The following is a 144,179-nucleotide window of genomic DNA, read 5'->3' as shown; positions in this document are numbered from 1 at the left end:
AAGTTAGGGTTAGTGTGAGGGTTAGGGTTAGGTTAGGGTTAGGGTTAGGGTTAGGGTTAGGGTTAGTGTTAGGGTTAGAGTTAGGGTTAGGTTAAGGTTAGGAGTACGTTAGTATGAAGGTTAGGGTTAGGGTTAAGTTTCAGGACTAGTGTTAGTACTAGGTTTAGGGTTAGGTTTAGGTTAGGGTTATTTTTAGGGTTAGGTTAGGGTTAGGGTTGGTGGTAAGTGTTAGGATTACAGTTAGGGTTATGGTTAGGGGTTAGGTTTAGGAGTATGGATAGGTTTAGGTTAGCGTTAGGATTAAGGTTAGGGTTAGTTTAGGGTTTAGGGCTAAGTTTAGGGTGAAGGTTTGGGTTAGGGTTAGGTTTAGGGTTAGGGGTTAGGGTTAGGTTTTGGGGTTAAGGTTAGGGTTAGGGTTAGGTTTAGGTTAGGGTTAAGATTAGGGGTTAGGGTTAGGTTACGGTTAGGGTTACAGTTACAGGTTAGGGTTAGCATTAGGGTTCAGTTAGGGTTAAGGTTAAGGTTAGGTTAGGGTTAGGGTAAGGCTAGGGTTAGGTTTAGTGTTAGGGTTAGTTAAGGGTTAGTGTTATGGTTAGGCTTAGAGTAAGGTTAGGATTAGGGTTATGGTGAGGTTAGGGTTAGAGTTAAGTTAGGGTTTGGTTTTGGGTTAATGTTAGTGTTAGTGTTAGGGTTAGGTTTAGGATTAGGGGTTATTGTTAGGGTTAGGTTAGGGTTAGGGTGAGTTATTGGTTAGGGTTAGGGTTAGGATTTAAGTTTAGGGTTAGGGTTAGGTTTAGAGTTGGTGTTAGTGTTAGGATTAGGGTTAGGGTTAAGTGTTAGTGTTAGGGTTAGGGTTAGGTTAGGTTTGGGGTTTGTGTTAAGGTTATCGTAGGGTAGGGTTAGGGTTAGCGTTAGTATTAGGTTAGTTTTAAGGGTTAGGGCTAAGATTAGGGTTAGTTTAGTATTAGGGTTAGGATTATGATTAGAGGTTAGGGTTAGTGTTAGGATTAGGGGTTAAGTTTAGGGTTAGTCTTAGGTTCAATTTTAGGTTACTGATAGGGTTAGGTTAGGATTAAGGTTACAGTTAGGTTTAGGATTGGGGATTTGGGTTAGGTTAGTGTTAATGTTAGGTTTAGGGTTAGGTTAAGATTAGTGTTATGATTAGGGTTTGAGTTAGTTTTATGGTTTGGTTTAGGGTTAGAGTTAGGCTTTGGTTAGGGTTTGGGATAGGTTTAAGTTAGGGTTAGGGTTAAGGTTAATGTTAGGTTTATGTCAGGGTTAGGATTGGTTTATGTTTAGAGGTTAGGGTTAGGTTTCGAGTTCGGTTAGTGTTAAGGTTAGGGTTAGGGTTATGGTTATGGTTAGATTTAGGGCAAGGTTCAGGTTATGTTTAAGTTTAGGGTTAGTTTAGGGTTATGGCAAGGTTAGAGTTAGGGTTAGGGTTAGGTTTAGGGTTAGTGTTAGGGTTAGGTTTAGGTTAGGGTTAGGGTTGGTGCTTCGGGTTAGGGTTAGGTTTATGGTTAGGAGTTAGGTTTAGGGGCATGGTTAGGGCTAGGTTAGGGTTAGCCTTATGGTAGGGTTAGGGGATAGGTTTAGGTTTAGGGTAAAGTTTTGGGTTAGGGTTAGTTTTAGGTTAGGGTTCGGGTTAGGATTATGGTAAGGTTAGGGTTCGGTTTAGGGTTAGAGTTAGGTTACGGTTAGGGTTAGGTTAGAGTTATGGTTATGGTTAGGATATATTGTTAGGGTAAGTGTTAGGGTTAGGGTAAGGTTAGGCATAGAGTTTGGGTTAGAGTTAGGCTTAGGTTTAGTTTAGGGTTATTTTTAGGGTTAGATTAGGGATAGGGTTGGTGCTTATGGTTAGGGTTAGGTTTTGGGTAAGATTAGTGTTAGGTTTAGAGTTAGAGTTAGATTAGGGTTAGTGTTAGTGTTATTGTTAGGGTTACAGTTAGAGTTTAGAGTTAGTGTTAGGGTTAGGGTTAGGTTAGGTTAGGGTTATTGTAAGGTTAGGATTAGGGCTAATGTTAGGGTTAGGTTAGCGTTAGGGCTAGGTTTAGGGTTAGGTCAGGGTTAGGGTTATGGTTAGTGTTAGGGTTAGGTTTAGGGTTTAGGGTTAGTGGTAAGGTTAGGGTTAGTTTTAGGTTATGGTTATTTTTAGGGTTAGGTTAGCATTAGGGTTGGTTGGTAGGGTTAGTGTTATGGTTAGGGGTTAGGTTTAGGGGTATGGTTAGGGTTAGGTTAGGGCTATGGTTACAGTTAGGGTATATTGTTAGGGTAAGCGTTAGGATTAGGGTAAGGTTAGGTATAGAGTTTGGGTTAGAGTTAGGCTTAGGTTTAGTTTAGGGTTATTTTTAGGGTTAGATTAGGGATAGGGTTGGTGTTTAGGGTTAGGGTTAGGTTTTGGGTAAGGTTAGTGTTAGGTTTAGAGTTAGGGTTAGATTAGGGTTAGCATTAGTGTTATTGTTAGGGTTACGGTTAGAGTTTAGGGTTAGTGTTAGGTTTAGAGTTAGGTTAGGGTACGGTTAGGGTTATTGTTAGGTTAGGATTAGGGCTAGTGTTAGGGTTAGGTTAGGGTTAGAGCTAGGTTTAGGGTTAGGTTAGGGTTATAGTTAGGGTTAGGTTTAGGGTTTAGGGTTAGGTTAGGGTTAGTTTTAGGTTAGGGTTATTTTTAGGGTTAGGTTAATGTTAGGGGTGGTTGGTAGGGTTAGTGTTATGGTTAGGGATTAGTTTTAGGGGTACTATTTTGGTTACATTAGGATTAGGGTTAGGTTGGGGTTAAGGGTTAAGGTTAGAGTTAGGGTTAGGTTAGGGTTATTGTTAGGATTACGTTTAGAGGTTAGGGTTATGTTTAGAGTTTGATTACGGTAAGGGTTAGGTTAGGGTTATGGTTGTAGAGTAAGGTTAGAGTTAGGTTTAGGGTCAGGGTTAGTTTAGGGTTACTGTTAGGGTAGTGTTAGGGTTAAAGCTAAGGGTTAGGGTTAGTGTTAAGATTATGGTTAGGTTAGGGTTAGATTTGGGTTTAAGGTTATTGTTAGGGTTTGAGTTGTGGTAGGGTTAGGTTTAGGGTTAGTGTTATGGTTGTTCTAGGGTTAGGGTTAAGGTTAAGCTAGTGTTCGGGTTAGTTTTACTGTTTGGGTTGGGTTAGGGTTATGTTTAGAGTTAGGGTTAGGGTTAGAGTTAGGGCTGTACTAGGGTTAGGTTTAAGTTTAGGGTTAACTTTAAGATTAGGGTTTTGTTAGTGTTAGGGTTGGATTCGGGTTTAGGCTTATCGTTGTGATAGGGTTAGGGATTAGGGTTAGGGATAGGGTTGTGCTAGTGTTAGGGTTAGGGTAAGGGTTGTGTTAATATTAGAGTTAGACAGGGTTAGTGTTAGGGTTAATGTTAGGGTTGTGCTAGATTAAGGGTTAAGCTTATTTTCGGGTTAGGGTTGTGTTAGGCTAGGGTTTGTGTTAGTGTTAGGGTTCTTCTAGGGTTAGGGTTTGGGTGAGAGTGAGGGTGAGGGAGAGTGTCAGGGTTGTGGTAGGGTTAGGGTTAGGTTCAGAGTTAGGGTTAGAGTTAGGGTTGTGCTAGCTTTATGTTATGGTTAGGGTTAAGGTTAGGGTTGTCCTAGGAGTAGAGTTGGGGTTAAGTTTAGGTTCAGGGTTACATTAAGGATTAGGCTTAGTTTGGTGTTAGGGTCAGAGTTGTGTTAGGTTAGGGTTGTGCTAGCTGTAGTGTTAGGGTTAGGATTAGGGTTAGAGTTGTGCTAGGGTTATTGTTAGGGTTAGGGTTTAAGTTAGGGGTTAGGTTTAGGGTTAGAGTTTTCTAGGTTTAGGGTTAGGATTGAGGTTTGGGTTAGGATTTGGGTTATGGTTGTGCTAATATTAGGGTTAGGGTTGTGCTGGGGTTAGGGTAGAGTTAATATTAGGGTTAGGGTTAGGGTTTTGCTAGGGTTATGATTAGGGTTAGAGTTGTGCTAAGGTTATTGTTATGGCTAGGGTTTAGGGTTAGGGGTAGGGTTGTGCTAAGTTTATGGTTAGGGTCAAGGTTTTGGTTAAGGTTATGGTTGTGCCAGGGTTAAGGTTACAGTCAGTGTATGCTAGGGTTAGTTTTAGGGTTGTGCTAAGGTTAGAGTTAGAGTTAGGGTCAGGTTTAGGGTTAGGGTTGTGGTAGGGTTAGGGTGAGGGTAAGGGTAAGGGATAGGGTTAGGGTAGTGCTAGGGTTAGGGTTAGGTTTAGGGTTGTACTACTATTAGTATTAGGGTCAGGTTTAGGTTATGGTCTAGTGTTATGGTAAGGATTAGGGTTATGGTTATGTTTGTGCTAGGTTTAGGGTTAGGGTTAAGTTTATGGTTATGGTTAGGGTTGTGCTAGGGGAGGGTTAGGGTTCTAATTAGGGTTGTGCTAGGGTAAGTATTAGTGTTAGGGTACTGCTGTGGATAGGGTTACTGTTAGGTTTAGGGTAAGTGTTAGGTTACTTTAGGGTTAGGTTTTTGGTTTGTTAGGTTAAGTTTTTGCTAGAGTTAGCACTGTGCTAGGGTTAGTGTTAGGATGAGAGTGAAGGTGAGGGTAAGGGTTAGGATTGTGCTAGGCTTAGGGTTAGGGTTAGGGTTAGGGATTAGGGTTATAGTTAGGTTTAGGGTTTGGGTTAGGATTAGGGTTATGGTTGTGCTAATGTTAGGTTTAGAATTAGGTTGAGGTTTAAGATTAGGGTTAGTGTTAACATTGTGCTAGGGTTTGTATTAGGGTTTGGTTTAGGGTTAGGCTTGTGCTAAAGTTAGAGTTAGGCTTAGGGTCATATTAGGGTCATGCATTGCTTATGGTTAGGGTTAGGGTTAGGGTTAGGGTTGTGCTGGTTTTAGGGTTAATGTTAGGCTTAAGTTTGTTAAGGTTAGGTTTAAGTTTAGGGTTGTGCTAGGGTTAAGGTTAGGGTTAGGGTTAGTGTTAGTGTTGTGTTAGGGTTAGGGATAAAATTAGGTTTAGGGTTGTGCTAGAGTTAGAATTAGGGTTAAGGTTGTGCTAGTGTTAGGGTTAGAGTTATGGTTAGGGTTAGGTTTGTGGTAGGGTTTGGGATAGGGTTAGGGTTATGCTAGGGATAGGGTTAGGGTTTTACTAGGGTTATGGTTAGGTTTATGGTTGTGCTAGGGTAAGGGTTAGGGTTGGGCTCAGGTTAGGGTTAGGATTGTGAGAGTATTAGGGCTAGGGTTAGGGTTGTGCTATGTTTAGGGTTAGGGTTAAGGTTAGGGTTAGTGTTAGGGTTGTGCTAGATTTAGTGTTAGGGTGAGAGTGAGGGTAAGGGTCAGTGTTAGGATTGTACTAGGTTTAGGATGAGGGCTAACGTAATGTTTTGGGCTAGGTTAGGGGTAGGTTAGGGTTTGGGGTGTGCTAGAGTTATGGTTAGGGTTAGGTTTAGTGTTAGGGTTGTTCTAGGTTTAGGGTTAGGGTTAAGGTTAAGATTGTGCTAGGGTTAGGGTTAAGGTTAGGATGAGGGTTGCACTAGGGTTTAGGTTAGAGTTATTGTAAGGGTTATGGTTAGTGTTATGGTTGTGCTAGAGTTAGGGTTAGGTTTTAGATTATACTAGGGTTAGGGTTAGAGTTAGGGTTGTGCTAGGGTCATGGTTAGGGTTAGGATTAGGGTTTTCTAGGGTTCAGATTAGGGCTATAGTTGTTCTAGGGTTATGGTAAGGGTTATGGTTGTGTGGTAGTGTTTGATTTAGGGTTAGGTTTGTGCAAGGGTTAGGTTTAGGTTTGGATTATGGTTAAGGTTAGTGTTGGTGTTAGGGTTGTGCTAGGGTTAAGGTTAAGGTTACAGTTAGGGTTAGGGTTGTGGTAGGGTTAAGGTTAGGGTTAGGGTTAGGTAGGATTAGTGTTAGGATTAGGGTTAGGGTTGTACTAAGGCTAGAGTTAGGATTAGTGTTAGAGTTTTGCTAGGGTTAGGTTTAAGGTTGCGCTAGGGTTAGATTTTTGGTTAGGTTTGTGCTAGGGTTAGGTTTAGGTTTAGTTAGAGTTAGGTATTAGTATTGTAATAATATTAGGGTTATTTTAGGATTAGGGTTGTGCTGGGTAAAGATTAGTGTTAGCGATATGGTTGAGCTAGGGTTATGGTTTTGGTTATGGTTGTGGTAGCGTTAGGATTAGACTTAGGGTTGTGGTTTTGCTATTGATAGCATTAGAGTTACTGTTAGGGTAGTGCTAGGGTTAGGGTTAGTGTTAGTTTTAGGGTAAGTGTTAGGTTTAGTTTAGGGTTAAGGTTAGGGTTGTTTTAGGTTAGGCTATATGTTAGTGTTATGGTTGTGCTAGGGTTAGGATTAGGGTTAGATTTAGGTTATGGTTAGAGTTAGCTAGGGTTATACTTAGTTCACAACGCTGTGTTTTGCATTTCTGTTCTTACCTTGGAAACATGTTTCTGAGCTCTTCTGCATTATGCTAAATACCACTTTTCTCCTTTCTTCTCAACTTAGTACAGAAAGACTGTTACTTGTTTTCCTATACTTAGTTCACAACGCTGTGCTTTGTGTTTCTGTTTTCACCTATAAACATGTTTATGAGCTCCTCTCTACTATGATAAATACCACTTTCCTGTTTTCTTCTCAACTTAGTTCAAAAACACTGTTAAGTTTTTTCCTATTTTTAGGTCACAACTCTGTGATTTGCTTTTCTGTTCTTGGAAACATGTTTCTGTGCTCTTCTCTACTGTGTTAAATACCACTTTTCTATTTTCTTCTCAACTTAGTTCAGAAACATTGCTATGTGTTTTTCTGTACTTAGTTCACAATTCTTGGTTATGTATTTCTGTTCTTACATTGGAACCACATTTATGCATTCTTGTATACTTTGCTAGACATCCCTTTTCTGTTTTCTTCTCAACTTAGTTAAGGAACACGACTATGTGATTTTTTGTACTTCACAACGCTGTGCTTTGTGTTTCTGTTCTTACCTTGGAAACACGTTCATGTGTTCCTCTCTACTGCACTAGATATCAACTTTTTGTTTTCGTCTCACCATAGTTTAGAAAAACAATGTGTTTTTCTGTACTGAGTTCACAATGCTTCCTTTTTGTATTTCTGCTCTTACATTGGAACCATGTTTATTCATTCCTGTGTACTTTGCTAGACATCCCTTTTCTGTTTTCTTGTTAACTTAGCTATGAAACATGATTATGTGCTTTTTTTGTACTTAGTTCACATCGCTGTGCTTTGTGTTTCTGTTCTTACCTTAGAAAAACATGTGCTCCTCTCTACTGCACTCGATATTACTTTTCTGTTTTCTTCTCAACTTAGTTCAGAAACACTGCAATGTGTTTTTCAGTGCTTAGTTCACAATGCTGTGTTTTGTATTTTTGTTCTGACCTTGGATCCACGTTCATGTACTCTTGTGTACTTTGCTCAACATCCCTTTTCTGTTTTCTTCCCAACTTAATTAAGAAACACTATTACATGTTTTCCTGTACTTAGTTCACAAAGCTGGGTTTGCCTTTCTGTTCTTACCTTGAAAACATATTTCTTCACTCTTCTCTACTGTTAAATACTACTTTTTTTTTCTTCTCAACTTATTACAGGAACACGGTTACATGTTTTCCCATACTTAGTTCACAATGCTGAATTTGCCTTTCTATTCTTACTTTGGAAATATGTTTATGTGCTTTTCTCTACTATGCTAAATACCACTTTTCTGTTTCTGTCTCAACTTAAGTTCAGAAACAAGACGATGTGTTTTTCTGCACTTAGTTACCAATGCTGAGTTTGCCTTTCTGTTCTTACCTTGGATTCACGTTTATATGCTCTTCTCTACTGTGCTAGATATCACTTTTCTGTTTTCATCTCAACTTTGTTCAGAAACACTGTTCCGTGTTTTGCTGTACTTATTTCACAATGCTTAATTTGCCTTTCTGTTCTTACTTTAGAAACATGTTTATGTGCTCTTCTCTACTATGCTAAATATAACTTTTCTGTTTTCTTCTCAACTTAGTTCAGAAACATTGCTATGTGTTTTTCTGTACTTAGTTCACAACGTTGTGCTTTGCCTGTCTGTTCTTACCTTGGAGACACATTTTCTTCTTGACTAAGTTAGTGATCACTTTTCTGTTTTCTTCTCACCTGAGTTCAGAAAGACATCAATGTGTTTTTCAGTACTTAGTTCACAATGCTGTTTTGTATTTCTGTTCTTACCTTGGAAATACATTTATGAACGCTTGTGTACTTTGCTAGATATCACTTTCTATTTTCTTCTCAACTTAGTTCAGAGACATTGCTATGTATTTTTCTGTATTTAGTTCACAAGGCTGTTCTTTGCCTTTCTGTTCTTCCCTTGGAAACACGTTTATGTGCTCTTCTCTACTATGCTAGATATCACTTTTCTGTTTTCATCTCAACTTAGTTCAGAAACACTGTACCATGTTTTCCTATATTTGGTTCACAAAGCTGTGCTTTGTCTTTCTGATCTTACTTTGGAATCACGTTTATGTGCTCTCTTCTCCACTAAGCTAAATACCACTTATCTGTTTTCCTCTCAACTTAGTTCAGAAACACCATGATGTGTTTGTCTATACTTAGTTCACTATGCTGTGTTTTGCATTTCTGTTCTTACTTTGTAAACACATTTATGTGCTCTTGTGTACTTTGCTAATCATCTCTTTTCCAGTTTTTTTTCTCAACTTAGTTCATAAACACTGTTACATGTTTTCCTGTATTTAGTTCACAATGCTGTGCTTTGTATTTCTGTTCTTCCCTTGGAAACACATTTATGCTCTCTAGTGTGTAATTGCTAGATTTCACTTTTATCTTCTCACTTTTATGTTTTCTTCTCAACTTAGTTCAGAAACATGTCTTTGTGTTTTACTATACTTAGGTCACAATCCTGTGTTTTGGATATCTTTTCTTACCTTGGAAAAACGTTTATACACTGTTTTGTTCTTTGCTAGACATCTCTTTTCTGTTTTCATCTCAACTCAGTTAAGAAACACGACAATGTTTTTTTTTAACTATGTTAACAAGGCTGTTCTTTCCCTTTCTGTACTTACCTTAGAAACATGTTTGTGTGCTCTTCTCTACTATGCTACATATCACTTTTCTGTTTCTTCTAAACTTGGTTCAGAAACATTGCTAGGTGTTTTTCTGTACTTCATTCACAAAGCTGTGCTTTGCGTTTCTGTTCTTACCATGGAAACACATTTATGTGCTTTGCTCTAGTACACTAGATATCACTTTTCTGTTTTCTTCTCAACTTAGTTCACAAACACGGCAATGTGTTTTAGTATACAACTCACCTGCCTAACTAGCTTGAGAGGAAAACAGAAAAGTGATATCTCATGCGATAGAGAAGAGCACATAAACCCGTTTCCAATGAAAGTACAGAAACGCAAAGCACAGCCTTGTAAATTAAAACACATATGTCTCACCTGCTTAACGAGCTTGAGAGGAAAACAGAAAAATGATATCCCATGCAGTAGAGTACATAAACCCATTTCCATAGAAAGAACAAAAACGCAAAGCACAGCGTTGTGAACTAAAACCCTAAACTTATCCCCTAACCATAACCATAACCCTAACCCTAACCTGACTCTAAACATAACACTGACCCTAACATAACCCTAACCCTTACACTAACATAACCCTAAACCTAACCCTAATCTTATCCCTAACACTAAAACTAACCCCTAACCATAACCCTTACCCCAACCCTAACTCTAACCCTAACAAAAACCTAACCATAACCATAACCCTAAACCTAACCTTAATGTTAACACTAACCCAAATATAACCCTAACCCTAATCGAAACCCTAACCCTAACCCGAACCCTAACCCTAACCCTAACCCTAACCGAACCCTAACCCTAACATTAAACCTAAACCTAACCTTAACCTTACCCTAATTGTAATGATAAACCTAAGCTCTAACCCTAACCTTAACCCTAACCCTATCCCTAACCTAACCCTAACTCTAAACCTGCCCTAACCTTAACCAAAACTTCACCCTAAAACTAACCCCTAACCCTAACCCCAACACTAAGCCTAACTCTAATATAACCCTAACCCTAACCATAACCATAACCATAACCATAACCATAACCCTAACCCTAACCTAACCTAACCCTAACTCAAACCACAAACCCTAACCTTTAACCTAACCCTAACCTAACCCTAACCCCTAACCATAACCCTAACCCTAACTTAACCCTAAACCTTACCCTAAACCAAACCCTAATCCTAACCCTAATACTAACCCTAACCTAACTTGGACTCTACCCCTACCCCTAAGCCTAACACTACCCCCTAACCCTAACCCTAACTGTTACCTTCTCCCTCACCCTCATCCTAACCCATAACCCTAACCCTAAACCTAACCCTAACCTAACCTAACCTTAACCCTAAACCTCATACTCACCCTTACACTAATCTAAGCCTAATCCTAACCTAACCCTAACCTAACGCTAACCCCGAACCATAACTCTCACCCTCACCCTCACCCTAATCCCTAACCCTAACCATATTCTATCCCTAACCCTAACCTAACCCTAAACCTGACCCTAACCTAATGCTAACCCTAACACTAAACCCTAACCCTAACACTAATCCAAAACTAACCCTAAACCTAACCCTAAACTAAACCTTACCCTAAACACCAAACCTAACTCTAACCCTAACCTAAACATAACCATAACCCTATACCTAAAGGTTACCCCTAACCCTAACCCTATCCCTAACCCAAACCTCACCCTTACCGTAACCTTAACCTAAACCTAAACCTAACCCTAATCCTAACACCTAAACTGAAACCTGTCCTAACCCTAAACTTAAAACTAACCCTAACCCTAAACTGACCCTAACAGGAAATCTAACCCTAATCCTAACCCTAACCCAAACCTAAAACTAATCCTAACCCAAACCACTAACCTTAATCCTAACTCTAACAAAAAACCGTAAACCTAACCTAATGCTAACCCTAACCCCTACCCTAACCCTAACCCTAACCTTTATGTGACCATAACTCTAACCTAAACCTTACCCTAACCTAACCCTAACCTAAACCTAACTTTAAACCTAACCCCTAACCTGAACCCTAAGCCTCACCATTACTCTAACCCTAACCACTAGTCCTAAAACTAAAACTATCCCTAATCCTAACTTTAATTCTAACCTAATCCTAACCCTAACCCTAACACTGACCCTAACCTAACCCTAACCCTAACCCTCACCCTCACCCTCACCATAACCCTAACCCTAACTGTAACTGTAACCCAAAACTAACCCTAACCACAACCCTAACCCCTAACACAACCCCTAACCCTAACCTTAACCCTAACCTAAACTTAACCTACCCCTAACCTGAACCATAACCTCTAACCATAACCTTAACCATCAAAGACACCCTAATCCCTAACCCTAACCCTAACCCTAACCTAAACCTAAGTCTAAGCCTAAGCCTAACCCTAACCCTAACACTAACCTAACCATAACACTCAAACTCTACCTCACCCTAACACCTAACCCTAACCCTAACCCTAACCTAACCCTAGCCCTAACCCTAACCCTAACCCTAACCCAAACCTAACCCTAACCTTAACCTAACCATAACCCTAAAGGTTACCCCTAACCCTAAACCTATCCCTAAACCAAACCTCACCCTTACCTAACCCTAACCTAAACCTAACCCTAACCCTAACACCTAAACCAAAACCTATCCTAACCTTAAACTTAACCCTAACCTTAAACTGACCGGGATACAAACTCTAACCCTAATCCTAACCCTAACCCAAACCTAAACCTAATCCTAACCCAAAACACTGACCTTAACCTTAACTCTAACAAAAAACCCTAAACCTAACCTAATACTAACCCTAACCCCTAACTCTAACAATAACCCTAACACTAACACTAACCTTTACGTGACCATAACTCTAACCTAACCTTACCCTAATCTAACCCTAACAAAAACCTAACTCTAAACCTAACTCCTAACCTGAACCCTAAGCCCCACCCTCAGCCTCAACCTAACCCCTAGGACTAAAACTAAAACTAACCCTAACCTAAACCTAAGCCTAACCCTAACCTAACCATAATACTCAACCTCTACCTCACCCTAACACCTAACACTAATCCTAACCTTAACCCTAACCTAACCCTAGCCCTAACCCTAACCCAAACGTAACCCTAACACTAACCTAAACCTAACCCTAACCCAAACCTAACCCTAACACTAAACCTAACTTTAACCTCTAACACAGACCCTAACCCTAACTCTAACCCTAACGTAACCCTAACCATAACCCTAACACTAACCCTAATCCTCACCTTAACCCCTAACCCTAACCCTCACCCTCACCCTAACCCGTAACCCTAACCCTAACCCTCACCCTAACCCTAAAACTAACAATTAACTAACCATAACCCTAACCTAACCCGAAACTTAAACCTAACCTAAAACTAATCAGCCCCTAACCCGAACCCTAAACTCTACCTATAACGCTAACCCTCACACACACCCTAACCCCTAACCCTAACACAAACTACAACCCTAACCTAACCCAAACACTGACCATATAACCTAACCCTAAGCCTAAAACTCATCCTCAAGCTCACCCTAACCCCTAACCCTAATCCTAACCCTAACCTAACCCTAGCTCTCACACTACCCCTAAACTAACCCTAACCCTTACCCAAACCTAACCCTAACCCTAACCCAAACCTAACCTTAACCCTAAATAAACCTAACCATAGCACAAACCTAACCCTAACACTAAACCTAACCCTAAACCCTAACCCTAACCCTAACCTAACCCAAACCATAACTCTAAAACAAACCTAACCGTAAACCTAATCCTAAACTATCCTAAACGTAAACCTATCCCTAAACTAAAGCTCACCATAACCACCAAACCTAACGCTAACCCTAACCTAACCATAACCATAACCCTAAATGTAATCCCTAAACCTAACCCTAAACCTATACCTAACCCAACCCTAACCCTTACACTAACCCTAACCTACTAACCTAAGCCTAAACCTAACCCTAACCTTAAACCTAACCCTAACCTAAATATAACCCTCAACCTTAACCTTACCTTAACCCCTACCCCTAATCCTAACCCTAACCCTAACCCTAACTTAACTCTACCCTAACACTAACCCTAATCTAACCCAAACCCTAACCCAAACCTAACACTAACCCTAATCCTAACCCAAACGCAAAAGTAACCCTAACCCTAACACAAACCCATCCCTAACACTAACCCTAACCTTAAACCCTAACACTAACACTAACCATAACCATAACCTAACTATAACCATAACCCTAAAAATAACCCTAACCTAACCCTAAACCTAATCCTAAGCCCTAACGTAAAACTAACACTAACCCTAACCAAAACCTAAGCTCTAATCCTAACCCTAACCCTATTCCTAACCCTAACCCTATCCCTAAACCTAAACTAAAATCCTAACCCTAACTGTATCCCTAACCCAACTCTAACCCTAACATTAACCCAACCATAACTCTAACCCTAACACTAATACTAACCCTAACCCCAAACCCTAACCCTAACGCTAACCTAACCCTACCTCTCACCCTATCCGCTAATCACAAACCTAAACTAACCCTAACCCTAAACACAACGCTAACCTAAACTAAACCTAATCCTAACCTTAACCCTTAACCCTTAACCCTAACCCTAACCCTTACCTAACCATAACTCTAACCTAACCCAAACCCTAACCCTAACATAAACCGAACATACCCCTATCCTGAACCCTTAACTCTACCCATAACCCTAAACTTCACCCACATCCTAACCCCTAACCCTAACCCTCAACCTCACCATAAGCCCTAACCCTAATACTAACCCTAACCTAACCCTAGCTCTAACACTAACACTAACTCTAACCTAACCCTAACCCAAACCTAACCCTAACACTAACCTAACCCCAAACCAAACCTAACCCTAACACTAATCCTAACCCTAACAATTAACTGTAACCCTAACCCTAAACCTAACCTAAATCTAACACTAACTTTAACCCTAAACTTAACAACTAATCCTAACCCTAACGATAACCTAACCCTAACACTAACCTTAACCCAAACATAACCCTAATCAGAAACCTAACCCCCAACACTAACCCTAATCCTAACCCTAACACTAACCTAACCCTAACCCTAACCTAACCCTAGCATGAACCATAACCCTAAACCATAACCATAAACATAACCTTCACCCTAATCCCTAACCCTACCCTAACCATAACCCTAACCTAACTCTAACACTAACCACCAAACCTAACTCTAAACTAAACATAACCATACCATAACCCTAAACATAACCCCTAACCCTATCCATATCCCTAACCAAACCCTAACCCTTAACCTAACCCTAACCTAAACTTAAACCGAACCCTAAACTTAACACCTAACCCTAACCCGAAACCTATCCTAACACTAAACCTAAACCTAACCTTAAAGCTAGCCCTAATGCTAACGCTAACCTGAACCTACCCCTAACCCTAACTATAACAAAAAAATCCTCAAACTAACCTAACGCTAATCCTAACCCCTAACCCTAACCTAACCCTAAACCTAACTCTAACACTAACCCCTAACCCTAAGCCTAAGCCTCACCCTCACCCTCACCCTAACCTGTAACCCTAATACTAAAACTAACCCTAACCCTAAATCTAACCTAATCATAAACCTAACCCTAACACTGTCCCTAAGCTAACCCTAACCCTAACACTCACCCTCGCCCTAACCATAACCCCTAACCGGCTTCCAATGAAAGGACTACACAGCACATAAAAACCCGCTTCCAATGAAATGACTACATAGCACATAAAAACCTGCTTCCAATGAAATACTCAGGAGCACATAAAAACCCGCTTACAATGAAGTACTCAGGAGCACATAAAAACCCGATTAGAACAAAATGTCTCTGCAGCACATAAAAATCTGCTTCCAACGAAATGAATCAGGAGCACAAAAAAACCCGCTTCCCACGAAATGACTCAGGAGCACATAAAAACCCGCTTCCAACGAAATACTCAGGAGGACATAAAAACCCACTTCCAACGAAATGACTCAGGAGCACATAAACACCGGCTTCCAAAGAAATGTCTACACAGCACATAAAAACCCGCTTCCAAGGAAATACTCAGGAGAACATAAAAACCTGCTTCAAAAGAAATGACTCATGAGCACATAAAAACCCGCTTCCCACAAAATGACTACACAGCACATAAAAAGTGGCTTACAATGATATGACTTAGGAGCACATAAAACCCGCTTCCAACGAAATGACTCAGGAGCACATAAAAACCCTCTTCCAACGAAATGACTCCAGAGCACATAAAAACTCGCTTCCAACGAAATGCTCAGGAGCACATAAAACCTGCTTCCAACGAAATGACTCCACAGCACATAAAAACCCGATTCCAACGAAATGAGTCCAGAGTACATAAAAACCCACTTCCAACGACGTGACTCAGGAGGACATAAAAACCCCCTTCCAACGAAATGATTCAGGAGCACATTAAAAACCCGCTTTCAACAAGATGTTTACACAGTACATAAAAAGCCGCTTCCAACGAAATGTCTCTGCAACACATAAAAACCCGCTTCCAAGGAAATACTCAGGAACACATAAAAACCGGCTTCCAATGAAGTGACTCTGGAGAACATAAAAACAGGAGCCCAAGGAAATGACTGAGGAGCACATAAAAACTCGCTTCCAACGAAATAACTCCAGACTACATAAAAACCTGCTTCCAACAAAATGACTCAGGAGAACATAAAAAAACCAATTCCTAAGAAAAAACTCAGGAGCACATAAAAACCCGCTTCCAACGAAATGACTCAGGAGCACATAAAAACCCGCTTCCAACGAAATGTCTACACAGCACATAAAAACCGGCTTCCAATGATATGACTCAGGAGCACATAAAAATCCGCTTTCAAGGAAATGAGTCTGGAGTACATAAAAACCTGCTTCCAACGAAATGTCTACACCGCACATAAAAAGCAGCTTACATCGAAATGACTCCTGTGCACATAAAAACCCTCTTACAACGAAATGTCTACACAGCACATAAAAATCCACTTCCAAAGAAATGACTCAGGAGCACATAAAAACTCGCTTCCAACGAAATGACTCTGCAACACATAAAAACCCGCCTCCAAAGAAATGAGTCCAGAGCACATAAAAACCCGCTTCCAACGAAATGTCTACACAGCACATAAAAACCCGCTTCCAATGAAATACTCAGGAGCACATAAAAACCCGCTTCCAACGAAATGATTCAGGAGCACATAAAAAACCGCTTCCAACGATGTGACTCAGGAGGACATAAAAACCCGCTTCCAACGAAATGTCTACAAAGCACATAAAAAACCGCTTCCATTGAAATGACTCAGGAGCACATAAAAACCCCCTTACAACGAAATGACTTAGGAGCACATAAAAACCTGCTTCCAACGAAATGACTACACAGCACATAAAAATCTGCTTCCAACGAAATGAATCAGGAGCACATAAAATCCCGCTTCCAATGAAATGACTCAGGAGCATATAAAAACCCGCTTCCAACGAAATGACTACACAGCACATAAAAACCTGCTTCCAACGAAATGACTACACAGCACATAAAAATCTGCTTCCAACGAAATGAATCAGGAGCACATAAAATCCCGCTTCCAATGAAATGACTCCTGAGCACATAAAAAGCTGCTTAAAACGAAATGTCTACACAGCACATAAAAATCTGCTTCCAACGAAATGACTAAGGAGAACATAAAAACACCATTCCAAAGCACTGACTCAGGAGCACATAAAAACCCGCTTACAACGAAATGTCTACACAGCACATAAAAACCCGCTTCCAACGAAATACTGAGGAGCACATAAAAACTCGCTTCCAACGAAATGACTCAGGAGCGCATAAAAACCCATTTCCAACAAAATGACTCATGAACACATAAAAATCTGCTTCCAACAAAATGTCTACAGAGCACATAAAAACCCGCCTACAACAAAATACTTAGGAGCACATAAAAACCCGCCTCCAACGAAATGACTACACAGCACATAAAAACCAATTTCCAACGAAATGACTCAGGAGCACATAAAACTCGTTTCTACAAAATGTATAAACAGCACAAAATAACCTACTTCCAAAGAAATACTCTGGAGCACATAAAAACCCGCTTCCAACAAAATGACTCAGTTGCACATAAAAACCCGGTTCTAACAAAATTACTCAGGAGCACAAAAAACCCGCTTCCAACGAAATATTCAGGAGCACATAAAAACCCGCGTCCAACAAAATGACTCAGTTGCACATAAAAACCCGGTTCTAACAAAATTACTCAGGAGCACAAAAAACCCGCTTCCAACGAAATATTCAGGAGCACAAAAAACCCGCTTCCAACGAAATACTCAGGAGCACATAAAAACCCACTTCCAAAGAAATGACTACACGGCACAAAAAAAAAAAACCCACTTTCAACGAAATGTCTACCCAGCACATAAAAACCCGCTTCCAACGAAATGTCTACACAGCACTTAAAACCTGCTTCCAACGAAATGTCTTAGGAGCACATAAAAACCCGCTTCCAACAAAATGACTCAGGAGCACATAAAAGCACACTTCCAAAGACATGAGTCCAGAGCACATAAAAACCGGCTTCCAACAAAATACTCAGGAGCACATAAAAACCCGCTTCCAAAGAAATGACTCAGGAGCACATAAAAACCCGCTTACAACGAAATACTCAGGAGCACATAAAACCCGCTTCCAACGAAATGTCTACACAGCAAATAAAAACCCGCTTCCAAGGAAATGACTCAGGAGCACATGAAACTCGCTTCTACAGATAAAGGGTTGGTGAAGATTCTTTCCCAATCTGTAGATGGTCACTTTGTTTTGATGACTGTGTCCTTTGCAGAAGCTCTTCAGTTTCATGAGGTCCCATTTATTGATTGTTGCTCTTAGAGCCTATGCTGTTGGTATTCTGTTCAGGAAGTTTTCTCCTGTACCAATGAGTTCTAGGGTATTTCCCACTTTTTTTCCAAGCCGATTTAATGTGTCTGGTTTTATGTTGAGGTCTTTGATCCACTTGGACTTCAGTTTTGTGCAGGGTGATAAGTATGGATCTATTTTCATTTTTCTACATGTAGACATCCAGTTGGACCAGCACCATTTGTTGAAGATGCTATCTTTTTTCCATTGAATGGTTTTGGCGTCTTTGTCACAGATCAGGTGTCTGTAAGTGTGTGGGTTTATTTCTGGGTCCTCTGTTCGGTTCCATTGATCCACCATTCTGTTTCTATGCCAGTACCATGCAGTTTTTAAAACTGTTGCTCTATAGTACAGCTTAAGATCAGGGATGGAGCTACCTCCAGAAGATCTTTTATTGTAGAGGATTGTTTTAGCAATTCTGGGTTTCTTGTTATTCCATATGAATATGGAGTTGAGAATTTTTCTTTCCAGGTCTGTAAAGAATTGTGTTGGTAATTTGATGGGCATTGCATTGAATCTGTAGATTGCTTTTGGTAAGATGGCCATTTTTACTATGTTAATCTTTCCAAGCCATGAGCATGGGAGATCTTTCCATCTTCTCATATCTTCTTCTAATTCTTTCTTCAGAGATTTGCCAGTATATATAAAGAACTAAAGAAGCTGAAAAGCAGCAAACCAAGTAATCCACTTAAAAAACGGGGAACAGAGCTAAACAGAGAATTCTCTGTAGAGGAATATTGAATGGCAGAGAAACACTTAAAGAAATGCTCAACCTCACTAGCCATTAGGGAAATGCAAATCAAAACAACCCTGAGTTTTCACCTTACACCCATGAGAATGGCAAAGATCAAAAACTCAAGTGACAACACATGCTGGAGAGGTTGTGGAGAAAGAGAAACCCTTCTCCACTGCTGGTGGGAATGTAAACTTGTACAACTACTCTGGAAATCAATCTGGCATTTTCTCAGACAACTAGGAATAGTGCTTCCCCAAGATCCAGCCATACCACTCTAGGCATATATCCAAAAGAGGCTCAAGCACACAAAAAGGAAATTTGCTCAACCATGTTTGTAGCAGCTTTATTTGTAATAGCCAGAAGCTGGAAACAACCCAGATGCCCCTCAACTGAAGAATGGATGCAGAAATTGTGGTACATCTACACAATGGAATATTACTCAGCAATGAAAAATAAGGAAATCATGAAATTTGCAGGTAAATGGTGGGATCTGGAAAGGATCATCCTGAGTGAGTTGTCCCAGAAGCAAAAAGACACACATGGTATATACTCACTCATATAGACATACAACATAGGACAAACCCACTAAAACCTGTGCATCTAAAGAAACTAAGCAAGAGAGAGGACCCTAACTAAAATGTCCAATCCCCATCCGGAAAGGCAAAGAGGATGGACATCAGAAGAAGAAGAAAACAGGAAACAACCTAGGAACCTACCACAGAGGGCCTCTGAAAGCCTCTGCCCTAGAGACTATCAAAGCAGATGCTGAGCCTGATGGGCAACTGTTGGGCAGAGTGAAGGGAATTTTATGTAAGAACTGGGAAATAGTAAGAGCTGGAGAGGACAGGGTCTCCACAAGGAGAGCAACAGAACAAGAAAATTTGAACACAGGGAACTTCCCAGAGACTCATACTCCAACTAAGGACTATTCATAGAGATAACCCAGAACCCCTGCACAGATGTAGCCCAGGGCAGTTCAGAGTCCAATTGGGTTACATGTAATGTGAAGAGGGACTGCCTCTGACATAATCTAACTGGCCTGCTCTTTAGTCACCTCCTCCTGAGGGGGAGCAGCCTTACCAGGCCATAGTAGAGGACAATGCAGCCACTTTTGATGTGAACTGATGGACTAAGATCAGAAAGGAGAGGAGAACCTCCCCTATCAGTGGACTTGGGGAGTGGCATGCATGCAGAGGGAGGAGGGAGGGTGGGATTGGGAGGGGAGGAGGGAGGGGCTTATGGGGGGATGCAGCATGAATAAAGTGTAATTGATGAAAAATTTAAAAAAAATAAAATAAAATAAAAATCTCGCTTCTACAAAATGTATACACAGCACAAAATAACCTGCTTCCAATGAAATACTCAGAAGCACATAAAAACCCAATTTAAACGAAATGACTCAAGAGCAAATAAAAACCCGCTTCCAATGAAATGACTCAGGAGCATATAAAAACCTGCTTCCTACGAAATGTCTACACAGCACAAAATAACCCACTTTATATCAGGAGAACATAAAAACCCAGTTCCAATGAAATGACTCAGGAGCAAATAAAAACCTTCTTCCAACGAAAAGACTCCACAGCACATAAAAATCCACTTCAGAAGAAATGACTGAGGAGCACATAAAAACCTGCTTCCTACAAAATGACTCAGGAAAACATAAAAAAAAAAAACACGCTTCCAACGAAATGACTCAGGAGCCCATAAAAACCCGCTTACAATGAAATAACTCAGAAACACATAAAAACCCACTTCCTACAAAATGTCTACACAGCACAAAACAACCCATTTCCAAGGAAATACTCAGGAACACATAAAAACCCGCTTCCAATGAAATGACTCCACAGCACATAAAAACCCGCTTCCTACGATATGTCTACATAGCACATAAAAACACACTTCCAATGAAATACTCAGGAGCACATAAAAACCTCCTTCCAAAGAAATGTCTATACAGCACATGAAAACCCTCTTCCAGCAAAATGACTCAGGAGCACATAAAAACCCGCTTCCAACGAAATGACACCAAAGCACATAAAAACCCACTTCAAAAGAAATGACTCAGGAGCACAGAAAAACCTGCTTCCAACAAAATGACTCATGAGCACATAAAAACCCGCTTCCAACAAAATGTCTACACAGCACATAAAAACCCGCTTCCATCTAATGACTCCTGAGCACATAAAAACCCGCTTCCAACGAAATGTCTACACATCACATAGAAACCATCTTCCAAAGAAATGGCACTAGAGTACATAAAAACCCGCATCCAATGAAATGTCTCTGCAACACATAAAAACCTGCTTCCAACGAAATGCCTACACAGCACCTAAAAACCCGCTTCCAACGAAATGACTCTGGAGCACATAAATACCCGCTTCCAACGAAATGACTCAGGAGCACAGAAAAACCCTCTCCCAACAAAATGACTCAGGAGCACATAAAACCCCGCTTCCAACGAAATGTCTACACAGCACATAAAAACCCGCTTCCATCTAATGACTCCTGAGCACATAAAAACCGCTTCCAACGAAATGTCTACACATCACATAGAAACTATCTTCCAAAGAAATGACACTAGGGCACATAAAAACCCGCATCCAATGAAATGTCTGCAACACATAAAAACCTGCTTACAACGAAATGTCTACACAGCACCTAAAAACCCGCTTCCAACGAAATTACTCAGGAGCACATAAAAACCTGCTTCCAACGAAATGACTCCAGGGTACATAAAAAGCCCCTTCCAACATAATGACTCAGGAGCTCATAAAAACCTGCTTCAAACGAAATGAGTCCAGAGTAAATAAAAACCTTCTTCTACCATAATGACTCATGAGCACATAAAAACCCGCTTACAACAAAATACTCAGGAGCACATAAAAACCTGTTTCCAACAAAAAGTCTCTGCAGCACATAAAAATGTGCTTCCAACGAAATGTCTCCACAGCACAGAAAACCCGCTTCCATTGAAATGACTCCTGAGCACAAAAAAAACCCGCTTCCAACAAAATGTCTACACATCACATAAAAACCATCTTCCAAAGAAATGACTCTAGAGTACATAAAAACCCGCATCCAATGAAATGTCTCTGCAGCACATAAAAACCTGCTTACAACGAAATGTCTACACAGCACCTAAAACCCGCTTCCAACGAAATGACTCCGGAGCACATAAAAACCCGCTTCCAACGAAATTACTCAGGAGCACATAAAAACCCGCTTCCAACAAAATGTCTCTGCAGCACATAAAAACCGGCTTCCAAAGAAATATCTACACAGCACATAAAAACCCGCTTCAAAAGAAGTGACTCACGAGCACATAAAAACCCGCTTCCCACAAAATGATGCCAGAGCACATGAAAACCCAACGCTTCCAACGAAATGACTCAGGAGCACATAAAAAGTCGCTTCCAATGCAATAACTCAGGAGCACATAAAAAGTCACTTCCAATGCAATAACTCAGGAGCACATAAAAACCCGCTTCCAAGGAAATGTCTACACAGCACAAAAAAAAAAAAAACCGCTTCCAAGGAAATACTCAGGAGCACATAAAAACCCGCTTCCAATGAAATGACTCAGGAGCACATAAAAACCCGCTTCCAAAGAAATGACTCCAGAGTAAATAAAAACCCGCTTCTAACATAATGACTCATGAGCACATAAAAACCCGCTTACAATGAAATACTCAGGAGCACATAAAAACACGTTTCCAACAAAAAGTCTCTGCAGCACATAAAAATCTGCTTCCAACAAAATGAATAAGGAGCACATAAAAACCCACTTCCAAAGAAATGACTCAGGAGCACATAAAAACCCGCCCAAAGAAATGTCTACATAGCACATAAAAAACCCGCTTCCAAGGAAATACTCAGGAGCACATAAAAACCCGCTTCAAAAGAAATGACTCATGGGCACATGAAAACCCACTTCCAACGAATGACTCCAGAGCACATAAAAAGTCGCTTCCAACGAAATACTCAGGAGCACATAAAAACTCGCTTCAAACGAAATTACTTAGGAAAACATAAAAACCAGCTTCCAACGAAATGACTCAGGAGCACATAAAAACCCACTTCCTATGAAATGTCTACACAGCACAAAATAACCAGCGTCCAACAAAGTACTCAAGAGCACATAAAAACCCGCTTCCAACGAAATACTCTGGAGCACATAAAAACCCGCTTCCAATAAAATCACTTAGGAGCACTTAAAAACCTGCTTCCAAGGAAATACTCAGGAGCACATAAAAACCTGCTTCCCAAGAAATGTCTCTGCAGCACATAAAAACCAGTTTCCAAAGAAATGTCTACACAGCACATAAAAACCGGCTTCCAAGGAAATACTCAGGAGCACATAAAAACACGCTTCCAAAGAAATGACTCATGAGCATATAAAAACCCGCTTCCCACGAAATGACTCCAGAGCATGTGAAACCCCGCTTCCAATGAATGGCTCCAGAGCACATAAAAAGTCACTTCCAACGAAATACTCAGGAGCACAGAAAAACACGCTCCCAACAAAATGACTCCTGAGCACATAAAAACCCCGCTTCCAATGAAATGATTACACAGCACATAAAAACAGGCTTCTAATGATATGGCTCAGGGGCACATAAAACCTGCTTCCAACAAAATGACTCAGGAGCACATCAAAACCTGCTTCCAACAAACTGTCTCTGCAGCACATAAAAACCTGCTTCCAACGAAATGACTCTGGAGTACATAAAAACAGGCTCCCAAGGAAATGACTCCAGAGCACATAAAAACCCTTCATCCTCGGCTACCTGTTGCTCTTCCTGAAGGGGGAGAGAGGCATGACCCAGTAGTTAAGATCTGAGCTCTGAAGTCATCCTGAAGTAGGTTACGTCCTTGTTTGTTCTTTTGTTTTGTCCTGTTTTTTAATTGTTAAGTTCAAGAACATTTTTTAAGAGCCTAAGAGAAAAACAACAGCTCAGGCAAGCTGTAAGTTCTGGCAGCTGCCAGGAGGAGAGAGATGGAGCAGAGAAAGATTCTTTTTAGTTAGCTGTGGAAATCAGCAATAGCAGAAGCTGGCCTTGGGGAGGGTGCTTCAGAGGAAGACTGAGAAAGCTCACGATACCGGGAAAAACATACCCAAGCTTTGGCAAGAATTTGAAAGAAAGAAAGGAATAAAAAAGATGGAAAAAGGAAAAGTTTCACTTTGGGCAGGGTACACAGCAGAAGTTCCACAGGAACTGCTGTTCTTCAGTTTTCTGAACTAGGACCTGGCTATGTAGCCCAGATGGTCTTTAAACTCAGCATCCTGATGACCTAGCCTCCTGAGTGCTGGGATTACAGATATGGACAGTATATCATCTTGGCCAGCTTTGTTTCTTTCCTGCTAGTCATATGACCTCAAGCAAGTCCCTTAATTCTTCCCCAGCCTCATCTACAGACTGAACTCACTTTTTATTTTTGTGTGCATTTATAAGATTCAAAGTCAAGGTCTATAGTTTTGTTTTTGAGGCAATGTCTCAGTACTGAGACTGGGCTGGCCTCCAACTTGGAACAGACCCTTCCCTGTCTCTCCAGTCCTGGAATTACAGGCTTGGGCCACCATGACCTCAAAATGGACAAACAAATACAGAGAAGAACCACTCCTACTAGAGGGATGAGAGTGAGGCCAGGCATGCCATCTGAGAGCTGGCCATTTAGGACCCTGTAAATCACAGTAAGAGGCAAGGATTTTATCCTCAAAAGATGCCAAAGTCTGGGTATGGCGGGGAATGTCTTTAATCCCAGTACTTGGAGGCTGAAATAAGACCTATGTGAGTTTGAGGCCAACCATGGCTACACAGAGAAACCCTGTGTGTACATATGTATGATATATACATATATATATATGTATACACACACATACTGCAAAGACATTGGCATGTTTGTTTTTTTTAACCTTTATTTACCTGTGTATATGTAAGTATACCACAACTTGTATGTGGAGGTGAGAGAATGTACAGAAATCATTTATTTCCTTCAATCTTAGGGATTGAACTGGGGTCATCACGCTTGGAGTCAAGCACTTTACCTGAGCCATCTTGTTGGCCCTAGAGTGTTTCGTTTTTTAAACTGCTAATAAGGCGTAGGACAGATGAGTATACACTGTGGAAATAGTGTCTAGGGACATCACATTGTTTGTGGGCTCCCTCTGGTGGCACTGGTGGCTCAATTTGCATGGTTTCATGTCCGTAAAAGCAAAAATACAATGAGCAATTAATCTAGCCTTTCATTCATTGGATACTTACTAGGTGATGCATTGTGTTCTATTGTCAAAATACCCCCCACACACACAAGACATCCGAGTCAGATGTTGGATATGATGGTGCACACCTGTTATCCTAGCACCTTGAGAGAGGAGGCAGAGGAATCGGGAGTTCAAGCCAATTGTCAACCACAAATCTAGTTGGAAAGTTAGCCTGGGTCACAGGAGACCTTATGTCAAAAAAACAAAACAAAACAAAACCCCTCCAAAGCAAAAATCCAAAACCTCATGGAGGTTATATCCTAGCGGGGAGGAAGATGGCAAGCCAAACCCATAAGCAACTTGTTGGATAAATGTCATGAGAAAAATAATTGGTAGGTAAGAAAGCAGAGGAAGATAATGGTGCTCCCATTTAAAGCAGAGTGGGAGTTGGTGTCATTGAGAAGGCACACTGGAAGGTCAATGGGAAGGAGATGACAAAGTGAATGACACAGCTGTATCAGGGAGAAGCACTCCAGGCAGAGGGAGCAGAAAGCAGGCAGCACCTGAGCCAACAAGTGGAGGGATGACAAGATGAAGTCCAAGTCCAAGCTTATAGTTCTCCTCGCTGCGTTAAGTCCTATGGTCATGTAGGCAATGTAGGGACTGTAGGTGATGCAGAGATTTTGGCTTTCACGCCGAGATAGAAGGTCTCTTGGAAGAAGCACGTGATCTGATAAAGGCTTTAAAAGGAGACTTGAGCTTCTGTGGCGAGGGATGGGTAGAAGGAAAATAAACAGGGTTCTTAGGATAACAGATTGACTGTGGTTTATACCAACACCGGCGGTAAATGAGCAGATTCTGCAAAGACTTTGAAGAAAGCATCTGTGTTAATTAACGGTGTTAATTAGATGTATGTGACAAAAGAGTGGCGAAGAGCCTTACCAAAATTAGTTGCTTAGAAAATCGTTGAAATAGAAGCAATTAATAAAAGTCTTTGTATTTGTACTGAAAAGCTAGTTTTTGTTTTTGTTTTTTCTAACTTTGTGGTTAATCTAGTGTATTTGTAATTTTCAGTTCTTTTTCTTGAGGGTCTTTCTCCCTTAGACGAGCCTGGCCTGGAATTCACAGAGATCTGCTTGCCTCTGCCTACCGGAGTGCTGGCATTACAGGTGTGTACCACTATGCCCGGCTTTGAGTTGTGTTTTAAAATTAATGAAGCATTAAAAAAAAAATGTTCCTGAGCTGTGCAGTAATGCATACCGTTAATCTCGGCACTCAGGAGGCGGAGCAGGCAGATATCTGAATTCGAGGCCAGCCTGGTCTACAGCGGGCGTTTCTGGACAGCCAGGGCTACACAGAAAAACCCTGTCAAGGAAAAAACACTAACCAAACAACAACTACCACAAAGCCCCCCCGCCCCCAAAGTTCACACAATGTGCAAAACATGAAGGCAGCTCCAAGGGTGGTATAATACTAGGTATAAACTAAATTTTCGGATAAAAATGTTCACTTTGAGTTAGCCTTTCAAGTGCCTTCAAAACGTCCCATCCGTTTTTCCTTTCCTAGCTTTTCTAGAACTCGGCCAATAGTCACTATTTCAACCTCTCCGTCCCTTTACGGTAGGAATCCCACGCATTTTGAAGAGCGTACTTTAAGAGAAGGGTCTTGAGTTCGAGAGCAGCCTGAGCTACGCAATGAAACTTTGCTGTTTTGGCGGGGGTGGGGGAAGGGGGAAAGGAAAGGCGGGTGTGAGTCCTCTTCACGCAGGCCGCCGCCGAGCAGCATCAGGGTCCACGAAGCTCTCAAACACAAAGCATCGCGCACGCGGGCCCCAGGGAGTCACCGCCAGCCCTCGGCGGGCGGAGGGGCGGGGCCGCGCCTTTCTGCGTCCCGGGAAGCGGGCCGGGACTCGGAGTTGGGGGGGACCGGGGTGGGGGTTGTTCGGCGACCCCGTAGCCCACTTCCGGCTCCTCGGGATGCGCATCCGGGTCGCGTTCCCGCCGCGGCGTCCGCCCCTCTGTTGGCTGCAGAGCGGGTCTGCGGCGGTCCCGGGCCGCGCCGCGGGGCGTCCGCAGCCTCTGGTGAGTCCCCGCCGCCGGCGGCGCGAGCGCGGCCACCCGGGTGCAGCGTCCGGGCCGCGGCTGCCCGCAGCGTTCCCCGGGCCGTTCCGGGGTCCAGGCCCGCGGCTGCCCGCAGCGTTCCCCGGGCCCTTCCGGGGGTCCAGGCCCGCGGCTGCCCGCAGCGTTCCCCGGGCCGTTCCGGGGGCCCTCGCCGCCGGGCTCTCCCCGCCGGCCTCGCCCCGTCTCACCGCAGCGCCCCAGCCCCGGCGCCGCCTCGTCGCCTCCTCCGCCTCGGGGGCCGAGGGGAGCGGGGGGGTGCAGCCCCGTCCCCAGCTCTCCTCGCCCGCGTCCCTCACCCCTTGCAGGGACTCGCGGATGACAGGAGTTGTTTGCTGGCCTTTCCGGAGCGAGACTAGGGCTTCTTCGAACCCGCGATCGGGGCGCGCTCCGCCTGGGGGCGCGAGGGGAGGCTGGGCCCGGCCCCCCGCCGGAAGACGACGAAGACGCCCCGGCTCCTCGCTTGCCGCGGTTTTTGGGGCGCTGAACGGCAGCGAGCAGGTGCCGGCTCGCCGTGGGGCCGGTGTGAGCTCGGTAATTGACAGGTCTCCAGTACGTCCCGTCCGTTTTGTGTCCTCTTGGCAGAATGGATGTGCCCAGCCGGGGCAAAAATTCGGCCGTTCTGTACTCCGCACGGATTGAAAGTTAGTGGACAGAGGGGAGGGCGTCGGGAGAGCAGCTCCAGGTTTATACTGTGCTGTTAGTTTTCTCCTGAAATTTGCCACCGTAACTCAAAGTAACTTTCCTTCCAAGCCAGATAAGAGTTGTGAGAGTATTCTTTTAACTTGTTTTTCCTTAGCGTTGTTAACATAGTTTAGAAACCATCATTTTCTCATTTTGACATTTAAGACACCTTACATTCTCTGGAGGTTTTAAATCATTCTATAATGTGAAAAGGGTCAGACCTAACAATGGTTAATGTCCCGTTTCTTAAATTTTGTGACCTAAGGTATACTAGAGGTTCAGGTTTGGATAATCACTCCCCCCCTTTAGTTTTTTTAGTGTTTGACTCATTTGCCTTTTCAGTCTAAAATTCAGTATTAGTAATTAAATACGAACAGAACAAATGCAACATTTATTATATTATATTATTGGCTTTTCCTTTTTTTTTTTTTTTTTTTGTTTTGTTTTGTTTTGTTTTGGTCTGGTCTCCCTTATACACACATATGAGAGTATAGCATTGTGTGGCATATTCCAAAATTGGGCTGCTCTCTTCTCCTATTTTTAGCAAGAACTTTGCAGGTTGTCCATGTTAGTCCTAGATGCCACAGGGAAAGACCCTTCTGGTGGGCTTTCAGGATTTAACTGGTGAGGCAAGCCCCTGTGAAAGTTTATCTGTCCTCCCCTGCACTGACACTGACTCCTCTCTTCAGCTTGATCTCCTCATTTCCCATCTTTGAAAATAACCCCAGTAACTGTAGCTGGCTTCAGTGGCTTCTTTACCTCTAGGTTTGAAGTAGTTGCTGCACAACTTTCAACTTTTTTGTTTCTGAACTTTATATTTCTTTCCTTCCCTCCATTACCTTCTTTCCTTCCTCTTTTTTTTTTTTTTTTTTTTTTTTTTTTGAGACAGGATTTCTCTGTGTAGCCTTGGCTGTCCTAGATCCACTTTGTTAACTTCAAATTCGCAGTGCTCTGCCTTCCTGAGTGCTGGGATTATATGTATGTGTCACTGCACCTGGCTCCCTCCTCTGTTTTTGTGGTATGTTTTGACCCCAGGCTGGCCTAGAACTTTTGGAATTTGCTATGTAGTTGAAAATGGCCTTGAACTCCTGATCCTCCTGTCTTCTAAACTTGGATTACAGGTCATTCCATCATGTTTGTTTCTTAAGCATATTTTCAGTCTAAACCTAGTGAAGTTTTTATAGTCTCTAGCCAAAGGGAATTTAAAGTTCAGATGTACTCCTCCATTGATAACCAGCTTTAAGAATTAACGATGATTTTTTTTTCCCAAGGTCTGCTTTTTTTCTTTTTAATGTGTATGTGTGCCTGGTGTCCTCAGAGGCCAGATTCCCTGGAACTGGAGTTACAGATGGCTGTGAGGTTCTATGTGGGTGCAGGGACTCAAGCCTGGTTCCTCTGGAAGAGCAGCCAGTGCCGTTAACCACTGAACCATCTCTCCAGCGCACCAAGATCAGTTTTTAGACTATTGAGCATGATATTGTCTTTGGTGGGCCACATTGATGGGTTTAGGTGATAGGAATGAAATTAGGATTAAAAGTATGGGTCATGCCAGTTGTGGTGGCACATGTCTTCAATGTCAGCACTTGGGAGGCAGAAGCAGGTAGATATCTGAGTTCCAGGCCAGCCAGACTTGCATAGATTGTGTCTCCAAAACAACATCTGTAACCTGGATTTGCCTTTAAAAAGGGACCAGAGAAACAAACAACTAGTGTGGAAGTAGAACTTAGATTTTTAAAGTGATACTATCCTGTTGTTGCAAAGAAGCCCCTAAATGAAATAATGAAATAATAATAATAATAATAATAATAATAATGCTGTCATTGGAGCAGAGCACCAACAGTCTCTCTAGGCACTGAAGAACCTGCCTTTCTTACTCAGCTGCTGTTTTGGTCACTGTTCAATTGCTGTGAGGAGGTCCCATGGCCAAGGCAACTTTGAAGAGGGGGAAAAAAAGCATTAAACTGGGGGCTTTTTTTTTTTTTTTTTTACATTTTTAGAGGGTTAACCCATGACTACCATGCAGGAAGCAGACGGGAGAGAACTTGCAAGAGCTGAGAAAGCCTGGTCCTTGCCTCTTGAAGCCTTAAGCCCACCCCCAATGACACACCTCCAACCAGGCTCTCCTCCAACAAGGCTATACCTACTCCAGCAAGACAGCATCTCCCACTCCTTCCAGACCAGTTTCATGAAGGGCCGAGCATTTAAACCTCTGAGCCTACAGGGTCCATTTTCATTCAGACTGCTACCTCTGCCAGCTCTCACATCATTAAAGACTGCTTTTAAAGCTCTGAAGAGAAATCGCGGTTGGTTTTCTGTAGCACTTTCTACTTTAGGAATTTTTTTGTTTTTTTCTTTTTTTGTTTTTGAGACAGGGTTTCTCTGTATAGCCCTGGCTGTCCTGCACTTGCCCTGTCGCCTTGGTCTTGAACTCACAGAGATCCGCCTGCCTCTGCCTCACCAAGCACTGGGATTAAAGGTGTGCGCTACCATCGCCTGGGCCTAGGACTTGTTTTAGTTTTTAATCTGAGAATTCAATTCAAGAAGCAATTCTGGGGGACGGAAAGATAGCTCAGTGGCTGTTCAGTTCCTGGCACCCACATGGCAGCTCACAACTGTCTGTAACTCCAGTTCCAAGGGATCTGACACCCTCACACAGACATACATGCAGGCAGGACATCAGTCTACACAAAATAAAAATAATTAAAAAATTAATATAAACCATTTCTGCAGCAAAACAACAACAACAAAACAGCATTTCTACGTGTTTTACACCTACCACATTTTCTGGTTTTGGCTTGATCATTTTTGTTTGTTATTTGTCAGCTTACTTGCTACTCTACTTTATCACAGTGTTTTAATTTTTCTCTTGAGTACTATGATATTGAAGAATGATGCAATTTTAAATATTTAAGAAGCAAATTATACCTTTAACATGTCCTCACCATTGTACCTTGGTTTTGTGATGTGCCTATGCAACTTTATGATCTCATCCTCTATTTTCACAAATAAAAGGCTCTCATAAAGCTTTTTAGTAGTTATTTGTCAAAAAGATTTGTGTTTATTGCATGTGAGTACATGTTATGTAGTTTATCATTTTAAGTGGAACAAGCCTAGTTCAAATAGAAATGTAGTGTTAGGTGGGATATTGTTTCATATATTCACCTAAGTGGTTTATATCAAAAGGCTGATTCTATTTTGTTTTGTGTTTTCTCTTTCTTTCTCTCTCTCTATCTGTCTCTATCTATCTCTGCCTGCCTACCTACCTAATTTTGGTTTTTCAAGACAGGACTTCCTTGTGTGGCCCTGGCTGTCCTGGAACTTGCTCTGTAGACCAGGCTGGCCTCAAACTCAGAGATCTGTCTGCCTCTGCTTCCTGAGTGCTGGGATTGAAGGCATGCACCTCCACACTCCCCTAAAGGTTGAATTCTATTTATAGTGAAATATAAAGAAAAACAACTGGACTTTATATTCTGATTAACCTAAAAATATAATTGCAAGCTATGGCACACACCTTTAATCTCAGCCCTCAGAAAGGCAGAGGCAAAGGGATGTCTGTAAGTTCGAGACCAGCCTGGTCTACAAAGTGAGTCTAGGACAGCCAAAGCTACACCTGTCTCAGAAAACAAACAAACAAACAAAAAAACCTCAAAACAACAAAAGACTAACTAAATACTAACTTCACTGGACTGATCTGTTAACTAACTTAAGCCACTATTCCGGTATATGTAGTGACATACACCTATTATCCCAGCACTTGGCAGGAGATCAAGAGGTCAAGCTCATCCTCATTTATATAGAAAGTTGAAAGCCAATCTGGGATATATGACCTTCATCTCAGAAAAAAGAAAAAGAAAAAAAAATCAGATTTAAACTATAGACATTTTGTGATTTGAAATTATTTTGCATGGTCAAAAGGGAAAACATTGTAGACAAATATGAAGCCCATGCTTTAATGTCTGATTTGTTTGTTTTTCAAGATAAGGTTTCTTTGTGTATCCCTCCCTGACTGTCCTGAACTCACATTGTAGACCAGGCTGGCCTCAAACTCATAGACATCTGCCTATCTCTGCCTCCCTGAGCTCTGGGATTACAGGCATGTAGGAGCTTAAAGAAGCTCCTACAGATTGTGGTTGGTGCTCTGTAGCTTACCAGTTAAGATTTGTACCAACTAGATTTTTTTTTTCTTTCAGTAAAGTAGTGAACAGTAATCTTTGTAGTGCAGTTCTTTAGTAAATATAATTCAGGTACCTACTTTGTTCATTATAATATTATATATTTAGGCTGCTTACATAAATTACATAATCTTATATAGGACCAGTAATTATATTAAATTCTGAATCTTGTTTATAAATTTCTGAGTTAAATGTAAGACTTAACAGAATTAGAAATAAGCTAATTTAGGAGGGATGTTGTGCACATTTGTAATCCTGCCACTTGAGAGGAACTAAACCCTCAGAAAATGAACAACCAATTTTTAGACCTAAGAATGTGTCACCAGTGAAAATGGAATATGGTTTTTTAAATGACTTATGATTTCATATTGCTTTGAAACCATTTTAGAGTTTAAGATTATTGTGCAAGTCTGTATCACAGCTTAATATAAAGATTACATTCTTTATAAGTACAATTAATTTTTATTTTGTGATTTCTTTTACAACCGAACCACAAAAATCTGTAATAAAAGTGAAAAGAAAAAAAGAAAGAAAAGTGAATTCAAGTGGGCATGGTTCCGTGTTCCTGTACTCCCAGGACTTAGGCCATTGCAGGGAGATGGTGATTTTGAGTTCCAGCTCAGCCTGGGCTACACAGCAAGACTTTGCCTCAGAGCAGAGGAACAAGCCAGCCAGCCCTGGCCTCAAAATAAGTAAGTAATATCGAACTCCATGGCAGTTATGTCAAGTATTACTCTTTTCTAAGTGGTTTATACAATGACTCCAATTCTGACAGCTTTATGAAGTATAATCTAATTTTCCATCTGAAGAAACAGAAGCATAGAAATATATAACCTAACCCAAGTAACAAAGCTAATTAAGCAGATTTGAATTTGGCCTTTGTGGCTTTAGCTTTCTAACCTTTTTTGTTGTTGTTCAGGAGACTACTGTTTTAACAGTGACAGACTGCAAGATTTTCTGTTTTATTGTATTTCACTTAGACTGCTGGTTGCTCATCAGTCACAAAGTTGCTGTGATGATTTAAAATGCAGTATACCTATATTTTGAAAAATTTTAGTTACTTTTTTTTACATTAGCTTTTGCAGGGATTGAATTTTTGGGTTTGTTGGGCTTGGGGGGGATTTATTTTTAATTATGTGAGTTGCATGTGTCTTCCTGTGGGTATGTGCATACTATTACAGGTTCCCTTGGAGGCCAGGGGCATCAGATTCCTGCTGGGGCTGGAGTTAGCAGCCGTTGTGAGCTGTTGGACATGGGTGCCGGAGACTGCACTTAGATCTTGTGTAAGGACAGTGTGCATTCTTAACTGTTAAGTCATCTCTCCAACCCCTGGGTTTACTAGGTTTTATCCTCTGAAAGTTACCTTGATTTTGTGAAGATTTTAGCCCAATAATTACATAAGACAATTGAGGAGACGCTACTGCTGCCAGATTTTAATTGCAGCAAACCAGCAGTTCATGCAAGCCCGTCTCTTGGGAGGTAGTGGCAGGAAATCAAGAGGTAAGGGTTTTTCTCAACTACAGACAGAGTTTAAGGCCAGTGTTGGCTACGTGACATCCTGTCTCAAAAAATAGAAACAATGAGAGGCGTGAACATGATCAAAATGATCTACATACATGTATAAAAGTGTCACAGTAAAACCCACCCTTTTGTGTAATTATATTTATTATTTATGTGTGGGTATATATATCTACATGAGTTTTTGTGTGCCACATATGTACAAGTGCTCTTGAAGGACAAAGGGTTTCAGACCCCCCTGGAACTGGAGTTAGAGGCAATTTTGAGCTGCTTGATAAGGGTGCTAGGAACAGAAGTGAATCCTATCCAAGAGCAACATGCAGTCTTAACTGCTAAGCATCTCTCTAGCCTGTGTGTATGAGTAATATATGATAATCAAACATTAAAAAATAAAAAATAACCCCCTCCCACTGCAGTTATCTTAAATCATGCGGTTGTGAAGGTGCTTGGTCTGCAGAGCATCACTAGAATTCTTAGTTTCCACATAACAAAGTTTAGGCCCATTCAGTACTTCTCACAGACTTTTTTGTTCCTGGTATTTAGCAGTAGGTAACAAAACTGCCTTATTCTTCCTTTCTTTTCTCCCCCTTCAGACTTTAAAACAAATGCATCATGCTTATTATGTGCAAGGTACTCTTTAAGTTTTACAGGTTTTTTTTTTTTGTAGATTTATTTATTTTATTATGTATACATTGTTCTGTGTGCACCAGAACTAATTATAGAAGGTTGTGAGCCACTATGTGGTTGCTGGGAATTGAACTCAGGACCTCTGGAAGAGCAGCCAGTGCTCTTAACCTCTGAGCCATATCTCCAGCCCCCAAGTTTTACAGTTATTAACACATTTACTTCTTATGAAAAAGGTGCTGTTACTCATGTTTTACATGTGAAATAACTGCAGTCCAGGAAGCCTTACCTGCAGTTTCACGCCCTCAATGGTACCAGAGCTGGTAAATTGGATTTCTATAGTCTGGTCCCAGAGTGCACATCCCCAATAGCTTCCTTGCCAGGCCTGCTTCTTACAGAGATTACTTGTTGAAAAGGTACAGTAAACTAAAACTCCTTTCATTGCTCCTCACTGTGTAGGCTGAAGTGACAGCACTGGGGTAAGAGTGATGGGGTTCCTTTAGAGGTCTTTGAAGTACAGCTTGGTGATGTGGCTGTCTAGCCAACTTGCTCTGGGGATCCCTGTCTACACCTTCCCAGCACTGAATTACAAGTGGCCACCACACTCACCCAGCATTTATGTGGATTCCAGGAATCAGAGCTCTAGTCTTCAGGCTTATGCAATAAGCGCTTTACTGAACCACATCCCCAGCTTCAGACTCATTTCACATAGCATTCAGATTAACCCATTTCTTAGTACTTTATACTGTGGCTTTGAAGTTTTTCTTGTGGAATGCATCTTATTTTATTGGACGCTAGTGAGGGGAAAATTTGTGTTAGTTTTCATTAGAGTTTTATAGACAACTTTTAAGGATATTTCCAAGAAGTAAAATTAGAAATTGTAAAGAACAATTTTTATTCTTAATATATTCCTGATACAATATTCTTGGCTGTTTTTGTTCATTTTTTTTTTTTTTTTTGGTTTTTTGTTTGTTTTGTTTTGGTTTTGGTTTTTTTGAGATGGGGTTTCTGTGTAGCTGGCTGTCCTGGAATTTGCTCTGTAAATCAGGTTGCCCTTGAACTCAGAGATCTGCCTGCTTCTGCCACTGCCTGGCTTTATAAATATTCTTACTTAAGGGTTGAGGTTAGAGCCACTGTATATTTCTGTCTCCTGTAGGGCTCTGTGTATAAAGGATTCTGAAAGGATAGTCTAGTATACATAATTTTTTTAAAGATAGAAACATTACATCCAGTTGTTGAGACGTTAATGGAGTAAGGTACCAGAGACTGGGTTGATTGAGTTGATGGAGAAAGTAGGTGAAGGAATTGAGACACTTGTAGAAGGTTCAGTGATGTACCGGATGCAGTTGAGCTAACAAGAAGGGATGGCACCGGGGCATTTCCCAGTTTCTTGGCCATCGCTCTCAGATTGGAGGAACTATTCCTTGGGAACATTCTTAAAACAATGAAGACTCTGCCCGTAGCAGCCAGGCATCTATTTCCCTGCAATTTATTCCCTATTCAGCCTGCAGTGAGTCAAGATGAAATCATGCCATTTTATTTCTTGACTCTGGTTGCTTTCCCGGGGTTCTTAACAATATTACCAGTCTTTTTACTATTTCTCAAAAGTGTTAAGACACTATTTTTGCTTTCTTTACTCTTGTTTACTAAATGTTCATTCATGGAACGCGCCCTTTGCCAACATACAGCTGTCCCTTTCATTACTTTAGATCTCTGCTGACCAGTTACAAACTTATCCCTCCACTCCAAGCATCTTTCTGTTGTCATTTTCTCTTTCTTTTTTTTTTCTTTTGAGACTTTGTCTCTTTCGTCCTCTTGAACTTCTGATCCTCCTGCCTCCACCTCTCAACACTGAGGTTACAGATACGAGCTACCACACGCAATTCATTCATTCTTCATTTTATGGATTTATTTTCTCTAGTAGTTAACAGCTTCAGGAAATTACATCACCTTATTTACTTTTCAAATCTCCCCATTAGAATAAAAGTTACTTTATTTTATACTTTATTCATCACTGACTTCCCAGTATCTAGGCTAGTGTCTGACATAGACATTAAATACTTTATGATGAATGGCTATATATGAGGCTGGAGAAAGAAGCAAGTAGAGCCTTAAAGGAACCTCGGATCTCTACAACAAAAGCAGAAGCAGCAGAAAGAAAACGAGTAAGAGCTGTATTACCCCCCTCACCAGATCAAAGCTGTAAGTTAAATTAGTGAAAGGCCTGGTATGGGAGACCAGCTAAGGCCCACGTAATTTTTGTGATGATTGGAACCTATAAATCCACACCCAGAAAGCAAACTTGACCCTGCCTAACTGAGCTCCCTCACTCCCAGCTCCTTCCTAATTTGCTTTCCTTCTTTCCTTGATTTTGGGTCTTCCTATGTAGTCCAAATCTGACTTGAATTTCAGTCCTCCTGTCTGTGCTTCCTCGGTGCTGAGATTAGGGTCATGCGTCTTCACATCGGCTGTGTAGTTTACCTTTCTTGTAGTCAGTAGAGGTGGATGTATAACTGGAACCTACATACAAAAACGGACTAACAGACTCTCATCTACCTCCTCTACACTGAGGAAAAGTGTGTGGTTATACTCACAGCTCAGATTTCTCAGTCATCTGTGGGAAATTAATATTGTGAGAGGTAGCCATGACTTGTTCTCCAGCTGGTGGCACTGTTTTGGGAGACTGGAGAACTTTAGAAGTGGCCTTTGAGGTCATAGCCGGTAGTTCCAGTGTTACAAAATTAACAGTTAAGCCAGGTTTGATGGCTTATACTTGTAATCCGTTTACTTGGGAGGCTGAGGTAGGAGGATTAGGAGTTCAAGGGTACCCTTGGCTACTTGAAATCCTGGCTTAAAATTTTTTTAAACAACTGAATGTTTAGTAAATGCTTTTATGGAGAAGCATACTATTTTGTAGCTGCCATAAAATGGCTGCCTAAGTCTCTCAAAACTCAAAAAGATAAACATGAACTTCATTAAGATAGAAAAATATGCTTCAGTCTTTATAGTTTGCCTCTAATTGGTAAATGGTAAAGATCAACCAGAGAAGGGAACTTTCACATCGGTAAAAGTAAATTGCAGTAAATACAGTAACTTTTTTTTTCTCAAGCCAAGTATGTCTTGCAGGTGGGTAGTCTTTTGCTTGATTGGTTATTTTTGAGCCAGGGTTTAGCTGTGTAGCTTTGGCTGGTCTGGAACTATGTCTTCCTAGTGCTGGGATTAAAGGTGTGCACCACTATACTTGGTCGGTTTGAATGGGTGTTTTACAAATACTGGTATTTGAGTTCATTCTTTTCTTGTTTTGTTTTGTTTTTTGAGACAGGTTTTCTCTGTGTAGCCTTGGTTTTTCTGGACTCAATTTATAGACCAGGTTGGCCTCGAACTCACGAGATCACCTGCCTCTGCCTCCCTGAGAGCTGGGATCACAGGTGCTACATCGCCAGGCTTTGAGTTCATTCTTAAAGCATTGGAAAGATCTGTAAGACTTATCGAGACAATAGAGTACCTGAAACTATCGGTGTTACAGTAAAAAGCAGGGTACCAACTTTGGAGTTATATGCCAGATCTGGTAGACAAGTTTTCTAGTTATTTGGAATGGTTTGAAGTGTTTTATGTTCCTCTTCTCTCTCTCTCTCTCTCTCTTTTTCTTTCTCGCTCTTTCTCCTTCCCTTCCTTCCTTCCTTCCATCCATCCATCCATCCATCTATCGCCCAGATTGCTGTTTCTGTATGTCCAGAGAATGATCGTTTAATGGTCGTGTTCCAGTTTCAAATGAGTGAGTTTATTTACATACCTAGCAAGCTGGGCTGGAGAGATGGCTCAGAGGTTAAGAGCACTGGCTGTTCTTCCAAAGATTCTGAGTTCAATTCCCAGCAACCACATGGTGGCTCACAACCATCTATAGTAAGATCTGATGCTCTCTGCTGTCCTGAGGCACACATGCAGGCAGAACACTGTATAAATAATAAGCAAATCTTAAAAAAAAAAAAAAACAAAAAAAACATACCTAGCAAGCAAAAGTAAAAGAAGAAACAGCGAGGAGCAGAGATCGAAACATCTTCAGATTGCTCTAGGGATACCAGACAAAGAGAAACGAGGGCTTTACAGCACTCAGCAGAAATCATCTGGGGAAGATGAGGCAGTCAACTAGAGTCGCTACTGAGGGCCTTTTCTCCATAGGTGAGCTTCCTGTGGCTGAGCTGCTGGCTTCTTGTTCCCGTTTAGTCCAGGGCCAAACAATAGTAGTGTCTGTTTGCGACCTCCAGCTGTCATCAAGGACACAGTGGTTTTTTAACACTTTTAGCTGCTGGCTGTTTTCCTTCTCAATAGTACCCAGTTAACGGGCCAGTCTCCCTAGGAAAATGTGTTTTGAAGAACATTTGTAACATGTAGCGCAGGGTGACCCTGAACTCCCAACTCTTCTGCCTACCAGGTCCTGGGGTTGCAGACATGTGCCACCACACCCAGCTTCCTGCTTTGTTTAGAAGTATTTGGTCAGTTGGATATACAGCCACTTTCTGTTATTTCCACATCTTTTTTCATTTTCCATTTTTTCCCCCAGCTTGTGTATTTCACTCAATAGGATATAGCCAGCAAGCCCAGAGAGAAATAAGAAAACAAGCAAAACCCAAAATTCTTTTCTATTTGTTCTCTGTGTCTTCTGTGACAAATAGCCCCCTCCCCCCACCCAGTTTCTCTGTAGCCCTGTCTGTCCTGGAACTCTTTGTCGACTGGCCTCCCTAGTTCCGGGATCAAAGGTATGTGCTACCAATGCCTTGAAGTTGTTTGGTTTTTTTTTTTTTTTTTTTCTCAAGACAGGGTTTCTCTGTAGCCTTGGAGCCTTGGCTGTTCTGGACAGGATTTGTGGCCTTGAACTCACAGAGATCTGTCTGTCTGCCTCTGCCTCCCAGGTGCTGGGATTACAGGCATCCACCACTGCGTCTGGCCCTGCTTTTGGAGTCTTAAAATAGTAGAAATAGTTTGCTCACAGTTTTGGGGGCCAGTAAGGAACCAAGGTGTTAGCAGCTTCCTGTAGGAGCTCTGGGAGAAAGTCCTCACCTTTGCAGGCTTCTTGTGGGAACTGCTTGTTTTGTTTTGGCCTTTATCACACCAGTCTGTTCTTCCTCTTCATGTACCTCTTCTTTTGTGTATTGATTATTGATAACTTGCTGTGTGCTACCCAGTGCTAAGAATAATAAAACAGTGTTGGTCACAGGCCTCAAAGGAACCAGAAAAATGAATGATTTAAACAGATTTTTTTGTTGTTGTTATTGTTTTTTCGTTTTTTGAGGCAGAGACTCTCTTAGTCCAGACTGCTCTTAAACTGTATAACTGAGATGATCTTGAGTTCTGGTCCTCCTGTCTCCACTCAAGTGCTAAGTTTACAAGTCTGTGCCCTTGCCCATCCAGAATTGTTAACTTGTCAGATTTACAACACAAGCAGAGGGCAGCGGGATGATTTTTTTTTAACATTTTATTTTTTTTAAAGATTTATTTATTATTTATTCAGTGTTCTGCCTGCATGTGTGCCTCAAGACAGTAGAGGGCATCAGATTTTACTGCAGATGGTTGTGAGCCACCATGTGGTTGCTGGGAATTGAATTCAGGACCTTTAGAAGAGCAGACAGTGCTCTTAACCACTGAGCCATCTCTCCAGGCCAGCGGGATGGTTTTGAAGAGCTTTTAATTACTAATCATTAATGAAGCAGATAATTCTTTGACTGAGGTTTTTCAAAGATTGGGACATATTTCTGGTTTTTAGTTTTATTTCATAAATGTAGTTAGCTTTCCTCCCTGCTGTGACATTGAAGGGCTCTAGCAGACAGGCATGGCACTGACAGGTTTTGCCTTTCTCTCTCCTCCTTGCTAAGAACTGTTAGATTATATAAAGCTAGCCACCAAGGTCTAGTCCCTTATTTGGTCACTTCCTCCTGAGGCTGACCACCAAGGTCCAGCTATCAAAGTACTGAAGTCCAGTAATTAAAAGCCCACCTTGGCTCACCTAATTAACACGTCCAATCAAACAAACTACTCACCCTAACATGGGGGCTTCCACTTTTCCCTTTATAAAGTTCTATTTGCCTCTGGGCCAGACAGAGGCAGTGCGGTCCTTTGTCCTTCTGAGGCAAATAGCCCTTTCCTCCTCCTTGTTCTTTTCTCTTGTCCTCTGTCTCCTGTCTTTATCCCGTATCTCCTGCCCTTTGTCCTTCTAGGGCAAATGAATCTTCCTTGTGCTGAGAACTTGGTCTTGGTGTGTCCACTTTCTAGCTGGACCTGAATGTGATTTATCTTCCTTTTTTGTTTCTTTTGTTATGTCTTTTGAGACAGTGTTTCTCTGTGTAGTCCTGGCTACCCTAAATCTCTGTAGACCAGGCTGGCCTTGAACTCAGAGATCCACCTGCCTCTATCTCCTCAGTGCTGGGGCTAAGGATGTGTGCCACCATGCCCTTATCTTTGTTTGTGGCTTATCTTCTTAACTCACATAACTTTTTTGGGTTTATTTAAACTTATTTTTGGTACTTAAGTGTATGTGAAGTAGAACCTAATTTGTATTTTATCAATTAGTGGATGTGATCTTTGCAGTTAAACTGCCTTGTTTGTAGTCTTTGATGGGCTTACATGCCCAGTCTTGATTTGCCCCATAATCGTCAGTGACCAGTAGATATAGATAGGGTTTAGTTTGTATTAGAAGTTAAACTTTATCTATCCAAACTATGCAGATGGTGCCTTTGTTTTACCCTCTGAATCTTACGTTGTTTTAGTGCACTACAGCTTATTTCACATAGATCTGCTAATCTGTTGCTTCTGTTTACCTTTTTAAAAATTTATTTATTTATGCATATGTCTTAACCACTGAGCCATCTCTCTGGCCCCTGCCTCTGTTTAATTCTGTTGCCCATAAGTTTGTCTCATTTCTGTTAGAGGGCAGTGTGGTTGGTATTCTTCATTTTCCTCTCAGTGTTTTGAAAGCCTAGTTCTTCATGTATTTGTAATTAATGATAGTATCGGATATGAATGTTCTCTATACATTGATAATCAACTTTTACAACAGTTTCACGTACAGTTGTGTGTCTGTAGTCTGGCTGGCCTGGAACTTGCAGTGTATACCAGGCCAGCCTCATAGAGCTCCTCCTGCCGCCTCCACTACTGCAGCTCAGATTTTAAATACTTTTTAGGTTTGATCACAAATGTGTTTTTCTAATCTGCTGTGTGTGAGAGAGAAAAAGAGAGAAGGGGGGGAATTGACACACCAAGTATTTTAACCCTTTTAAAGTAACATTTGGTGATGTTAGTCATCACTATCCTCTAGTCTCTTTATACTGGATTTCCACTTTAATCTACAGTAACATTATTTCTGTTGATCTTTGACAGATTGTTTAAATCTAATCACAGGATGCTGCCTGTGTCTTTGGGATAGTTGGGAGATAAAGATGAGTGGGGCAGTGAAAGGAAAAGCACAATGCTCTGGAGTCCTGCTTGCTGCTCTGTCCTCTTTGTAGTTGGTGCTAAGACATTCAGTTTGTATTGCCTCTATTCTTATTTTCCCCACAAATATTTATTATTGCCATAATTTTCTGTAAATATATAAGTATTGGAACAAGCCTTGATTTACTTATTTGAAAGCAAATGTATCAAACTCAGGCAGGGGGCTGGAGAGATGGCTCAGAGGTTAAGAGCACTGGCTGCTCTTCCAGAGGATCTGAGTTCAATTCCCAGCAACCACATGGTGGCTCACAACCATCTATAGTGAGATCTGGTGCCCTCTTCTGGCGTGCAGGTGTACATGCAGGAAGAATACTGTACACATAGTAAATAAATAAATCTAAAAAACAAACAAACAAAAAACAAACCTCAGGCAGGCTCCCACTTGGCATCACCCACTGCCCAGTGTATAGCACAAGTTAGCCAGGGGTGCATAGAGAAATCACGTCTTGGGAAAAAAAGAAAAAAGGAAAAGAAAAGGAACTATGTTAATCTTTGAACATCTCTGTGTGTATCTAACTGCCTATAAGTTCCTTTTTTGGAGCTATATAGATATTTGAAAAGAACTATGTTAATCTTTAAACATTTTTGTGCATACCTAACTGCCTGTAAGTTCCTTTGTTGTAGCAATATTCAGATATTTTGCATTATTGTAATTAAGAGTGATATATGGTTTTACATAGGCACAGTATATATAAATATATACTTATTTCCTTTCTTCTTAAGAGTCTCAATAGGACATTGAAATAGACCAAGTTCTGATTATGGCAATTATGATCATAAGATAAATGTGTTGATCCAGCTATAAAAGAAAGATTATGAAGTAGGAATCTAGAATTTTTAAATATTCATTACTAATTATTTACTTTCTAACTTCTTAGCTTTGCAAATAAGTTGTTGTGATATTATAAAAAGATTTGGCTTTGTTTATGAACATGAAAAACTGCAATAGTGTTTTTAAAATTGGCTGTTTCAGGGCCAGTGAGACAGCTCAGCTGGTAACAGCGCTCATTGCCAAGCCTGGTAATCTGATGTTGAATCCCCAGAACCCACATGGTGGAAGGAGAGCTCCACATTTGCCACGCACATGCCCCTTATCACCCGCAAAATAAACAGATGAAGAAAAATGATGTTGGCGTGGGAGTGGTGACTCAGAGCAGAGGCATAGCTACCACTGGCAGGGGTGTCGCTTGAGTGCAGGGTTTCTAGGCCAGCCTGGGCAACATTGTGCGACCCTTACAACCACCCCCCGCCCAAAAAAAAAAATCTCACTAAAGGACAGAATCAAACCAGTTCTTAACTTTTTCATTGACACTGTAGAGAAATGTGAAATCCTAGGGAATCTTTTTCTTCTCAATGTTGTATTTTTCTTCTTTTTTATTTTTGAGATTGTAATTTAATTGCAACATTTCTCCCTTTTATTTTTTCTCTCCAAACCTTCCTGTACACCCTCTCTGCTCTCCTTCAGATTCATAGCCTCTTTTTCATTAATTACCATGACCTGCATATATATATTTGTATGTACATATGTGTCCTAAATATAACTCACTGAACCCATGTTACTTGGATGTATGTTTCCATGAAGGCCTATGGCTACTAACGAATTCTCATCTTCAGAGAAGGTGATAAAGCAAGTATTTAGAAACCAGTAGTAAGAACTGAAACTTGAAAGTTGTAGTGAGACTTTACCCACATGTTTTTAACCTGAAAGATTAACTCGGTGTCTTTGTAACCTCCTCAGCTGTTGACTGAATTCTACGTTCATTTTTACAGCATTGAAATCTGCATTTCACTTCTGTGTCATAGCTATTATTATTTGGTGTTTTTCAGTCTTTGTCTTACCACAGAAAAATGTCAAGTTTCATTAATGATAAAAATATATGCAAACTAGAGCCAGTCCATGGGTATGGGAATTCTAAGGTTTTTTTGCAGCAGCTCTGTACTGCTTTTATTACTCAAACTGGGAACAAAAATTGTGTTTGTTTTAGATTGCTTGTGAGTGTGACTTTCTGTTATGTAGCCTGTGTCAATTAAAAAAGAAAGTTGTGACATAATATTAAAAGCTTTATGGCTGAGCTATAATGTGCTCAGTGGTAGACTATAGTACAGTTAGAAGATGTGAGGCCCCAGGTTTGCTCTCTAGAATCACAAAAAAATAAATGAAAATAAAATAATACAATTTTAGCACATTGATAAAATACTGAAAATGTGAACAATATTTGTATCCTTTTATTTAACAGATTCTTATATTTCAACTTAAAAATTATTGGAAGGATGAATACTGTATTGATAGCAATAGTATTCAGCTGCATATTTTATTAGAATTATGTAATTGGTTGTTACTAATACATTTTATTCACAGATCTGCTAAAATACATATTTGCCTTAACCATATGCATGTTGTTAGGCCCAAGGGCCTCTTCCATCCTTGTTAAGGGGAGTGCTAACCTTCTCTCCTTTCATACAACACTACATATTTGAAAGTGTAAGTGTTCCAGATATCATAATTGCCAGAACCTGAGGAGATACTGTAATAAATTGTATTATTCCTTTGTATGGTACTTTGATTTGATTTGGTTTTGGTGGTATGGTTGTTTCCGTTGGCTGTGTCCGAGACTGTTTCCCTGTGGGGCCTAGGCTGGCCTCAGAGTTGCAATAATCCCCCTACCCAGGCCTCGTAAGTGCTGGAATTGCAGGTGTGTGCCACCACAGCCAGCTTTTGTTTTAAAATGATGGAAATGACCGGTGATAATTTTAACCAGTTACTTAAAAATATCAAGCCTTAGTTTTCAAAGTTTTTTTTTTTTTCTCTGAATTATGGAAACTGTCCTTTTATTCCCTTCAGTTGAAAGGCTAAGAGGAAGGATATTGGTAGTTTTGAAGATGTTAACAAGAGTGTTTATTTTCTTCTTTTATTAAGAAGAAATACAAGTAGAGAGAATTATTTATTATTTTTTTCATAAAAAAAGTTACCTTATAACTTACTACAAAATCCATCTCAACTAGCTTAGGAGTTTAATGTTTTTTTTATAGTTTGAATATTTGATTATGCATATTTAGGTAATATTTCTTACTTTTAAGAGGTATTACCCTTTTTATATATTCTCTTTTAATGTTCAAATTTTTAAAATAAGCTTTGTGTTTAAAAACAAGTTAAAAAACATTATTGACTATCAATTTTAAGAATTACTCTTACCTTCCTCAATCCCAATATGGATTTTAACCCTGTCACAGGGAAGAGATTCTCTCCCTCTTTGCTAAGAGCAAATTCTTGAAAAAACTTCAGATTGCAGTTTTTACATTTCTATCCTTTGATTGGAAAAACAGAGTTAGCACATTTCAACAAATGAAGAATGAAGACATTCTGCTTTGCAACTTTATCCTATTTTTTTGGCTCTTATTGGGTTGAAATCACATATTTACTAATGTACATTTGCATAGTACAAGAATCCATAAAGAGATTTTAATTTAAGGCAATCATAAACTAGTAAGATAAAAAGTTTCTTTTTTACAGTTACAAAAGTCAGTTTCATGGTCACATGGATGATGCTTCTCTGTATTGAGCAAAACAAGTCCAGGGAAGGTTGTAGCTGCGAGCTTTCATTTTGCATTTTGTGATTCTTCAGTGTAGGTTGTCTGCGTCATAGTTGCAGCCCAGCTTCTGAGGCTTTGTATGAGCCACATGTGAGCGCGCTGAGCATCAAGTACTTCTGACCTTTAAACTCTGTTTTTCTTTTGACATTTAAGAGCAGAGGAGGGAGTCGAGCTCTATTATCTAATTGTTAAAGTTTTCATCTGCTTGTATTTTTTTAAACTTGTTTTCTGTCCTTTTCTTGCTCTTACATGTGGCTCTGAAAAGTATATTATATTGTACAAAAGAACCGCATGGGTTGAGTAGGTACCAGCAGAGAGGAAGGCTTTGGTTTGCCCTGCTGTTGTTTCGCTGTCGCAGCGGCAGGGCTGTGAACTCACTCTGTCTGTGTGTCAAGTTGGGTTGTGGTAGAAGTCACACAGGTGAGATGCGGGACTGTCCGGGAAGGAGCCAGCCTCAGCTGAGTAGGAATGGAGTATTTTGATTTTATAATGTATCTCCTCTTAGCAGGTCAAAGAATGTGGTGTTTTGTTTTGTTTTGTTTTTTGATTAAAATTTAGGACCAGAGGAACAGGCTTTGAAAAGTAAAGGTTTATTTCAATAATTACCTAGTATATTTAGTGGAGGTTCATTATTTCAGATTAAATTGGATCCTAGCTTTACATAATTATTTTTCCTTAATTCTCATATTTAAGGTTTCACTTTACCTGCCTTATCAAAATCCAAAAGAATTACATTTTCATTTAAATTGATTACATATAGACAGATAGTTGATTGTGATGTATTTAATTGATTTTCCAGTTTGTCCTATTTAAAGCGATTCCGTGTGTCTGTGTTAACAGTTATGTAAATGTTCCACATTAAAACAGGTTAGATGTTATCATAACTTACTGACCTGCTAGGCCAGTCTCTATCATTTTAAATGTAACCCTAATCCTTAAATAAATTGTTTTATTATCTGCACATGGCTGTCATTGTAAAGTGTCTAATGCATTAGGCACTATACTAACCAGCAGAAGTGGCTCCACGTGCTGGCTTTTGCAGAGTTTACAGAAGTCTTTGTGTACAGCTCTTGTGACTTGAAACAGTGTGTCAGTATCGAAAAGCCACGTGCAAGTTTGAGATTTTGAGATCGGAACTAACGTAGAAAGCTTGTGTAGCAAAATATTAAAAAGTTCTTCTCTGATGGCCTCGATGATAATGCTTTATGAGTCTATAAAGCTTTGCATTCCTCTCTTTGTACAAACAGTTTATGAAGACTGCAGAGACCTGCAATCCAGTCACTTAAGTGTGTAAAGAGATTGTGGTCCTCATGGAAGAAGAGCAAGACCTACCAGAGCAACCGGTGAGTGTTTCCAAGTTCAAGTTGATACAAGTTGATGGTAGAAAAGCTAATTTGAAGAGATTTGAATATTACTCAATTATATTTACAGAATCCAAATTAGAAATGGGAATAAAGAACAGACCCCTTACCAGTTTCCCTCTGAGAAGGCAATGTTGTATGTTCTTTTGTTTTGTTCTTGAGATGGAGTCTTGCTATATGCAGCCTCCAGTAGTCTCAAATGTGTGATGCTCTTACCTTGGCTTCCCAGGTTAGGATCACAGATGTGCACTGCCTTACCTGGCATGTTGCATGTTTTAAACTAAAATTTGCCTAACCTCATGCTAGGGAATCTGTTTAGTGCACTCAGCATTACCAAGTGAATATTGCCTTTTTCTTTATGTGTTGAGAGTTGCATACTCGTGATTACTTTGCCTTTCTGTTAGCCCTCTCAGCTAAGGTAACTGTTAAAGTTAGGAAGACACAGCAACTCATACAAATACCTTTTGAGACTTTTCAATGTGTTCTTTGTCCTTGGTGAGTTGTTAATAATCGGGGAGAAATAGGGTTGCAATCATCTTGAACAGTATATAGGATGTGCACTGTTGAAACAAACAGCTGAACTATAGACGGGACAATATATAATATAATATAATATAATATAATATAATATAATATAATATAATATAATATAATATAATATCACTGAGTGTTAAATGTAGTAGGACACAAGTCTACTCATAAATTCAGAAAGACTTACGTAAATGTTGACATACTATCGAAGTAGAAATTGTTAGTTTACTCCCTATCTGGTTAAAGTAACAACGGTGAGACTAACCTGATAATGGCTCACCTCTTCTGCTCTGCTTCCCTCCCTTCTCATTCTGCTCGTTTCTATAACTTTATATGCAAAGCCTAAATGTTAGAGGAAGGTAAGAAACTGAAGCACTTTAATGCCAGTATGTCTGTTGTGTGATGATCATTACAGAAAGTCACTTTCTTATTTGCTTGTGCTCCTGGTATCTGTGTGTGTGAACACAGAGACATGTCAGTGCCATGACAGCATTCCTGTCAGATAACAGGATGAAATAGCAGTGTCAGTGTGGAGGCAGAAAGCATCTAAGGGAAGACATGAGCACCAGCTTCATTAAGATTTTCTACGTAAAGATGAGGCAGACAGAATGGTATGACTCATTAACATGATTCCAGCAGGCTGTTTTGTGATTTAGGATGGGAAACAACCAGCCACGCCCGTGCAGACTAGGAATCCCAGCACCTGGTGTACTGGTTAGTTTTTTTGTTAACTTTGCAGAAGCTAGGATCATCTGAGAGGAGGAACCCCGGTTGAGAAAATGGCCCCCATCTCTATTTGCCTGTAGCAGCACTCCGCAAATAGTAAAGGACTATTACCTGGAAGTGTAAGATGAAATAAATCCTTTGCTCCCAAGTTGCTTTGGTCGTGGTGTTTATCACATTGATGGAAACCCTAATGGAGACATTTGGAGAGTGGAGACAGGAGAATCAGGAGTTCAAGCTCATCCTCTGCTGCCTAACATGTTCTTAAGTCAGCATGTTCTAAGGGCTACAGGAGACCCTGTCTCAAAAACAGCATCTGAAAAAGGAGTATTTGAATTAGATAGAGGAAGCTAGGTTCTGGGGAGTTACAGCTTTGTCCTCTAGTAGAAGCCAAGTAGACAGGTACAGACTCTAAGAAAGCATGAGTTCACAGCTTGTGGTTAGAGATCCTTAACATGATAGAACAAGCGCCTCTGCCCCAGACCGCCGAGACTGAACGACTGACTGAACTGAATGCCACTCTCTCTCTGTTCCAGGAAGGGGAGTCTCTGTAGGCTGTAAAGAGAGCCTCCCTGAACCGCCCTTCTTTCTGTTTTGGAGGCAGTGTCTCACTCAGAAGCCCTCAAGCTGGCTTGACCCTCATGAGCCAGCTCCCTGCCTCAAGCCTCCTAAGTGCCAAGATGACCGGAGTGTGCCACCATATCCAGCTTATAGGATTTTAAATACGTTCTGACCTTCTAGACTCAGAAGTTTTACCTCACGAACCCACTTTGTTTCTTTGAGACAAAATCCCAGTTTGTATCTAGGCTGTCTGTAAACTACTGGCAGTCCTCCTGCTTTTGCCTCTGAGTGCTCGGAGTACAGTCGTGTGCTCCCATAATCAGCTGTCTGGGTGACCTGAGACGTAGAAACACAATTACCAGGCCAGTGTCGATCATCTCTGAAAAAGTCCCAGTGAATGAGAGAGACGTTTGAATCAGCTGCAAAGAAGTGCACTGCTTACTGGTTGTTGCTGTTTCATTCGACAGCGAGGCAGGGAGGAATGGAAGAGGAGGTGCTGCTTTATTGTCGCCTCATTGACAGCATCCTAAAACTGAGGACTTTAGAGAAGAGTATGACATTCTGCAGTAATGTTGACAGTTTAAACTTTTAGAATATGAATGGCTCAACTGACTATTTGAGACAAATTCTTCAGAGCACCAGAGAATAATAACTATTTCTTTATGGATGCTCACTCTATAAATTGCAGTGAACCCTCACGTCTCTCTTTCTTTTTCTTCCTTTTTTGTAGGTATGGTAGGTGTTGTTGTCTTGTTTTGTTTTGTTTTCTTGTATCTGGTACTAAAGTTTGAATGCAGGACCCCGCTCACGCTAAGTGGGTGTTTTATCTCTGAGCTAGTCTTTGGGTATTTCCTATGTTTAGTTACTCTGTTTTCTCCTCTTCAAGTAGAGGCTTACACAGTCAGAGAGAATGGGGCCTCCATCTGTAGATAGGGTTGCTGTGTTTTGTAAGGTTGTTCCTGATAACATTGATGGTTTGGCCCCTCACTGTTAGCCAATTGTGGCCTGCTAGAAGTATTTGCTCTATGCTGTTTTTCAAAAAAAATAAGAGAGTCTGCCGTTTTATTTCCTGTTTTGCCATGTTACACTATGACTGAAGAATGCTGGCTTTATGCTCCCATGTATTTAAGGAACAAAAAAATGTTTTAAGTAGATGGGATCATTCCCCTTCGTTTGTTACCAGATTTCTGGTGAGTAGAAAACATAGGAATAAGTGTATGTTGTGTGTATTTAATGTACATGATTTTGTGTCTGAGGCAGTTGGGTTTAGCAGCTCATCCCCATCAAATTCCTGAAGTTAGCACACAGTTTTAAAATTTTCATAATGAAGTGGACAGTATAGGGGAGTATGTCCTACACCAGCACATTCTAGCTGTGGCCTTTGCCTTAATGTATAGTCAGCCTTTTCTACCAGGTGTCAATATGTAAATTCAACCAACTGAAGGTAAATAAAATGAGCAAAAACAATTTTTTAGTACACATGTTATATAGACATTCTTATTTCCTAAATAATGCAGTATAACAACTATTCACACACGGTTATATATTCTATATTGTCAGTCATTTAGAGATGGCTTAAGTACATGAGAACTGTGCATGCTAATATAAAGGACTTGACTGTACAGATTTTGCTATCAGTGAAGGTTTCTGGAACCTGCCCCTGAGATACTGAGAGCCAACTGTGTTTGAACAACTAGGGTTTCAGAATCAGATCACTGCACTGATTTCTGTGTGTGCTGATCTTTGCAGGTGAAAAAACCCAAGATGCAGGAACCAGGAGAACAAACTTTAAGGTATTCTAGACTTGGGCTTCTTTTTAATGATCTGCTTGAACTAACTCTACCATATGTTGACTAGTACAGGGCTTGCTTTCTGTTGACAACTGCCTTTTTGGTCCTCATTGTCACCTTTACATTTTGAAATTACTTGGTTTCAGATTAAAAATTCTCTTTAAAATAGGACTGTGTAAACCCCAAACCAGAGACTAGTTTGGGCAATATAGCAAGACCCTTTCTCAGAAAACAAGCAATTACTTCTCCAATGTAGCTTTCCCTCTAATATGTATGCAGATTTTTTTCGTTGTTCTCCCTTCACTACTTACTTTCATTTCATATGTAGCAGGCATTTATAGAGAAACTCATAAATGAAAAATGATACATTCTTCAGTCAAATATACAATATAGGAAGGAGAGACTGAAATAAGAAAATACAAAGAACGTGGCATTAATTATGAGTTGAGTATGTGATACCTTAGACATTTGCTCTACTCCTGTAGAAAGGAGCTGTCTTTTTAGCATCTCATGCTTTGTCTCTATCAGGATTGTCATTTTTCTGGAGTTGTACCTCCTGTCAGTTGTCCACTGACCATCTGAGCAGGTAACTGTATCATTACCAACACAAGAATTTCAAGATTGCTGTTTTTACCACATAGATCACTCCAGACCCTTTGCACTGTAATTTCCAATCTGGCCATACTTTCTGTTTACATTTCTAGCATATTTTCTCTATCACCCACTGGCCTTTCTCTCAAAAAAGGATTTCCGTTTCTTAATGCTGATAATGTTATAAGAGCTATAGTAGTTATAGTCAGTTCCTTAAAAGTGTTGGCCTTCTCCATTTTCCTGTGTGATGCTTGCCAGCAAACGTGCATCCTTGCTCGAGCCCAGTGATCCACCTGTTCTGTGCATATTTCCAATCTGCTTGACAGTAAAATCACAACTTTGCCAAAACCCAGATCATTTATCTATTCTTTATCGCCATAACACTGTAATAGAACAGCGCAAAACTGGACTGGCTCGTTTTAGTTTACATTCATGATTATATCTCAAACACAATTAGACACCCTTCTTTGTGTGTCTGATTTCCTGCTATCTAAAGATTATCTTAATTCTTTCTTCCTTTCATCTTTGCCTACAGTCTTTCTCTTAATTCCCCACTGTTGTATTCACTTAGCTAGGGAACTTGCTACCTAATTCAAAGACAAGTTCAAGACATTAAAAAAGAAGCATTTTGCTTCTCACCAAATCTATTGTGGATACTTTGTTTCCTTTTCCTGGGAAGTTAGTTTTCCTGCCATGTAAAGAACCTGTTAACTTTGTATTTTCTGCAGTCCCTCTCCCCGTTTAGTAAGTGTTAAATCTGTCAACATAAAATTTACCATTTACTCCCTCTTCCTTTGACAGACATGCTGGCCTTTAACTTATAACCCTTAGCTTCCTGACTACTGAGATTTAAAGACTTTAACCACCATGTCTAGGCTTAAAGCTTCCCCTCTGCCAGCCATACTAGGGGAATTGAGTCCAGGGCCTTGGATAGCGAGAAGGTGCTCTATCACCAAGCTACATTCCACATCCCTTAAAGCATTTTAAAAGAATAATTGAGCAGCAGTGTGTACATGAACTTGTCCTGCTTGTCTCTAACCTTTAGTGACTTCCCACGTTGAAACTTCACACCTGTTAACCACAACTTCCCTGTACCTAACATATTCTAGTCCACTCTCTATTTCTGTGAGATTAGTCTGCCAGTTATTCTAAACGCTTCGTGAAAAGGACTGTAACTTTTTTAGATATAGTAAAAAAGACATATATAGTCTGTAGGGCAGAGGCTTTCAGAAGCCCTCTGTGGTAGGTTCCTAGGTTGTTTCCTGTTTTCTTCTTCTTTTGATGTCCATCCTCTTTGCCTTTCTGGATGGGGATTGGACATTATCAAGGCAGATGCTGAGCCTAATGGGCAACTGTTGGGCAGAGTGAAGGGAATTTTATGTAAGAACTGGGAAATAGTAAGAGCTGGAGAGGACAGGGTCTCCACAAGGAGAGCAACAGAACAAGAAAATTTGAACACAAGGAACTTCCCAGAGACTCATACTCCAATCAAGGACTATTCATAGAGATGACCCAGAACCCCTGCACAGATGTAGCCCAGGGCAGTTCAGAGTCCAATTGGGTTACATAGTAATGTGAAGAGGGACTGCCTCTGACATAATCTGATTGGCCTGCTCTTTGATCACCTCCCCCTGGGGGGGAGCAGCCTTACCAGGCCATAGTAGAGGACAATGCAGCCACTTTTGATGTGAACTGATAGACTAAGATCAGAAAGGAGAGGAGAACCTCCCCTATCAGTGGACTTGGGGAGCGGCATGCATGCAGAGGGAGGAGGGAGGGTGGGATTGGGAGGGGAGGACGGAGGGGCTTATAGGGGGATGCAGAATGAATAAAGTGTAATTGATGAAAAATTTAAAAAAAAATGAAAAAAAAGGAATTATATGCTACTAATGATGCTAATTGTTGTATGTTTCATATATCTTGGGATATGGGCATCAGAAGCTATTCTCCAAAACCTCATAGACAAACAGAAGGACACAATCTTAATAAAGGAACCCAACTGAAATGAAAAAAAAAGACATATATATATATATATATATATATACTTTTAAAAAAACCTTGGCAATGATTTGTCAAGTTATGTCTCTATAACGTATCAGAATTTTCTTTTTCTTCTTTTTTTTTTTTTTTGTTTTGTTTTTTCGAGGAAGAGTTTTCTGTGTAGTCCTGGCTATCCTGGCACTTGCTCAGTAGACCAGGCTGTCCTCAAACTCACAGAGTTCTGCCTGCCTCTGCCTCCTAAGTGCTGGGATCAAAGACATGTGACACCACTGCCCAGTTAGAATTTTCTTCCTGGGGCTGGAGAGTTGGCTCAGTGATTAAGAGCACTGTCTGCTCTTCCAAAGGACCTAGGTTCAATTCCCAGCATCCACATGGCAGCTCACAACTGTCTGTAACTCCAATTCAAAGGATCTGACACCTTCACACTAATGTACATAAAATAAAATTAATAAACTATTGAAAAATAATTTTCTTCCTTTTAAGGATGAATGATAATTTTAATTTTTCCTCTTCTCTATCAATCATTGATAATAGACAAGAGTTCTGTTGAGTGAGAAGGTATTTGGACTGTGTAATTTATGGCGTTTAAGTGTTTTACTTTTCTTGTTATTTTTAAAGCAACTTTTGTTATGTAAAGTTTTACATTTATATGTTCTGAGAGTAATAATATTTTCAGATAGTATATGATTTCTCTAGGGACACTTTTAAACATTTAACAGAGTGCCAGAATTAATTCACCATCTTGGTGGTGTGTTTCCAGTCTGCCTCCTCATATGACTATGAAGGAGATTTTTCTTTTCTTTTTTTATTTTAAAAATTAAAATTTTATTCACAAGTATTGATCCATGGATATTAATAAAACACCACAGAGATGAACACTATACACACAGACACATATACAGAAAAATACACTCAAAGCCCTTTAAAACTTAAGCCAATTACAATAATATTGAAATTCCATTAAAAGTTATTTTATTCCATCAGATACTAAGATGTAACCGTTTGCTACAGAAATAAGTAGTAGTAGTCTTGAAAAATGCATCATGCGATCTTTCCTCTAGTATTATTAGATTATAGTTCTCCATCCTTTTACATCAGAATATGACTATGTGACTGTATTATAATGTGACCAGCTGATATTTTCTTTTTTTTTTAATTTTATTTTTTTCTTATCAGTTACATTTTATTAACTCTGTATCCCAGCCGTGTCCTGCTCCCTCATTCCCTCCCAGTCCCTCCCTCCCTCCCTCATCTCCACCGTGCCCCTTTCCATGTCCACTGATGGGGGGGGGACCTTCTCCCCTTTAATCTGATCCTGTTTTATCAGGTATGTGGCCTAACAGGACTGCTCCTCCCTTCGGGGGTGGGGAGGCCAAAGAGCCAGTCATTGAGTTCCTGTTAGAAATAGTCCTTGTTCCCTTCACTTTGGGAAACCAATTGGTTACTGAGCTACCACAGGCTACATCTGAGCGGAGGTTCTAGGTTATATCCATACATGGTCCTTGGTTGAATGTCAGTCTCAGAAAAGACCCTATGCCCAGATATATTTGGTCCTTGTGGAGCTCCTATCCTTTCCCCATCAGACTAACTCCCCTTCTTTCTTATGATTCCCTGTACTCTGCCAGAGATTTTTTGAAAACAAAATTCCAGAAGCAAACTAGAATCCAAGGCCCTCTAGAGCTGGTGTGCTCAGTGTGGAGGAGTATGTATGACTTCTAAGATTCAGGGTCTAAAAATAGTGTGCAGCAGTGGGTATAACATTGGAGCTCAGACTTATCCCAAGTACACAGAAAAGACAAGCTGTCATTGCATTGGAAGGTGAAGTTCTGGGCCAGTTTCTGCTCTTCCTTGTGTGATTCTGCTTAAATAGGCATGAGGGACTCAGGGTCCTCAACTTTTTGTCTGTCTGTCTGTTTGTCTCTCGGAGTCTTTCTTTTCTTTCTTTCTTTCTTTCTTTCTTCCTTTCTTTCTTTCTTTCTTTCTTTCTTTTCTTTTCTTTCTTTCTTTCTTTCTTTCTTTCTTTCTTTCTTTCTGTTTCAGGGCAGGGTTTCTCTGTATAGCCCTGGCTGTCCTGTCCTATCCTTGCTTTGTGGACCAGGCTGACCTCAAATTCAAAGTAATCTGCCTGCCTCTGCCTCCCTGAGTGCTGGGATTATAGGCTTGTATGCCCAGCTTGCATGTGTTTTGTTGTTGTTGTTTCTTGACTTTTTAAACTTTTTTTTTGGGGGGGTGTGTGTATGTGTTTTGAGAAGTCCTTAACTTTTATCTAAAATTCAGGTGACCATAATGATTTAGACATTTTGATTTGTACCAGTATAACTAATCCATGTCATTTATTTTCTTTTCCCTTTAATTTTTATAGCCATAATTTGGGTTGTACATTGCTATTCAGAAATGTAACCATTTGACAGAGATAAAATTGAACTTTGAAAATGTAGCTTTAAAAATTAAATATCTAGGCTGGAGAGGTGGCTAAGCTGTTACAAGCCCTGGCTGCTCTTGCAGAGGAAAAGGATTTTGTTTCCAGGACTCATAGGTGACTCACAGCTGTTTATAACTCCAGTTCCAGGGGATCCAATGCCCTCTTCTGGCTCCATGGATACCGGGCACACATGGTCCACATACATGCATGCTGGCAAAACTCTCATTACATTAAAAAAATAAAAAAGTAGCCGGCGTGGGGGTGCATGCCACTAATCCCAGTGCTTACAAAGCAGAGGTGGGTGAATCTCGGAGTCTGAGACTAGCCTGGTCTTCATATTCAGTTTCAGGCCAGCCAGGGCTACAGAGTGAGATCCTATCTCAAAAACACACAAACACAAATAAATAAGTTAATGTTTCTGGGGAAAAATTAATTTAACATTCAAAATAGATCAGAAGAAAAGTCTTTATAATGAAAGACTTCGCTATCAGAGGTCATACGAGAGCTTTAAATGTTGCTGTAGAGAAACTACTTTTACTCTGATTAGACGTTTTTGTTCTCTTACGTAGAGCCTGTGGCCTCTACCTCTTCCTAGGGAGGAAAGAGTAAAGCAGGCTCCTATTGGGGGATATAAATGTGGGAAGGGTGCATGGCTGGAAACAGAAACTAGAACAGCTGTGATTACTGTGTGCTTGCTGTGTCTAGACTTGCCTATTTTTTATGTATTATAATTTTTCTTATAACCTAGTGAGGTGGGTTCTGTTTGTGTCCTCACTGACAGGTAAATGAGGCTTAGAGAAATTAGTGACTTGTTCAAGCCATACAGCTAGGTATTCGAAAGGTGGATTATGAACTTGCCATTCCAGCCCTAGAGCTTGCACTAGCAGTAATAAAGTTAGTTTTCTGAGAGAGGGTCTCATTCTGTTGTGCAGCCTGGCTTTAAACTAATTTTATAACCCATACTGACCTTAAATTCATGATAAATCCTCCTGCCTCGGCATCTCAAGCACTAGAATTAGAGTGAGTCATCACATGCAGTTTGAATCTGGACTCCACCCACTATGGCATTGTGGTTGGAAGTGACTGAATCCAGTGTCTTAAAAGGAAAGTAAACATTATTAAGAGGACTCAACTTGGAGCCAACTCCATTCTACAGTTTTAGTGGCATGCTTGCAACATTTTAGTTTCTGTAGCCTTGGCTGGCCTCCGATTCATGTATTTTAGAAGATGTCTTGAAATCCTGATCCTTCTGCCTAATATCTGCCTAGTGCTGGGATTATAGGTGTACACCATGCCAAACTTAATTTTTCTTTTAAAAGAGAAATAAAGCAAACTGAATGGTTTTAAGGGTTCAGAACTCCTCCTTGGGAACAAACACATGTAATCTTTAAAAACTTCAAATTACAATTTGTAACTGATGATGACCCACTCTGTCTAATAAGACATCTTCCTGCTTTGTTACACTTTTAGCCAAAGTAACAGATACATGGAATGGCATGGAAATAAAGTACTGTAGCTTTCAAAATTACCAAAAGAATTGATTTCAAATGTGTTTGTTTGTTTGTTTGTTTGTTTACCACAGTGAATAAACATGTAAGGTGGCTGGTTTATCAGCTAGCTTAGTTTATCATTTCATAGTATATATACGCACCAGCACATTACGTTATGATCCATCGGATACAGTGTATACAATATTTTTAAGTGACAGCACTGTTAGATGTTCAGGGTTGTCTTAATGTATGATCTTAGAGAAAAAATTGACTTGTCTGTGACTTAGCTGGGGCTTCCAAGTCAGATAAAATCTTCAAGGGGTCTAAGGATATGAAAAAACCGTAGACGGTTGAAGGTTCTGGGCCTCCTTTCACCTTAGTTGCTAAATAACTAAGAATAGGGAGGTCATCTAGACTTACTTCTTACTGTGATAGCCTAGGAGGAGATGGTGGAGATTATTGTTCAGCATTGCAGGAACTCATCAGAATTAATGTGTTTGTTTTGGTTCTCCTAGTCAAGTAAACAACCCGGATGTCAGTGATCAGAAGCCTGAGACATCCAGCCTTGCATCAAATCTTAGCATGTCAGAAGAAAGTAAGTACCATGTTTTATGCATGGTGGATATGTTATTCTTACAACTAAGTGATGTTATTCTTGTTTAGTTGGGGTTTTCCTGAGTGTCTGGGTTGTCCAGAATATATCTAGAAGGTCCCTCTTCCCTTCCTCATATATGTACTGTAATAAGCATTATGACATACCAGTTGAGGGCAGTATCATAGATTGGCTCATCCAAGGAGTCATACTCAGTAATTTTAATTTTATCTGGAGGTTGAACTTCTAAAAATAGTAGCATTTTATTAAAAATTTAAAAAGCTAGTGGGCTAATGCCTGACTGTTTTTCAAGAGTTAAAATGAAAACTTAAAACCAAGTAATCTTACCTGTCAGTTTTTAATAGTCCTTATGTTTTTTTCCCAACCTTAATTTCAGTCAGCTCTTCCTCTTCTCTGTAAACATGAACAAATAACTAAGCATCATTAGGTGGAGTTACATACTTAACTGCTGAGTAGTTATTCCTAGTCCTAACCACAGCTTAGGTGAGTACTCAGTGTGTTTGGGAAGTCTGCATTTTTCTGATGAGCTTTTCCTCTTAATTCACACCACCTCTTTTTTCAAAACACCTTTCCTCAAGCCTAACTATTGTCTTCTCAAACAAAAGCTGCACACAAGAAGCTCCCTTATTACACCGTCCCCATCTCTAGGCCTGCCTGTGTTTGTGCCCATACTGTCTTGCTTCCTTTTTCCTTCCTAGAACAGAATAGTATTCTTGTCTAAGTCCTTTTATTTGCATTCTTTACCCCTCTGGCCTTTCCCAAGACTTGGTATGATGATTCTCACACTCTACTCGTGCATTATCACATTCTTCCTAGTTCTTTTCCTGAAGAGATGTGCTCTGCTATTTGCTATCTTTAAAAGATGACAAAAGTTCTCTTTACTCCACATCTTTTATGATTTTCTCTGTGTTTCATGATCTATCAGAACCTCAGAAAAGAATTGCCTCTGCTTCCTTTCTTCCACCCGTTCACTCTTCAGCTGTTTGATGTAGCTTCTGTTGTCTCTCTTCCTGGGAAGCTGCTTGCCAAGGTCCTCAGTTGCTGTCATACTGCCAATTCTAGTAGACATTTGTTTCTCCTCCTAGTCTCCCTCTCAGCATGTTTTCTCTCACATTTCTTCCCTTATGACCCTTCTCTAGCTGTACTTGAATATTGGGAGGCCTCAGCTTTGGGTTCTAGGCTAGCATCCTCTTTGGTGATCCTCCCATCCATTACATTGTTACTTTAAATGTCATATATTGTTAACAAATTCCAAATTAATTAACCAACTAATTAATTAATTGATAATTAGAAACAAGGTTTTTCTATGTAGCCCTGGCTGGCCTGGAACTTGTTAGGTAGACCAGACTGGCCTTGAACTCATAGAGATCTGCCTGCCTCTGCCTCCTTAGTGCTGGGATTAATAGCGTGGAACATCATGCCCAAATCCCACATTTTTATATCAAGTGTGATTTCTCTGATTTCATTTGTGTATCCAACTACTTATTAAGTAGTTGGATACACAAATCTCTAGTTAATGAAATCTCTAGTTAATGTCTGGAAGCAAAGGCACATGTAATATGTAAGAAGCTTTTCTGTCTTTCACCTAGTCAGATCTTCTCCCAGACATGCCCATCCTAGGAAGTTGTATCACTGCCCCACCATCTGTCCAAATGAAATAGCCTGCGCGTCCCTGTCTTCCTCACTCCATATATCAGAGCTGATCAGAATGGTGTGTTACAGCTTCACTCTGCTTCGTCCTAATGTTGTTACTGTAGTCTACGACAGTATACTACTTTTTAACCCCCTATTGTATAATAACAGATTATGCCCTGGCTTTGTTTCCAGATACTGCCAAACTCTAGTCTTAATCTGTCATTGAAGGAAGGGTAGATAAGGGTTTGAAAACCTGTCAATGGTGAGGAAACCATCTTGGAGAATTTGAATGAGCCTACCCTATGTTCCATGATGGATAAGAAATTCACATCTAATTGAGATTACCTTAGTTTCTGTCAATCTGAGTATAAGTAAAAATGATATTCAAGCTTTTAATAACAGTTTGTTTTGAGACAGGGTTTCTCTGTGTAGCCTTGCCTGTACTGGACTTGCTTTGTAGACTAGGCTGGCCTCAAACTCACAGAGATCCACCTGCCTCTGCTTCCACTGCTCCCGGCTACTTTTAATAATCTTTTAAAAACCTCAGACAATGGCATTGGACAAGATCTTTATATAAACTCAGTGCTAGTTTATCTTTCTCTTGGGTGTGAATTGGCCCCTCATCTTCTGATGGTTACTTCTGTGTGAGTCATTCTTTCAGGGAACCTAGCTGGATATAAGGCAGATGGTTCATTTTAGTCCATCTTTGCAACAGAACAGCACCTTTTGTGATACTGAAGTCTGAACACTTGAGGAGTGTGGTCAGAGCATTTATGGTGCAGCTCTGTGTATAATGAACTGAAGTGGAGCCTGATGAGTGGCTTTCAGCATTTGTTGACCTTGAGCCACATATTTATGGTGTTTATCCTAGCTATGACCATGAGGGTCAGGCTTTCATAGCAGCTTTTTCCGGATAAAGTCATGGAGGGAAAAAGGACACCAGCTGGAAAAGTACATCACTCTGCGGGTCTCAGAGCACCTGGTTGGCCAGACTTCAAGTCTGTGTCATAAAGCAGAGAGTGGTAGTACAGAACCTCTCCTGTCTGTGCTGCTGCTGGTTCTGCGTAGCAATAGCAATGGTTTCCAAAGGAGATTGGCACTTACACCAAACCTGCCTCACAAAGTCAGTCCTAGGGCTTTTCGCAAAGAATAGAGTAAGCAGTCCAGAGTTTAAAGATGTCAGAGACACCATTTGATTTCTTAGATAAGGGTTTTCCTTTCCAAGGTTGTCAATAAGCATGGTTGAGAGCCTAGGGGGTTTTGCTCCATAGATAGTTTAGGTCAGCAATGGTAAAATAGGGATTAGTTGGTTTATCTTCAGATCTTTTCTGTGTTCACCTGTCCCCCTCTGTCCTGTCTTTTTTCTTTTACTGCCTCTTAAACTCTACAAACAGGTCTGTAAACACAAAAATGAGGTGCTTTCTGCTGCACGGTCTTTGACACTTTGGCATCCAGGCTGTGTGTTGTTCACTTTGAAGGACTAATCAGTAAGATACATAAGTTTCCCATTTGATTCTTTAAAATGCTCTAACTTTTTACCTGATAATACCTTTCTTTCAGTTATGACTTGTACGGATTACATCCCTCGTTCATCCAGTGATTATACCTCACAAATGTACTCTGCAAAGTAAGTCGAATAATTATTTCCAGACTTTTTCTCTAGGTTCATTACAAATTTAACATATAACTTTTTTCACCTTCCTTGCTCTCTGTCTTTACTCAAATTTTTATCACATCTAAATATACTCTTGCCATCCTTTTAAAAATCAGGTGGTTCCTGGAATGGATTGCTATTACATAGGAACTGACTGTGGTCAGGTAGGCACTCAAAATATAGTATTTTGGTGATCTGATCCTTTTTTTTCTCTCTCTCTACATTGACATATGGATCAGTAAAAACAGCTCAACATTGCTCCCAATTGGAACTACAAACAATTGAGCTTGAATGAGACAAATATAATGGATTAAAGTTGCAAAGAGGCACATTTTAGGCCTTCATAGTGTAAGGTCAGTGTTTATGACCAACCACGTTAGTCATCTTTAAGGTGTGTAGGGTGCAGAACAATCTTTATATCAAGTTGCAATTGTGTATTAATGAGGGATGAACCTATATTCATACATAGACACAGCTGCACTCATTAAACCAGTGTGTTTTTATGCACTTGCAAACACAGGTTCACGAAGAAATTGGTAGCAGCAGTGAGAGATCCCTATTATGAGAGGAAAGTGACCTTTTTCCGCCCTTGTACCATTTACTTATACCTTTAGTTAAATAAATCACAGCTTTCTACATGTTGGTGTTAATATTAATGTCTTCTTGGACCAGCCATTCTCATGTGTTAATCTTCTCTGGAGAGATTAACACTGTCTTTTGGAAGTATTACGGGGAGGCTTTGCATGCTATAGGAATGTTCACCCTCTGGACAAGTGATAGTACATTGTCATCTACAAATGTACGAAGTCTCATTCTGAGCTAGCCTGGGATGATTCAGCCTGCTGGCCGCAGATTGGGCACCCCTAGATTAGATACTGAATGGGAAGCACATGTCAGCTCTGCAGGCTCTCTGTCTTCATCTTGTAGCATGTTACTTCGTTTGTTTGAAAGACAGAATAGTGAGATGATGAATTTTTGAAATACTTCAGCTCTAACCTGGTGATATTATCTGTAAAGGCAAGGAAAGGACACTGTGGTCTTACAGTATCTGGAAATGGGCCATTCTGAAACACTTCTATTTCAGAGTAATTTCATGCGACTTGAGTATCAACTGTTGAAATTATTTTCCAGGCTTAGATCTGACTAATACAAGTCTCTGAGTATCTGTTGGAAATGAATATGTTGCATACACCAAATTTATCCCTAATGTAGACATAGTTGCTACATTCAGACACTTTATTCAGGTGTGCCTTTTGCCGTCATTTTCACCTCCTCAACACTTACTGGAACCATTCCATTAAAATCCTTGTTTATCTGGACCTCCATGTTGTTTTTCTCCCTTCTAATCCATTTTAGAAAGCAGCATGACATTAATCTTTAGTAAAGAACAGCTCTGTTCTTGCCATTCTTTGTGTGGCGAGCTCAGGGCCTTCCAGTTGTTTCAGATTTGCCTGAATTCTAGCCCGCCACTCTAGGGCCATGCTTCAATCTTCCTTCTTTTTGCATGCTCTTTTGCTTTCTCAAGGCACCTCCCTTAGGATAGTACAAGGCTTCCTCTCAGATTTTGAAACCCTTGCTCTCTTTTCTGAGTGCCTTTTCTGGGGCTTTTCTCTTGTCCCAGAACATGTCGTTTGTTCAGTACACATGCTGCTGCTTTCTAGCCTTCCTCTGTTGTCTACTTCCAGAGGGCTTTTTTTTTTGGGGGGGGGATCTTTTCCCTTTTTATAACTTAACTCTCCAGCCCATATTTATTAAGACTTTTATAATGCATAATAGCACTTTATTATGCAACATAATATGCCAAATAAAATAAGTAGAAGTTACACATTGGGTATAATAGAATGGATAGACTGCCGAGTCAGCAAGCCAGGGTGAAGTCTTGGGGATTTATTGGTAAGGTTGATTCCTTGGCTGTCCCTGGTGTGACTGGCACCAGTTAGTGGCAGTGTGCTGAAGTGTGGTCTGTTAGCCAAGCTGGCTCCTGCTCCATGAGTTGAGGATACTGGAGAACACCTCTGCTCCCTAGCTTTTTTGTTTTTTGGGTTGTTTTGTTTTGTTTTCTCGAGACAGGGCTTCTCTGTGTAGCCCTGGCTGTCCTGGAATCCTGTAGACCAGGCTAGCCTTGAACTCAGAGATCCTCCTGTCTCTGCCACCCAAGCGCTGGGATTAAAGGCGTGTGCCACCACCTTTGACTGCATTTACTCTTTACTGAAGGATGGCCTTGAACTCTTGATCCTCCTGCCCCTCAACCCCCACCCTCACTTTGTCAAGTCCTGGGATAACAGATTTTCACCGCAATGCCTGGTTTATGTGGTGCTAAGAATCAGATGCAAGTGCTCTGCCAGCTGTGTCCCCAGCCCAGAGCTCAGTCGTTACCCAAACGCAGAGCGTAAATAAGTAATCCTGTGTCTTGTTTGGGGCTTTGCCTATAACACTGTTATTTGTAGGGTAATAGCTAGAACTTGGGAAATTGTTTGAAACTATGTGATTTTTCAATAAAATTATTCATTGGAAAAATATAGTAGAACCTGGAAAGGACAAAACTTGTGTTTTCTGACCATAATAAAGGTCTTTTTTTTTTATTTTTATTTTTTTTATCGTGGAAAGATAAACTCATTCTGAGTTATTTATTTTAGTGATATTAACTGTTTCACCCATTTTCATGAACTAAAATGAGCCACATAATGGAAATTTTCATTTTCTTGATTTTTCTAGACCTTATGCACATATCCTCTCGTTCCTGTGTCAGAAACCACTTACCCTGGGCAGACTCAGTACCAGACACTACAGCAGTCTCAACCCTATGCTGTCTACCCTCAGGTAACCCAAACATACGGACTACCTCCTTTTGGTAAGCTGTCCTACTGTGAAAGGTTCTCAAGAATCAAACTTGTGTCCCTCCTCAGAAAGCAAGCATGGCTGACAGGGAAGAGGAAGACACATTGTCATTTGTGGGGTATTTTCTTATTAAGTGTGTGCTGGAAGCTGTGTTTATACTTTTTCATAATTAGTTTGTCACTTACCAAAATTTGATTGTTTCCAAGCTCTTTACTCTGAAACTTGGGTTGTCCCCCCAGTGCTGGGGTTGGAGCTCAGGCCCCTCCAATCATGGGTTCCCCGACACTGAGTTACGAATCTTGCTGCATCAGTTCAGGCCACCCTTGTATTTGCTGTGTATCCAGTGCCATCCTGGAAGTCTCAGTGCTCCTGCCTCAGCTTCCTGAGAACTGGGATTACAGGTGTCCGTCACCACACCCAGTGAGAAGCTGGAAGTCAGTGTTTGGAAACCTGAGGAATGACCGCCGACTTTACTTACTTTAGATAGGTCATAGTGCCATGCTAAGGTAAACAAATATAAATATATTTCTACTAAAAAGCATGTAGCCTAAATATTCTCTGTGACTGTCTCACAGTAGGTTTTTGTTTTGTATTTTTATGATTATTGTTTTCTGGTTTTGTTTTGGCTAATTTTCCGCTCTCCTTCCCCACTACTCCTTCCCCAAATTGATCAGATGTTGTTCTGATGAAACAAAAGTGCTTTTAGAATGGAAAACATCTGAAGTCACAGGTATAGGAAGTTGTTTTCATTAGTTTTATGTATCTGGAAATTAGTTTGAGGTTATTTGAATATTTAATATCCATGACAATTTTTACGCATATATAAATTGATAGATGTGTACAATATGCCTTATTGTTCTTCTATTTTAGCCCTAGTTTTAAAAAATTATTTTAACATTTAACTTAATATGTTAAAAGTTATGGTTTGGTAGGGTCCTGGAGAGATGGCTTAACAGTTAAGAGCACTTGCTGCTCTTGCCAAAGGCTCAGGTTTAGTTACCAGCACCCACAGCTTACCACTGTCTGTGACTCTAGTTTTAGAGGGTTCAGCTGCCGCGAACTCAGTAAATAAACACCTCACAGGTGCTCTGTGCGTTCTTTAACACAGGGCCCTTTATAGTCTGTCCATCTCTCATGTTAAAAAAGAAAATTCTGTAAGTAGAGCTCTGCTGAGAACTGACAGAAGGAATTGTATCGTGAAGAATAATTAGTAAATATGGGTGTTCAGAATATGTTTGTTGTAGTTGGAGGGGAGAGAAACTTACATGGATTATCCTGTGAGTAAATGAGTGAGAAAATAATCAATTGATTATTTTGATTTGATTTGACTAAATAATGGTCAACTTTTCAATGGACCTATGGTCCATTAAATGGTCAACCTATGGAGCTCTTGTCAGCTGTACCTGGGATCTGAGGTCCTGAAAGAATGAGGTGGATTACAGTCTGATTCTGTAGACAGTCTTTAGTTTCAGTGCACTTTTATACATAAATGAAACAAAACAATACTCCAAGAAAGGTTTTTTGAGTTTAGAAAACCATGATCCAAAAAACATATAAGTAAACATCAGTGAGCACATACTAAATAATAACAGAGCAGCCCTTTCCAAGAAATTTCTCAGGACAGAGCAATTAAAACACAGTTGCTTGTCTCGCACTATAGATTATATGTGGGAAAGTATGAAAGCAAGGCAGAAGGCTATATCCAGATTCAGGGTGCACTGACCAGATTGGGTTCTATAGCTATGTTATGACATCCAACAAGAACAAACATATCTTATAAATTGAATATAAATGTTTAACACAGATGGCCCAAAATCGTGTTTAAGAACAACCCAGGTTACAGAGTGCCCTGAAGTAACAGGCCCTCTGCTGTTTTTACTGGAGCCCTGCTCCGTTTCCCAAGGCATTGTTCACCATGGGTCATTCTTTTGGCATGTTCCAACAAGTCATATGTGAGACTTGCTGACAAAAGATTTAGGTTAGTGACACATTTTTCCAGAGAAGTTACAGGAAATGTTTGGAATATATTTGTATGTTTGTTATTGTGTGTGAGTATGGGCATGCAACGTGTGTGTGTAGAGGTTATTAAGTATTGAATGAGGTTATTGAGTATTACGCTCTGTCGCTCCGTCTCAGCCCTTTGAACCTGGATCCTGTGTTTTGGGCTAGGCTGGCAGTCAGCACACCCCAGTGATCTTCCTATATTTACCCAGGATAGCCCTGTGACCAGGCACATACTGAAACTTGGATTGCTTACATTGTTACAAGAGTGCAGGGATGCAAACTCAGGTCCTAATGATTGAATAACTAACCTCTCAATCACTGAGCCATCTTTCTGGCCCATTTGTAATATTTCTTAACGTTACTGTATCATCTTTGTTTCAATTTTGTTAACTTTGTGTGCATGTGACTGAGTGCAGGCACAAGTGTGAGAGTAAGCTCTCTGCTGCCACCTTGTGGGATCTGGGATAATCAAACATGTCAGAGCTGCGGGCAAGTGCCTCTCTTACCTGCTGAGCTATCTCACAGGCTTTTGGGGCTGTCTTTGTCAGGCTGACTTTGAATTCTGTGTGTATTTGAATCTGGTCTTTGACTCTTAATGCGTCTGCTTCTACCTCCTAGATGCTGGGATAGCAGGCATGTGCCACCATGTCTTTAAACATCATTTTTTGAGGGGAACCATCAGGTAAAGGCTCAGCAGGTAAAGGCTCCGAAGCACAAGTCTGACAACCTGAGTTTAATCCCTAGAATTCATAAAGAGGCGCAGGGAGAGAGCAGCTTCACAAAGCTGCACTGTGGACCCACAAGTGTGCACATACATGTCAAAGAAATACTCTTAAAATTATGTGTGTGAGAGCGTGCATACACATGAATACAACACTAATTTAAATAAATACTATTTTCTCAGAATTTAATACAAGGCCTTTTTTGGGTAATATTTTCATTTATATATAAGAAAATACTACTTTTGAAGTCAAAGTTGTAGTATGTTTGTTACCTTAGTGCTGTTTTCAGGTTAACTAGTTCGTTAATATATCTCAGGTATAAGTAGACTCTGGAAAATACCATTATAATTATAGCCAGTCATAGTGGCTTACTTTTATAATTGTAGTATTTGGGAAACTGAGCAGGAAGATTGCCATGAGTTGAGGTCAGCCTGGGTTAAATGAAACCCTGATTTCAAACAAACAAACAAAACCCCACAAAAAACCTAAGTAAATAAGTTTTCATTACACTTATATTTTTTAATGTTTCCTGTATCAAGCAATAGGTTAGGATAGGACTTCACATTTTGCATTTATTGCCTCATTTACTCCTTAAAACAGGCCTTAGAGCTAAGTAGCATTGTCCCCTTTCAGCAAGTTAAATTTGGTTACGTCATTGTCCCAAAGTCATAAAATCAGTAAATGCTTAGGATTAGATTTAAGCCTTGGTCTGCTAAATTCTCCTAAATTTTGGTCTGTATCAAAAAGATGATCTCAGGGTTCAGCTTGAAATAAAAAATCAGAAGAACTTTACAAACATTGTTAGGAGCAATCTTTACTCATGCTCTGCAGAGTTGTGGAAAGTTGGATGATGTAGGAAAGGGTCTGGAGGTCTCATGTCTGTAAGCTAAGGGGTGAGTGAGGAAGGGCACTGATGTTCGTGCAGAGGCCCACACAGTGTGCGTGGAGCCAGCGTCGACCTGATTATTTTGAAAGAACTTTGTTGTGAGGTAGAAGACGTTAGTGATGCATATTAAAAGTTCATTCCATTTCCCACATTACATTCAGTTCTAGAAATTTATCCCGTGGAACTAATCAGAGATACAAAAATTTGTTAATAGAGATACTCATTACAGCATTATGCACAATAGTAAGAACTTAGAAACATTATGTATGGAATAGAAAAGCATGTGCTAGATTACAGTATGTCCAGAGAATGGAGAACTCAGCAGCCATTAGAGTCTTTTTGTATTTATTTGTTACTTTTTAATGATATGTGGGGAAGGTAGATGCGTATGTGTACACTTCAAGGTGTTAGATGCTATGGCTATATAAATTTGTGTGGCCATTGTGGAGCTTCTCAAAAAATTCAGAAGAGAATGCCCTTGTGGCCTAGCTGCACCATGTTGGGTTTATGTTTGAAGGACAATAAGTCACCTATCACAGGGATCATTGAATATCTGTGTTTATTACTTCAGTATTCACAATAGTCTGGAAATGGAACTTGCCTTTATGTCCATCACCAGGATTGCAGCCAGGTGTGGTGGCACTCTGAAATAGAGGCAATAGGATCAGGAGGGAATTCAGGGTCTAAACAGCAGAAACAGAAAACCCAGAAAGATGAAGTCATGACATTTACAGAAAAATACCTGAAGTTGGAAATGATTATGTTAAGCAAAACAAGCCAAACTCAAAACACCAAATGTTTTCTTGTCTGTGGACTTAGGTTCACATTGTATATAAGCAGGGAGGGATTTTATAACTAGAAAGTCATGGAAGAGGAAGAAGAGATTTTAAGGGAACAGGTAAAAGAGAAGGTTATGGAGTACATGTGATAAGAAAGCCAAAGGAATTATCTGGTGAGATGCCAAGCAGAGTGGACTATGGAACAAGGAGGTCGACAGTTGTGTGTGGGGGGAGTTGTGAATGAGCACAAAGTATGACACATACATGAAAATACCACAATGAAACTCATTACTTTGTATACTAACTAAAAAGTTATACACATGCAGACACAAAAAAAAATTGAGGTTTTAAACCAGATGTAGCACGCAAATAGAGTCACTTTGGAAGGGGCAGTCGGGGAGGCAGAGGACATACATTTAAGACTAGCCTGGGCTATGTAGTTAGATAGATCCTGGCTCAAAAAAAAAAAAGTCACTGAGTAAGTTAATGAATGAATAAAGGACAGAATGAATGAAGAAAAGCTGGTGAGATAGCTGAGCAGGTAAAGGTGCCTGCAGTCAAGGCTGATGATCTAAGCTTGGTTCCTGATCCTACATGGTAGAAGCAGAGAAAACTCTCCTCAGACCTTAATATGAGCTCATGAGAGTGCACATGCACATACACTGCATTTAAAAAAAGAAAAACAAAACCATGGTTTGTTTTCCTCATATGTTCTGTGTGATAGTCCTAAAGGATTCAACGTTTAGTCACATGACTTAATATAAGGAGTTCAGCACAGGGTGCCTTTAAAGAAGTATATTTACATGTCTGAAGGACAGAAGCTACAATGATGCTAGAGGCAGTTTTCATATTGTCTTTTATTCCTCCTTTCCTCAAAAAAAAAAAACAATTTATTTGAGTTTCTGCCCTGGCATGATGGGTACATGCCTCTAATCTCAGGGCTGAGGAGGACTGGTGCACATGGTAAAAGTTTGCCTCAGAGAGTGAAATGCTAAGTAATAAGGCCAACAAGACATTCTTATTGATGCTTTGGTGTTGATGAGATGTTGCTTTAATACCATGTGTGAATAAGCATGTTTACAAATCTGTTTCTTTAGGGTCTAAACCAACTTGGGAAATGCAATCACATTGCTTACAATAAATACAGAAGTTACTGTAACATGTAAATAATAATAACAAGTGTAACAAAAATCTATAATGCCAAACCACCAATAATCATAGCACCGAGTCTTTTACGTGTAAATGTAAAAACATAAAATAGTGGCCCAATGAGACGGTTCCGTGGGAAAGAGTGCTTGCTCCTCAAGGCTGAGTGAGGATCTGAGTCCAGATCCCCAGCACCCGTGTGAAAAGCTGGGTGTGGCAGTGTGTGTACCCGTCAACCTTGCATCAGGGGTTGGGCCCAGAGGCACGGGGGTCGCTGTGATCCCAGCTCCATGTTCAGTGAGACACCCTGTCTCAGAGAGTGATAGAGCAGGGTGCCCTGAGAACTATGGGTGATTTTTCTGTGATCCTTTAATAGTAGTTAAGTTTGGATGTTTGGATGATAGAATTATGTATAACTTTTTTCCTAAGTTACATATTTCAAGGTGTTTTGTTTGTTTGTTTGTTTGTTTGTTTGTTTGTTTTAGACGGTGTGATGTTATAAAGTGTAGACAGCGTTGAATTCACAGTCTTCTGTATCAGCCTGCTGAGCACCACCACTCAGCTAAGATATATGTGTGTGTGTATTTATAGATTTTATTTATTTATTCATTCATTCATTCATTCATTCATTCATTCATTCATTTATTCATTTAAGCATGATCTCATGTAGCCAAGAATAATCTTAAAGTTGCTGGGTAGCCAGGAATGACATCGAAACTCTGATCCTCCTACCTTTGCTTCCTGAGTGCTGGGTTATAGACATGCATCTGTAGACATGCCCACTTCATGTGGTGGAATTAAAGCCTGGGCTTTCTGTATGTTAAGCAAGCTCTTCACCAACTGAACCACATCTGGGGCCTGTGTGATGCTGTTATCTTTTTTGAAAAGCTGGCATGTCTTTCCTAATCTAGGAAACAACATTTATAAAATAATCAGTTTAAAAAAAGCTGTCACGAAGGCATTTAGAAAACTTGCTTATTCTATGGGTAACTATTTCCTACCTTGCCAATTTGAACTTCTCATTATACGATATCAGTTCTGACAAATGCTCTGGTTTAGTGGACTCTTTTCTGCCTCTGCCTCTGCTTCTGCCTCCTTCAGCAAATCTACCGGTGTGCGCCACCATAACCGGCGTGTACTCTTTTCTGAATCTTGGTCACTTGCTGCAACCCTTGAGGTGAAGGTACATACATGCTACTGTTGGGCTCTTCGCCAAGGTTTTGTTCCTGTGGCCCCATGCTCTAATTCTTGGAAATATGTTTGCTTGTGGTGTATTATAAGTGGAGTAATTTTCTCCTACAAGCAAACTTGCTTTAAGATTTCGGCTTGAAACCTGCCAGCTGGTATTTAAAGCATAGCTGTGTCCCTCAGCCCCATGCGTTGTTTGTAATTGGTCCACTTTATCTGATTCAGGTGCACTGTGGCCAGGTATTAAATCTGAAAGTGCTTTAATTCAGACTCCATCTCCAAGTCGACACAGTGTTCTTACCTGCACTACAGGGTTAGCCACAAGCCAGCCAAGCCAGCACATTATTCTTATCCCATTCAAGGTAAATAGGCATGGTTGTGTGTGTGTCGTTGTTTTTTATTTTTAGTTTGCCTGTATAGCCAAACAAACTGGATGATACATGAGCATCGTCTATAGTAAAGGGAATGGCATGCGTTTGTGCATGCTTTTTGTGTTAGGCAAATCCGAGCAGAGTCTGGTTTGTAAGTAGCTTAGGCTTTGAATGCGAGCTGCTTAATAGAAGTGACGCCTTCCTTTGCATGCTGATACCCAGAAAGCTTCTCTTGATTTTGTTCTAGTCTGTTCTCAGTGGCATTTTCACATGTAAGTTGGCAACTCCTTGAGTCCGAATTTGGCTGGCTTCTATGTGAATTGTCAGTGGAATGTGCGATGTGGATGGCTCTTCTGCTGGTGGCTTTGTGACATGCATCCCCATTTACTCCTTGGTGAGAGTATTTCTTTTGCTTAAAAAGATTACTATCAGGCTGAGGGTGTAGGTTGGTGGTAGGGTGCCTGCCAAGCATGTGTGAGGCACTGGATTTCATCTCCAGCTCTGAAGAAAAAAAGAAAAAGTTATTTTATCCCTATTCAGAGTGAAACTTAAATTTTAAACAATTGTACTTTTCTGAGTTCTTCTTTGAAATTGAGAATTTTATAATCGGAATGAGCAGGCAGAAGGGCAGTGTGGTGTTAGCTGCCTGCACTCTCAATCCCATTGGTCTAGAGTGGAAAGCTGTGTCCGTGTACTTGGCTTCTCATCTGCCTCTATGATGTTTTTGTTGTTTATTTCTTTTACAGCTTTTTGCACTTTGTTCTTCGTAAAATAAACTCTGGAGAAATGAGTACAAGCACCCAAAACCTCTGAAGATAGGAACTTTGCTGATGAAAAAGACTTAGTTTTAACTATTTTCAATTAATTGACTTGGGAATTGTTTGATTCTGTAGGACAGTGCTAGGCAACTTTGATATTTGTTTTTTGAGATTAATTTTACTTGTGTATGAATATGCATGTGTGTGAGGGTAGCCGTGTCTTGGCTTATGGAGGCCAGAAGACAACCTGAGGGACAAGCTGTGCGAGCTGCTCAGATGGTATGAACTGGGAACAGAACGCAGGTTCCCTGGGAAGTCAGTGGTGCTTTTACCCACCTACCTGTCACTCCAGCCCCTACTTTGTTCTTAAGACCTAGGTCTCAGCTACCTTTACCTCCAGAAGCCAGAATCTTCTCTCACATTTCATTTTCTCTTTGCCTTCTCCTCCCTGTTTTCTTCCTTCCTAACAGGAACAACCCAAGAAGAACAAAGCTTGAGGAGTGACCCAGGTTCACCTTGAACCCATGGGCCTAATACAAGAAGCTCCCAACCCAGCCCTTTGAGCCCATCTGGGAGTGGCATACACCACCATTTCTAACTTTCATTTCATTTTCAGTGTTTTTCTAAGATAATAGGCCTTTGGGATCAGCTATAAGCAGTGAGATAACCAGGTCCCTCTTAGGAATCACATAGGGCATGAAGACAAGGGAGAGTAAGGGTTCTTTTCCCATTGGGGTGTAAAGTCTGCACTCTTAAGTAGTTGTGTCTTGAATTTGACACTCCTTTTCCCTTGCAAAATAAGTGGAATCATATCTTTGGAATAAGTTAGAAGATGTTGCTTTAAGTGGGTCAGGAAAATTGTTGAATTTCATTACCTGCTGTCTTTATGTCATGTCTTAAGTGTCTATTTTTTCCTTGGAGTCTGTTAACCTGGTTTCCTTCGTCGTTGTTAGTAGTAACTGCTGGTGCCCAGTGAGTGCTCATTGTGCTTGCAGCTCTGTTCTAAGTCATGGCTAGGTGCGGTATCATCTGCACAACAACCCTGTGAGTAAGTACTATTGACCCCATTTTCCAGATGGGGAACCTGAGGCACAGAAAATCTAAATAACTTTAAATCAGGATGGAGGTGGAACATTCTAACTCTAGAGTGTGAGTGTAATATTTATGTTTTTCAGGGTTGAAGTCATGGCACCAGTGTCAACTTGCCCATATTTAAGGAATTTATTAGCAAATATCTAATTTTGTTTTTCCTTCATTTATTGTTCATTAATACTGACACAAAGTATAAATTTTATGGCATCAAGTTTTTATTTATTTCTTCATAATATGAAAAAAAGTTTATGGGAGACATTTGACTAAAATGAAGTATAGGCATGATTAGTGGGGCATCTGAGCACGTGGCATCTTCATAGTAGGTCCCCCTGCTGTCTTTCTCCTCGGCACACACTGATGACTTTGGACTCCCATTTTGTTGATAATACCCAGTAGCCTTTCATTGGCCAGGAGTTTTCGTATCATTAGCAGACTTTTTAAAAATATTTTTTATTTATTTGTTTGTTTATTTATTTATTATAAGATTTATTTATTTACTTATATGACTTTTGCCTACACGCTTGTATGTGCATCACGTGTACGCCTGGTGCCAGCAGAGATCATGTTATGTTAGTTATGTTATGTTATGTTATGTTATGTTATGTTATGTTATGTTAAGTTCCCTAGAACTGGTGTTAGAAATGGTTGTGAGTCACTCTGTGGGTGCTGAGGATTGAACCCAGGTCTTCTGCAAGAACAGCTAGTGGTCTTAATGAAGTGCTTAGCCATCTCTCTGGCCCCTTTTTAAAACTTGTATAGCTGAATGTGCCAGAAGAGGGCATTGGATTCCTTGGATGCGGAGTTACAGGCAATTAGAAGCTGCCCAGCATATTTGCTGGAAACCTAAATAAGGTCCTCTGTGAGGGTGGTATGTGCTCTTATCTGCTGATTATGTCTCCAGCCCCTGCAGACTTTGTTTTTTAGTATACTTTTAGATTGACAGAACAATTGAGCAGAATGTGCACAGTCCTCATATAATTTGTACTGCAAAGTTGGGCAGAAGAAAATACGTACAAGAGGATGCACAACTCAGCAACAGCATGGGCTTCCTCTGGAAGAAGTGTGCAGTCTCTAAAAGAAGAACCAGAGCCTGGGGTCAGTTGCAGCTAGGGTGAATGAAGAGAGAAGGGGACAAAAAGAATTCTCAAGATATAGATCAGTATCTCGAGGCTCACTGCACTGGGGATTGATAGAGTGGGGAGGGCAAGGGCCTAGAAGTTACTGAGCTCTGGGAAACAAGTGAGTTTAGTTCTTAACCGTTTGCAAAAATGGGGCTTTACAAAATAATGTGATCATGGCTAATATGTACACCCTACAATTTTCCATACAGTTGGCATCTTATGAGTATGCTACATTTGGTATGACTAATGAGCCGATATTAGAAACTGTTATCTGTTAACAGGGTAACTTACTCAAATGGAAGACAAACCTTATATTTAATAGTCATGTCTCCCTAGATTCCTAGATTCCAGAGATTTATGCTCTCTGACTTTTCTGGTTTCTGTTGACTTGGGTGGCGTTGAGGATGGCCTTCTGTTAGAACTTATCTGATGTTTTATTCATGATTAGACTGGAGTTACAGGTTTCTCAAGGGTCACAGAGGTAAGATGCCATCACATGTCAAATGTACATTCTATCCACATGACTTAGGACAGTTAGTGTTAACCTTGATCATCTGGCTGAAGGAATGTTCATCAGGTATCTACACTGCAAAATTACTTTCTAAATTTTCCCGTCTGTGTGTGTGTGTGTGTGTGTGTGTGTGTGTGTGTGTGTGTATGGGTGGGTGGTGTGTCTTTAAGACTGGGTCTTGCTGTATAGCCCTGGCTGATCTTGTCTCCTGACTTCCCCAGTGCTGGGATTAGAGGCATGAGCCACCCCACCTGGCCTAGAAGTTATATCCATGCTTAAAATTTCCCTCCCACTCCTTGATAGCCATTCACTTTTCTCTCGTCACTTACTATTTACTGATCATTTGTGCCTCGACTCGTATACATTTATTTTATAATGCAGAACAGCTTTTTCTGTTATCTCATTTGGTCATAGAAAACATATTTAGTTGACTCTGATACCTTTTTACTTTTTTTTTCTTTCTGGTTTTTCAAAACAGGGTTTCTCTGTGTAGCCATGGCTGTCCTGAAATTTACTCTGTAGACCAGGCTGGCATCGAACTCCGAGATCTGCTACCTCTGCCTCCCAAATGCTGGGATTAAGACATGTACCACCACTGCCTGGTTGACACCTTTTTATATTACCCACTACTGACCTGTTTTTGTTTTCGGTGTTTGATTTTTTTTTTTTTTTTTTTTAAGAATCTTTGTCATCTGACACTGAGATGCTCTAAGCACATCTTGTATATTATCTGCCTAAGTCCTGATGAGCCATTTCTCCAGAGAAGCTTAGATTTTCTTTTTTTTTTTTTCCTTTAAGATTTATTTATTATTTATTCTGCCTACATGTATGCCTGCAGGCCAGAAGAGGGCACCAGATCTCATTATAGATGGTTATTAGCCACCATGTGGTTGCTGGGAGTTACACTCAGGACCTTTGGAAGAACAACCAATGCTCTTAACCTCTGAGCCATCTCACGAGCCCCAAGCTTAGTTTTTCTTTATAAAAAGAATGGTATTAGAAACCAAGACATGGGGGTTATTACAGTGATCAATAGGTAAAAGTGCTTGATACGTTCCTCAGGACACACATGGTGGAAGTAGAGAACTGAGTTGTCCTCTGACCTCCATATGAGAAAACACACACACACACACACACACACACACACACACACACACACACATGAATAAACATAGCTTTTATAATTAATTCAATTTATATCTCGGTCATAGGCCCCTCCCTCCTCTCCTCCAGTCCCACTCTCTCTCCCGTATCTATTCTGAATATAACTTTTAAAAGGAAAATAAATGTATGAAAACACATTAAGAAAAGAAAAGAAATGGAGCTAACAGAATGGCTCAGTGGTAAAATCACTTGTCTGTCATGGAAGCCGTATGACCTGAATTCATCCCAGTGGAAAGGAAGTACCAGCTCCCTTTCATACTTGTCCTCTTACTTCCGTACTTACACCAGCACACACAAATGATCCTGTGAGGTCCATTCTTATTCAAACCACCACACATGCAGTGCTACTAAACTAATAAGACATGTTTAGAGACCAAGATGTGGACACATTGCAGCTAGGGTGTCAGGTCTCATTTCCTTTAGATGCTGTGTTAACAGAACAATAGGTAGATGTGTGTGTTCTAGCCTGTGTAAGTACATATGTAAATATTTTAAAGTTCAGCATGAATTCTCACTGATTTTTCTAGTTCCCATCCATTATCACACAGTTCAGTTCAGACTAGCTATTGCAGATGTAAATCTCCACTCCATCATGTGTTGTACATGTTTCTGCATGAAAGCATGTATGAGAACGTGCCTCAGCATGCATGTGGAGGTTGGGGGACAGCTTTGGATGTCAGGTCTCTCTTTGTACCATGTGGGTTCCAGGGTTAAAGTCAGGTGCCTTTACCCATCTCAGCAGTCCTTGTTGAGGAGATAAGACTTTATTACCACGCTTCTTCAGTGCAGTTTTTTCTCCTGGGTTGTTTTTTGTTTTTTGTTTTTTGTTGTTTGTTTTTTTTTTTAAATATATTGGTATAGTCTGAGCCCATGGAATAGTGCTTGCATATAGTAGACAGTGTTTGACAAATGAATGATCCACATAGGCATTCAGTTTTAAACAAATATGCAGTTTCTGCTGAGACCCAAAGACTAAAACTTTTGGCTTAGATATTTTGGTTACATACTGAGAGTATGTAACTCTCTCAAGAGTATATAATTGAGCCCAGCATTCTGAGAGGCAGAGACAGGCAGATTGCTGTGAGTTTGAGGCCAGCCTGGTCTACAAAACAAGATCAGGACAGGCAAGGCTACACAGAGAAAACCTGTCTTGAAAAACCAAAAGAATAAAAGAGTGTATAACTGGACTGTCATCCTCTAATAGACAGAAAGATTCTGTCTCTCATACCTAGTATGTGCAGGTTGACTCCTACAAATAGTTATTAAGCCTCATCTTTTTTTTTTTTCTTTTTTTCCCAAGATGTTGTTTCTCTATATAGCCCTGGCTGTCTCACTGTGTAGACTGGGATGGCCTCGAACTGAGAGATCAACCTCTTAGGTGCTGGAATCAAAGAAGTGTGCCACCATGCCCGGTTGAGCCTCATCTTTTATATATTGGGTGCTTTGCTAGGTTCTGAAGATAATAAGGTAGCAGAATACGTCTCACAGTGCTCACAGTGTAGAAAACACAAAGAGTAAGTGAATAAGATTTCTGTAAGTGTTCTGAAGGAAGAAAAGGCACATTACCGTGATTGAGAAAACAGGGAAGGAGCTGTTGTGTTGCGTTCAGAAGGCAGAGGCAGGTGGATCTCTGTGAGTTCGAGGCCAGGACAGCCAGGGCTACATGGGGAAACCCTTTCTTCAAAACCAAACAAACAAAAAATGCTATGGGTCTGAGAAAACAGGAAAGGACTCATTTTAAGAGAGAGGTCTGAGAGAGCTTCTATAAGGAAAACTGACATATTGAGGAGTCATTGATCTGGCTGGGAGAGGACCAGGAGGGGCAGTTCTGGTAGGGAGTACCTTGAAGAATTCTCTTGTTTTGAGTAGCATACATAAAGCTATTGTGAGCTAACAAAGCAGAGTGACATGCTTAAATTTAGAAAAGTGGGTGAAAACCAAATCCTTTTTGAGGTAGGGTTTTTCTGTATAGTTTAGGTTGACATTGAATTTGCAAAATCCTCCTGTGTCTACTTCCAGCATGCTAGGATGTATACTGAACTTCGGGGGTGAACTATTGTGCCTGGCCTTGAGTAAACTTTTCTATAATTGGGGGTGGGGTGGGGCACAGGAACAGCTTTCAGGAGTTGCTTCTCCTTCCATTGTGGGTTCCAGAGATCAAATTGAGGTTGCCAAATTTGTACATCTCACTGGCCTTGCTCAAGTTTTTATGTGCCATTAACCCTTAAGACAGTATCACTTATTCTAACTATGATTTTTTTTCATCAAAGCTCTGATACACTGGTTATATTAAGCTGACCTAATAGAATATGATTCTTAGAAGCCTTGTCTTTCAATAACTTATCAACAACGTTGTCAAAACAGGAATGAGAATCACGTAAAAATCAACCATTGGTAGAGATCTGACAGCCTTTCCGTACATAAAATAGGGGATATTATTTAAATTTTATTTGGCTCTCTAAGTTTGTACTTGTTGTTTTGTATTTCACTGTTGTTTTTATCACATCTGCAGTTTAATATTCTTTATTGAGACCATCAAATACATGTGTGTATGATGATTAGGACTTTTTTATTCCTAACTTCTTATATAGAGTATAGCATATAGTGATTGTGCTATACACACAGAGCACATGTATATAGGGTAAAGCATATAGTGATTATCTACATTTTTAGATAAATTAACTTGGGTTCAATGATAGTTATAGGAATCTGAAATATTCCAGTCATTTTTTAGACTGAGGATTATTATATTTCTTTTATAATAACTGTTTTTCGTTGGTTTGAGGGGCCTGTATCTCATGTAGCCCACATTGGCCTTTAATTCACTGTGAATGTGAGGCTGACCTTGAATTGATCCTCCTTCCTCCACCTCCTCACTGTACCATGCTTGGCTGAGGATTACCTTTCTAAAGCTGCTTACCAGAATATATTTTTCCCCGTGTGGATAGTGACCGGGTATAATTGAGTCCAGCCATCTCCAGGTGTTAGTAAATAAAAGAATGCTGGGCAGGAGGAGAAAAGAGAAGTCCGAGCCATGCCCAGAGGAAAGGGAAGTTGGTCTGGAAGTGACTGCTGAGAATGCTAGTAAGCTTTCTTCTCTATCATTTAAAGTTACTTTTATTCAGTCTAGTCTGTTTCAGACCTGCCAGAAGAATATATTGCTTACAGAATCTAGTAACTACCGGAAAGTCTTTTCCCATAAAGTGATTAAAATTGCTTAGGAGTTATCTATCCTGTGTACTAATTGTTTGACCCTTCCTCTTAGGAAAATGAATGAAGTTATAGCAGAGAAGAAACTGACTATTGATGGGAAGCAAATACCTCCTATAAGTTATTAAATGCATTTCATCTAGGAAAGGAAGCCCTGAAGAGCCCTGTCATGGCTGTGGGGGAGGGTACTGTAGGTTGTCAGGAGACCAGTGACTGCTTCAGCCAGCACTGAGGAAAGAGCACCAGGTGAGGAGGTGGGAGATCAGCTGATCTCACCCACTGGGATTATCAACCCGACTGCACACACTGTCTGAACTCTCCTCTGACCCAAGCGCTTGAGCAGGCTCAGCTTGTGGCAGGAGCAGTGACTGTCCTTGTCTAGAGGGGCTTTCAGCACATACAGTTCCCTGCAGAAGGTCAGGGGCCTGGTCTGGTCCAGCCTCAGTTCTTCCTACTTCGTTTTCTCATGTTCTGTTCTTATGGAGGTTTCCTGCTGGCTTTCTCCCAGGGGACTGCGTTGCTGGTCAGAGTGGTCGGTCCTCCTGGAGGTGAACACTTTGTGTGTGGATGACTGCAGTAGGAGCCATGTCTCTGTGCTTGTGACACGAGACAGAGCAGAGTTCAGAACTGGTGCCCGGTAACGCTGACAACCTGGGCAAAGCCCTGTGCTATCTGTTTGTCACTGAAGTGTGGGCTCAGAACCTGATGGATTCTATTACAAAAAGATGTAAAACTTAAAGACATACCAAATAACTTACCTGATAGAATGCACTTTTACCTGAGCAGATGAGACTTAATATCTTCAAAGTCTTTGCAGGTTTATTGGATTTAACTTTTTTTTGTTGTGTTTGTGTGTGCCCGTGTGTGTGTGAATGCCCTGATGCACATGTGAAGGTCAGAGGGTCACTTGTGGAATCAGAGCTCTCCTCCCATGTGGGTCCTAGGAATCTAACTCAGGTCATGAGGCTTAGCAGCAAGCACCTTTACCTGCTAAACCATCTCTCCAGCCCTCGCGGTGCTGTTTGATCTACATTAACAAGCCATTATTTGAATATAGCAGTTAGAATTTGGAGAACTAGCTATATTTCTCAAAATAAATATGTCCCTCAGGAAAGCCCTAATTTGGGATGACTGGCCATAAACAGTGCCATAACTTAGGATTCCCAGAGCTTTACTGACTGTCAGGTCACTTGCAGGGGGATCATTCTTCAGCTTTTAGAAAAGATTGTGATGATTTGGCTGAGTTCTGACTTTACTGTTGTGTCAGTATGAGCTGTGAATTGTGCGTGCATTCTTCTAGGACTTTCCTATTAAGAGCTGAGGACTCAGGTTAAAGCAAATATTCCATTGTTTTGTTTGTAATCAAGGTATGGCATGCAAAAGCAAAACAAGTGATTGCTTCTTTTTTATTGTTCCTGAATTGTGTTTTATGTCTGTGCACCATATGTATGCTTGGTGCCACAGAGACAGAAGGAGGGCCAGGAGTTACATGATTGCGAGCCATCATATGAGTGCTAGAGCTTGAACCCAGGTCTTCTGGAAGAGCAGCCAGTACTCGTAACCACTGAACTGTCTCTCCAGCTTCCAGCATTTGCTTCTTTAGCCAGTGTTCTTTGTCTCCTTGTACATATGTTCGATTAAAACAAGTTGTTTCCCATATCTTTAAGGCATTTACATGGGATCCTTAATATTTCCTAATCTTCTTAATCCTGTAGCTTCAAGCACAAATGCCAGCCTGATATCCACTTCATCTGCAATTGCCAATATTCCAGCAGCAGCTGTGCAGCATCTCAAATCAGGTACTGTGTCCCATTTGTTCATCCTCCTTTGTAAGATTCATCTGACTTTCACTTCCTCTCTTCTTTCCACGGTTAACTTGCCCATCTAAGGAACAACCAGCAATAGTGGAGACTGTTGAGTCCTGTTGCCAGATGCCCTCAGAACTTTCTGGCCGCTATCACATTTCTCTTGCTCCTTACTAATCTTCCCAGGAATATGGTTCTATCTGCAGCATTACCTACTGTGTTTACTCTACCTAAGCCTCACCCAACTTCCCCTAGAATGTGCACTCCAAGAGCAGTGATTCATTTTCTGTTTGTGTTCACTTTTATATTCCCAGAACCTATACAAATTACTGGCACTCACAACTAATGTGGAATAAGTAAATACCTCCACCCATCCTCTTATTCCTTGATTATAGTTTGGTTAGTTGGTTGGTTGGTTGGTTGGTTGGTTAGTTGGTTTTGGTATTTTGCTTTTCAAGGGTTTCCCCATGTAGCCCTGGCTGCCCTGGAACTCACTGTGTAGACCAGGCTGGCCGTGAACTCAGATCCACCCGCCTCTCCACCACCATGCCTGGCTATGATTTGGTTTTGATCAGAGTTACGTGTGTGCTTAAATGATCACTGTAACATCTTCAGTGTTGTGTTGTAGAGTTTGTTTTGTTTTTAACATGCTCAGACTTTCTCTGCAGCAACTGTCATGACCACTTCTGTCTCCGCAGACTGTGGGTTATTTTGGCTATAATTAACGTACTCATTGACTTTCCAGGTCTGACTGTCCCTCTGTTGTGGTTTTTGTTCTTTCTTACATCCACAAGTATCTTGGGGTTGGGGGGGCTGTTTAGTTTTGATTGGGTAAATTGATTTTTGGGGACAGGGCCTCACTATGTACCCCTGGCTGCCCTGGGATGTGCCATAGTCCAGGCTGGCCTCAAACTTTCATTCATCCTCCTGCCTGTCTCCTGAGTTGCATCCATGTGCCAGCAAAGGCCCCATGTTTCTAGTGCCTTCCCATCTGTGTAGCATGCGGCCCTGTAGGGGCTCTCTCCTCTCACAGCTCTTGTTTTTGATCTGCTAAGGACAGTGTCTTTAGTTTTTCACACTATGGCTTACATCTGAAGAGTGTTTAATCAAACATACATTGTTCACTTAGATGATTCATCTATGCTCATGTTTCTGCGGTTTGAAAATCATTGATTTCTTGGGACTGCTAGGTAGGTGAAAAAATAAAAAGACAATATTTTAGGAAAATCATTATGACTAATAGGTAATAGTCTTGTTTTCTTTCCTTTGGCCCACAGGATTATCCTACCTATACTATTCTTGGACAGAATCAGTACCAGGCCTGCTACCCTAGTTCCAGCTTTGGAGTTGCAGGCCAAACTAACAGTGATGCTGAGAATACCACATTAGTGGCTACCACGTACCAGACAGAGAAGCCTAGTGCTGTAGTACCTGCGCCAGCCCCACAGCGGCTTCCCTCTGGTGAGTACTGGTGCAATAGGTGTTTCCAAGTGATGCTAAGATGATTTTGTTCTGGGATAAGCTAGTTTTACCATGCTCTTGGTTTCCCTTTCAAGTGTAAACTGCACAAACAGACTGTGGTGAGAAACTGCTTGGTAGAATGTGTGTAGATGCTGGGAACAGAAGAGTGCCAACAGTGGGAAGATGTGCTTCTAGAGCACACTCTGCCCTCCTCGTGAGTGTGCTGCACTCAGCAGGGCTCTTCAGACGAAGGGCCAGCCTGAAGGTTGCCAGCTTCCAGGTTTAACCCAGTCATGTCTTAAACTCCCGCTAGGAACTCGGAGCAGGTACTCTTTCTGTCTTAAACTTCCCTAATATTCTAAGAACAACTACAGTTTTTTCCCCAACAGTCCTAACATTTGACTCTCAAGCCAGAGACTGCCTGTGAGTGGCACTGGGAGGCGTGGCCCTGCCTGCAGTGCCACCAGCAGCCCAAGGAGTCCCCTTTCACTAAGGACTTCTTACTTGTAGAAAGCCTAGTCCTTGATTACACCACAGAATTTCAGGATGAGGCAGAGTGAAGCAAAGTTAGTGGGTTATTTAAGATCGGTGAGAGCACATGCTTCACAGGAGTAAGTGTGGGAGCTAGAGCACATGGGAAAGGTTACACAGCCCTCTGCCATGGCGGTTTCTCGGGGAACTGCACTTAGGTGGCTTTACAATGGCTGCAGATATGATTATGTGTCTAAGTTACATTGCTCAAAACAGTGTGATTTACAACAAAGTTTAAAGAATAAACTGCTTAAATTTAAGTATTAAATACACTTTAAATAGTAAGTAAAAAGGCTGGATGACATGGTGAATACCCTTGACACTTGGGAAGCTGAGGGAGGTGGATACCTGTGAGTTCTAAGCCACTCTGGGCTACATTTCAAAAAAAAAAAGTTTAGAGATTAGTTTTTCCATTTTAGACTAGAGAGATGACTCCATGGTTAAGTGCGCTGGCTGTTCTTCTAGAGGACCTGGGTTCAAGTCCAGGGGTCCACATGGAAGTTAACAATTGTCTGGATCTAGTAGTTCCAGGGATCTGATGTCCTCTTCAAACCTCCTGGAATACTGCATGCATGTGGTACACAGATATACATGTAAGCAAAACACTTATGCATATAAAATAACAATAATAACAGTTTAAAAAAACTGTAAAGCTTTTTTTGTAAAGCTTTATCCTCTGAATTTTTTTAAGATTTATTTATATCTGTGTATTTTGTGTACATGTATGTATGTATGTATGTATACCACTGCTGCCCTCAAAGGTCAGAAGAGGGTGTTGGGACCTCTAGAACTGGAGTTACAGGTGGCTTTGAATCAACTAAACCAAAGTTTCTTCAAAAGCAGCAAGTGCTCTTATCCACTGGGCTACCTCTCAGTCAGGAACATTTTCTTCATAAATGAAATTGTGAGGTGCTTTTCATGAGGTGTGAGAGAGGTGGTCCTGGTGTAATTCAAATGGAGGTCACAAACATTCTGACTATAAGAAGGCATAATTTGTTGTTCAGTCTGTCCTTTCAGGGTGTCTTTAGGAAGGGAGACACTCTCTGTCAACAAGTATTGTCTCTCTCAGGCAGAGTTGTCTCCAAGGCGGATTTAATCTCTGTGGGCAGATACTATCTCTGTAGGCAGATGTTGTCTCTGTAGACAGTTCTGGTTACTTCAGGCTCCTGGCCATTGTGGTATAAGGGGCTTCTTTCTTTTCCCAGTTTCCTTTATTTTTAAAATAAGGACCCTGTCTTTTTATTATTCCTCCTGTCAGCCCCACTCCCTGCTGCAGTTCTTACAGCCTGTGTATCTTACTTCTCCTTTCAGCAGACTCGTCTACAAGCCCATCTTTGTCCCAGAATACACCAAATAAAGATGCTGATGATCAGTCCCGGAAAAACATGACTGTCAAGAACCGAGGCAAGAGGAAAGCCGATGCTGGTTCTTCCCAGGACAGTGAATTAGAAGTATGTGAAGAAACTCATTTGACTTAACCTATTCTGTTTTCCTCACTTCTGTCAGGCATATGTCTGGAATTTGCAAAAATAATGTTGTGTGTTGTGTCTGCTTGAATTCTCAGGGCCAAGAGAAAAAAAAAATGTAGGTAAAAGAAAATCCATTCATACCCATGACTTAGTGTGTGTGTGTGTGTGTGTGTGTGTGTGTGTGTGTGTGTGTATTAACCTGTATATAAACCCTTCCAGTTGTTTTCACCTTTTCTGATTCAGGATAACTTTAACAGAAAGAACAAATTGTTTTCTACATTCAGAGGAAAAAAAATTACACTGCATTTTAGGAGAAAGCCAGAGGAGCTATGAATGATGTCATACTGTTTCCATTAAGAAACTGAAAATGGGATCTGGTGACTGCTTACTGAGCATGCCAGCAAACCATGCTGTGCTTTGAACACCAGGGAAATTTACTGTGGACATAGATTTCAGTTATGGTTGGAAAGAATAAAAAAAAACATACAGAATTCTAAAGTCAGAATTACTGCATTACCTTTATTTTGTAGTTTTCATTTTTCTTTGATGTTATTCAGTAAAGCAAAGAAATATATTTATATGCTCTTAGACACAGGTAAATTGAAGCTGCACAGAGAGTCTGTCTTCCTCTTCTCTTCTGGGGAGCAAATACAACAAGAAATAAGGAAACTAAAGTTCTAGTGTCAGTCTTAGGAAGATTAACAACTCTTTACTTTTAACAATTGTGCTACAGTGTGTATTACCTAAACCTTTAGCATTTTTTGCTGGACATAGTACATACCTGTAATCCCATGACTTCAGAAGGCAGGAAGAGCAGGAGTTGAAGGTCATCTTTGGATACATGAGTTACCTGAGACTCCACCTGAAACACTTTTTTAAAGACTTTACTGTGTTTTTTTTTTTAAGATTTGAAAATTTTTATGAGTATGGATGATTTTTAAAAATATGTGTAGGTAGTTTGCCTGCATGTATGTCTATATATTCACATGCATGCCTCATGCCCGCAGAGACTAGAAGAGAGTGTCTGATTCCCTGTGACTAGAGTTACAGACTCTTGTGAACTACACATGGGTGCTGGGAGTCAAACCTCTAGATGAGCAGCCAGTGCTCTAACTGCTAAGCCATGTCTCTAGCCCCAACCTCACCATATATATATATATATATATAAAATATAAAAAACATTATATATTACATATAGATCTGAGTGTACATACAGATATACATAGCTGAGTGCTCTGTCCTCTCACACACACCAGAAGGGGGCATCAGATCCCATTACAGGTTGTGAGCTACCATGTGGGTGCTGGGAATTGAACTCAGGACCTCTGGAAGAGCAGTGAGTGCTCTTAACCACTGAGCCATCTCTCCAGGCCCCCAATTTTACCATTTAAGAGCATAATTCAGTGTTATTAAATACAGTAGCTACACTTGTGGGTTGTTTGTTTGTTTGTTTGTTTGTTTGTTTGTTTTGAGACAGTCTCAGCCTTACCTTAAATTCCTGGGCACTCCTGCCTCATACTAAGTGCTGAGATGACAGCCATGTGTTCAGAACCTTTTCTTTATCCTAAACATACTCTGTACCTGTTAAACAGTAATTCTTCATACTCTTTATAGCCCATGGCAACTACTCTTCTGCTTTCTGCTACTGTGGATTTGCCTGGTGTAGCTATAGCTGAATGTGAACATGCAGTATTTGTACTCTTTTTTTTTTTAAGATTTATTTATTTTATGTATATGAGAGCTCTATCTTCATGTATACCTGTAGGCCAGAAGGGGATATCAGATCACATTATAAATGGTTGGTTGTGAGCCATCATGTGGTTGCCAGGAATTGAACTCAGGAAGAACAGGGAGTGCTCTTAACTGCTGAGCCATCTCATCTGTCTAGCCACTATCTGTACTCTTTTGTCAAGCTCATTTCACTTGAGATTTATCTGCGTTGCAGCATGGATCATAATTTCATTTATTTTAATGGCTGGATGATACTCCACACTGTATGTGTATGCATACTGCTTACATACGGCTTATCTTGTGTCTGTTGAAGGACACTTTCACTTCTAGGCCATTGTGAATAATGAGGCTTTGAATACTTTGTATTATACTTCTCCAGTTCTTTATACAGAGAGTGGAATTGCTGGATCTTATTTTGTGTTCAGCTTTTTGAGGAGCCACCAGACTTCCACACTTTTACATCGCCATTATTGACCAATGCTTATTTCTCTCCTCCCCTTTTTAAATTGTATTTTAGGTGTGGTGGTGAGACAAAGCCTCTCTACATAGCTCTGGCTACTGGAACTTAACGTACAAAGATATGTCTGGCCCCTCCCCTTTTAAAATAAAAGCTACCCTGTTGGGTATAAAGTGATATCTCACTGTAGTTCCTACTTGCATTTTCCTAATGACTAATCATATTGAATATCTTTCTGTGACCTTGAGTTGTAAAGTAAATGGCATAACTCCTCCAACTCTGTCCTCTCTCGAGGTGGTTTTGGTTATTTAGAGATCTCTTCAGATTCCCTATGAATTTTTGAACAGGGTATTTTTTTTTCTTTTTTTAACTTGTTTATTTTAAATTGATAGTTATTCAGTTTAGTTTTATAAAAACACTGTTTGAACTCAAGTTTAACTTTCTGGTTTTTTTTTTTTTGTTTTGTTTTGTTTTGTTTTGTTTTGAGATAGGGTTTCTCTGCATAGCCCTGGCTGTCCTGGACTCACTTTGTAAACCAGGCTGGCCTTGAACTCAGAGATCTGCCTGCCTCTGCCTCACAGACTGCTGGATTACAGACGTGCACCACTGTACCCGGCTTGGTTTTCCTCTCTCATTGTGTTGCAGTGATTAATTTTATGTATTCAGAGAACTGTCCTTACATTCCAAGAAGTGATCCCACTCAATCACAATATAAGTTGTTTTTATATGTTGGGGAAGATCACTTGCTACTATTTGATTGAGATCTGTACACTGTTTTTCATGAGGGCTGTCATTTTCCACACTGCTCTAGTCTTAGTCTTGTCTAGTCTTAGAGTGATGCTGGCTTCACTGCATGAAATAGAAAGTGTTCCTTCCTTCTCAGTGTGTTTTTGGAAAAATTTAGGAAATGATGTTGATTCTTACTTTACTTAAATGTCTGCTGTAATTCACCAGTGAGACCACTGGATCTCAGCCTTTTCCTTTAGTGTCATTTTAAATGGCTGGCTCCAAGCTCCTTACTAGTGGCAGGTTTTTTCTTTTTCTTGAGTCAATTTAGGTTGTGTTGTGTGTTTCTTGGGAAGTAGACTATTTCACCTGGTTATCCAGTTTTTTGGCATGCAACTGTTGATGATTCATAGGATCCACTGATGTCTAGGAAGTCCATACTGTTGTCCCCACTTGCATTTATGGTTTTAGTAATTTGAATCTCTGACTTTCCTTCATCTGTCTTGGTAAATGTCAGGTCTGCTGATATTTTCAGAGAACCCATTGTTGCTTTCACTGTCTTTATTCTGTTCTGTTTCTTAGGTTCTTTCTCTTTTATCCTTTATTGACTTCTTCCTTTCCTCAGTGTTAGCTTTAGTTTGCCTTTCATGTCTAATGGTCCTTGGATATATAGTATGGCTATGATTTGAGATGTTTTTTTCTTCTTCTTGGACTAGGGACTGAACCCAGAGCCATAGGCCTGTAAAGATCTGCCCTGAGGCTTGCTGTTTCCTTTGCCTTCTTCTCTTCTTATAGGCTCTTGTTGTGTAGCCTAGGGTAGCAATTAACAGTTCCTGTCTGTTTCCCCAGTTTGGGGAGTGCAGGCATACACCCATGCCATCTGCTTGCTTGCTCTCTTTTTCTTTTCTCTTTTTTCTCTTGTCTTGCTGGATAGTCCAGGCTGGCCTGAAGTTCTCTCTGTAAACATAGATGGCTTCAAACTCGCAGAGATTCTCCTGCCTCTGTTTCCCAACTGGTGGAATTAAAGTCATGCTTCTCATGCCACCTGCTTCCTTCCTTTAATGTGTATTTACGGTTAAAATTCCCTTTCACCATTGCTCTCACTGTCTCATAAGTTTTAATATGTTGTTGTTTTTTGTTTTGTTTTGTTTGTTATTTCATTCATCTCAATGGGTTTTCTAATTTTATGATTTCTTTTGTGGACCATTGATTGTCTAAAATTGTGTTATTATACTCTCATGTATTTGTGGATTTTTCAGTTTTCCTTTTTTTTTTTTTTTTCTTTTTGGTTTATTTCACTGTGACTGACAGATAAGATAACTCATTTTTTGTCTCCCCCCCTCAGCGGGTATTTCTCTGGGACTTGGATGAAACCATCATCATATTTCATTCCCTTCTTTTTTTTTTTTTCAATGTAGTTTATTCAGGAACCTTGAACAATCATCTGACCCTGGGGAAAGCCAGCCCACAGCTTAAATAGCCTCTGGGTAGCCAACCCCAGCATGCCATGTGGGCAATGCAGATAGGTCCACATACATGGAAGCAAGCCAGATCCTCAGCCTTAGCCAAATGTGGAGTTGTTAGTGACAGAGAGCACTCACCATCGGGAAGGTGGAAGGCGGAAACCAGCTCCATCTTTAAGGCGCAGCATTACGCAGCTCTCTGCAGTTCCCCCTTTTTGTTTTAGACGCATCAGGCAAGAGTAGAGGTCTGATCTTTAATATTAGAAATAAATTGGGACTTTGTACTGATGTTCACTTAGATGTCATCCACCCAAAGAGCATCAGACCCGTCTGATACCTTTTTCTCAGAGGCGGGACCTGGGGCATCAACCCGCATGCAATCAGACATGCTCTTCTCTGGGTCGAAAGCGGCTGACCCTGAGTGCAGTGCTTAGCCTTGCATCCTGAGCATAACATTTTAGCTTTTTATGGTAGCCAACCATGCTTGGGGAGACTGTCCTGCTTCAATGGCTGTAAAGGCCTGAATGGTCATGGCTGCATTAGGCTGTTGTGAGACTCTAATCTTGCATATATACCACAGGCAAACCAAGGAGACCAACACCAGAAGGCCTGCTAACGCTCCCATGCCCGCCCATTCCTTCAGATGATTCATGGCTGCAGCAATCCATGTTGATAATCCTGTGGCTAGTCCTGCGTCCACTCCGGTAGAATTTACTGTGACAATGGCCACTCTCAGCTGCTCCATCGTAGTATCGAATTCTCCAGTCCAATTACCTAAAATAGAGCTAGACAATTGTTTAGACAGATTTGCAGCACAGGAAAAATTCTCATGTTGTATGCTAGTGACTCAAAGTCCAGCATACTTTCATTGACAGCCAAGTTGAGCGATTTGCCATAGGGTATCAATTTGCTCCTGCACGAGGTCAATCTTCTGATTGAACACCATCAAGCCTCCTTTTAGTTGAGCATTAATTTCTTTTTGTACATCTAAGGCATGAGCTACATTGGCTAAAAGATTATTCGGGGTCTGAGCAGTCTGCACAGTATAACTCATGGCTAATGCCGCGGTGGTAGCTCCATTAGCCGCCAATGAGATGGCAGTAACAATGGCGGCTGTAATTCCAAGATCGCTTTTCTGTCTGAAGAGAGTCACAGCGTGAGGGGCATCAACGAGCACAGGCACCCAGCGAGGCATGCGAGTAACCAGGGCATACCTAAATTTACTAGCATTCCAGCATTGAGCAAAAAAGCAAGTATCATTACCACAATTACTTGGCTCTATCTGGCTAATAATGAATAAAAATGGGGGATATAAACAAACAGGTGTGGGCTTATAGGAAATATTATGAGAAGCCTTAACCCCCTCGTTGGAACATCTTGCATCAGTTCTAGAACTAGCAGTGGTAGTGTCCGAGGTCTGAGTAGGTTCAGGAGAAGATTGCCCCCAGGGACAATTCGTGCTCCATGTAAATTGACTAACTCCATGTTTTCCTGCACTTTTGAAAGTCATTTAAGGTTCTTAAATTATTTTTTCCCTTTGTTTTTTTAAATTTTTCATCAATTACACATTCATTCTGCATCCCCCCATAAGCCCCTCCCTCCTCCCCTCTCAATCCCACCCTCTCTCCTCCCTCTGCATGCATGCCACTCCCCAAGTCCACTGTAAGGGGAGGTTCTCCTCTCCTTTCTGATCTTAGTCTATCAGTTCACATCAAAAGTGGCTGCATTGTCCTCTACTATGGCCTGGTAAGGCTGCTCCCCCGCAGAGGGAGGTGATCAAAGAGCAGGCCAGTCAGATTATGTCAGAGGCAGTCCCTCTTCACATTACTATGTAACCCAATTGGACTCTGAACTGCCCTGGGCTACATCTGTGCAGGGGTTCTGGGTTATCTCTATGAATAGACCTTGGATGGAGTATGAGTCTCTGGGAAGTTCCCTGTGTTCAAATTTTCTTGTTCTGTTGCTCTCCTTGTAGAGACCCTGTCCTCTCCAGCTCTTACTATTTCCCAGTTCTTACATAAGATTCCATTCACTCTGCCCAGCAGTTGCCCATCAGGCTCAGCATCTGCTTTGATAGTCTCTAGGGCAGAGGCTTTCAGAGGCCCTCTGTGGTAGGTTCCTAGATTGTTTCCTGTTTTCTTCTTCTTCTGATGTCCATCCTCTTTGCCTTTCCGGATGGGGATTGGACATTTTAGTTAGGGTCCTCTCTCTTGCTTAGTTTCTTTAGATGCACAGGTTTTAGTGGGTTTGTCCTATGTTGTCTATATGAGTGAGTATATACCATGTGTGTCTTTTTGCTTCTGGGACAACTCACTCAGGATGATCCTTTCCAGATCCCACCATTTACCTGCAAATTTCATGATTTCCTTATTTTTCATTGCTGAGTAATATTCCATTGTGTAGATGTACCACAATTTCTGCATCCATTCTTCAGTTGAGGGGCATCTGGGTTGTTTCCAGCTTCTGGCTATTACAAATAAAGCTGCTACAAACATGGGTGAGCAAATGTCCTTTTTGTGTACTTGAGCCTCTTTTGGATATATGCCCAGGAGTGGTATGGCTGGATCTTGAGGAAGCGCTATTCCTAGTTGTCTGAGAAAGCGCCAGATTGATTTCCAGAGTGGTTGTACAAGTTTACATTCCCACCAGCAGTGGAGAAGGGTTCCCCTTTCTCCACAACCTCTCCAGCATGTGTTGTCACTTGAGTTTTTGATCTTGGCCATTTTCATGGGTGTAAGGTGAAATCTCAGGGTTGTTTTGATTTGCATTTCCCTAATGGCTAGTGAGGTTGAGCATTTCTTTAAGTGCTTCTCTGCCATTCGGTTTTCCTCTACAGAGAATTCTGTTTAGCTCTGTTCCCCATTTTTTAAGTGGATTACTTGGTTTGCTGCTTTTCAGCTTCTTTAGTTCTTTATATAAACTGGATATGAATCCTCTATCAGATAAAGGGTTGGTGAAGATTCTTTCCCAATCTGTAGGCGGTCGCTTTGTTTTGATGATGGTGTCCTTTGCTTTGCAGAAGCTCTTCAGTTTCATGAGGTCCCATTTATTGATTGTTGCTCTTAGAGCCTGTGCTGTTGGTGTTCTGTTCAGGAAGTTTTCTCCTGTACCAATGAGTTCCAGGGTATTTCCCACTTTTTTTTCAAGCCGATTTAATGTGTCTGGTTTTATGTTGAGGTCTTTGATCCACTTGGACTTCAGTTTTGTGCAGGGTGATAAGTATGGATCTATTTTCATTTTTCTACATGTAGACATCCAGTTGGACCAGCACCATTTGTTGAAGATGCTATCTTTTTTCCACTGTATGGTTTTGGTGTCTTTGTCAAATATCAGGTGTCCATAAGTGTGTGGGTTTATTTCTGGGTCCTCTGTTCGGTTCCATTGATCCACCATTCTGTTTCTATGCCAGTACCATGCAGTTTTTAAAACTGTTGCTCTTTAGTACAGCTTAAGATCAGGGATGGAGATACCTCCAGAAGATCTTTTATTGTAGAGGATTGTTTTAGCAATTCTGGGTTTCTTGTTATTCCATATGAAGTTGAGAATTTTTCTTTCCAGGTCTCTAAAAGAATTGTGTTGGTAATTTGATGGGCATTGTGTTGAATCTGTAGATTGCTTTTGGTAAGATGGCCATTTTTACTATGTTAATCTTGCCAAGCCGTGAGCATGGGAGATCTTTCCATCTTCTCATATCTTCTTCTAATTCTTTCTTCAGAGAGTTGAAATTTTTTTCATACGAGTCTTTGACTTCCTTGGTTAGGGTTACTCCGAGGTACCTTATGTCATTTGTGGCTATTGTGAAGGGTGTTGTTTCCCTAATTTCTTTCTCAGCCCTTTTGTCTTTTGTATACAGGAGGGCTACTGATTTTTTTGAGTTAATTTTGTATCCGGCCACTTTTCTGAAGGTGTTTATCTGCTGTAGGAGTTCCCTGGTAGAGTTTTTGGGGTCACTCACGTATACTATCATATCATATGCAAATAGTGATAATTTGACTTCTTCCTTTCCAATTTGTATCCCCTTGATCTCCTTCAACTGTCTTATTGCTCTAGCAAGGACTTTCAGCACTATGTTGAAGAGATATGGAGAGAGTGGGCAGCCTTGTCTTGTCGCTGATTTCAGTGGGATTGCTTTAAGTTTCTCTCCATTCAGTTTGATGTTGGCTATAGGCTTGCTGTTTATCGCCTTCACTATGTTTAGATATGTGCCTTGTATCCCTGATCTCTCCAATACTTTAAACATGAATGGATGTTGGATTTTGTCAAATGCTTTTTCAGCATCTAGGGAGATTATCATGTGGTTTTTTTCTTTCAGTTTGTTAATATGGTGGATCACATTGATGGATTTCCGTATATTGAACCACTCCTGCATACCTGGGATGAAGCCTACTTGGTCATAGTGAATGATATCTTTGATGTGTTCTTGGATTCGGTTTGCAAGTATTTTATTAAGTATTTTTGCATCAATGTTCATAAGGGAGATTGGCCTGAAATTCTCTTTCTTTGTTGAGTCTTTGTGCGGTTCAGGTACCAAGGTGACTGTGGCTTCATAGAATAAGTTTGGTAACGTTCCTTCTGTTTCTATTTTGTGGAATAGTTTGAAGAGAATTGGTGTTAGCTCTTCTTTGAAGGTCTGGTAGAATTCTGCGCCGAAGCCATCTGGTCCTGGGCTTTTTTTGGATGGGAGACTTTTGATGACCGCTTCTATTTCTTTGGGGGATATGGGTCTATTTAGTTGATTTACCTGGTCCTGATTCAGCTTTGGTAAGTCAAATCGATCAAGAAAATTGTCCATTTCATTTAGATTTTCAAATTTTGTGGCATATAGACTTTTGAAGTAAGTCCTGATGATTGTTTGGATTTCTTCAGTGTCTCTAGTTATATCCCCCTTTTCATTTCTGATTTTGTTGATTTGGGTGGTGTCTCTCTGCCTTTTAGTTAGCTTGGCTAAGGGTTTGTCGATCTTGTTGATTTTCTCAAAGAACCAGCTCTTGGTTTCATTGATTCTTTGAATTGTTTTATTTGTTTCCAATTGATTGATTTCAGCCCTGAGTTTGATTATTTCCAGCCATCTACTCCTTCTTGGTGTGTCTGCTTCTTCTTTTTCTAGGGTTTTTAAGTGAGCCATTAAGGTGCTTGAATGAGCTGTCTTGAATTTCTTCTTGAAGGCACTTAGTGCTATGAACTTTCCTCTTAGCACTGCTTTCATTGTGTCCCACAAGTTTGGGTATGTTGTGTCTTCATTTTCATTGATTTCTAGGAAGATTTTAATTTCTTTCTTTATTTCTTCCCTGACCCAGCTGTCATTTAGTAACAAGTTGTTCAGTTTCCATGTGTGTGTAGGATTTTTGCTATTTCTGTTATTGTTGAGGTCCAGCTTTATTCCATGGTGATCAGACAAGATACAAGGGATTATTTCAATCTTCTTGTATCTGTTGAGGCTTGCTTTGTGACCCACTATATGGTCAATTTTGGAAAAGGTTCCATGAGGTGCTGAGAAGAATGTAAATTCTTTTGTGTTTGGGTTTAAAGTTCTGTAAATGTCTGTTAGGTCCATTTGATTCATGACCTCTGTCAGAGACATTTGTTTAATTTGTTTCTTTGTTTAATTTCTGTTTTGTTCACCTGTCCTTTGTTGAGAGTGGGGTGTTGAAGTCTCCCACTATTAATGTGTGGGGATCTATATGTGCTTTAAATTTTATCAATGTTTCTTTCACAAATGTGGGTGCCCTTGTATTTGGGGCATAGATGTTCAGGATTGTGATGTCTTCTTGGTGGAATTTTCCCTTGATGAGTATGAAGTGTCCTTCCCCATCTCTTTTGATTAATTTTGGTTATCAGATATTAGAATGGCCTCTCCTGCTTGCTTCTTGGGTCCGTTTGCTTGGAAAGTCGTCTTCCAACCCTTTACCCTCAGGTAATGTCTATCTTTGTGCCTTAGGTGTGTTTCTTGTATGCAACAGATTGCTGGGTTTAGTTTACATATCCATTCTGTTAATCTGTGTCTTTTTATTGAAGAGTTGAGTCCATTGATGTTGAGAGAGATTAATGACCAGCGGCTGTTAGATCCCTTGATTTTGATATTGGCTGTGGTCATCAGGTTGTGTGCTTGGTTGCTTTTTGTTTTACTGAAGTGAGGTTATTTATTTCCTGTGTTTTCTTGAATGTAGCTAGTTTTCCTGGGTTGTATTTTCCCTTCTAGTGTCTTCTGTAATGCTGGATTTGTTTGTAGGTATTGTTGAAATTTGTTCTTGTCATTGAATATCTTGTTTTCTCCATCTATGAGGACTGAGAGTTTTGCGGGGTATAGCAACCTGGGCTGACATCTGTGTTCTCTTAGGGTCTGCATGATATCCATCCAGGCCCTTCTGGCTTTCATAGTCTCTGTTGAAAAGTCAGGTGTCATTCTAATGGGTTTGCCATTATATGTTACTTGGCCTTTTTCCCTTGCAGGTTTTAGTATTTTTTCTTTGTTCTCTATACTTACGGTTTTGATTATTATGTGGCGGGAGGATTTTCTTTTCTGGTCAAATTTGTTGGGTGTTCTGTAGGCCTCATGTATTCTAATTAGCCTCTCCTTTTGCTTGGGGAAATTTTCTTCAATGATTTTGTTGAAAATATTTTCTGGGCCTTGGAGAAGGGAGTCTTCTTTTTCCTCTATACCTATTATTCTTAGGTTTTGTCTTTTCATATTCTTATACATCGATTTCTTCCATTGTATCTTCTACACCTGAGATTCTTTCTTCCATCTCTTGTAGTCTGTTGGTTATGCTTACCTCTGTAGTTCCTGTTTTCTTCCCTAGATTCTTCCTTTCCATTATTTCTTCCATTTGTGTTTTCTTTAATTTTTCCAATTCTATCTTCAGGTCTTGAGTTGTTTTGTTTACTTCCTTCACCTGTCTGATTGTACTTTCCTGTTTTTCTTTTAGTTCCTTCAACTCTGTTTCTTTTATTTCATTCAGTGCTTTAAGCATTTCCTTTCTAAAGGCCATAAACTGTTTGGCTGCAGCTTCCTCTATTTCTTTACGGATGGCAATATTCTATTTGAGTTTATCTTCCTCTATGTTTTTACGTATCTTATTTGTTTCCTCTGTTATCATCTTCATGAGCATATTTGTTAGGTCATCTTCTTGGATTTCAGTTATGCTGGGGTATCCAGGGCTACTTGCCCCTGGGTAACTGGGGTCTGGAGATGTCATATTGCTCTGTCTTTTGTTGCTTGAGCTTTTACGCTGGCCTCTACCCATTGTGCTATCTTAGGTGTTTGGGGTTATTTTCTGGTGGTTCCTGGGGATCCTGTGGTGGAGAGAATCCCCTTTGCAGAAAGCTGGTTTTTCCTGAAGAATGTCTTCTCAGCTTTTTGGGTATAGTCCCTGGATGGCTGGTGTTATTTCAGGAGTTGCTCACCTCAGGGATATAGACCTGAGTGGTAACTGTGGTCTTTGTTAGTCGAGAGGGTTCTCCTCTCACCCAGGGAAGTCCTGAGGGCAGCTGCCCTGTTTCTGGGTTTCTTGTTGTAAATTTAATGATCAGCTGTTATGACCCAGTTGGACATCAGGCGCGCAGCAACAGTTTGTGCCTGTGTCTGTAGCATAGCTGAGTGATCACGCCTCGGCCCCACTGGTCTGCTAGACTTTTTCTAGGGAAGGATTGGGTGATTTAAGTCAGTACAGTTTCCTTCCTTCCCTGTGGATTCTCTGGAGACACGGACTCCCAGTGTCTTTTTTTGCCCTGGTGCGCACTGCTCAGTGTCCGCCAGCTGGCTGGCCACAGAAACTGCCTGTGCCTGGAGCACAGCTTAGTGATGGCGGCTCAGTCTCCGCCAGCTGTCTGGTGCGCAGAGACTGCCTGTGTCTGCCTTTGCGGCCTTCGGGAGCCCTAAGCTGGGTAATTTTCCGGGGACCTTTTCAGGCTGGGGGTGTCGGCTGAGTGCTCTGAGATCAGACCAGCTGTTTCCCTCCCTGTGTGTTTGCACCGGACAGTGAAACTCATTCGCTGGTGCCCTGGTGCCCACAGTTCTATCTCAGGTGGCGAATCAGGCGCGTAGGCAGGCAGGGCTCTGTGCTGGAGCCTGGGTCTCGGGCTCTGGCTCCAGGCTGGGTCCTGGGGTGCCCGTGGAACCCGAGTCTTTTCCAGGGGATGTCTGGGTGACCTAAGGCTGGTCCCAATCGTTTCCTGTACCCTGGGGTTATCTCTCGACTGAAAATTCCAGTCTCTGATAGTGTGGTGTGCACGGTTCAGTCTGGGACCGTGACCAGAGACACTGGCTTGTGGCTCTGGGCTGGGGCTGGGGTTGGCGGCCGGGGCAGCCAAGCATCTGATGGAACCGGGATCTCTTCCGCGGTTTAGCCGGGTGAGTTAAAAGCTGATTGAATCCCCCACCATGGGGTATCCTCTCACCCGGGAAACACAATGACTGTGTTTTATGGCCACGAGTTCTGATTACTGGTCACTGTGCTGATCCTGCTGCTGCTACTCAGAATGAGACTCCTCCCGGCGCCGCCATCTTGCCCCTCCTCCTGCCTTGAATCCCCTTTCTGGCTTTATAAAAAAGAAAGAAAAACTTAAAAACAAAGAAACAAACAAAAAACAATACAGAAGCAGCAGCAGCAGGACACAACGGTACATGCCTTTGATCCCAGAACTCAGGAAGCAGAGGTAAGCGGATTTCTCTGAGTTCAGGACCAGCCCGGTCTACAGAGTCTCAGGCCAGCTAGAGCTATACTGAGACTGCCTCAAACAGAACTAATCAAACAATTGTTATTTTATATAACATATTGGATTACTGACTTTTATTTTAGTGTTCCAGTACTTTGCTTCCAAATAAGTTGACTAAAACAAAAACCAACTTTTGCTTTATTTTTGGAGATAGGTCCTGAACCCACGATCTTCCGACCTCAGCCTCCTAACTGCTAGGATTACAGGTGTGTGTGCCCAGCCCAGGCTGAGAGGGGCCACATACTTTCCTTCCTAGTGCCACTTTTTCTCTTGACTCCTATGCTTAAAATCTATGTTTTAGACATCGTTTAAACTCTGTGAACATACCCTGACTTGGGCTATCTCGGCTGGTAGAGTGGTGGCCTAACGTGCAGAAAGCCCTCTGTTCACTCCCCAGCACCGCATAAACCCTGGCATGGCTGCACATCTGGGATTCAATCACCCTGGGTGTACAGGCAAGAAATCAAGTTCAAAGTCATCTTCAGCTACACAGTGAATCTGGGCTACAAGGGAACCTGTTTCAAAACAAAATGAAACAAAGCATCATACTACAAACTACAACTCCTGCTAGCTGGTGATTCAACTGTGACATCTTCCTCCTGGAAATAGATTCCTGCAGTGATCCTGTTAACAGATCCTTTCCATTCATCTTATCCAATCTTCTACCTTCTAAATACAAGTGCAGGCACTAACAGTTATAGAACAAAATACTCATGGAAGCAGAAAACCTATTTAAACCACTTACCTCCAAGTCACTGAAAAACAGATGTGTATCAGCCACTTCAAAAATCATTTCTTCCATTGTTAAACCTGAGCCAATTACTACTGTTGGGTCCTGGAATAAAAACAGAAGTGAGAATAGCACTGGTTCTAACTTTCAGATATTGCAAAACTACTCTGGGCCTAGTCCAACACGATACAAGTCCATAACAGTACTTCAAATCTTACTGAGGCAGTATCACTCACATTTATAAGAACCCGGGATTACAAAATATAGAGGCTATAAGGCATTAATAAAAATGTCAAAGTCAGGCGGTGATGGTGCACACCTTTAATCCTAGTTCTCAGGAGGCAGAGGCAAGGGGGCAGGTCTGAGTTTTAGGCTAACCTGGTCTACGTAGGAAATTGCCGGACAGCCAAGGATACAGAGAGAAACTGTCTCACCAAAACAAAACAAAATCCTGCTACTGTAATATGTATGATCCCCTTTTTGCTCATGTGACACAGGGAATACCAGACACCTAACTATCTAACCAACCAGGAAGTAAAGAAGACCAGAGTCAAAGGATGTGCAGGGTAACCAATGCAGGCTGCTTTAAAATGAAGCGTCAGTCTTCATGCAGAGCCTAAGTATTTTTCTAATGGTCTTAGGGATATAGTTTTGGAGCCTCTGTCAGCTGTGGAAAAGTACTCACAGGAGAGATTCCTGGTACTCCAAGATAACTGGGAGTAGCAAGACAGCAAAGTTATTTTTATAATTTATAATTTATTTCTAGAAATAAATGATCCTGGAGATGATCTGTGGTGAAGCAGTTTTGCACACTGGAGGCCGAGGCAGGACAACTAAGTTCAAGAACAGCTGAGGCTACACAGTGAGACCCTGTCTTAAAACAAAGAAATACACAGAACTAATAACAACTCATTCTTCTACTAAAAGTAATGCTTACACTGAAGACTAAATACATTTAATTTTGTCTGGTACAACTAACTTTTTAAGAAGCACATCTCTTTTAGATCTAGGAGATGTGGCTCACACCTGTAATCCCAACATTTGGGAGGCTTTAGAGGCAGGAGGATAACTGACACTTAGAAGCCAGCTTGTGCTGTACAATGAGATCTTGTCTCAAAATACAACATAACAGAAGTCACGTGATGATCTATTTTAGAAATCTTAGCTCTAGCTCATTTGAGGCTAAATGAAATTCTTAGAGATATTTTAGTGATTTAAGGCTTAATAGTCAGTCCTTAGAATATATAATCCTGAGATTTCACTCAATTTTCAGTCTTATTTTTATATTTTCATGCTCATAAAACACATTAAAAAGTACAGTTATTTATTTTGGGATGTGTATGTATGGTGTGCACATGGTCAGAGGACAGCTTGCGGGGAGCTGGCTCATGCTTCCACTGTGGGTGCGGAGGACCGCACTCAGGTCGTTAGGCCTGACAGGGAGCACTTTTACCTGGTAAGCCACTTCATCAGCAGGAAATGCTCCCTCACACAGCTTCAGAGTCAGCACTGCTCCTAGACCAGGCGTCTAGCTTGACCATCAACGCTACCCAGTTATGTAGCCTGCCTGATACAAGCCATCTGTCAAGTTTTATACATGGGGAGTTCTGAGCCAGCAGGGTAGGAGGAGGGGTATAGCCCAGTGGAATAGCATTTACCTAGCACTTGTGAGGCCCTGGGTTTGATTCCTAATACTGTTTTTTGTTTTGAATTTTTATGTGGATGGGTATTTTGCCTGCACGTTTGTCTTTGCATCACATGTATACAATGTCTGGAACTGGTGTTATAGATGGTTATAAGCTGCCATGTGGGTGCTGGGAACCAAACCAAAGTCCTTCATAAGAGCAGTAAGAGCTCTTAAATCACTGAGCCATCTCTCGAGACAAGCAGCAGAGAAAATGGATTTTCTACCTCAGCAGTTGGGAGAATTACATCAGCTTCTCATCTCTGTCAAAGGAAGGACGTTATAAGAGAAGACTCAAATTACCTTTCCATACTTCTGAACATAGGATCCAGTAAGAAGGGAATGAATATGATGATAGTGCTTCCCCAAGATCCAGCCATACCACTCCTAGGCATATATCCAAAAGAGGCTCAAGCACACAAAAAGGAAATTTGCTCAACCATGTTTGTAGCAGCTTTATTTGTAATAGCCAGAAGCTGGAAACAACCCAGATGCCCCTCAACTGAAGAATGGATGCAGAAATTGTGGTACATCTACACAATGGAATATTACTCAGCAATGAAAAATAAGGAAATCATGAAATTTGCAGGTAAATGGTGGGATCTGGAAAGGATCATCCTGAGTGAGTTGTCCCAGAAGCAAAAAGACACACATGGTATATACTCACTCATATAGACCTATAACATAGGACAAACCCACTAAAACCTGTGCATCTAAAGAAACTAAGCAAGAGAGAGGACCCTAACTAAAATGTCCAATCCCCATCCGGAAAGGCAAAGAGGATGGACATCAGAAGAAGAAGAAAACAGGAAACAACCTAGGAACCTACCACAGAGGGCCTCTGAAAGCCTCTGCCCTAGAGACTATCAAAGCAGATGCTGAGCCTGATGGGCAACTGTTGGGCAGAGTGAATGGAATCTTATGTAAGAACTGGGAAATAGTAAGAGCTGGAGAGGACAGGGTCTCTACAAGGAGAGCAACAGAACAAGAAAATTTGAACACAGGGAACTTCCCAGAGACTCATACTCCATCCAAGGTCTATTCATAGAGATAACCCAGAACCCCTGCACAGATGTAGCCCAGGGCAGTTCAGAGTCCAATTGGGTTACATAGTAATGTGAAGAGGGACTGCCTCTGACATAATCTGATTGGCCTGCTCTTTGATCACCTCCCCCTGGGGGGGGGGGGGGGAGCAGCCTTACCAGGCCATAGTAGAGGACAATGCAGCCACTTTTGATGTGAACTGATAGACTAAGATCAGAAAGGAGAGGAGAACCTCCCCTTACAGTGGACTTGGGGAGTGGCATGCATGCAGAGGGAGGAGAGAGGGTGGGATTGAGAGGGGAGGAGGGAGGGGCTTATGGGGGGATGCAGAATGAATAAAGTGTAATTGATGAAAAATAAAAAAAATAATAAATTAAAAAAAAAGAAAAAAAATAAAGCCAGAAAGGGACATCAGATCCCCTGAGAATTTAGTTACAACTGCTCGATGGATGCTAGGAAATAAATCAGCTTCTCTGGAAGAGCAGCCAGCATGCTTGACCTGTCCCTATGCTCAGCTTCTTGGTGATATCTTGCTTACTCTTTAATCCTACCTTTTTTTAAAAAATAATTTACCTTTTAGGTCTCTAATTGATAGATGATTACTCTTATTGCTATTAGATAGTTGTTGTCTACTTTAATTGGCTATTATTTTCTTTTCTGTATAATTTGTCAAAGGTTATGACTTGGTTAAAAAAAAAAGCCCTGTATCACATGTGCGCTATAAATGTGTTTTAAATATGATTTGACTTTTTCATGCCTTTTAGAAATCCATAATTTTAGTTTTAATAAAGTATAATTTACTATTACATTTTTTCTTTATATTAAAAAGTTTCTGGCTCTTGTTTAAAGTTAATTTACCTATCCTCAAATGGGAAATATAGTCTTCTGTATTTTCTTGTAGAAACTTAAAGTATTTTTTGTTTTGTTTTGGGCTTGGTGTTTTGTTTGTTTTATTATTTGGAGGTCTGGAAGTTTTTTTAGAAAAGGCTTCAGTCTGTATAACTCAGGATGGCATTAAAGTTAAAGTCCATCTGCCTCTGCCACCTAAGTGCTGTCATTGTAGGCATACGCTATCACACCTGGCTCTGATTATATTTCTACATGTGAATTATTCGTATAAGTGAAGCTTCATGTACTCAGCCAGTCTGTGATTAGGTGCCACGAAAATAGAACGCACTGAGAATATACAGTGAACAACTCTTAGCTTTGCCTTTTGAGTTTCCCTTTGAAGTGAACACGGCATAATAGATCATAGGATTGGGGCTGTGAGAAATTCAGAGTGGGAATCTCAGGCTGAGAGTCATGTTCCCATCATGGGCTTGAGCCTGTGTCTTGTTCAAGAAACAAGTAATAGTTGTTCTGGCCAGAGCAATGGGTTGCTGGGAAACAGGACAGAGGAGGAAAGGGAGTGAGTATTTCCACTTCATGACTCTACACTCTGCACTGTGTGCTGCATATGTTACGTCACTTCTAACAACAGCGATTTGGAAGTGAAGTAAAAACATTTCTAAACAATGCCCAGTTCTCCTTAAACACAGCTCTCCAGCAAGTCACATCGCTGTGGCTCTATCCAGTTGCTTCTCCTCAGCTCCACAGTGCTCTAATCTTCCTTCAACTACATTTGTTGGCAAAATGAGACAGCATAGTTTTTAATTAGCAAATACTAGTTTAAAACCTACTATGTGCCAATTATTATTCCCAAAGTGTATTTGTAATGATTTTCTAGACATAGCCCGCACTCAGGCCTGAAAGTTCTAAAAGAATTTGACCTAAATGTGTTCCTGCTTCCCAGGTCAGTACTACTCAATTTTAGGGGTCGTAAGAAATCCCTGGGGAATGTCTTAAAAATTGGAAATTCTAAACTGGGGCAAGGTGGCCTATAATCCCAGCACTCAGGGAGGCAGAGGCAGGTGGATCTCTGTGCGTTGGAGGTCAGCCAGGTCTACAAAGTGAGTCCAGGATAACCAAGGCTACACAGAGAAAACCTATCTTAAAAAGCAAAATAAAATAATAATAATTAAAAAATAAATAATAATTTAAAAATTGGAGATTCTAGGTCTTCAATTCTAGCAGTCCAAGTAGGTGTGTTATGAACCCAAGAATATGCATTTTTAAAAGCCTTCCCCAGAGGATTCTATCAGGGAAGACAGCAGGCAGTTAGGTGGTTGGTGCATTTGACCTTTTCTTTCTACTCTTTCTACTACTCTCCATTTGTATGATCCTGAGAAAATAATTTCATCTCTCTTTAGAACACAAGTTCTAGATCTAAGCATTGACTTAGATAACCTGTGATTATGCTTATATTTTAGGTATGCATTTCTGTTCCAGTTATTCTGTTTTTTGTTTGTTTGTTTGTTTGTTTGGGGGATAGTAAATTTTATATATTTGATAAACTCTATTTACATGTATTCCTTACGTGCCAGAATAGGGCATCAGATCCCATTATAGATGGTTGTAAGACACCATGTGGTTTCTGGGAATTGAACTCAAGATTTGGAAGAATAGACGGTGCTCTTAACTGCTGAGCCATCTCTCCAGCCCCCTATCCCCAGTTTTGATATCATACTTTTCCAGTATCTGCTTCATCTACAAAAATAATTTATATACAAACCAGGCTGTGCACACTTTTAATCCCAGAACTTGGAAGACAGAGGCAGGCAAGTCTCTGTGAGTTTAAGGCCAGCCTGTCTATAGAATGAGTTCCAGGACAACCAGGATTACACAGAGAAACCCTGTCTCAGGAAGGAAAAATAATAATAAAACCCTAAATTATGCAAGGGAGATATAATACCCGAGTCCTGCATCCTATCTTGTAGTAGAATTTACACTCTAATAGGGGACATAAAGGCACAGGACAGTGTGAGAGCAGTTGTGGAAATGAACTGTTGTGATTGCTAAAACTGTTAAGGAAGGTTTCAAGCAGCTGGTTTCCCTTGGACAGTGGGGGTGTCTATGTGACAAGGAGACTGAGGTGTTTCACCTCCTGCTTGTCGTACGTGCTCTTGTCGTATAGCATATCGTGGTAAGTGGCAGCACCTTTGTTCCCTGGAGTGAAATAATGTGTTTTGTCTTTTAACAGGAGTGTGACCAGGTGCATGTGGAAGATGTGGCTTCTGATGACAATGGCCAGGATCTGAGGTGTGGTAAACAGTGATGGCTGAACATCAGCACACCTAGTATGTACAAAGCCACTGCATTCAGAGGAAGCAGAAGATTAAAATGCTCACTGTTGCTAGAGGAGTCAGAAACCAGTCTAGTTAACCCAGACATAGTGTGATAAGGCAGAGAGGTGATAGGAAGCAGAGGACGTGAAGTGACACTGATCTGTAAAAGGAGCAGGTGGCACCATTAGGGAGGCCTCAGTGGCATAGCATTTGACCAAGGTCTCAGGAATTACCAGGTAGCCATACTGGATGATGAAGCCACATCTCAAGAGTGATGGCTACACTGTTGTACTGCTCTCTCTTTATATAGATTTCCTCTCAGGAGAAAGCATGCTTCTCAGTTCTAGTTGCACATAAGCATCAGGAATTTTGCTCAGTGTACTGTGGAGGTATGATGGTGTCAGGTATGATGGGTGGGGGGTTGTCATGACAGGGTTTCTCTGTGTAGCCTTGGCTATCCTGGACTTGCTTTATAGACCAGGCTAGCCTGGAACTCACAGAGATCCTCCTGCTTCTGCCTCCCCAAGTGCTGGTATTACAGGTATATGCCATTGTACTAGGGTAATATAGGTTTTTAAATTTTATTTTATGTGTATGAATATTATTTTGCCTGCATGTACGTCTGTGCATCACATGCATGTCTGGTGCCCACAGAGGCCAGAAGAGGGCACCCGATCTCCCCAGAACTGGACTTACAAGCTGTTGTAACCTGCCATGTAGGTGCTGGGAATCTAACCCAGGTCCTCTGAAAGAGCAGCCAGCTGAGGCATCTCTCCAGCCCCCATTTTTTGTTTTTGAGACAGGGTTTTGCTGTGTAGCCCTGGTTGGCCTGGAAGCCTCAGACTCAGCTCAGTTTACCTCTACATCCCATGTGCTAGGACAAAAAGCATGTGTAGTTTCCTAAATGGATAGGAAAGTTGGACACACCTGTCCATGTAGAACTGAGAAGGAAACCCTTGCAGAGCAGCAACCACTGGTGTGTGTTGTACCTTACATGGCCAAGACTGTTTGTTCCTTAGGAAGCAAGTAGCCTGTTGGCTTATATATTTGTTTGTTTTCTTTTATATATGTGATTGACCGGATTTCCTGTTTTATGTCTTGGCAGCTAATTTATTTACTTGGTTGTTTGGGTTTTTGTTTTGCTTTTCCCTAGACAAGGATTCTCTGTGAAACATCCTGGAACTCAGTCCTCAGTCCTGGAACTTGCTCTGTATATCAGGCTGGCCTCAAACTCAGATCTAGCTGCCTCTGCCTTCCAAGTGCCACCACCTGGCTTCTTGGCAGTTATATTTAGTGTAGACTCTTACACTTAATGTATTGAACCTTATTTTGACATGCTTGATTTTTGAAAAAAGTCTAGCCAAGCTGCCCTGGAAGTTGTTACGTAGCCCATGTGACCTTACACTTATGGTGCTCTAGATTCAGTCTCCCAAATGCTGGAATTACTGATGTGAGCCACAATGGCCAGCTCTATATCTCCTTTTTTATATAGCTTTAATCATATTTACACAGTTACAATAGTTGTATATTCTGCTTTTTTTCCCTGTATAGTATTCTGTCATCAATGCTTTTTTTTTTACTATGTAGTATTTTGTCCTTAATGAAAACAAATCAGCCTATATGGGGTGCTGGTGCTTATGTTATTTCCCCTCTTCCTCTCTGTGGTCACTGACATTTCATTCTGGGAAGGGAGGGAGAAGCTGGACATACTGGTGGTGCATACCTGTTGTTCCAACACTTGGGAGGTGGACACAGGAGGATCAGAAGGAAGTGTAAGTGTAGCCTCAGCTACATAGTGAGGTTAAGGCGGCCTGGGCCATATGAAGCTTTCTCTCCAAAAAACAAGCAGCAGCAAATGTGTTCTAGTGAGAAGATTGTTAAAGCATTACCTTGTTTATTAGATGCCAAGAACAGGCCACAGGAGCTCAGGTAACGTTTTACCTAAAGCCCTGTGGGTATGCTTTTTAATTTTCATTATCCCCTCTTTTTGCAGCAACTATAGTTTCTCAACAGATGGTTTCAGTGGTTCAGGAGGCAGTGGTAGCCATGGTTCATCTATGGGCGTTCAGGGAGGCATGGACTGGATGAGGAAACTGGCCTTCCGATACCTGAAAGTGAGAGAAATCTAGGATAAGCATAAAAGCAGTGTGGGTGGTAAGTGGACATCCATTCTGAACCTGTTTCTTAATGGTTTCCTGCATTCCTTTCCCAGAGTTCCTTGCAACTTTTTAGGAATTTATGCCACATTAATTCTGTTTGTAAACAAAAACATAGAGATCTAACTGAAACTCTTTGGAGACTCCACACCATTGGTGGCCGTCAGAATGAAAGACGTTAGGAGAGGCTGGGCACCATTGGTGGCAGTTAGAATGGGGCATAAAGGGCTGAAAAATGGCTCAGCAGTTAAGAGTGCTGGCTTCTCTTCCAGAGCACAGGTTAACTTCCACTTCCCAGCACCCACATAGTAGCTCTCAACCATCTGTAATTCCAGTTCCAATGTACCTGATGCCCTCTTCTGACCTCTGTGGGCAAAAGGCATGCATATTATACACATACATACATGCAAACAAAACATACACATAAAATAAAAACATTTAAAATTAAAAGAAATAGATGACAGTTGAGGCTCTGCACCATTGGTGGCCATTAGAATGGGGCTTTCAGTAGAAGCTCTACATTCCTAATTCTCCTTTTTCTGTTTTTTGTTTTGTTTTGTTTGATTTTGTTGTTGTTCTTAATGTGAGTTTTGTTTTGTTTTTAGAGATTGTTTTGTTTTTAGATTTTTCTGTGTATCTTTGGTTGTTCTGGAACTAACTGTAAACTAGTCTGGCCTCAAACTTACTCAGATCCACCTGCCTTTACCTGTGGGATTAAAGGCACCACCACTGCCCGGCTTCCTGATTCCTCTTATTTTAACTTTGGACAATTATGCTATTTCCTCTAGACAAACACCTTTTTAAAGAAACTGCTCTATTAGTCAGCTTCCACTGCTGTGATAAAATGCCTGAAAGGATCAGTTTAACTGGAGGAAAGGGTTATTTTGTCATGTGCTCATTTGGCCCTGTTATCTTGAGCTTAAGGCAAATCAGAATATCATGGCAGGGAGAGGCTGGTCACCTCATTGCAGCAGGGAAAGAAAGAGGGAGGAGGATGAGAAGGTAGCTTGGTTCCTAATACCACATTAAAGCACAGGACTTCCTACCTTCAGCTGAGGACAAGCCTTATCACATTAGCTTTTGGGGTATGGTTTAGATCTGTTATTTGGTTGAGGATGCCCAGACCATCCTTGAACTTGCCCCCAACACTAGGATTCTAGATATGCCCGGCAGTACCCAACTCAATACATTATATTTGGTGTAGTGTTTTTATTCTTAAGTCACAACCACTGTTGGTACTATTAATAGACTGCTGTACTTTGAATAGCAGACATTTAACACATCATAGCAAGTCAGATAGACCTAGTCACTACACTGGTTGGGAAATAGGCCCAGGATTATAATGACTGTGTCCAAGAAATTTTATTTGCCCAAAAATATTATTCGTGTTAGTGTGCCTAAAATTCTGTTACTCAGAACTAATTAGTCATGGATTGTTAAAAGTGATGGAGACAATAGAAATCTATTTTAAACACCTCTTTGGCATTTGAGAACTTAACATCCATCATGGGTCAAGCACAGCATATACAGTCACATAGCAAATAAATAGGCTGGCCACATTCCCTGATTTTAGGTCAGGGCCCTTTCCAATCTTTTTTTTTTTCTTTTTTTAAAGATTTATTTATTTACTATTTAGACAATATCCTGCCTACATGTGTGCCTGCAGGCCAGAAGAAGGCACCAGATCCTATTATAGATGGTTGTGAGCCACCATGTGGTTGCTGGGAATTGAACTCAGGATCTTTGGAAGAACAGCCAGTGCTTTTAACCTCTGAGCCATCTCTCCAGCCCCACTTTCCATTCTTATAGTTCCTTTATTTATGATGTGCTCTTATAAGAAAATATTTAAAACTATGAGCCATCGTCTTCAAAAATCATTCTGCACGCTATAGACTGTACAGGAGAGTGTTCTTCTATGTCAAGAGTCATGTCACCCACATGTGTGTGACTGAAAGCAGAGATAAGGCTTTGAAGTTTATTTGAGTCATTCCTGTGACAACCCTTTAATACCAGATGAAAATTTTGTATTAGCTTCCAGATCTCAGGAATCTAATTTCTTTTCTGAGTTCTTCCCCTCTCCCAAGCTTAAGTCTCAGATCCTTCCTGCCTACTAATTAGATCTAGTTCCAACTTACTCTGATATATAAAAAGTGATATCAGCCAGGTATGTGGTGCACACCTTTAATGCCAGCACTAGGAAGGTAGAAGCAGGTGGATCTCAGAGTTCAAGGCTAGCCTCATCTACAGAGTGAGTTCCAGGCTAAGACTGCCTCAAAACAAACAAACAAAACCTTCCTATCTGTTTTTATGATATTAGAAGAACACAGGGCTTTTTATTTAACCTTTGGTACAGAAAATTCTGAGTCACGTTTGCTTTTTGAATATTGTTACAGTGGCTCCCACATGAAACCTGTTATGTTTTTATGCAGAATCTATCTATTCTTGGAGATCAGCGTGTTAGCCTGCTGTTGCCTGGAATTGCTTCAGAAGTGACTAAAGTGCAGGGGCCTGGTCCTTCACCCTGGAATCCCCGCTGGCCTGTTGCTGTGCAGATGGAAGCATAGGGCAGTCACAGGGCAGTGCTAGCTGGGGAAGAATCTTGACCCTGGCTATTCCCGCTGGCCTTTGATCTTTGTTTTTAGAGCTAAGAACTGTTGTAACAGTCATTTGTCCTTGCTTGTTTCCTAGTGTTGTGTTGTAAAGCAGTGCTATTCAGGTATGGTCGCTCAGGCTGTAGATAATGCCCATTGTTAATACAGAAGGACCTTATACCAGAACCTACTTAACATGTTTCTGTCAGCTGACCTTGTTACGGTGTGCCCGTGGGAAAGCAAACATTTTGGTGAAGAGTCAGGTTTGAGTAGCAAAGTTTTCTAAAACATGGGAATGGATAAACTCAGGTACTCATAGAAGTTACTTCTTCATATAGCAAGTAAATTGGTTACTTGTATCCAGCACAGCACCTGACAAAAGCTGCTTACAAAAGGAAGGGTTTTTGGTTCACAGTTCAAGGACGCAGTCCACTACTGCAGAAGTCACAGTGGCAGGGACAGGGGACACTGATCACATGGGTAAACAAAGATGGAAGAATCCTTGTGCTCAGCCTGCTCTCTCCTCTTCCCACCTCTGTGACCTAATTTTGATGGTCCTTCACATTCATGAGCAGAGATGAAGCTGATGACAAATGAACCATCTTAGTGAGTTTCTGATGTAGCGATAACAAGTGTGTCTGCTTTATCTGAAAGGCTCCTGAGCCCCTAGAGGAAGGAAGCCCTGCAGAGACGAAGAGCAGAGACCGAAGTTCTCATGGACTCCTGGTCAGGAACTGCGTTAAAGTCCTTGCTTCTCATCCAGTCTCGGGATAGACATGTCTGTTTTACACCCCATCTTCTCACGCTGTTTTCTGTCCCTAGTCCAAACTAGGCCATCCCCCAAAACGGGGCTTAGGAATGGAGATTGGAAAGTTCAAATAAGCCAGGCAGGGGTAGCTCACACCTTTCATCCCAGCACTCTAGAGGTTGAGGCCTGAGGATCTCTGAGTTCAAGGCCAGCCTGGTCTACAGAGTGAGTTCCAGGACAGCCAGGGCTACACAGAGAAACCCTGTCTCGAAACAGAGAAAAAAAGAAAGAAAGAAAAAAAAAAGGTTAACATGAGCCCTGGCAATGGAAGCAGAGGCAGGTGGGTCTCTGTGAGTTTGAGGCCAGCCACAGCTACACAGAGAAGCACTGTCTCAAAAACAAACAAACAAAAAGATAACAGAAGTTAAATGAAAAGGGGTCTAGAGCCAGGCATAGTGGTGTGCACCTGCAGTCTCAGGTTCTGAGAGATGGCGCCAGGAGGATCAGGAGTTAGTTCAAGGCCACCTTGAGCTATAGAGTGAGTTTCAGGGCAGTCTGGGTTTCAGAGACTGTCTCAAAAAGAGGAGAAACAATGAATGGCAGCAGTTCATTATTAGGGGGCCAGCAATGCTGCTGAGTCCGACATGCACAGTAAACAAATGTAATTTTTAAAAAAATTAAGATGGGGGCTGGAGAGATGGCTCAGTGGTTAAGAGCACTGTCTGTTCTTCCAGAAGTCTTGAGTTCAATTCCCAGCTTACAAGATGGTGGCTCACAACCATCTCTACTGGGATCTGATGCCCTTTTCTGGCATGCAGGTGTACATTCAGATAAAGTATTTATTTACATAAAACAAACAAATAAGTAAATCTTTTTTAAATTTTTTATTTAACTTTTATTAATTACACTTTATTCATTTTGTATCCCCCCTAAGCCCCTCCCTCCTCCCCTCCCGATCCTACCCACCCACCCTCCCTCCTTTTTTATTTTATTTTTTTTTTAAGATTATCAAGGGTTTTTTTTGCCTTGACCCATAGACTGGAAAATAAACGCAGCTATAGCATGTACCAATACCATATTGTTCCCTCTCTCCCTCATGTCTATAACTTGGAAAACAAACAAAACTCTCCCTGAGGATAGCCATCCAGTAATAGTAATAGTGTAATATAAGTATAATATAATGTATTAATAATAATAATCCTAAATTAACTTCTTTAGGCCCAACGGAATTATTGTGTCTTCTGTAACCTGAATGGCTGTTGTGTGAAGAACAGAAAGAACCTGACTGGCATTGCCATTATTTAGAACAACAAATGCAAGCTCCTCACTGTGTACTTGTTTTCCAAAATGTGGTATTCTTGATAAGACTGCGGTAGCAGCTAACAGGTTGCAGGGCAAGGGGATGGCTCAGGAGTTGAGAGCACTCACTGCTCGTGCAGAGCGCCCAGGTTCAGTTCCCCGCACCTACACATGCACATAAGCAATCTCACTGGCCCCTCTGCCCTTTAATATAGAAAAATAATCTGAATAAGAGTAATAAATGAGCTGGAAATGGTGGAGCATGCCTGTAATCCCAGAACACAGGAGGCAGAGGTGGGAATATCTCTTAAGTTGAAGACCATCCTAGTTTATATATTGAGTTCCAGGACAGAGCTACATGGAGAAACCCTATCTTTAAAAACAAAAAGAAAAAAAGAAGAATTAATATTGGCATTGACTAGTAACATCCAGGTCTTTGAGATTTTCTTTTAAGGGCTGGAAAGATGGTGCAGAAGTTTAAGACCATTGGCTGTTCTTCCAGCGATCCCGAGTTCAATTCCCAGCAACCACATGGTGGCTCAAAACCATCTATAATGAGATCTGGTGCCTTTTTCTGGCCAGCAGGCATAACAAGCAGGCAGAACACTGTATACATAATAAATAAATAAATCTTTAAAAAGAAAAAGTTAGAGCCTAAAGAGCTGACCTGTTTGAATTTGTGCTCCTGCATTGCTTCAGTTTTACAAGTTCATTTTTCTTCTTACTGTTTTCTAGAAAGAATTGTATGAATGTTCTGATCACAACCACCCAGCTGGTTCCAGCCCTGGCCAAGGTTCTCCTGTATGAACTAGTCTGTGAATTCAAGGCCAGGCTGGTCTACAAAGCCAGTGCAGGACAGTCAAGGCTACAACAGAGAAACCCTGTCTCAAAAAACAAAAAATAAAATAAAATAAAATAAAAACCAGATGCCAGAGGATTGCAAATGTGGATGGCTGCACTCTGTTACAACATGCTTCTAGCCAACCATGCATCACAGACCACTGAGTCAAAACAAAACAAAAAACAAACAACAAAAAGAGGAAAAGCGGAGGGGCCCCTGCCTAGAATAGCACTTCACTTTAGCTCAGCCTCCTCTCTTTGAGCTCCGGCCTTGACCTCTAACTCTGCTCATTTTTCCCTTTTTTTGCCCTTGAACTCGTGGAAGATTTTGACTCAGCCTGCCACGAATCAGCCACGGTTCCTCTTTCGTCTGCCCACTTCAGCAAGAACACCCTGGACAAGTTCGGGTCACCATACGTCTTGGTCAGCAGTCACTTGCTTGTGAGATAAATTTGTTCAAACTTGAAAGACTCAAAGACCAAGAGTCACCAGAATCCATGGTGACGATCGATCGAAGTCATGTGATAGGATGTGGACAGGAGACCGTTACCTGCCTTCTCTACCTAGGGGAATTCCAATAAGTGCCTATTGTTCTGCTGAAATGAATGTGAACCTCCTGGTATGTTGAAGAGACAAATGATAAAACCTAGTTTTGTCACTTTTGGACCTCTCACCCGGATCAAAGATAGTGAGAGGAGTCAGAATGTTAAAAGGAGAGAGAATATTACAAAGGAGAGACAGCGCTGAGGAAAAGTATTGTCTATCTGCTCTGTTGGCTGGGTTGAGGCGAATGAGATCAGAATTGATAGCCTTAAGCTGGGCAATGGTGGTGGCCCACGTCTTTGATCCCAGCGCTTGGGAGGCAGAGGCAGGTGGATCTCTTAAGTTTGAGGCCAGCCTGGACTACAGAGTTCCAGGACAGTCAGGGCTACACAGAGAAACCCTGCCTTGAAAAAAAATAAAAATAAATACATAAAAGAGTGTACATCCCAAAATGTGTCGTTTTAACACATTAATTGTTCTGAGAGGAAGGCGACTGAGAAATGGGAGGTATAGGAGGAAATCTCTTCCTGCCCATATTCTACCCCAAATCAAGGCACTGATTTCCCATGTGAAACAGAGAGGAAACCAGTCATATCCCTGGAAATGGGGAGCTGCTGCCAAGATAAGTCTGTTCCAACCAACCCCATGAAAGAAAGCCGTATCTTCCATTAGTCTCTCCCCGTCACTCTCCCACAGCTAATTGCCCGCTGTCAGGACCCCTTTTCCCTCGGTCTTTTCCTGTCTTCACAGTTCATGACTCACATTATAATGACAAACCAGACACAGTTGCACATGCCTCTAATACGGGGCTTGGGAGTCCCAGGCAGGAAAACTGTAAATTCAAGAGCAGCCTGGGCTACACAGCAAGATTCAGCCACAAGGCAACACAATGAGATGCAGGGGTTCACGGTGGCACACGCCTGTCATCCTAGACCTCAGGAGGCAGAGGCAGGAAGATCACAATTTACAGGTCACCCTTGGTTTCAGAGCAAATTGAAGACGGGCTTAGGCTACAATGAGATCCATCTTAAAAATGAAAACCTCAGAGCTATCAAACTTGGTGGCTGCTGAATGCTGGGGCCATACATGACACTCCAGTTCACCCCCTCCATCTTGGAAAATGGGAGACAAGAATGTAAGAGGCAGAGGAAAGAGTGGGGTATTATGGAATGCAGATGTTCGGGTATAGCATGGTCATTGCGCCCTTGAACTTTCAGTAGGCACAAGCTGCACACAAGACGAGGGCCATCAACCTGCTACCATGCTGTGGGGAGGGGCTCCGGATTACAGGTATGTGCTACCATGCCCAGCACTAAAACCTTTCCAATAACCGCATCTGGAGGTACAGCCAGTGAGCCAAGCACCCCCCACCCCGACTTCATGGGGTTTGGTCTAGGAAAGAAGACTGAACATACTTTGCATGATAGATGCCATGACCAAAGTCAGCTCAGGGAGGACAGGGCTTGCTTGGCTTACAGTTCCATGCCAGAGTCCACCATCAAGAGAAGCCAGGGCAGGAACTCCAGGCAGGAACCTGGGGGCAGGGACCAGAGCAGAAACTATGGCCGAACACAGCTCACTGGCTTGCTCGTCATGGCTTGAGCCTCACCTCTCATCTCCTTATACAACCCAGGCCCATCTGCCCAGCACTTTTCACACTGCTCCAAGCCTACCCACAATAACCGTTAATCAAGAAAATGCCCCACAAACACACCAAACGAGCCTGCCAGCCAATCAGATAGAGGTATTTGCTCAATTGAGGTTTCCTCTTCCCAGACCACCCTAACCGGAGCAGAGGGTACTAGGTAAAGAAGCAAACACTGAGTTCCACAGAGGAAACCAGAGGATGGGTGGGTGCCTGCAACCCCAGCATTTGGGAGGCAGGAACTGATGGGTCAGAAGTTCAAGAGATGGGGGGCTGGGGAGATGGTTCAGGGGTTAAGAATACAAACTGCTCTTGCAGAGGACCAGAGTTAGGCTCCCACCACCACACCGGGTGGTTCACAATTCCCTGTAACTCCAGCTGCTGGGGATCCAACTCCTGGTCTCTATAGACACAGCACCTACCTGCACAAACCCACAGACAGACAGAATAATAATGGTGATGATGATGATAGAAAGAAAAAGAACTGGACTTTTGAGAACTGGACTACAAGAGACCTTGTCTTTTAAAAAGCCAATCAACAAACAAAAGAAAAAAAAGTCAGTAATTCTTGGGAAGTCAAAGTTGGCTTGTCTGTCTGTCCCAGAGAATCAGAAACCTGGATTCCCTCCCAATGTCTAAGGGAAAGGGATGGGGTGGAGGGCAGTGACCTCTAACCCTTGCTCTATTCTAGCTTGACTTTCCTTCCCTTGAATTCCTGTCCACTAAATCCCACAGATAAACAAGCAGCTCACTGAGAGTCACCCCCGAGCAGCCCATAACAGCCACACTTTTCTCCTAGATCCCATCCCTCACCCTCCCATCAGTCCCTCCTGGGATTCACAGCAGGCGGAATTTCTCTCTCAGCTGTCCACAGCCTCATGTCAGGAGCCGTCATGAGAAGCAGGATGAGGGTGTGGAATCCGCTTACTGACCGTGTAAGCTGAAGCAGACAACTTAACTTTCTTTATGGGTCTGGTGTGTCAGTCCTTGCATTGGGTTGTTAGTGGTCCTAACCCAGACTTCACATGGAAATGCCCCTGCTGAGGCTTCCACATGCCCAGTCTCTACCCACAACAAGGTTTATACTTTATCTCTTAGCTCCTCTTGCTCTTGACTTTTCATTTCCCAAGACAAAGTCAATTGACAAGAAAATCCTGCCAGGGCAAGGGAGGGAGAAAGTTTATGCACACTATAGGCAGGCAGGAGCCCTCAGAGGTCCGAAGCGGATGTTGGCTTCCCTGGTGTTAGAGCTGCGGATGGTTGTGGACAACCATGATGGTGAGGGAGACGAACCAGACCCTCCACAGAGCAGCAAGTGCTCTCAACCATCTCTCCAGCGCCTTGTTTGGATTTTTAAGACTGGATCTCACATTATAACCCAGATTAGCTGGAGACCTTACTACACAGCCCAGGCTGATGTTCAACTCACAGCAATCCTCCTGCCTCAGCCTCCAATTTTCTCCTTGTGTTATTTTCAAGGTCCTCTGCTCCACAGCACTGGGATTCCAGGTGTGGGCCACCTCCCCCGGTACCAACAAATTTCTAAAGTGGTGCAATTTTCTCCTCTGACTTATGCAGTGATGATACAATTTATGTTTTAAGAGCCTTAGAAATCAACCTGAGGTCTCATCTAAGGTGACAAGTTGCCATCACTTTGGGGGCACTTCCACATTCCAGGCTTGCAAACGGCAAAGGTTGGGGAACTGAATGAGATCTATAGGAATGGATGTCTCAGAAAAAGAGAAGTCGCAGCACTGACAGGAAGAGCAACATCCTCAATTTTCAAACTATTTACAAAGTGTGTACATGTTTTCTTCTTTCTAAGTTCCCTCTTCAAAGAATTTACCCCTTCCTGGCTCCGGAGCAGTCAGTGCCATGCCCTGCCCACCTTTGATGTTAAAGGGGAAGAAGTTAAGTCATTTAGGAAGTACCTTAAACAGTAACAAAAAACAAGATGTTGTGAGTGGTAAGGTGGTGCCTGTTTGCTACACCAGCACTCACAAGTAGAGGCAAAAGAATCAGGAGTTCCCGAACAGCTGCAGGCCAGCCTGGGCTACATAATAAGGCCCCATCTCAAAAAAATATATATAAAATAAATGTAATTATGACAAAGAAATTAGAAAGCCAACCATGGTGGTACTTGCCTGTGACCCTGCTCTTCAGGAAGCACAGGGTAACTGCTGGTTCAAGGTCAGTCTCATCCACATGCTAAATTTCAGGCCAGGCAGGGCTACCTAGAAAGGGCCTAACAAAAGCAAGGAAACAAAATATTGTAACTGTAAGTACCGGATGAATATACGACAAGATCAGTACTTGCATAATTTGCTGATAATGTAACTGGCACAACAGGGCTCCCAGATCTTAGCACAACAGATTCCATGAGGGAAATACCATGCTATAATACAGCTCAGCATATAGACAGCACCACATGCCAAAATGAAAACAAAGACCTAATCGATCAAAGTCCATAGTTCTGGAGAAAATCTCTAAGTGTGCTAACCTTGCCTTTGGGCTTTGGTAGTTCCAATTCCAGCTAACTGTTCTTGTTAGCTGAAATATGTCAACCCACGATCTGGTTTTTGTGCTTAAAAGTTCACCCTGAAGCTGTAATCCCAGCACACTCAGGGAGGCAGAGGCAGGTGGGTTGCTGTGAGTTTGAGACCAGCCTGCTCTACAAGGCAAGTCCAGGACAGCAAAGGCTACACAGAGAAACCCTGTCTCAAAAACAAACAAACGAAAATGCTAATACTAATACTAATAAATAGAAATAAATAAATTTTAGTTTGGTTGCTGGATGTATAGATAAGAGTGCTTATATAGCATGTGTGAGTTTCTGGGTTCAATTCCCAGCCCCACAAAGCTAATTAATTAAAGGAAATTTGTTAACATATTTTAGAAGGGCATTAATTCCTGTCTTTGAACTTTATCCTTATTAAATTATAAGAAAGAAGGACATTTTGACTCCATGGTGGAGTGTTTGCCTAGCACAGAGGATGTCCTAACTTCAATCCCTGGCACCAATGGTGGGAAAAAAGAAAAGAAGTAAGGTAATAAAATGCTGGAAATCAGGACTGAGGCTATAGCTCAGTGAATGGAGGTGGCTTTTTCTATTTTTTTATTGTTCTTAGCATGTAACCTGGGTTCTTTCCCCAGTTTTGCAAAAACTAGGGTTGGTTGTATGTGACTCAGCTGCAGAAGGGACCTAAACAAGGTGTCAGAGGGTCCCCGGGCTAGGATGGGAGAAGTGGAGAACTTGGTGTGGCTCTGGCTCTTTGTGTGTCTGCAAAGCCTGAGGCTGTGTTTGGATGCAATTGAAGAACTAGGCAGAATCCCAGGGGAGGCCAACAAAAAGGAGGGCGATGTAAGCATCTCGACTCCTGGGACTCCTGGGGCGTCTCCCAGCACTCCCGAGATCTTGTCTCTGTCTAAACTGCTGTCCCCACAGGAGAGAATGAGGCTCTCAAGGATAATAACAATGCTGATTTGTTTCTGGGGGGTCACTCCCTTGATGGCCAGCACAAGGACCAATGGATCCAGGAAACAAGCCAGGTTCCAGAGGTACAGTGCTTGGCTAGCATATACAAGGCCCCGAGTTTGATATTACAAAACAGAACTGTTTCCTGGTGCCACCCACCCCATCTGTGCCTCCTGCCCCAGCTAGCCATGGCTTAGTTGCTGTAGGCCAACAGGGGCTGCTGATTCAGGAGCTAAGAAGACTGAGGAAGTGGCCCAAGAAGAAAAAACGGTCCCATCATAGGCTTATTCTCCACCACGGAATAGTGTCACAGGAAGCTACTGTCCCTGTCTCCAAACCTGTGGTCCCCACCTACTTAACCCAGCAAAAATGCCTTTTCCCTTTATGTACAGTTCCAAGAGGAAGCTCTTGTTCAAGACCCTATGGACAGGACTCTCCATGTTTCTTCCCAGGGCAGTAAATACTGAATAGATTCTTTTTCTGCTCCTCCACCACTCAGTGCTCTCTCAGGATTTTCAAGGTGATAAATGGAGCCCACACACATAACCCAGCTCAGGCCAGCAACCAGGACTCAGGTGGCAGTCTCTCCCATTTAGGGTGAGCTAGTCCCATCACCAAACTTGTCTGCCCTTGATAACCTGTCATGTGTTACAAAGATCTGTCCTACCTAGGAACTGAGAGAGACAGAATAATTGCCTCCCTGTCCATGGGGGGAACAGATCACAGTAGCAATACTTTTGGTTTCAAATGAGTGTGTTTATTAAGTGTAAAGCAAACAGGACCTAAAGAATAGAATATCAAACAGCAGAAAGGTCGTAGGGTATCAGAGCAGACACTTAATCCACCCACCCGGCAGAAACCCACTGCAGAAGCCTGGGACACCAAAGAGCCAGCTAGAACCTCTGACCCACAAAGAGGGTCCCAGGCAGAACATCTTCTGAGGGAGGCTGCCAAATAGCACAAGGAGGGCAGAGGTGCCGGATGCCCCAGATCTAGAGTTACAGTGGTTGTGAGCAACCTCACCTGGGCTGAGACCAGAATACATCTTTGCTGTTGTTGTGGTTTTGTTTGGTTTGGTTTGGTTTTCGACACAGGGTTTCTCTGTGTAGCTCTGGCTGCCCTGGAACTCACTCTGTAGACCAGGCTGGCCTCGAACTCAGAGTCTCACCTACCTCTGCCTCCTGAGTGCGCATGTCCGGCTCTCAGCACACACTCTGAACAACTGGGCCATCTCTCCAGCCCTTCTCCTCCGCTCCCCTCCCCCCACCCACGACGTTTTTATATCATGAGAGAAGTGGTTGCCCTGTTGGTGTACTTTTTAAAACCTCTTCTATTTACATTTCTTATCTTTTTCTCCTACTCCACCCTGATCCCTTCCAACACCCCAACAACACGTAGGAGAGAGAAACCCCTAGTGGGAAAGGGGGAGCAGTTCTCTTAGATGCTGGTTAGGGTCCTTGGAGCAAGTCCAATTCTCTTTTCAGGAGCTCTTGTCTGACTGCACCAACAGCAACAGGAGCCCGGGGGTGGGGGAGTGGCATGCCCCACCCCTGCTCTCTGGGCTCTGGCCTTTATTCCCTCTCCAGAGATCTCAGATCTGAACTATCTGTAGCTGGCAAAAAGTCCCTCTTAGAGCCAGCATGAGGCAAATAGTCTGCTGCTTTGGACCGTCTGAATCAGTCCCACACCCAGCTCCTGGGATTAAAACAAAAACATGTTTACACCCACAACAATGTCTCTTGCTTTGTGGGGAAGAGGGTGTCTGGGAATGACTTGCGTCCAATCTGGCGTGAGTACACTCCTTCTGTCCTCAAGGACGTGGTATTTCCACACTCTGGGCTGTTTTGCTGTCCTCTTTTTCCCCTGCTCACAGGTCTGGGGACAAAGGGCTCCCATTTCAAGATAAGAGGTCTTGGAGGAGGACACTGTAAGACAAACATGCTTAGGCCTGGAACCAGGGTTCCCGCCTCACCTCTCTAGTTCTTGGTGAATTTAAACAGTATGTGACATTTTAGTAGCATGACGTATGTGCCACGCACCCACACAGCCTGCATGCTTGCACCTCGTTGGCCACAGCTTCACCCCTGGGTTGCAACCAGCTTCCTAAAACAGGAGTTCTTTGATTTCGGAAGAGGAGGAAAATGGATGCTAAGCCTTGCCAGAGCCACCAGCCTTTCCAGAGCTGAGTTGATCAGTTGTGTTGGATGATAAGTGCTCCTTAGCAGACCGCACAATCACTTCCTCTCCACTAGCTCCCTGGAGCGTCTAATACACCCAGGCCGTGTCCTTATCTTCATATTTACAAATGGAGAGACCGAGGACCAGAGATAGACTAGTGACCTAAAGCCGAATAATCAGCCATGACAGACTGGGAGGCAAATCCAGAACTAGTCCCCCATTCCTCCCAATTCCCCTTCTGCCTTCCTAAATTTCAGCAGCTGCTGATAGCTGAAAGTCATTTGTAGTAAAACAATCCTCCCATTAGCAGCCACTCCAGGCCAGACAGTCACCTGTAAACAATGTAACAACTAGCTTCGTGGTGCTTCAGGTACCTCCTTCCCCTTCCTCTACCATGAGTGTATATGAAGTTACATCCGGGATGATGTGATGGTGGGTCACGCTCCAGCCTGGGCCGGTTCTGGTGCCAGCTGGGGGGGATGGAAAAGTTATCAACAGTTACCAGAAGAGAGACTATCAGCCAAGACCAACTCACGAGGGCTGAGACACAAGGCCTTAGCTTCGGCCTCCAGCAATGTGGGCACACTCGTGTGCGCACGAGCACACTCGCACACACCTCAGGAACCAGTGATGTATCCCAGCATTTGCATGTAACAAGGGCCAGAGGGCCAGTGGCTCAGGGCTAGCCCAGCCAATGCAGTACGTAGGAAGGCAGCTTGTACTCGCATGGGACCCTGTCTCAAACAATAATTAATAACAATAATAATTTAATAACAAATAGCAACCTACACCCTGCCCCAAGGATTGAATCATGCTTCTGCCCAGCAGAGGAATGAGAAAGGGACTGCTCCAGTTAGGCCTGTTAGGGTGTGAAGTGAGGTCCAGGATCACCTGGCCAGCCGGTCACTGGCAGAGCGGGGTGGGCGCGCTAATTCCCACATCTGAAGCACCTGCTCACCCTTGTGTAAATATTGCCAATGTGGCAGATTCTAAACTGATCACACAACATCTGGAGCGCACAGCTGGAGGAGGGAAACTGGCAGTGGACTCTCACGAGCCCCGTGAACACTCTGTTGTGTTGGGTTTTGTTCTTTAAGCAATTCTGCCATTGTCACTTGAAGGCAGGGACCCTCCCTCCTTTTTTTAAAACTTGTCCCTACAGGATATGGCTAGACCATTGAGCATTTGTGGAATCAGAAGACAAACCATTTTCATTTCCCTGAGGCGTCTCCCCTCAGACAGACATGGAAGGAACCTACTGACCAAACTCATTCACACACAGGGCCTCAGGCTTTGTGGCCAGAGGCAGGAAACACCACCTTGAACATGAGAACCTGCTGTGAGGAAGTCTTCCACAGGAGTCTGAATTCGCCTGTCCACACAGCCTCCTCCTTCACTTTTTATAATGGTGTTGTCTTTGTTACGTTTCCTGTGGCTGGGCTAGAATACGTGCACAAAAGCGACTTCGGGGAGAAAGGCTTTATTATGGCTCATGGTTCAAGGGTACAAGTCCACCCTGGCAGGGAACTCGGAGCAGCTGGCGTGCTATCTGGCACAGTCAGGAAGATAATGAATACAGGCCTTTGCCGGGCTCCTGTTCGACCAGTGGTTCTCAACCTGTGGGTCACGACCCCCTGGGGTCTAACAACCTTTTCACAGGGGTTGCCTGAGGCCATCGAAAAACACAGATGTTTATATTAGGATTCATAATAGTAGCAAAATTACAGTTATGAGGCAACAACAAAGATAACTTTATGGCTGGAGATCATCACTGGAACATTAGGAAGGTTGAGAACCTGTGTTAACCAAATCAGGATCCCAGTCAAGGAATGGCTCCACCCACAGTGGGCAGGCATTCCCACCTCAGTTAACACAGTCAAGAATATCTCCCACAGGCATGTCCAGAAGTCCATCTTCCAGGTGATTCTAGATTCTGTCAACTTAACAATTGACACCATTCCATTTTGGTGACATAAAATGTATCGTTTTTATGGGGCTAGAGAAATGATGGCTCAGTTTTTAGGAATGCTTGTTTTGCTGGGTCCGTTTTGCAGAGGACCCGCATTCAATCCCAGCCCCCAAATGGTGGCTCACCACCATTTACAACTGCAGTTACAGACAACCCAACACCCTCTTCCGGCCTCCATGGGCACCAGGCACATAAGTGGGACCATACACTTGTCCTTTGGTGCATGCCTTTTATCACTTAGCACAACATCATCAAAGGTCAGGCATGGTTTTACCACATGTCAAATGCCCTTCCTCTTTAAGGTATGTCTATGTCACATTTTATCACTCATCTGTCAGTGGACGAATGGGTTATTTGCATCATTGGCGGCTGTGTGTTCATGCACAAACACCTGCTTGAGTCCTTGGTTACAGTTATTTTAGGTACACTTCTAGGAGAGGAATTGCTATGTGATGATTGCTGCCTGGGACCCCTCCCCCAGTATGAAGGAATAAGCCTTAGCCTAGCAGTATAGGAATACGCCTTCAAGCCCAAGAGGCAGAGGCAGGTGGAGCTCTGTGAGTTCGAGGCCAGCCTGGTCTATAGAGTGGGTTCTAGGACAACCAGAGAAACCCTATCTTGGAAAAAAACAAAGAATAGACTTGAGCCTAAGGCCTTACAGACTAGGTGCTCTACTACTGAGATCCCCCAGGCCTATTTGTTTGTTAGTTTCCTTACTTGTTTGAGACAAACATCTGTGGTCCAGGCTGGCCTCCAACTCCTCCTGCTTCAGTCTTCCAGTCTTGGTATTATAGCCAGGTGTCCCCAGGCCCAGAAGCCATGCTCAATTGTTTGAGAAACAATATTTTCGCAGCCACTGCATCATTGCGCACCGCCGTGACTACCTCAGTTAATGGAATTCTCGAGCCAAGTATAAAGTCTACTCCAAGTATAAAGTCTCAGTATAAAGTCTCAGTATAAAGTTGATCTGATGGTGCCCACATATAATTCTAACACACAGGAGGGCAAAGCAGATGGAGCAGGAAATGACTCAAGAGCACATAAAAACTCGCTTCCAACGAAATGACTCCAAAGCCGTTAAAACCCGCTTCCAAAGAAATGACTCAGGAGCACATAAAAACCCGATTCCAACGAAATGACTCAAGAGCACATAAAAACCCTTTTCCAAAGAAATGTCTCTGCAGCACATAAAAACCCGCTTCCAAAGAAATGACTCAGGAGCACATAAAAACCCACTTCCAACAAAACACTCAGGAGCACATAAAAACCATCTTCCAACGAAATGTCTATACATCACATAAAAACCTGCTTACAACAAAATACTCAGGAGCACATTAAAAACCCTGCTTCCAACGAAATGACTACACAGCACATAAAAACCGGCTTCCTACGAAATGTCTACACAGCACAAAATAACCCACTTCCAACAAAATACACAGGAGCACATAAAAACCCACTTCCAACGAAATGACTCCAGAGCACATAAAAGCCCACTTCCAACAAAATGACTCCACAGACCATAAAAACCCACTTCCAACGAAATGACTCAGGAGCACATAAAAACCTGCTTCCAACAAAATGACTCAAGAGCACATAAAAACCCACTTCCAGTGAAATACTCAGGTGCACATAAAAACTCAGTTCCAATGAAATGAATACACAGCACATAAAAACCCGCTTACAAAATGACTCAGAAGCACATAAAAACCTGTTTCCAACAAAATGTCACTGCAGCACATAAAAACCCTCTTCCTATGAAATGTCTACACAGCACATAAAAACCCGCTTCCAACGAAATACGCAGGAACACATAAAAAACTGCTTCCAACGAAATGACTCAGGAGCACATAAAGACCCGTTTCCAAAGAAATGTCTCTTTAGCACATAAAAACCCGCTTCCAATGAAATGACTCAGGAGCACATAAAAACCCACTTCCAAGGAAATGACTCAGGAGCACATCAAAACCAGCTTGCAACGAACTGTCTACACAGCACATAAAAACACACTTCCAAGAAAATGTCTACACAGCACATAAAAACCTGCTTCCAACGAAATGACTCAGGAGCACATAAAAACCCGTTTCCAAAGACATGTCTCTGCAGCACATAAAAACCCGCTTCCAAGGAAATGACTCAGGAGCACATGAAAACCCGTTTCCAAAGACATGTCTCTGCAACACATAAAAACCCACTTCCAACGAAATAACTCCAGAGCACATAAAAACACGCTTCCCGCGAAATACTCAGGAGCACATAAAAACCCACTTCCAAAGAAATGTATACACAGCACATAAAAACACGCTTACAACAAAATACTAAGGAGCACATAAAAACCCAGTTCCAAATAAATGATTACACAGCACATAAAATCTCGATTCCAACGAATTGACTCCAGAGCACATAAAACTCGCTTCTACAAAATGTGTAGAGAGCACAAAATAACCTGCTTCAAACGAAATACTCAGGAGCACATAAAAACCCATTTCCACGAAATGTCCATACACCACATAAAAACACACTTCCAACGAAATTACTCCAGAGCACATAAAAATCCGCTTCCAAAGAAATGACTCAGGAGCCCATAAAAACCCGCTTCCAACGAAATGTCTACACAGCACAAAATAACAAGATTGCAACGAAATACTCAGGAGCACATAGAAACCCTCTTCCAACGAAATGACTCAGGAGCACATAAAAACCCGTTTCCATCGAAATATCTCTGCAGCACATAAAAACCTGCTTCCTACGAAATGTCTATACAGCACAAAAAAAACCCACTTCCAATGAAATGCCTCAGGAGCATATAAAAACCCGCTTCCAACGAAATGTCTATAGAGCACATAAAAACCCGCTTGCAATGAAATGTTTATACAGCACACACAAAAAAAAACCGCTTCCAATGAAATGACTCAGGAGCACATAAAAACCCACTTCCTACGAAATACTCATGAGCACATAACAACCCGCTTCCAACGAAATGTCTCTGCAGCACATAAAAACCTGCTTCCTACGAAATGTCTACATAGCACAAAATAACCCGCCTACAACAAAATACTCAGGAGCACATAAAAAACCGCTTCCAACGAAAAGTCTACACAGCACATAAAAACCCACTTACAACGAAATACTCAGGAGCACATAAAAACCCGATTCAAACGAATTGACTCATGAGCACATAAAAACCCGCTTTCAACAAAATGTCTATACTGCACATAAAAACCCGCTTGAAGCGAAATGTCTGCACAGCACATAAAAACCTGCTTCCATTGAAATCACTCAGGAACACATAAAATCTTGCTTCCAACGAAATGACTCAGGAGCACATAAAAACCCGCTTCCAACGAAATGTCTACATAGCACATAAAAACCCGCTTACAAAGAAATACTCAGGAGCACTTAGAAACCCGCTTCCAAGGAAATGACTCAGGAGCACACAAAAACCCGCTTCCTACGATATGTCTACACTGCACATAAAAACCTGCTTCCAAACAAATGACTCACGAGCACATAAAAACCCGCTTTCAACGAAATGTCTATACTGCACATAAAAACCCGCTTACAACGAAATGTGTACACAGCACATAAAAACCCGCTTCCAATGAAATGACTCAGGAGCACATAAAACCTGCGTCCAACGAAATGACTCCGGAACACATAAAAACATGCTTCCTACGACATGACTTGGGAGCACATAAAAACCCACTTCCAGGGCGGAGCCAAGATGGCGACTAGCGCACACAGTTTCTGAGCAGTAGAATACCTGAACTTCTGAGTTGGTGAATGGAAGGACCTCTAACCCAGGAAAACATAGGTGAGGCTTTCTAAACAAGAGGGAACATCGCAGGAGGTGAAAACTTTGGTCTTGGGTCACCTGGGGACTTGTTTGGGGAAGGAGAGAAACAATCCTTTGATCTCTCCGCACTCCCCTCCCCCAGACCTCCTTCCTCCTTGGCACAGCAGGCTGACTTGTCTTTCTCAGTGCAGACCTAACTGCCTGGGGTATACAGTCACTGAGGCGGAGCCCCAAGCCCTTTAGCGGCAGGCAAAAGCCAGCAGTACATGTCCCAGAGTCCCAGATTTGTGTGGCGGCTGCACCATCCTCCCAGGGCACGAATCTGCTAGACACCATTCTAGCTCCGCAGGATCGCGATCACTGACGGTACAGCCCACCCAATCCCACAGTGACAGAGAATACACTATATACTCACCAAAACCAGGCAGAAACGTCATACAACTTGGACACACCAGGCGCTGGGCCTCCCAAGCTTGGAGAGCACAGTGAAGAGACCCCAGGACTTCCCAGAAAGCATCAGGACTAGCGACCCAGTCTCCAGTTACAGCGGGACTTGGCGGCAAAGCAGCACTGAGCTGGAGGGGCACAACAGCCCTCCAGTTTAAGACTAACCAGGGCCAAACTCGAGAACAGAGAGCCTGGTTACCCCATACCTGCTGATGTGACCACCCTGAAATCTCCAGCTGCATCAAGACCTCAGAACCTGGCAGTGACAGCAGCACAGAACTGGCAGAGCACATCAAAGAAGCAGGGCCAAACCAGAGAGCAGAGAGCCCCGGATACCACGATCTCTGCCAAGTGATCTGCCTGTAAGTGAGTGAACCCTTGAGAATCTGCAGATCCCCAGATCCTGGGTTCTTCTAAAACAGAAGCCAGGCATCGAACAACCCCCTCCCACCCACATACCCACTTTTAGAAACAGAGGGGCACTAGGGACATTGAAGTTCCTGCTCTGTGGGTCTAATTGAGGAATTAAGGCAGTTAATGCCAGAAATTGCGCTGCGATCATCACTAGCGCCTGCGACGTATACAGTGCAGAGCCCCTCCCACACACTCAAGGGTTCAACATTAGCCATCACTCTGTCCCTCGAGACACATGTCCACGCACACTTACACACACACACGCGCGCGCGCGTGCGCGTGTGCACGCGCGCACACTTGCATTTGCCCCGTTTGCGCCTGCGTACTTTCCTCCCACAGGTACAGCTAGTCCTCAGCACACGCAGAGAGTTCTCAGCTTCCTGAAAAACTTTCCAGATGCCAGAGAGAGACCGTAGCAGTCTGATCTGCAGAATCCAAAAACAAACAAGGAAGGTGTCAGATAAGCCAATGGACAGGGGTAGGCAAAAGAACACTTCCAACATAAATCAGGACATCATGACTTCACCAGCAAACCCCAAAATCCATGGATACTCCATTCAGCAGAAGCACAGGAAAATGATTTTAAAGCCATGCTTGCCCAATTATTTGAGGCTCATAAGGAGGAAATGAACAAGTCTTTCAAAGAGCTGGCCAGTCAATTGGAGGCAAAGAAAGAAGAAATAGACAATATCCTTAAAGAAACACAGGCAAACATAGACAAACAAATAGATACAGAAGTAGAGGAAAAAATAGTGGCATATAAAAAGGAAACGAAAAAAGAAATAGAGGCCATCGTAGAGAGACAGGAATCCAAATTCAAACACATGAAAGAAATGGTGCAAGGCATGAAAACAGAATTTGAATCAATAAAGAAAACACAAAATGAGAAAAAACTTGAGCTGGAGAACTTGGAGAAAAGATCAGGAACCACAAAAGTAAGAATCACCAACAGAATACAAGAGATGGAAGAGAGAATCTCTGGAGCTGAAGACACACTTGCAGAAATAGATACTTCTCTCAAAGAAAAAGTAAAATCAGAAAAGTTCCAATCACAAAATATCCAAGAAACCAAGGATGCTATGAAAAGACAAAATCTGAGAATAATAGGAATTCATGAAAAAGAAGACTCCAGGCTCCAAGGTCCAGAAAATATTTTCAAGAAAATCATAGAAGAAAATTTTCCCAACTTAAAGAAAGAGATGTCCATAAATATACAAGAGGCCTACAGAACTCCAAATAGACTAGACCAGAAAAGAAACACATCACGTCACATCATAGTCAAAACACTAAATCTACAGAACAAAGAAAAGATATTAAAAGCAGCAAGGGAAAAAGGCCAAATAACATATGAAGGTAGACCTATCAGAATCACACCGGACTTCTCATCAGAAACTATGAAAGCCAGAAGGGCCTGGGCAAGTATCATGGAGACTCTAAGAGATCACAAATGTCAACCCAGACTACTAAACCCTGCAGAGCTTTCAATCAACATAGATGGAGAAAACAAAATATTCCATGACAAAACTAAATTTACGCAATATCTACACAGCAAACCAACCCTACAGAAGATACTAGAAGGAAAACTCCAATCCAACGAAAACAAATTCAACCAAGAAAACAGGGCATACAGATAATATCCCAACAAAAATGAAAAGAAAACAAGCAATGAAACAGGGTTAGATCACCGACTCCATTACAAAAGGAACTAACATGCATTAGTCACTATTATCTATCAATATCAATGGACTCAACTCACCAATAAAAAGACACAGGCTAACAGAATGGTTAAGGAAACAGGATCCAACATTCTGTTGCATCCAAGAAACACACCTATGCAACAAAGATAAACACTACCTCAGAGTAAAGGGCTGGAAAACTGTTTTTCAAGCAAATGGTTCCAGAAAACAAGCTGGAGTAGCCATCCTAATATCTAATAAAATAGACTTTCAACCCAAGTTAATTAAAAAAGATAAGGAGGGCCACTATATTCTCATCAAAGGAAAAATCCACAAAGAGGATATCTATGCCCGAAATACAAGAGCACCTACATTCGTAAATGAAACATTATTAAAGCTTAAATCATACAATGATCCTAATACCTTAATAGTGGGAGACTTCAACATTCCACTCTCACCAAGGGACAGATCAACTAGAGAGACACCAAATAGGGAAATAAAAGCACTCACAGAATCCCTAAATCAAATGGACCTAATAGATGTCTACAGATCGTTTCACCCAAACTCAAAAGAGTACACCTTTTCAGCACCACATGAAACCTTCTCCAAAATAGACCATATAGTGGGTCACAAAGCAAGCCACAAAAGATAAAAAAGGATTGAAATAATCCCTTGTATACTATCTGACCACCATGGACTAAAGCGAGACATCAACAACAACAGAAACAACAAAAAGCCGACACGCACATGGAAACTGAACAACTTACTACTCGATGACAGCTGGGTTAAGGAAGAAATAAAGAAAGAAATTAAAAACTTCCTAGAATTCAATGAAAAGGAAGGCACAACATACCCAAATTTATGAAACACATTGAAAGCAGTGCTCAGAGGAAAATTTATAGCACTAAGTGCCTACAAGAAGAAATTTGTAGCATCACATACAAACAACTTAATGGCCCAACTGAAAAACCTGGAAAAAAAAGAAGCAGATACACCCAAGAGGAGCAGACAGCTGGAAATAATCAAATTAAGGGCTGAAATCAATCAATTAGAAACAAATAAAACTATCCAAAGAATCAATGAAACAAAAAGCTGGTTCTTTGAGAAAATCAACAAGATAGACAAACCCTTAGCCAAACTAACTAAAGAGCAGAGAGAAACTATCCAAATCGGCAAAATCAGAAATGAAAATGGGGACAGAACCACAGACACTGAGGAAATCCAAACAATTATTAGGTCATACTACAAAAGCCTATATGCCACAAAATTTGAAAATCTAAATGAAATGGATAATTTTCTTGAAAGATTCCATCTACCAAAACTAAGCCAAGATCAGGTAGAAAGACTGAATAGCCCTATATCTCCCAAGAAAATTGAAGCAGTCATTAACAGTCTCCCCTCCAAAAAAAAGCCCTGGCTTCAGTGCAGAATTCTACAAGACCTTCAAAGAAGTGCTAACTCCAATTCTCCTCAAGCTATTCCATAAAATAGAAACAGAAGGGACACTACCAAACACTGAAAAGTGATATCTCCCACTGTACCACATAGGAACAAGTTTGCAACTAAAGAACAGAAAGGCACAGCACAACTTTGTAAACTACATCACATTTGTGTCGCCCACTCAATTAGGAATACAGGAACACTGAAAAGTGATATCTCCCACTATACTACATAGAAACAAGTTTCCAATGAAAGAAGAGAAAATGCAAAGCACAACTTTGTAAACTACATCACATTTGTGTCGCCCACTCAATTAGGAATACAGGAACACTGAGAAGTTATATCTCGCACTGTACCACACTGAAGCAAGTTTCCAACAAAAGAACAGAAAGACAAAGCACAACTTTGTAAACTACATCACATTTGTGTCGCTTGCTCAATTAGGAATGCAGGAACACTGAAAAGTGTAATCTCGCACTGTAACACACAGAAACAAGTTTCCAACAAACGAACAGAAATACCAAGCACAACTTTGTAAACTAAATCACATGTGAGTCTCCCGCTCAATTAGGATTACAGGAACACTAAAAAGTGATATCTCCCACTGTACCACATGGAAACAAGTTTACAACTAAAGAACAGAAAGGCAAAGCACAACTTTGAAAACTACATCACATTTGTTTCGCCCGCACATTTAGGAATACAGAAACACTGAGAAGTGATATCTCGCACTATACTGTACAGAAACAAGTTTCCAACAAAAAAACAGAAACGCCAATCACAACTTTGTAAACTAAATCACATGTGAGTTGCCCGCTCAATTAAGAATACAGGAACACTGAAAAGTGATATCTCACACTGTACTTCTAAGAAACAAGTTTCCAACTAAAGAACAGAAAGGCAAAGCACAACTTTGTAAACTAAATCACATGTGAGTCGCCCACTCAATTAGGATTATAGGAACACTAAAAAGGATATCTCCCACTCTACCGCATAGAAACAAGTTTCCAACTAAAGAACAGAAAGGCAAAGCAGAACTTTGTAAATTAAATCACATTTGTGTCGCCCGCTCAATTAGGAATACAGGAACACTTTAAAAGTGATATCTCACACTGTAAATCACAGAAACAAGGTTCCAATGTAAGAACAGAAATGCAAAACACAACTTTGTAAACTACATCACATTTGTGTCGCCCGCTCAATTAGGAATACAGGAACACTGAAAAGTCATATCTCGCACTGTAGCACATACAAACAAGTTTCCAATGAAGGAACAGAAAGGCAAAGCACAACTTTTTAAACTGCATCACATTTGTGTTGCCCGCTCAGTTAGGAATACATGAACACTGAAAAGTGATATCTTGCACTATAGCACACAGAAACAAGTATCCAATGAAAAAACAGAAACACAAAGCACAACTTTTTAAACTGCATCACATTTGTGTCGCCCACTCAATTAGGAATACAGGAACATTGAAAAGTGATATCTCCCACTGTACTGCTAAGAAACAAGTTTCCAACTAAAGAACAGAAAGGCAAAGCACAACTTTGTAAACTAAATCACATTTGTGTCGCTCACTCAGTTAGGAATACAGGAACACTGAAAAGTGAAATCTCACACTGTAATGATCAGAAAGAAGTTTCCAACAAAAGAACAGAAATGCAAAGGACAACTTTGTAAACTACATCACATTTGTGTAGCCCGCTCAATTAGGAATACAGGAACACTAAAAAGTCATATCTGGCACTGTAGCACATAGAAACAAGTTTCCAATGAAATAACAGAAAGGCAAAGCACAACTTTGAAAACTGCATCACATTTGTGTCGCCCACTCAATTAGGAATACATGAACACTGAAAAGTGATATCTCCCACTATAGCACACATAAACAAGTTTCCAATGAAAGAACAGAAACGCGAAGCACAACTTTGTAAACTACACCACATTTGTGTCGCCCACTCAATTAGGAATACAGGAACACTGAAAAGTGATATCTCCTACTGTACTGCTAACAAACAAGTTTCCAACTAAAGAACAGAAAGGCAAATACAACTTTGTAAACTAAATCACATTTGTGTCACTCGCTCAATTAGGAATACAGGAACACTGAAAAGTGAAATCTCGCACTGTAATGATCAGAAAGAAGTTTCCAACAAAAGAACAATAAGGCAAAGCACAACTTTTTAAACTACATCACATTTGTGTCACCTGCTCAATTAGGAATACAGGAACACTGAGAATTGATATCTCACACTATACTGCACAGAAACAAGTTTCCAACAAAAGAACGGAAACACCAATCACAACTTTGTAAACTAAATCACATGTGAATCGACTGCTCAATTAGATACAGGAACACTGAAAAGTGATATCTCTCACTGTACAGCACAGAAACAAGTTTACAATGAAAGAACAGAAAGGCAAAGCACAACTTTGTAAACTACATCACATTTGTGTAGCCCACTCAAGTAGGAATACAGGTACACTGGAAAGTTATATCTCACACTGTAAATCACAGAAACAAGTTTTAAACGAAAGAACAGAAAGGCAAAGCACTGTATATGTCTATTAGGTCCATTTGATTCATAACCTCTGTAAGAGACAATGTTTCCTTGTTTAAATTTCTGTTTTGTTGACCTGTCCTTTGTTGGGAGTGGGGTGTTGAAGTCTCTCACTATTAATGTGTGGGGAACTATATGTGCTTTAATTTTTATCAATGTTTCTTTCGCAAAGCACAACTTTGTAAACTACATCACATTTGTGTTGCCGCTCAATTAGGAATACAGGAACACTGAAAAGTGAAATCAAGTAACTGTAATGATCAGAAAGAAGTTTCCAACAGAAGAACAGAAACGCAAAGGACAACTTTTAAACTACATCACATTTGTGTCACCTGCTCAATTAGGAATACAGGAACACTGAGAATTGATATCTCGCACTAGACAGCCCAGAAACAAGTTTCCAATGAAAGAACAGAAACGCAAAGCACAACTTTGTAAACTAAATCACATGTGAGTCGCCCACCATTTAGGAATACAGGAACACTGAGAATTGATATCTCGAACTATATTGCACAGAAAAAAGTTTCAAACAAAAGAACAGAAACACCAAGCACAACTTTGTAAACTAAATCACATGTGAGTCGGGCACTCAATAAGGAATACAGGAACACTGAAATGTGATATCTTACAGTATACTGCACAGAATCAAGTTTCCAACAAAAGAACCCGAAAAACCACGCACAATTTTGTAAACTAAATCACATGTGAGTCGCCCGCTGAATTAGGAATACAGGAACACTGAAAAGTGACATCTCCCACTGACCCGCATAGAAACAAGTTTCCAACTAAAGAACAGAAAGGCAAAGCACAACTTTGTAAACTAAATCACATTTGTGTTGCCTGCTCAATTAGGAATACAGGAACACTGAGAAGTGATATCTCGCACTATACTGCACAGAAACAAGTTTCCAACAAAAGAACCGAAACGCCAAGCACAACTTTGTAAACTACATCACATTTGTGTCGCCTGCTCAATTAGGAATACAGGAACACTGAAAAGTGACATCTCCCACTGTACCGCATAGAAACAAGTTTGCAACTAAAGAACAGAAAGGCAAAGCACAACTTTGTAAACTAAATCACATTTGTGTTGCCCACTCAATTAGAAATACAGGAACACTGAGAAGTGATATCTCACAGTATACAGCACAGAATCAAGTTTCCAACAAAAGAACCAGAAACACCACGCACAACTTTGTAAACTAAATCAAATGTGAGTTGCCCGCTCAATTAGGTATTCAGCAACACTGAAAAGTGATATCTCGAACTGTACTTCTAAGAAACAAGTTTCCAATGAAATAATAGAAACACAAAACACAACTTTGTAAACTACATCACATTTGTGTCGCCTGCTCAATTAGGAATACAGGAACACTGAAAAGTGACATATCCCACTGTACTGCATGGAAACAAGTTTCCATCTAAAGAACAGAAAGGCAAAGCACAAGTTTGTAAACTAAATCACAATAGTGTAGCCCTCAATTAGGGATACAGGAACACTGAGAAGTGATATCTCGGAGTATACTGAACAGAAACAAGTAAACAACAAAAGAACCGAAATGCCAAGGACAACTTTGTAAACTAAATCACATGTGAGTCGCCCGCTCAATTAGAATACAGGAACACAGAAAAGTGATATCTCCCCCTGTACCGCACAGAAACAAGTTTCCAACTAAAGAAAAGAAAGGCAAAGCACAAGTTTGTAAACTAAATCACATACGTGTCACCCGTTCAATTATTATAACAGGAAAACTGAAAATTGATATATCACACTGTACAGCACAGAAACAAGTTTCCAACAGAAGAACAGAAACGCAAATCACTGATTTTAAACGGAATCACATGTGTGTCGCTCACACAATTAGGAATACAGGAAAACTGAAAAGTGATATATCGAACTGTATGGCAAAGAAACAAGTTTCCATCGAAACAACAGAAATGCAAAGCACAACTTTGTAAACTAATTCACATAAGAGTCACCTGTTCAATTATTATAACAGGAAAACTGAAAAGTGATATAACCCTAACCCTAACCCTAACACTAACCCCCTAACCCTGACACTAACCCCTAACCCTAACCCTAACCCTAACCCTACCCTAACCCTACCCCTAACCCTAACCCTAACTTGTTCCTAACAAAAACAAGTTTCCAACGAAAGAACTTAAACGCAAAGCACAACTTTATAAACTGAATCACATTTGTGTCGCCCGCTCAATTAGGAATACTGGAAAACTGAAAAGTGATATTTCACACTGTACAGCACAGGAACAAGTTTCGAACAAAAGAACAGAAAAGCAAAGCACTACTTTGTAAACTAATTCACATACGTGTCGTCCGTTCAATTATTATAACAGGAAAACTGAAAAGTGATATATGAAACTGTACAGCACAGAAACAAGTATCCAACGAAAGAACAGAAAAGCAAAGCAATACTTTGTAAACTAAATCACATGTGTGTCGCTCGCTCAATTAGGAAGACAGGAGAACTGAAAAGTGATATATCGCACTGTACAACACAGGAACAAGTTTCCAAAGGAAGAACAGAAACACAAAACACTAACCCCTAACCCTAACCCTAACCCTAACCCTAACCCTACCCTAAACCTAACCCTAACACTACCCTAACCCTAACCCTAACCCTAACCCCTAACCCTAAAGCTAACCCTAACCCTAACCCTAAACCTAACCCTAACCCTACCCTAAACCTAACCCTAACACTACCCTAACCCTAACCCTAACCCTAACCCTAACCCTAACCCTACCAACGAAACAACGTAAACGCAAAGCACTACTTTGTAAACGGAATCACATGTGTGTCGCTCGCTCAATTAGGAATACAGGAAAACTGAAAAGTGATATATTGAACTTTACGGCAAAGAAACAAGTTTCCATCGAACGAACGCAAAGCACAACTTTGTAAACTAATTCACATACGTGTCGCTTGTTCAATTATTTAAACAGGAAAACTGAAAAGTGATATGACTCTACCCCTAACCCTAACCCTAACCCCCTAACCCTAACCCTAAACCTAACCCCTAACCATGACCCTAACCCTAACCCTACCCTAAGCCTAACCCTAACCCTAACTTGTTCATAACAAGAACAAGTATCCAACAAAAGAACATAAACACAAAGCCCTACTTTGTAAACTGAATCACATGTGTGTCGCTGGCTCAATTAGGAATACAGGAGAACTGAAAAGTGTTATCTCGCACTGTACGGCAGAAAAACAAGGTTCCATTGAAAGAACAGAAACGCAAAGCACAACTTTGTAAACTAGTTCACATTCGTGTCGCCCGTTCAATTATTATAACAGGAAAACTGAAAAGTGATATAACGCATTGTACAGTACAGGAACAAGTTTCCAACAGAAGAACAGAAACGCAAAGCAATAATTTTAAACGGAATCACATGTGTGTCGCTCGCTCAATTAGGAATATAGGAAAACTGAAAAGTGATATATCGAACTGTACGGCAAAGAAAAAAGTTTCCATTGAAAGAAGAGAAACGCAAAGCACAAATTTGTAAACTAATTCACATACGTGTCGCCTGTTCAATTATTATAACAGGAAAACTGAAAATTGATATAACCCTAACCCTAACCCTAATCCTAACCCTAACTTGTTGCTAATAGAAAAATGTTTCCAACAAAAGAACTTAAACACAAAGCACTACTCTGTAAACTGAATCACATGTGTGTCACTTGCTTAATTAGGAATACAGGGAAACTGAAAAGTGATATATCAAACTGTACGGCAAAGAAACAAGTTTCAATTGAAAGAATAGAAACGCAAAGCACAACTTTGTAAACTAGTTCACATTCGTGTCGCCCGTTCAATTATTATAACAGGAAAACTGAAAAGTGATATCACGCACTGTACAGTACAGGAACAAGTTTCCAACAGAAGAACAGAAACGCAAAGCACTACTTTTAAACGGAATCACATGTGTGTCGCTCGCTCAATTAGGAATGCAGGAGAAATGAAAAGTGATATATCGCACTGTACAGCACAGGAACAAGTTTCCAACAGAAATCAGAAACACAAAGCACTACTTTGTAAACTGATTCACATACGTGTCGCCTGTTCAATTATTATAACAGGAAAACTGAAAACTGATATAACACGAACCCTAACCCTAACCCCCTAACCCTAACCCTAACCCTAACCCTACCCTAACCCTAACGCTAACCCTAACCCTAACTTGTTCCTAACAGGAACAAGTTTTCAACGAAAGAACGTAAACACAAAGCACTACTTTGTAAATGAATCACATCTGTGTCACTCGCTCAATTAGGAATACAGGAAAACTGAAAAGTGATATCTCACACTGTACATCACAGGAACACATTTCCATCGAAAGACCGTAAACGCAAAGCACTACTTTGTAAACTATTTCACATACGTGTCGGCTGTTCAATTACTATTTTAGAAAAACTGAAAAGTGATATATCACACTATACAGAACAGAAACAAGTTGCCAACAGAAGAACAGAAAGGCAAAGCACTACTTTGTAAACTCATTCAGATATGTGTCACCTGTTCAATTATTATAACAGGAAAACTGAAATGTGATATATCGCACTGTACAGCCCAGGAACGAGTTTCTAACGAAAGAACAGAACAGCAAAGCACTATTTTGTAAACGAATTCACATTCGTGTCGCCTGTTCAGTTATTATAACAGGAAAACTGAAAACTGATACAACGCACTGTACAGCACAAGAACAAGTTTCCAACGAAAGAACAGAAAAGCAAAGCACTACTTTGTAAACTAAATCACATATGTGTTGCTCGCTCAATTAGGAATACACAAGAAATGAAAAGTGATATATCGCACTGGACAGCACAAGAACAAGTTTCCAAAAGAAGAAAAGAAACGCAAAGCACTAATTTGTAAACTAATTCACAACGTGTCGCCTGTTCAATTATTATAACAGGAAAACTGAAAAGTGATATATCACACTATACAGCACAGAAACAAGTTTCCAACAGAAGAACAGAAACGCAAAGCACTAATTATAAACGGAATCACATGTGTGTCGCTCGCTCAATTAGGAATACAGGAAAACTGAAAAGTGATATATCGAACTGTATGGCAAAGAAACAAGTTTCCATCGAAACAACAGAAACGCAAAGCACAACTTTGTAAACTAAATCACATACGTGTCGCCTGTTCAATTATTATGACAAGAAAACTGAAAAGTGATATAACCCTAACCCTAACCCTAACACAAACCTCTAACCCTAACCCTAAACCTAACCCTAACCCTAACCCTAACACTAACCCTAACCCTACCCTAACCCTAACCCGAACCCTAACCCTAACCTTAACTTGTTCCTGTTAGGAACAAGTTTCAAATGAAAGACGTAAACATAAAGTACTACTTTGTATACTGAATGACATGTGTGTCACTCGCTCAATTAGGAAAACAGGAAAATTGAAAAGTGATATATCGCACTGTACATCACAGGAACAAGTTTCCAACGAAGGAACAGATGAGCAAAGCACTAGTTTTAAATGTAATCACATGTGTGTCACTCTCTCAATTAGGAATACAGGAAAACTGAAAAGTGTGATCTCGCACTATAAGGCAAAGAAACAAGTTTCCATTGAAAGAACACAAACGCAAAGAACAGCTTTGTAAACTAATTCACATATGTGTCGCCTGTTCAATTGTTATAACAGGAAAACAGAAAAGTGATATAACCCTAACCCTAACCCTAACCCTAACCCTAACCCTAACCCCCAAACCCTAACCCTAACCCTAACCCTAACCCTAACCCTAACCCTAACCCTAACTTGTTCCTAAGAGGAACAAGTTTCCAACAAAAGAACTTGAACGCAAAGCACTACTTTGTAAACTGAATCACATGTGTGTCACTCACTCAATTAGAAATACAGGAAAACTGAAAAGTGATATATCGCACTGTACATCACAGGAACAAGTTCCATCGAAAGAACAGAAACGCAAAGCACTACTTTTAAACGGAATCACATGTGTGTTGCTCGCTCAATTAGGAATACAGGAGAACTGAAAAGTGATATATCGCACTGTACAGCAGAGGAACAAGTTTCCAAAAGAAGAACAAAAACACAAAGCACTATTTTGGAAACTAATTCACACATGTGTCACCTGTTCACTTATGATAAGAGGAAAACTTAAAAGTGATATAACACTAACTCTAACCCTAACCCTAACCCTACCCTAACCGTAAACATAACCGTAACCATAACCCTAACTTGTTCCTAACAAGAACAAGTTTCCAAAGAAAGAACGTAAACCCAAAGCACTACTTTGTAAACTGAATCACATGTGTCTCACTCACTCAATTAGGAATACAGGAAAACTGAGAAGTGATATATCGCACTGTACATCACAGGAACAAGTTTCCAACGAAAGAACAGAAAAAGCAAAGAACTACTTTTAAACGGAATCACATGTTTGTTGCTCGCTCAATTAGGAATACAGGAAAACTGAAAAGTGATTTATCGAACTGTACGGCAAAGAAACAAGTTTCCATCGAAAGAACAGAAACGCAAAGCACAACTTTGTAAACTAATTCATATACGTGTCGCCTGTTCAATTATTATAACAGGAAAACAGAAAAATAATATAACCCTAACCCTAACTCCCTAACCCTAACCCTAACCCTAACCCTAACCCCTAACCCTAAAGCTAACCCTAACCCTAACCCTAAACCTAACCCTAACCCTACCCTAAACCTAACCCTAACACTACCCTAACCCTAACCCTAACCCTAACCCTAACCCTAACCCTACCAACGAAACAACGTAAACGCAAAGCACTACTTTGTAAACGGAATCACATGTGTGTCGCTCGCTCAATTAGGAATACAGGAAAACTGAAAAGTGATATATTGAACTTTACGGCAAAGAAACAAGTTTCCATCGAACGAACGCAAAGCACAACTTTGTAAACTAATTCACATACGTGTCGCTTGTTCAATTATTTAAACAGGAAAACTGAAAAGTGATATGACTCTACCCCTAACCCTAACCCTAACCCCCTAACCCTAACCCTAAACCTAACCCCTAACCATGACCCTAACCCTAACCCTACCCTAAGCCTAACCCTAACCCTAACTTGTTCATAACAAGAACAAGTATCCAACAAAAGAACATAAACACAAAGCCCTACTTTGTAAACTGAATCACATGTGTGTCGCTGGCTCAATTAGGAATACAGGAGAACTGAAAAGTTTTATCTCGCACTGTACGGCAGAAAAACAAGGTTCCATTGAAAGAACAGAAACGCAAAGCACAACTTTGTAAACTAGTTCACATTCGTGTCGCCCGTTCAATTATTATAACAGGAAAACTGAAAAGTGATATAACGCATTGTACAGTACAGGAACAAGTTTCCAACAGAAGAACAGAAACGCAAAGCAATAATTTTAAACGGAATCACATGTGTGTCGCTCGCTCAATTAGGAATATAGGAAAACTGAAAAGTGATATATCGAACTGTACGGCAAAGAAAAAAGTTTCCATTGAAAGAAGAGAAACGCAAAGCACAAATTTGTAAACTAATTCACATACGTGTCGCCTGTTCAATTATTATAACAGGAAAACTGAAAATTGATATAACCCTAACCCTAACCCTAATCCTAACCCTAACTTGTTGCTAATAGAAAAATGTTTCCAACAAAAGAACTTAAACACAAAGCACTACTCTGTAAACTGAATCACATGTGTGTCACTTGCTTAATTAGGAATACAGGGAAACTGAAAAGTGATATATCAAACTGTACGGCAAAGAAACAAGTTTCAATTGAAAGAATAGAAACGCAAAGCACAACTTTGTAAACTAGTTCACATTCGTGTCGCCCGTTCAATTATTATAACAGGAAAACTGAAAAGTGATATCACGCACTGTACAGTACAGGAACAAGTTTCCAACAGAAGAACAGAAACGCAAAGCACTACTTTTAAACGGAATCACATGTGTGTCGCTCGCTCAATTAGGAATGCAGGAGAAATGAAAAGTGATATATCGCACTGTACAGCACAGGAACAAGTTTCCAACAGAAATCAGAAACACAAAGCACTACTTTGTAAACTGATTCACATACGTGTCGCCTGTTCAATTATTATAACAGGAAAACTGAAAACTGATATAACACGAACCCTAACCCTAACCCCCTAACCCTAACCCTAACCCTAACCCTACCCTAACCCTAACGCTAACCCTAACCCTAACTTGTTCCTAACAGGAACAAGTTTTCAACGAAAGAACGTAAACACAAAGCACTACTTTGTAAATGAATCACATCTGTGTCACTCGCTCAATTAGGAATACAGGAAAACTGAAAAGTGATATCTCACACTGTACATCACAGGAACACATTTCCATCGAAAGACCGTAAACGCAAAGCACTACTTTGTAAACTATTTCACATACGTGTCGGCTGTTCAATTACTATTTTAGAAAAACTGAAAAGTGATATATCACACTATACAGAACAGAAACAAGTTGCCAACAGAAGAACAGAAAGGCAAAGCACTACTTTGTAAACTCATTCAGATATGTGTCACCTGTTCAATTATTATAACAGGAAAACTGAAATGTGATATATCGCACTGTACAGCCCAGGAACGAGTTTCTAACGAAAGAACAGAACAGCAAAGCACTATTTTGTAAACGAATTCACATTCGTGTCGCCTGTTCAGTTATTATAACAGGAAAACTGAAAACTGATACAACGCACTGTACAGCACAAGAACAAGTTTCCAACGAAAGAACAGAAAAGCAAAGCACTACTTTGTAAACTAAATCACATATGTGTTGCTCGCTCAATTAGGAATACACAAGAAATGAAAAGTGATATATCGCACTGGACAGCACAAGAACAAGTTTCCAAAAGAAGAAAAGAAACGCAAAGCACTAATTTGTAAACTAATTCACAACGTGTCGCCTGTTCAATTATTATAACAGGAAAACTGAAAAGTGATATATCACACTATACAGCACAGAAACAAGTTTCCAACAGAAGAACAGAAACGCAAAGCACTAATTATAAACGGAATCACATGTGTGTCGCTCGCTCAATTAGGAATACAGGAAAACTGAAAAGTGATATATCGAACTGTATGGCAAAGAAACAAGTTTCCATCGAAACAACAGAAACGCAAAGCACAACTTTGTAAACTAAATCACATACGTGTCGCCTGTTCAATTATTATGACAAGAAAACTGAAAAGTGATATAACCCTAACCCTAACCCTAACACTAACCCCCTAACCCTAACACAAACCTCTAACCCTAACCCTAAACCTAACCCTAACCCTAACCTTAACTTGTTCCTGTTAGGAACAAGTTTCAAATGAAAGACGTAAACATAAAGTACTACTTTGTATACTGAATGACATGTGTGTCACTCGCTCAATTAGGAAAACAGGAAAATTGAAAAGTGATATATCGCACTGTACATCACAGGAACAAGTTTCCAACGAAGGAACAGATGAGCAAAGCACTAGTTTTAAATGTAATCACATGTGTGTCACTCTCTCAATTAGGAATACAGGAAAACTGAAAAGTGTGATCTCGCACTATAAGGCAAAGAAACAAGTTTCCATTGAAAGAACACAAACGCAAAGAACAGCTTTGTAAACTAATTCACATATGTGTCGCCTGTTCAATTGTTATAACAGGAAAACAGAAAAGTGATATAACCCTAACCCTAACCCTAACCCTAACCCTAACCCTAACCCTAACCCCCAAACCCTAACCCTAACCCTAACCCTAACCCTAACCCTAACCCTAACTTGTTCCTAAGAGGAACAAGTTTCCAACAAAAGAACTTGAACGCAAAGCACTACTTTGTAAACTGAATCACATGTGTGTCACTCACTCAATTAGAAATACAGGAAAACTGAAAAGTGATATATCGCACTGTACATCACAGGAACAAGTTCCATCGAAAGAACAGAAACGCAAAGCACTACTTTTAAACGGAATCACATGTGTGTTGCTCGCTCAATTAGGAATACAGGAGAACTGAAAAGTGATATATCGCACTGTACAGCAGAGGAACAAGTTTCCAAAAGAAGAACAAAAACACAAAGCACTATTTTGGAAACTAATTCACACATGTGTCACCTGTTCACTTATGATAAGAGGAAAACTTAAAAGTGATATAACACTAACTCTAACCCTAACCCTAACCCTACCCTAACCGTAAACATAACCGTAACCATAACCCTAACTTGTTCCTAACAAGAACAAGTTTCCAAAGAAAGAACGTAAACCCAAAGCACTACTTTGTAAACTGAATCACATGTGTCTCACTCACTCAATTAGGAATACAGGAAAACTGAGAAGTGATATATCGCACTGTACATCACAGGAACAAGTTTCCAACGAAAGAACAGAAAAAGCAAAGAACTACTTTTAAACGGAATCACATGTTTGTTGCTCGCTCAATTAGGAATACAGGAAAACTGAAAAGTGATTTATCGAACTGTACGGCAAAGAAACAAGTTTCCATCGAAAGAACAGAAACGCAAAGCACAACTTTGTAAACTAATTCATATACGTGTCGCCTGTTCAATTATTATAACAGGAAAACAGAAAAATAATATAACCCTAACCCTAACTCCCTAACCCTAACCCTAACCCTAACCCTAACCCTAACCCCTAACCCTAAAGCTAACCCTAACCCTAACCCTAAACCTAACCCTAACCCTACCCTAAACCTAACCCTAACACTACCCTAACCCTAACCCTAACCCTAACCCTAACCCCTAACCCTAAAGCTAACCCTAACCCTAACCCTAAACCTAACCCTAACCCTACCCTAAACCTAACCCTAACACTACCCTAACCCTAACCCTAACCCTAACCCTAACCCTAACCCTACCAACGAAACAACGTAAACGCAAAGCACTACTTTGTAAACGGAATCACATGTGTGTCGCTCGCTCAATTAGGAATACAGGAAAACTGAAAAGTGATATATTGAACTTTACGGCAAAGAAACAAGTTTCCATCGAACGAACGCAAAGCACAACTTTGTAAACTAATTCACATACGTGTCGCTTGTTCAATTATTTAAACAGGAAAACTGAAAAGTGATATGACTCTACCCCTAACCCTAACCCTAACCCCCTAACCCTAACCCTAAACCTAACCCCTAACCATGACCCTAACCCTAACCCTACCCTAAGCCTAACCCTAACCCTAACTTGTTCATAACAAGAACAAGTATCCAACAAAAGAACATAAACACAAAGCCCTACTTTGTAAACTGAATCACATGTGTGTCGCTGGCTCAATTAGGAATACAGGAGAACTGAAAAGTGTTATCTCGCACTGTACGGCAGAAAAACAAGGTTCCATTGAAAGAACAGAAACGCAAAGCACAACTTTGTAAACTAGTTCACATTCGTGTCGCCCGTTCAATTATTATAACAGGAAAACTGAAAAGTGATATAACGCATTGTACAGTACAGGAACAAGTTTCCAACAGAAGAACAGAAACGCAAAGCAATAATTTTAAACGGAATCACATGTGTGTCGCTCGCTCAATTAGGAATATAGGAAAACTGAAAAGTGATATATCGAACTGTACGGCAAAGAAAAAAGTTTCCATTGAAAGAAGAGAAACGCAAAGCACAAATTTGTAAACTAATTCACATACGTGTCGCCTGTTCAATTATTATAACAGGAAAACTGAAAATTGATATAACCCTAACCCTAACCCTAATCCTAACCCTAACTTGTTGCTAATAGAAAAATGTTTCCAACAAAAGAACTTAAACACAAAGCACTACTCTGTAAACTGAATCACATGTGTGTCACTTGCTTAATTAGGAATACAGGGAAACTGAAAAGTGATATATCAAACTGTACGGCAAAGAAACAAGTTTCAATTGAAAGAATAGAAACGCAAAGCACAACTTTGTAAACTAGTTCACATTCGTGTCGCCCGTTCAATTATTATAACAGGAAAACTGAAAAGTGATATCACGCACTGTACAGTACAGGAACAAGTTTCCAACAGAAGAACAGAAACGCAAAGCACTAATTATAAACGGAATCACATGTGTGTCGCTCGCTCAATTAGGAATACAGGAAAACTGAAAAGTGATATATCGAACTGTACGGCAAAGAAACAAGTTTCCATCGAAACAACAGAAACGCAAAGCACAACTTTGTAAACTAAATCACATACGTGTCGCCTGTTCAATTATTATGACAAGAAAACTGAAAAGTGATATAACCCTAACCCTAACCCTAACACTAACCCCCTAACCCTAACACAAACCTCTAACCCTAACCCTAAACCTAACCCTAACCCTAACCCTAACACTAACCCTAACCCTACCCTAACCCTAACCCGAACCCTAACCCTAACCTTAACTTGTTCCTGTTAGGAACAAGTTTCAAATGAAAGACGTAAACATAAAGTACTACTTTGTATACTGAATGACATGTGTGTCACTCGCTCAATTAGGAAAACAGGAAAATTGAAAAGTGATATATCGCACTGTACATCACAGGAACAAGTTTCCAACGAAGGAACAGATGAGCAAAGCACTAGTTTTAAATGTAATCACATGTGTGTCACTCTCTCAATTAGGAATACAGGAAAACTGAAAAGTGTGATCTCGCACTATAAGGCAAAGAAACAAGTTTCCATTGAAAGAACACAAACGCAAAGAACAGCTTTGTAAACTAATTCACATATGTGTCGCCTGTTCAATTGTTATAACAGGAAAACAGAAAAGTGATATAACCCTAACCCTAACCCTAACCCTAACCCTAACCCCCAAACCCTAACCCTAACCCTAACCCTAACCCTAACCCTAACCGTAACCCTAACTTGTTCCTAAGAGGAACAAGTTTCCAACAAAAGAACTTGAACGCAAAGCACTACTTTGTAAACTGAATCACATCTGTGTCACTCGCTCAATTAGGAATACAGGAAAACTGAAAAGTGATATTTCACACTATACATCACAGGAACAAGTTTCCATCGAAAGAATAGAAACGCAATGCACAACTTTGTAAACTAATTCACATAAATGTCATCCGTTCAATTATTACAACAGGAAAACTGAAAAGTGATATATCAAACTGTACAGCACAGAACCAAATTTCCAATGAAAGAACAGAAAAGCAAAGCACTA

General features: G+C 41.1%; 1 non-coding gene and 1 pseudogene across 1 annotated transcript; one reads left to right on the top strand and one right to left on the bottom strand.

Moving 5' to 3' along the window:
• Positions 1–26,903: 26,903 nt before the first annotated feature.
• LOC110542639 (eyes absent homolog 3-like) lies at positions 26,904–111,877 on the top strand (annotated as a pseudogene).
• Positions 43,856–43,982, bottom strand: LOC132646925 (U6atac minor spliceosomal RNA). The gene has a single exon (XR_009585252.1). It is a non-coding gene; the product is annotated as a U6atac minor spliceosomal RNA (small nuclear RNA).
• Positions 111,878–144,179: the final 32,302 nt, after the last annotated feature.

The sequence above is a fragment of the Meriones unguiculatus genome, chromosome 12, assembly GCF_030254825.1.
Source record: "Meriones unguiculatus strain TT.TT164.6M chromosome 12, Bangor_MerUng_6.1, whole genome shotgun sequence".
In the NCBI taxonomy this organism is placed as follows: Eukaryota; Metazoa; Chordata; class Mammalia; order Rodentia; family Muridae; genus Meriones; species Meriones unguiculatus.
Note: the sequence above shows the minus strand (reverse complement) of the source record. Positions and strands in the feature narration are given on the sequence as shown.